General features: G+C 40.4%; 2 protein-coding genes across 4 annotated transcripts; one reads left to right on the forward strand and one right to left on the reverse strand.

Moving 5' to 3' along the window:
• The first annotated feature begins 8,903 nt into the window (after positions 1-8,903).
• Positions 8,904-16,543, forward strand: SOD1 (superoxide dismutase 1). Its single transcript, XM_082459786.1, has 5 exons — positions 8,904-9,069; positions 12,198-12,291; positions 14,001-14,070; positions 14,896-15,013; positions 16,125-16,543. Exons 1-5 carry the CDS (start codon positions 8,998-9,000, stop codon positions 16,230-16,232), a joined length of 462 nt encoding a protein of 153 aa, XP_082315912.1. The 5' UTR covers positions 8,904-8,997; the 3' UTR covers positions 16,233-16,543.
• Positions 16,544-18,790: 2,247 nt separating this feature from the next.
• SCAF4 (SR-related CTD associated factor 4) lies at positions 18,791-74,871 on the reverse strand. Of its 3 annotated transcripts, none has more exons than XM_082459756.1 (20): positions 74,391-74,871; positions 53,978-54,061; positions 53,031-53,075; positions 51,343-51,504; positions 50,043-50,178; positions 49,582-49,721; positions 48,773-48,943; positions 44,206-44,408; positions 43,743-43,851; positions 41,770-41,934; positions 41,155-41,240; positions 40,291-40,481; positions 39,252-39,352; positions 38,687-38,800; positions 37,678-37,834; positions 35,935-36,092; positions 34,405-34,570; positions 34,229-34,315; positions 33,881-34,072; positions 18,791-20,079 (listed from the first exon to the last, which is right to left on the reverse strand). In XM_082459756.1, exons 1-20 carry the CDS (start codon positions 74,418-74,420, stop codon positions 19,154-19,156), a joined length of 3,423 nt encoding a protein of 1,140 aa, XP_082315882.1. In that variant the 5' UTR covers positions 74,421-74,871; the 3' UTR covers positions 18,791-19,153. The 3 variants fall into 3 exon arrangements, with proteins under 3 accessions (XP_082315882.1, XP_082315883.1, XP_082315881.1); XM_082459757.1 differs by having other exon boundaries at positions 33,881-34,006; positions 48,773-48,949; XM_082459755.1 differs by having other exon boundaries at positions 48,773-48,949; positions 74,391-74,870.
• Positions 74,872-144,179: the final 69,308 nt, after the last annotated feature.

Below are 144,179 nucleotides of genomic sequence, written 5' to 3' on the forward strand. Positions count from 1 at the left end.
TTAAAATAGTAAGAAAATTAACAGAGGAAATTAAATGATATTCTAAAAAAAATTTTTAACACAAAGGAAAGCAGTAAAAGAGGAACAGAGAAACAAAGAAGAGACATATAGGAAACAAACAGCAAAACGGCAAAAGCAAATCCAAACATATTATTACTTACATTAAATTTGAATGGTCTACAATCCAATCAAAGAGCAGGGATATTCATATTGGACAAAAAGGGCAAGAGTCAACTATGTGTTGTCTGCAAGAGAACACCTTAGATTCTGAGACATAAATAGGTTGCAAGTAAAAAGAAGGAAAAAGATATGCCATGAAAACAGCAACCATAAGAGAGTTGGAGTAGCTATATGGATATCAGCTAAAATAGATGTTAAGACAAAGAAATATTACTAGAGACAGAGATGTTCCAAAATGATAAAAGAGTCACTATATCAGGAATGTATAACAATTATAAATATATATGCATCTACTACCAGAACCTCAAAAACATGAAAGAAAATGGAGAAAATTAAATGGAAATGTAGACACAAATAATAAATGTGGAGAGGGTGTGGAGAAAAGGGAACCCTCCTACACTGTTGGCGGGAATGTAAATTGATACAGCCACTATGGAGAATTGGCATGGAACTTCCTTAAAAACCTAAAAATAGAGTTACCATATGGTCCAGCAATCCCACTCCTGGGCATATATCCAGAGAAAACTCTAATTCGAAAAAGATACATGCACCCCAATGTACATAGCAGTACTATTTACAACAGCCAAGACATGGAAGCAACCTAAATGCTCATTGACAGATGAATGGTAAAGAAGATGTGGTATGTATATATACATAATGGAATACTACTCAGCCATAAAAAATTGAAATAATGCCATTTGCAGCAACATGGATGGACCTAGAGATTATCATACTAAGTGAAGTCAGACAGAGAAAGACAAATATCATATGAATCACTTATATGTGGAATCTAAAAAATGATACAAATGAACTTATTTATAAAACAGAAACAGATTCACAGTCATAGAAAACAAACTTATGGTTTTACCAAAGGGGAAAGGGCCAGGGTTGGGGGGCGCAGGGATAAGTTAGGACTTTGGGATTAGCACATACCAACTACTATATATAAAATAGGTAAACAATGAGGTCCTACTGTACAGCACGGAGAACTGTATTTAATATCTTGTAATAAACTATAATGGAAAAGAATCTGAATCACTTTGCTGTACACCAGAAACACAACATTGTTAAGTCAACTATACTTCAGTCATTAAAAAAAGGAAATGTAGACAGTACAATAATAGTAGTTGGAGATTTCAATATCCTACTCTCAATTAGTTATAGAAAAACCAGACAGAAAATCAGCAAAGGTACAGAGGACTTAAAAAACACTATCAACCTACACAACCTAATGGTATATGTAGAATATTTCACCAAACAACTGCATAATCACATTCATTTCAAGAGCAGGTGGAACATTCTCCAGAATAGATCAAGCGCTACGCCATAAAATAAATCTCAATATATTTAAAAGGAGTGAAATCATACAGAGTCTATTCTTTTAATTCACCGTGGAATTAAATTAGAAATCAACAACATGGGACTTCCCTGGTGGTCCAGTGGTTAAGACTCTGCCCTTCCAGTGCTTGCACTGCAGGGGGTGTGGGTTAGATCCCTGGTCAGGGAACTAAGATCCCACATGCTGTGTGGCATGGCCAAAAACACCCAAAACAACAACAACAAAAAACACAACAGAAGGAAATTTGGGATATCCTAATATTTGGAAGTTAAGCACTACACTTTAATGCATGAGTGAAAAAAGAAATCATGAGAGCAATTAGAGAATATTTCAAATTATATTAAAATGAAAATGTGACATATCATATTATGGGTATAGCTAATGCAATGCTTAGAGGGAAATTTATAGTTTTAAATACCCACACTAGAAAAGAAGAAAGATTTCAAATCAATAAACAATGCTTCCACCTTAAGAAACTAGACAAAAGAAAAGCAAAATAAACCCAAGGCAAGCAGAAGGAAAGACATAATAAAGATTATATTGGAAATCAGAGAAATAGAAAACAGAAGAACAATAAAGAAAATCAATGAAACCGAAAGTTGGTTCTTTGAGGGGAATTCCCTGGAGGTCCAGTGGTTAGGACTCCGCCTGAGTTTGATCCCTGGTTGGGGAACTAAGATCCCACAAGCCGTAAGGTGTGGCCAAAAAACAAAAACAGAAACAAAAGTTGGTTCTTTGAAAAACGTTAACAGAACTGACGACTGTTTAGTTAGATTGAGCAAGAAAATAAGAGTAACAAAGAAATAGCCAAAATCAGTAATGAAGGCAGGGATACTACTACCAACCCTATAGAAATTTAAAATTTATAAGAAAATATTATGACCAACTCTATATCAACAAATTAAACAATTTAGATGAAGTGGACAAATTCTTTAGAAGACATGCATTACCAAAACTGAATCAAGAAGAAATAGAAAATCTAAAATGAATTCTAATAAGAAACTTAATTAGTTATGAACAATCTTCCCACAAAGAAAAGCCTGAGTATGGATGGCTTCTCAACTCATTCAATGACACCAGTATTATCCTGATATCAAATAAAGACATCACAAGAAAATAACATTACAGATATTAACAAATCAAATTCACAACACATACAAAGGATTATATTCTCCGTTCAAATGGGATTTATTACAGGAATGCATGGTTGATTAAACACCTGAAACTCTATCAATGTAATACACTAGATAAATAGAACAAAGGACAAAAACCACATGATCATCTTAATAGATGCAGAAACATCATTTGACAACAGCTAACATCCTTCATGTAAACAAACTAGGAATAGATGGGAATTTCCTCAACCTGGATAAAGGGCATCTATGAAAAACCTACAGCAAATATCACACTTAATGGTAAGAGACTGAATGCTTCCCCTAACTATTGAGAACAACCCAAATATCTCAACTCTCACCACTTCTGGTCAACATTGCACTGGAGGTTCCAGCCAGTGTTATAAGGCCAAAAATGGGAATAGACTTGCATAGACATTTCATCAAAGAAGATATATAAATAGCTAATAAGCACATGAAGAGATGCTCAACATCATTAGTCGTTAGAGAAATGCAAAATAAAAGTACAATAAAATACCACTACATACTCACTGGAATGGCTATAATAAAAAAGATAAACAATAGCAAGTGTTGGCAAGGATGTGGAGAAAGTGGAACCTTTCTATTGCTGATGGGAATATGAAATAATGTAACCACTGAAATATCGTTTGGCAGGTTTTAAAAAAATTGAAAAGTTAAAGAGCAAGCTAAAGAGAAATGAAACTGTATGTCCACACAGATGTGTATACCAATGTTCTTGGCAGCATTACTCATAATATTCAAAACCTGGAAATAATCTTGCATTAGTCTGCTAGAGCTTCTGTAACAAAGTGGCTTAAATAACAGAAATTGAATTGTCTCAGTTCTGGAGACTAGAAGTCTGAGATCAAGGTGTCAGCAAGGTTGGTTCCCTCTGAGGCTGTGAGAGAGAATCTGTCCCATGCCTCTCCCCCAGCTTCTTGGGGTTTGCTGGCAATGTTTGGCTTTCCTTGGCTTGTAGAAGCATCACCCTGATCTCTGCCTTCATCTTCACATAGTGTTCTCCTTGTCTGCCTATCTGTGTCCAAATTTCCTTTTTATAAGGATACTAATCATATTGCATAAGGGGTCTACCCTACTCCAGTATGATCTCATATTAACTAATTTCATTTCCAAAATCCTGTTTCCAAACAAGGTCACATTTCGAGGTGGTTAGGACTTCAACATATGAATTTTGGAGGGGACACAATTCAACAACACAAATGTCCACCAACCTGTGACCGGAAAAACAATTTATGGTATATTCGGCAATGGAATACTCTTTTAGACATACAGAACAAACTACCAAAATATGTTACAACATAGATTAAGCTCTAAAACATTATGCTAAGAAGCCAGATGCAAAATCATACACTACATACTGTATGATTCCATTTATAAGAAATGTCCAGATAAAGCAAATTTATAGAGACAAAAGCAGATCAGTGGTTGACTAGGGCTTGGAGTGGGAGAATGGCTTAAGCAAAAACCAGATGAGGAAATCTCCTATGCTGATGGAAATGTTCTAAAACTGCATTTTGGTAATGGTTGCCAATTACATAAATTTACTAAAAATATCGCTGAAGTGTATACTTACAATAGGTGAATTTTTTTTTTTAAACAGTGGTTTTTTTGTTTGTTTGTTTTAAATTTATTTATTTATTTTTGGCTGTGTTGGGTTTCTGTGCGAGGGCTTTCTCTAGTTGTGGCAAGCGGGGCCACTCTTCATCGCGGTGCGCGGGCCTCTCACTATCGCGGCCTCTCTTGTTGCGGAGCACAGGCTCCAGACGCGCAGGCTCAGTAGTTGTGACGCACGGGCCCAGGTGCTCTGCGGCATGTGGGATCTTCCCAGACCAGGGCTCGAACCCGTGTCCCCTGCATTGGCAGGCAGATTATCAACCACTACGCCACCAGGGAAGCCCTGGGTGAATTTTTTATAGTACATAAACTATATATTAATAAAGTGCTTTTTTTCTTTTTAAAGAAAAAAATTCTGGGGTTGGGGACCAGCAATCTGAGTTTTAACAAGTCTTCCAGCTGATTCTAAGGTATATTAACGTTTGAGAATCACTGCTCTAAAGAGACTGTTTAAACCAGATGAACTTGAGAAAATGTCATTGATGCCTAAGTCTCACCAGTTTCCTACCCAGAGTGGTAGAGAATCGTGAAGACAATTATATCCCCTAAAGCGAATGAGTAACTACATTTTCCTTACAAATCTGAATAGCATGTGTGTTGAGTTTGATACAGAGCCTACACTTAGGGGTGACCCTGAGGTTCACATCTGTGTCCAAAAGGACACTTCCAGCTCAGCACTTCGAGGTTCCTCAGGCACCCAGACGCACCCTGACCTTACCCATGAACACAATCAAGCTGCTTCCTGCTAAAACTCCTTTTGTGGCTTCTCATCTCTTGTCAGTTAGAAATTGTTTCGACCTCATGTTACAGAAACCTGGTTATGCTTGTTTAATCAAATGCAAGTTTATTTTCTTCATGGGATGGAAAGTGCCAAGGTAAGCAGACCATTTCCAGTGAAAACCATTGTTGGTTTCTTATGTATCTTACAGCAATGTAATATGCATTTACTGTTTAAATATATGCAATCTGAAGATGTGAATATAATTGGGCCCAAGCACACTGTTTTCAAAAATCTCCCAAGTGGTTCTGAGGTGCAGCCAGTGTGGACAAGCACTGTACCTAACCCAGGTGCCTTTGATTTACAGTTGAGTTCTAGAGAGAATTACCCAAGATGATACAGTGGGCCAGAGTGGGCCTGAGCCCAGGCTGCAACTGCTAAACAGAGAGCGTATGACAGGTTATAGCCAAGATTATTAAATATACAGCTAACTCTCAATTATAGTTTGCAAATTTCTAATCCCAGACTGTTCACTCCTGTTTACTAACAATATAAACTAATTTTTATACTTTTCCCTCTCCAACTTCCAAAAATGCCTCAGATAGTTTGTGATTCTGGGATATAATCTTCTCACACTGTTTACTGGTAATAGCTTCCAGTTTTTGGAATTTACTAACATTAAATATATGCAGGTAGGACTAGCTAATACTGCCTTTAACTGTTTTTAATTTGCTTCCTAGTTATTTTGTTTTTATTTTTTGGCTGCACTGCGCAGCATGTAGGATCTTAGTTCCCTTACCAGGCATTGAACCTGCACTCCCTGCATTGGAAGCGTGGAGTCTTAACCACTGGACCACCAGGGAAGTCCCTGCTTCCTAGTTATTAGCGCATTTATTTCTTAGCGTTTAAAAAAGCCTCTCTTGGGACTTCCCTGATGGCGCAGTGGTTAAGAATCCGCCTGCCAATGCAGGGGACACGGGTTCCATCCCTGGTCTGGGAAGATCCCACATGCCGCAAAGCACCTAAGCCCGTGCGCCACAACTACTGAGCCCGCGTGCTGCTACTGAAGCCTGCACGCCTGGAGTCTGTGCTCCGCAACAAGGAAGCCACCGCAGTGAGAAGCCGCGCACAGCAACGAAGAGTAGCCCCCGCTCACTGCAACTAGAGAAAGCCCGCGCGCAGCAACAAGACCCAACGCAGCCAAAAATAAAAATAAAAAATAAATAAATAAATAAATATTTTAAAAAGCTTCTCTCTTTGTACTTTGCTTCTTTTGTATTCTCCCTAGTTCTGACATTTTCCTACAATTCATATAAAAACATATTTTTCATCAGCAAAGGTCTTGGTGATAATCCCTTTGTGATGTGTGATGTGAAGGAAATTAAAAAACTACTTATTTACTGAGCATGAGGAAGGTGTAAAGGGGGAATCACCTTGGGATTACAGAAGAAAAAAATGATTTGGGGAAAGAGATGAGATAAAGGAGAAAGGGGAAGAGTGAGTCCTAAGAAAGGAAGGAGAGGAAGAGGAAAAGGATGGAAACGCCAGACCGAATTTCTGGTCTACCTTCTTGCTTACCTCTTAACCACAGAGGTCCCCAAACACTGATTTTTATCCCCAGGAATGCCAGAATGACACACGGTAAGCTGCTTAGTCATCTGCACAGGCTGTCTTAGGAGCAAACAAATACTGTTCAAGATCACGTATTTATATTCCTTAACCTTGTTCTAGAAGGAGGGGTAAGATTCTGGGTGGAAGCACTTTCTTGGCTCCACACTCCCTCAGGGGAAATGTGGCCTGAGGAGGAACAGGACAGGGCCCTCTAAAGTGTGGGACTCCCTTGCCCAGGTGTGAGGGCGGGAGTAGGAATAAACCCCAGGGGTCCTCTAATCCTGCATGACACAAGCCCTGGCACTGACCCAGGCTTTGTCTCCATATCTCAAAAGAGGAGGGACTCAGGATCCCAGGGCCACTCTGTACATGGGCTGCTTTGTTGGCGAGTGAACTGAAATCTGATTCCAACTTCCTGGAACTTTGAGGCCAAAGAGAAACTTTGGCCTTGGGCAAAGACCCTGTGGCTGGGATTTGCACATTTATGCAACTGCCTGGCACAAGTCAGCTATCTGGGAAATGCTAGTAAGTACAACAAGCAAAATTACAAATATGTATACTTTCAAGAGGATGATAAAAAAATGTGGATTGTGTATCTCTGACAGAGGATGCCTTTGAGTCCAAGGGTGTAATTAAGTAAATAAGTAACGGACAGCCAAGAAGTGGCTGAATCAGCTTCTGCCTTGTTTCACTCTGGCCTTGAACTAGGTGTCAGTGTTTCGTCATCCTTAGAACTAAATCCTCCCTACCGAGCATTAGAGGGAAATGCAGATTGCGTTGGAGTTCACGGGGAGATGGGGAGGATTTCAATCCCACAAAACAAAAACAGAAATCCCCAGCAGCCAGAGCTCTTCTCCCTTAGGTGTGTCCCTTACTGGCCCCTGTCTGGGTCTCCTTGACTCCACGTTTCTTTTTGGGATGCTTTCTCTATCTCCTCTTTTGAGTCAGGTAGGTCCAGCTCTTGCCCTCAACTTGCATACTTCACTGGGCATGAAAAACACCTGCAAGTCAGAGCTTCTCAAAGTGCCAGCATCAGCGCTACCTGGGCATAAGGTAGGAATGTAAATTCCAGGTTTCCACCCCACACTCGCTGAGTCAGAAACGTAGCAACCTGCAGTTTAACGAGTTTTCTGGGTAAGTCCAAAGCATGCTTCCAGGTTAAATTAACCTCACCTCTGAAAACAGTTCACTCATCCTTGTTATTCAGGCAGCCCCGTAGGGAGGGAAGATGAAAACCCTTCTCTTGATGTTCCCCTCCAGCCCCCTGGTTTATCAAACTGTTCTGCCAACAAAAGTATGTGTGTGTGTTGGTGGGGGGAGGGGAATTCTCATTCTAAGCCAAACTGTGGCAGACAAATGCACATCCATCGTAAAAAAATGTTTTGAGAGAACATTAGTAAAAGTTTAATTCGCACTCCCCAAAGGTACCCACCCGTGGTCTCTTGTACATCTTTCTAGATTTCTGAGCGCACAAGTAAATATGTTTATACTTTTAAATAAAAACCCACAGAAGTAGTTTGTACTGTTTGCTCATTTCATGTTTTTGAAGTCTTTTCCTTGAAGGATAAGAAATACTCTGAGGTACGGAGGTATCATAAATTATTCACCCCTTCTACCCTTTTCCTTGACATTTGGGGCAGCAGTCAGACAAAACACAGAGGTATGGAGAAATCAATCAGTTGACATTCTTTGGTATTTTCACGTTTGTGGCCTTGCCAAACAAGAAATATTCGAAAAGAATACACAATTCTGATAACCAAATAACTCTATACGTTCAGGACTACGAAAATTGTAGGGAAGAAAAGGTGGGACCAGGGACTGAGATGCGTCGACTTTACATACCCTCCGAAATCCAAAACACAAGACAATTAAAAAGTAAAAGCTATCAAAAGCACCCAGCTCGACAGTCCCAACTTCTAAAAAAACAAATGCGACAACATTATGACCAAAGTCAGTTATAACTAACTACATTTCCAGACAAAGGGACTTCAGATCTTCAAGGCGTGCCGCGTATACCTCATTTTCCTTATTTTGTGTACTGCAATCCACGGACTACACCCTTTGGAGGAGAAGAGCTGTTTTTCTCCACCGTTCCAGGTTTCTGGGCGTTTTACGGGCGCCGGGCGGAGGGAACCGGCGGCGCGAAAAGCAAGGCGCCACAAGCGGCCCTTTGGCCCCGCCCCCGGTGGTTCCCGGCCACTCGCGTCCCGTGGGGAGCGGGCTGAGAGCGCGGGCGGCGATTGGTTCCGGGCCAGGGTGGGCGGGGCGCGGCGGCCCGTCATATAAAGGTGCCGCGGCTCGGCGCGGCGCTGCGTCCTCGGTTTGCGTTTCACGCTTCTTGTGTGGCCTTTGCAGTGGACCGGAGCGCGTCCCCGCGAGTCATGGTGACGAAGGCCGTGTGCGTGCTGAAGGGCGACGGCCTGGTGCAGGGTACCATCCACTTCGAGCAAAAGGCAAGGCCCGGCGGGGGGAGACCGGCGGCGAGGCCGTGCCCGCACACCTGTGCCCCGGAGCGGCCGGCGGGGCCTCGGGCCGCCCTCGCCACGCCCCCGGCGCGTGGGTCGGCGGCTCGGCGTACCCCGGGTCCTCGGCCGTGCGGCGCCCTCCGAGCCGCCAGCCGCGCGCGACCGCGGAGTGCTGAGTCACCGGGCGAGCCCGGCAGCGGTGGTGCGTGGCGAGGCCTGGGCGGGAGTGCAGGGAGGGAACACTCGGCGGCCCCGTGGGTGCCGACCACCGCGAGTTTCGGAGGGAGGAGAGCCGGTTGCCCCGGCGCCTCCTCGGCGTCCGTAGGCCCGGGCGGAGACCTGAGGTGCTTGAGGACGCTGTGGCCCTTCTTGCGGGCTCAGTTTTTGGGTCCTGAGATACCGCGGATGCTGAGTTGCGCAGTCTGAGGCCTGGCCGGTCCTTGAGACCCGGGGGCGGCGGATGCGGCTGGGCCGTCTGGGTCTCGTAGCATCCGTATCCCTTTGGGACTTCCTTTCCAGCTTGAGCTCTCTAGTTCAGGGGGTCTGCAGACTGCGGCCCGCGGGCCTAATCTGCCCCGAGGCGGTGTTTGTACAGCCCTCGAGCTGAGTAGCTTTTATATATTTATGCTTTTATATGTTTGTGTTGAAAAGGTCGTGAAAACAAGAGTAGGCGATAGTGATCCTTCACAGAAAAGTTTGCTGACCCCTGCTCTAGGTCAGGGTCATCCTTTAAGGGCAAAGAGGACGGCCCTGGTCAGAGCTCCAAAAGCCAGAGATCATCTAACAGCCTCCTTTGTTGGGGGTTTTCCAGAGGAGCGACTTTTAACTCTGGGTGCACAGCAGACTCATTTGGGGAGCTTTTTAAAATACAGATACCAGGGCTCAACTCCGGATCAATTACATCAAAACCTGATGGGGTGCAGTCTGAGTGTTGCTCTTTTTAAAGCTTCTTAACAGTGTACGGAGGATTGAGAATTCCTGTTGGTAGAGAGTAGTGGATGAGGTTTGGAAGTCCAATGTTAGGAGACCTAGAGTATTTCCATTGCATGGAATTGTCACTTCTGTTCATGGAGCATTCGTTTAAACAAATTCCCTGTAAAGTGACTTTGAAATTTCTCTACCGGTGGGCCTGTTACTGAGATGGTAGCGGATAAACCTCTGAACAAATCTTGTAAAATAAAGTGTACAGACGTACTCACTGATAATACTGCAAAACACAGGTGTTGTGAGGAAGGAGCTTGTGATAAGACTGTCCCCCCAAATCTTAGTGAGGTTACCAGTGGGTGGAAAATTGTTTATGTTGGCTTGTTAATCATGAGGGAGTATTTAAGATATGAATGAGATTTAGTCGTTAAAGTGGTTTATGGACATGTGAGAGGGCATGCACAGTAATCTAGGTAAGTGTCCCATCTGTGAGATTTAAACGAGAGAGAGTTTATATTTGAGCTTAATTTCTTCCTTTAGGTGGTTTCCAGATTTTCTGGAAAAGCCAGACATTTGACTGAATTTTGCTGTTTTCATTTGCGAGACTTTGTTTTGTCCATCCTCTTTCCTCTCCGCTAGAGAACCTAAGAAGCCTCTGAGGGATTCTTTCCCTGTGGCCACTGAGAAAACGGCTCCTGGTGTTGCATTCAGAAGTTAAACTGGTTTTTCCACCTTCCCTGAGCAGCTTCTATGGCTCCCTCTTTTAAGTTCCAAACTTCATTTTGGTGGTGCCCTTTGTACCTGATAAAGACCCTTGGATATGCAGGTGTATTAAGTTGACAGTAAACTGTATTTCTTGGCCTATTGAGTGTTTAAAATTTTCGATTAGTTTCCAGTTTTCAAAAATCGGACATTTTCACACCTGTAAGTCCAGATTCTTAGCTTCTCTTGAAAAATCTGGAGATCTGCCCATACTGAGCCTTCATTAGTCCAGGGCAACGCTGTGCTGGACCAGTTTACATTCCTCCTGCTTCCCTGACCTGTTTTACTCTTTTGACAATAGCCTGGTCCCTGCAGGGCTGTACCCAGGCAGCTTACTGTTGAACTTCTTGTGCTCTGTGCATTACCAGTCAAGGGGAGGCTTGGAAGAACCCGCCATATTCGTCTGTCTGTGCTCTTGATGACGTGGCGTGCTCTGGGGAATAACTTTCACATTTGGCGTTTTCCAGAGTTAAAGGTTGCACGTAGAAGAATCATAGTGTATCTGTTCTCAAAAAGAAACACAAGAGGCGGCGGTTGCCAGGCTACTTCCTTTGAGCAGTGGTATCTAGCCAGTGGAAAGTCCGATCTTCAAGGCTAACACCTCTTGTAACTGTTGGCCTTGGCTTTCTAAAAAACAAAGACACCGTCATGTATTGCTCTATGGTGTGGATGCTGTGTCTATTTCATTTTGCTTCCTAAGATCTCTTTGTAGCTGTAGAAATGACTTCTTTGATTTCAATATGTAGCATGCGGTACCATTATCCATCACCATTGCCTGAATTGCAGTGTGTTTTTTTTTCACCTGCTTTAGTGTTTTGTTGTCCTTTCTTTTTGGTCTCAGTAGTGGAAAGGTTATCTAGGTTTCAGTGCCTGAAAGGACTTGAGAAAGCAGTACTTCTGGTTGGACTAGGGTCAGTCCCCCAGGGGCAGTGAGGCAAGATATCTTCTGGCTGTACATCAAAAATATCCGTGCTGGAAACTGATAAACACCCCTCTGGTGGAGAGTGGGGAACAGGGATCCTAGGGTAGCAAGTTGGATATTTTTTTTTCTTTTTAAGGCAAATTTATATGATTGCTAACATAGAAGAGTGCATGAAGAAAGTAGGGTGCTAAAAAGTGTATGATGTGCTAACATTTGGGTTCAAAAGTTTGATTTGTACACATACACTCACTATGCGCAAGTACGACCTATTTGAAGTATTTACATAATAAACAAGAACTTATTCATATTACGTATGAATAGAGTAGTTTAGCAGCTTGCTGGAGGTTCACTCCTAGAAAGTGGCAGACCTGGGATTTGGACACAGATTTTTCGACTCCTGAGTCCATGTTCTTTTCACTTTCCTGTGAGTGGTAAAGATAATTCAACTGTTTTCTTTGTTCAGAAGTATTTGCTGTCTCAAACTTCTTGCACTTTTCTTTGAATAAAGGAAGATGGGATGGTCGTGGTATCGGGATCCATTACAGGATTGACTGAAGGCTATCATGGATTCCATGTCCATCAATTTGGAGATAATACACAAGGTGGGTGTTGTGCTGGTTTAGTGACTGACAGTTATTTCACCTAGTAAGATAAACTGAGTAGAGTTACCCCCAAACATTAAAAACTTGCGACAGTTTTTTTAAAAGTCAAGTTAATATGACTACTAAAGTCAATCTCAGGGATAAAAATGGCTTTTGACTCTTCCCTGTGGAATGGAAGGAGAAGAAGTTGATGTTTTGTATCGTGATTATGGGTTGATTATGTAAGAGTCTCAGGTGTGTTTTAAGAAAACAATAGAAAACAACACAGCTTCTTTCTGACCTTCCCCTTTATTCCCAGGTGTTGGTGAGCTGGGGCTTGAGGGCGGGTGTGGCAAGCAGGGTGCATTTATCTGCATAACCCTGCGAGGTAGCGCTTTGCCTCTAGCCTAAGGGCCTTATCGGGGAGGGGCAAGGTACAAACTGATGAGGGGGTGTAAACTGTTCGCGCTTTGGATTGTGCTTCATTTTCTCAAGTTGGGTTTAGAAGCAAGTCAGCAGAAGCTTATGGGTTAAATTGCCGTATCTGAGTAAACTTAGTGTTTAGACTTTTTATGATGAGAACTTAATTCATTTTGCTGGAACGTGTGTGTGTGTTTATTTTATTGGAGTATAATTGCTTTACAGTGTTGTGTTGGTTTCTGCTGTACAATGAAGTGAATCAGCTATATGTATATATAATATCCCCTCCGTCTTAGAACTTGTTTTTAATGTTCCATAATTTGGTTTCTGTAAATAGTGATTTAATGATCAGATTTGATCCATTTCAATAATTATAAAGTCCCAGGACTTCCCTGGTGGTCCAGTGGGTAAGACTCCATGCTCCCAATGCAGAGGGCCCGGGTTGGATCCCTGGTTGGGGAACTAGATCCCGCATGCATGCTGCAACGAAGAGTCTACATGCCGCAACGAAGACCCGGTGCAGCCAAAATAAATTATTAATCTAAAAGAAATTTCTCAAGTCGTTTTTTTTTGGTTTTACTGCTTCTGCTTTGGGAGGTGATTGCTCTGTGGCTTCGACTTACTGTGCCACTTTCCGTAACCTGCATGTCTTCTCCCTGGGTAGAGGATGGATAAAAGCTGTAAACGGGAAACTTTCTATCAGCTGTTGAATGAAGAACCATGTCATGAAAGAGTCTCCTGCATTGTTGTGGTTGTGTTCTATGTGAATGCTGTTCCCTGGTGCACTGGAGTGCCATTTTTACAGAATACAGTCTGAATGCCCCCGAGTTGTGCTGGGCAGCAGCCCTTGGATTAAGGTGCCGTTTTATATTCTGCATGCACAAAGTAAAGGCCATAAACAGGAGAGCTGCCTGGTAGTATGTTGCTGGGGAGATAAGTTTTTTGTAGTTGAGGTGTGCTGTTGTCATATGAAGTAGGATCATAATCATGGGATTTTAATAGAAGAACCGGACCATTGAAGATCAGGTCTTGGCCTTCTCATTTTACAGGGCAGTGAAGAAACCAAAGCCCAGAGAAGGGTATTAATTTAACTTTACCAGTGTTACACAGTAGTAGTTAGAATTTGTCTTTACTCCCTGCCCATTTTGTTTAACGTGTTGCTTTCTGTTTTTATTAGCCTAGAAGTCACAGTGTGGGTCAGTACTTTCTCCATTTGAGGTTTTTAGCAATGACCAGTTTCTTTTTAGAACTTATTTTGGAATTTTGATTCATAATTTAGCTACTTTTTTTTGTTTTTGTTTTGTAAACAGGCTGTACCAGTGCAGGTCCTCACTTTAATCCTCTGTCCAAAAAACACGGTGGGCCAGAGGATGAAGAGAGGTGAGTGACCTTAACTCTTTTTGAAATAATAGCGACGGCTTTGAGGGGGCAGTATGGGTATACGACTTGCAAACTGCATGCTAAGATAATTGCACCTCTGCTCTTGAGTTTGTTGCCCCCATGTAACCCCTTGCCCCCAAGTGCTGGAATGGCTTACTCCTTGGGCTAAGGAATTGACAAATAGGGACACTTAAAACGATTTGGTTTTGTAGCATTTATTGAATATAGAGCTCATACAAGTGTCAAAGGGAACTAATACAGGAAATGTCATGAATAACAGTACTGTCAACCACTAGCAAAATAAACCATTGTGAAACACTGGAAGGTTTGTAGATAAAAATTTGATATTGAAAATTCAGTGAGACTCCCATTTGTATATGTTTGTTTTCTGAGAGCCTTTCAGGAAAATATTAAATTTAAGGACAAGGATTAATTTATTTTTATATCAGAGGCCCTAGGGGCATAGCTCTCTTAGCCATGCCAGGAATTAACAGGCATAACTCAGTAACTTAGAGTTTACCCTTTGGTCCTTTACCTCTGAGATTAGAGGTGCACCCCATCCCACCACTCTTCCCAGAGCATTGCTGTATAGATTTGAAGCCTGTGTTTGAAGAGCTGTGTGTCTAGAACATCTAGTTACTTGTTTTTAAACTTACATGTTTTCAAGGTTTTGTCAGTCTGGAAAAGTGGGTTCTATTTGGTATAGACTATATCCACCTCTTAGCCCACCCTTATATATCTGACTCAGTCCATTTTTAATTTAGCTCATGAACGAAAGTTAAATAGAAACCAGTCCTAATCCCTCTAACGCTTTTTCAACGTTAGGCATGTTGGAGACCTGGGCAATGTGAAGGCTGACCAAAATGGTGTGGCCAAAGTGTGTATTGAAGATTGTGTAATCTCACTCTCCGGAGACCATTCCATCATTGGCCGCACAATGGTGGTAAGTGTTCATATAATAATAATATGCATAAAATTTCTTCTAACACGTGGTCATGTATGTTTTCATGATTTCATGATTATTAGTCCTGGTTTCTAAGGATCCATATAAATTGTACTTTTAGTTCAGATTAGGAAAAGCAATTATTTTATTGGATGATTACAGTGAAGATGAATTAATGATCTATGATTAATGAACACTGTTTTGCTAAGATGCGGTAATAAAGTAGATTACATTTGATCATATTAATTAGATCTGTGTTACAGAAACAGGAGTGGTCTTTATCTAGTTTTTAAGTGGCCAGACTTCCTTGCCACTACTGGGTTTCCCCCTTGTAGTTAACTAGAGCATCTTAAGTCTGAAATCGGATGGACCTCAATACTAATATTCATTCATGTCTGCAGGTATCATCACTTGCTTAATATGTGGGAAGCAGTTGCCCCAAGTTACGTAGAGCTGCATCTGGTTCATACAGAACACCACCTAGGATAGGCTCCCTTTTGCCTGCCCCAGAGGACAGTTAACATTCAGTAGACACCTCCTTTTAGTTGACCCTTTTATTCTTAGAATTTTCTTCACCTGTAGTTGTGAAGCAGAAAAATCACCTATCAGTGTTTGATGAGCAAAATTTAAAATACTGCTGCTTGAATACGTCAAGATATTTTTAGGATTACCTCTTATTTATGGCATGATTTATGGCATTTTAGGCATGATTTTGATGTTCTTTTTTGTTATTCACTTTTTTTTTCCCCAAAGCAATTTATACAATAAAAGAATGACTACTGTAACTGAGATTACTAGAATTTCTCATGTTGGATTCAGCATGTGGCAGCTGTGTAAGCTAATTGTACGGGTTTTTTGTATTTCATTTAGAGATAGCACTGCTTACCTAGTGTTTAAGGGTAACTATTTCTTTGCATCATCAAGAAAAAGCTTTGAGTAGTAGTTTCTACTTTTTACTACTAAATATTAGCATACTTTCCTCCTAGTAAAATTATTTTAACATGTTATTTTCTAATATTAAATGGTTCTTAAAAGTCTTTTGGGTATTGTTGAGAAGAGATGGTAATTGCTTGATAGCCCTAAGTTAATGTGTTCTTAAAATTTTTTAAAGGTCCATGAAAAACCAGATGACTTGGGCAGAGGTGGAAATGAAGAAAGTACAAAGACAGGAAACGCTGGAAGTCGTTTGGCCTGTGGTGTAATTGGGATCGCCCAATAAACATTCCCTAGAGGTGGTCTTGAGTCCTAGTAACTCATATGTTATCTTGCTAGTTGTAGAAATTTAACTAGATAAACATTAAACAAACACCGTAACCTTAAAAGTGTATTTTGTGTGACTTTTAATTGCTTTAAGTACCTGTAATGAGAACTGATTTATGATCACTTGAAGATTTGTATAAGACTCATACTCAAAGTGTCTGTTTCAGTGGTCTCTGTATTTTGCCAAACTTAGTCACATATGGATATTATTTGTCTGAATTTCTTCAGTTCTCACTCAAGCCTGCAATAAACATTCTCTGTGGCACTGTATTTTGAGCCTATTAAAGTTATCTAAATGGAAATTCTAAATTAGCTCTGATACTCCTACACAGAGCTTGAATGGAACAGATTTAGTAATATGTTGACAGGTATTAACTATTTCATAGAGCTCTTTTTTGAAAGTGTTTGTTTTAAATGAGATCAAAATGTTTAAAATTTTAGCAACTGGTACATTTAGCTAAGACTAAGCTGAACTTTAATCTCAGACAAATAGGCTATCCTTTGTTAGCTTTAGGGAAATTAAAGTGGTACCTTTATTTTAAAAAGTTATGGTTGAAGAGAGCCCCTTTGATAACTTTCAGTGAAATTGTGAATGGCAAGTTAGTTAGAGCCTCAGGTAGCTGAGAAGACTTACCTACCTGTCAAATAGCGCATACTCCATTTTTGTAGAACCGTGAACTTTTAGTTTATAATAAAAGTAGAGGTTGGCACAGTCTGCTTTCAGATAAGCTCCTTAAAGAAATCATTATGCCACTGTAAGGTGGAAGCAAAGAAATGTTTGATTGTGGGTTCTGACTGTTTGTTTAAATACAAGAACTGACACACGCAGTTAGTGAATTCAAGTCTTTCTCTTAATGGAAATATGTACCTGTAAGAGAATGCTTTTAAGTGAAGTGTTAATCTAACTCAGGTTTGACTGTGGGTTATAGTTGTTTATTAATTGAAAATTATGGAATATTACTTCTGATAGAGAAGCCAGATAAGCAACAGTTTTGGTTGGTCATAAATTATATGATGGACTTTATCAAGCGAAGATCACTTAGGAGAGGAAAAGCTAATTTAGAGTAAGAATTTGTAGTGTTTGTTTGTTTTCAACGTTTGAAATTGGTGATAACAGAATGCTCACAATAATGGTTACAACTACCATCAGGTAGGGGATTTAAAAACAAACACTAACAAACAGATTTCATAATGTACAGTTTTGTTACATAAATGGGATAAGACTCAAATACAGGACTTGCTTGTATCCTTTAAAGCCTCAAGTGTAATTACTACCACTTGGTACTTTTGGGGTTTTGTCATGTGCAAATAGGGTGACCTTAATACTTTCAATTGGGAATACAGGGCTGCGAGTCCTTGAAATCTGAACACTAATCAATCAGGTGTATATTTATTTCCAAAAGCAGTTTCAGCTGGGACTTTTAAACTTCTCAATGGGCCAACATAAAACTGAGGATAAATTTTATAACTCAAGTCTGCATATATGAAACTGGATTTTCTCTTACTTTCCAAAGGCAGGGACTCAAGAACATTGCCCTAAATAAATACATTTTCCCCCATCAAAACAAAGGTCTTGCTGCAGAAAACTCAAAACCAAAGTAATAAAGCAGCTTCGCCTGGGGATGAGGGTAAAGAAAAAAAATCTGTTCCGCACACTGAAACTAGGACAGTTTAAAAATAATATGATTTAAGAAGAAAAAAAGCTTCAAGCCCGTAAATACTTGGATTATGATGTTAACGGTCTTTCTTTTCCTTGGCACTAGGTAAGCAGCTTTATGTAACTGCTTTTCTGTACTATTTCAGGTATAGGTTTGATTTGGCTTTGGATGTCTTCATGTAATAGCTCTTGGATAACCTACAACTATTTTTCCTAGTTAACCCTAGTTAAGGAAAAGAAAGAGAGAAAGTACTTTGTAAGTGGCAAAAAGTTCAGTTTAACCTCTGCCCAGCAGGGGACTTTAAAAAATGGTAAAGAAAGGCAACAGGCAAGGCTTGTAGAAACAATAGGTTGCATTTAAGTCCTTAAACAGATAAGACAAAAAGCTTTTAGGTTGCAAATACTAACCTTGATGTTTCTTTCACCCTTTTGAAAAATGTAATGGGATGGTTAAGAAAAACACCCAACCTTCTAAATAAGTAATACCCAGGCAATCAGATAATTTATAGTACAACGGGTAATGCTGGGGTCCAGTTTTTCCCCCCAGCGAAAAAATTTTTTTACAATTATTTAGGGCAACATTTACCACAAAGCCAATGGCAAAAAAAGACCTTGACTGAATTCCAAAACAAGCTTTTCAGTTAACATTAAAACCATTAACCTTTGCCTTATGATTGAAATGCTAAAAATAAAAAATATTACAAATGAAGTGTTTTGAGAATAACTACATAAAGATGTCTATTTCCATCAAATATACAAGTCTAATTTAGACTCCAACACAGTATTAACAGCTCAAACTTTGATGGTGAACAATCCTTTTCCACCTTAATGCAGTGTAGGAAGAATAGCACACATTAAAGTTTGTTACGAAAATAGAGTTTATTAAAAACATCCCTATTGTTTTTGAGGAGCTTTCACCGTTACCTTGTCTTAAATTAAAAAAAAAAAAATAGAGAGCACTTCTAATTACGATTTGTAAACTTTTTAAAGTCAAAACTTTTAAAAAGTTACAGCAAAAAGGGTAATATTTATTCATATTTTCAGTATTTTTTGTTATTTTGTGGCTATTTTTAAATAGAAGGGAAGCAATCAAATTGCTTACAATTCCCCACCAACTACCGCGGGGCTGTGATATAGCAGGAGCAAGTATAATACAGCATCTGTACACTTCAAGCTCTACACTCCAGGAAGTGTCACTGTCACATGTGGACAAATTCCAGTCTCTAACGAGGAGCCTCGGCTGCTGAGCCAGAATCCTTTTCAGGTTCAACGGATGAGGTAGCCTCGGCAGGTAACTCTTCGGAAGGTTTTACAACTGCGGACTCACACTCCCCCTTATCAAGTTCTGAAACAGTGTCTACATTTCCCACTTGACTAATGGGAGGTTCAGCGGTTTTGTTACCGCCTGCCCTGTCTGTCACCTCAGGCTTCTCCTTGCCTCGGTTTTCCTCCTTCTCTCTACGAGACTCTCTATCTCTGGAATCTCTCTCTCTGTCCCGATGCCCACTAGAGCGTCTATTCCTCTCTTCCAAGTCTCTGTGCCTGTCCCGGTCAGGGCTCCTTCTTCCCCACTCTCTCCTTTCACGATTACTATTCTCTCTATCATCATTACGGTTCCCATACCGTTCCCGGTCATTTTCCACCCTATTTCCAAAAGATCTTCTTCCAAACCTTTCTTGGTCTCTACCTGAAGTGAACTGCTGCCTGTTATCGTTTCTAAACGGCTGTGGCTGCGTCGGCGGCTGCGGCTGCGATGGCTGCGTCGGCGGCTGTTGCTGTGGCTGCGGTGCCGGCGGCGGCTGCTGCGGCGGCGGCTGCCTTCCGTCTCTGTCCTCGGGACCCCCTGGGCCTGGCCCTGGGCCCCCGAGCCCTGGCACTCCACCGGGCCGGACAAAGGGGCCATGGGGAGGAAAGGGACCTTTCATTCCATGAGGCGGCGGCATCCCAAAGCCCCCGGGGCCTGGTGGCGGACCTCTATGCATCATATGCGGAGGCATGGGACGAGGCGGCATCAGAGGAAAGCGTGGCAGGTGAGGTGGAGGCATTCCTGGCGGGCGCTGGAGTGGGATCAGGCCGGGTCGGGCACCAAGAAGACCAGTGGATGGGGCTTGGAGCCCAATTACAGGGCCAGGTGCAACTCCTTGAGTACCTGCAAGGCAATAAAAAAGTGTAAATAAAATAACATAGAAGACAGCATATTCTGTTTTCAATTATTTCCTGTGGAGCTTGAAGCAAAATGAAATTCAACCCCAAACCTTCAAATCTCATACTGTTTGCCTGTCTACCTAGCAGAAAAAAGTGAGGGCCCAGTAAGAACTCCAGGCAAGCAGTCCTGGAGATACTATGTATACACGTCTGCCGAATACAGGTACAGGTCAAAATAAGCTGCAAAAAGAAGTTGTTATGTAGCAAATTTTGGAAAGAGCATGTCAGAATCTCCTTGTATAGCCTTGACTAATAGCTGTTTACCACTCAAGATACTTGAGAAACACATGTGCGCTGAGATAAAAGAACTGAACTAATGAGATAAAGAACTGAACTATTTGACCCAACTGAAGGTTATTTCAGGTGTACTCTTAGAAGAAAACTTCTTACTCTAAGTCTTAATTTGACTTTTTACTAGGAAAAAAATGGGATCAATGACCCAGAATATCCAGTGAAGAGGGAGGTTTCTTTGATTCTGTATCATTAAAATGCTTTGTTGCAGTTATTATTGCAGTAAGCATTACTTTAATGTTTATCAAGATCCATACACAAACGTAGAGTTTATTTTTACGAGTCCCTCTTCAAAGCACGGCACAACGTGTAAACTGCTATGCCGAAATGACTGCTGAACGATGCTGAGTGCTCAGCCAGTCACCTTCTATTCACTTTCCCAAAGGTGGCAAAACTGATAAAGTTAGTGCTGCTGCTGAAAGTGACAATGACTTACTTTATTTCCCATTTCCAGGAGGGTCTGCTTATGCTTTAAGAGTCAAGCAAATTCAACCCATCATTTATAGTAACATGGAAAAGGAGGATCTGTGTGGTTCACAACTTAAGTAACAGGTATCATGGTCTCTCTCAATTTATTTCTCTGCAAATATAAACATCACAAGGCAAATACTGTGACCAACAAGAGTTATTCTAATAAAGGAAAATGTTCCAGATATTGTCAGAATGTGCCATGTACTGCAGAAATGCCTTTGAGCAAGTTGTGGGTTATGACCATCAACTGGCAATGGTGAGAAAAATGCTTGCGTGACACTGACAGAAAACCCACCAGAGAGCAAACCCAATACTTCTTCATCTTTTTGTCCCCAGCATCATATTATTTTATGTTTACAGTTTCAATCACTTCCACTCACTTCAGCAAACATTTAACAAGTCCTATTTGCTCCTAGATTTTCTGCATAAACAATTAATACTAATATGATAGACAAGAATTTCTACTTCAGTTTTTGTTCCTCAGGACATATGGTCCAATACTATTCTGTCAGACTTAGGCACTAAATAGAGTAGACGGGAAAATGTATGTGTATCAGTTTATAACTCTTAACATGAAGACTCACCGCTTTGGTACTTAAAGAGAGTACTTTCTTTTAAATGCTTCAAGAGAAATACATTCAGTGAAAAGGATCTCACAGAGGAGCAACCTTGGACACATGCCTCAGAAATGGGGAAAATAATATCTGCCTCTTGTTGAGATTAAATGGGATAAAGTACATAAGCATGAGCTCAGAGCTTGGCACACAGTTAAGTGCTGAAATTATTATTCTACACATCTATTTTGACAGATAAGTATCCTAACACTAAATATTTCACTTTGCAAAAACACAACAGTTTTCTTTTCTGATCATTGAGATCTTACTGGCCTCTCCTGGTCCCCCAATATCCACCACTGTTTAGAGTCAAGCACTTTGGTAACTGGGAAAAAATTATGCTTCCATATGTCAGGCCTAAAGTTGAGAAATGCTAATTACCATAGTGAAAAGCCAGAAATGATGAATTGGATGAACAAGGCAAAGACCCCACAGGCTCTTTACACTCTCCTTAGGAAATCCCAGACAATGAACACATTACAGAGCTTATACTATTATCTCAGACTGATATAAAATTCATGGCAAACTAACATTCTTCATATCATTTAGTGAACATATATTGAGTACATACCATACAGGGGACCAACAAGGCACCTAAGATATGTCCTTGCTCCCACTTTTTAAAGAAATCTTAGAGCCGCAACATTTGTGGACTTTAACTCAAAACAAGCAACATAAAATGTGCGCACCCATGTACAGCCTCCTTCAATAGAGTCATCATATAGAGAAGCACTTCAACAAATCAAACTTTACTTTCCCACCAGCTTTACTCAAGGATGAAAACGGTAAATGTTTACTGTTAACGACTTGCTGTGGCACATTCCAGTGCCTAACTATATGCTCAAGGGGCCAAAAGCAAGTTTTTAAATAACACTAGAAAAATGGGGGAGGGGTTCAAAGCATCTTATTGTAACAAAAGAATTAAGTTCAGATGAACCTTTAAGAGGAAACAGACCTTTGCAGGACAATGGGAAGGTCCTATTCCTGATTTCCCCATAATGATGGCTTCCTCAGCTACCAATCTGACAGCTGCCAAAGGAAGCAAGGCCAACCACAATCTTGTACAGAAGAGAGCAAATGGGCAATGATTCTTTATAAAATATAAACCGATCTCTATCAGCACATCTCTAAGTTTTTTTATAACATGCATTTGAGGGTACATACAGGTTGATTTAACAGGGTTAACTTTTACAGTACCCATATATTTAAAACTCCTACAAAGCACATTTTTTATAAAGAGAAAAACATAGCCTAATTCATCTATTCCATATATGTGGATATTTACATTTGGGATTTACTTAAAATATTATTCACTCAAATTCTTTCCCTCTTTTGTAAATAAGCTCATTTCCTTTTAACCCTTTACGGACCAACAAAGTTTACAGATTCCCCCAACAGAATTCCCACGGCTCCAAATGTTGGCCTTCAGACCACAGAAGTGGTAGAATTAGGTATTTTTTTCTCATCTGTTGTTTTGCAGTGAACAAAAAAGTACTGCTTTTATAATAACAGTTATATTTAATTAAATATATCAGGTGACATAAGCCCTTGGTAGGCATAAGAGCTGAATTTCATTTTTATTTTTATTAGGAAAGCTGTCATGATGCACATACCAATGGAATACACAGTGAGTTACCCAAGTCTAAAGGACATTCAAAGCAATTATTCATTTTATTTGGAAGTATGACGTGAAATACCTGACAAGTCTTCTAGAGTTACAAACTTAAAAAAATTCATTTACTCATACATATGTTGAACATCTAAGCTTTACATTATTAACACATTTAACGTGCTGGGGATATAAAGATTAAAAAAAATAATAATCTTTTCCTTCAAACAGGACATAACCTAGTAGAAACAGACAAATGTCAACTGCTATAGGAGGTGGCACACACTATTATGGTGACAAAGGTGGAACTGACAAAGTCAGTGTGTGTGAATCTGAGCAGGAGTCCCGACGAATGTCTGAATTGGGTCCCAAAGGAAAGGGAGAACATTCAAGGCCAATGTAAGGAAGGACATTACTGGTTAAAGAGAACAGCGGCTTCTGGAAAGGCCTATTATTATTAGCAAAGTGAAGCAGTAAAGTGTGTTGTTCTGAGAATTGCAACAGAATGTCTTTTGATGAAAATCAAGGAGAGAAAAGCTGAGGTTTATTATTGAAGCAGCTAGAAAGAATCTGTATGAATACAGATTGCTACCAATTACAAAAGAAAAAAATGAGGTTTGTGAGGCTGAACAGTTAGGCCAGGGCAATCCAGGTCTTATATGCCATGAAAAGGAACCTGGACTTTGATCTAGAGTGGTGGGAAAACCATGGAGGAATTTTTAGCAGGGATGATCCTCATGTGCATTTCTGAAAGACCCCTCCAGCAAATAGTATACAGGAAAGCAAGGAGGCAGAGGACACTGAAGAGTAGTTAGGCTCTTATTCCAAGAATCTAGGGAAGAGAGGTGAGAGACAACTGAACGAGGTGCGAGAGACGAAGAACAGGTTTCAGCCCTTTAGTAGGCAGGACCGGCAGAATGTGAGAGATGGAGGAACATAGCTCTCTGCTTCGAATGAGTGGGTGGATGAAGGCATCAACTCAATGCAGGAATTTGGAAAGAGAAGCAATTTTTGGAGACAGACAACAAATTTCACATGTTAGTACTGAGAGTTGGAGGGGCCTAGGCTACACCTGGTGGAAATGTGCTGAAGTGATTGATTAAATGTACAGAGCTGAGAAGAGCCATGGATGAAACAAAAAAGGGAAGAGTTCAGACCTGGGGAAACTCACACTATAGATAGAAGACTCCACATTTCCTATACAGCAAGATTTTAAGGCAGACGAAAAAAGTGACAGCCCCAAATGTCTCTATTTAAATTCAAGGAGTGTAAGAAATACACTGCAGTTTAAATAACCAAGGCTATTTCCTATGATGAATCAAAAAAATCCACTTTCACAATTAAAAAGTAAAAATCAAGATTAAAGGGGAGGTGCCAGTGCTTTCTATAGCAAAGACGTTGGTAATTATGGGAAATAAAGAACAGGTATGTTAAAAGATTAAAGGGGTGGTGAAGGAAGGGAAGGCTGATATCATGACTGGAGACCAGTGTGGACCATGACATGTCAGGAGAATGTTAGTTGAACACTTTCATGGAGGATGTAAATTTAAGTTGGATCTTTCAAAAAAAAAAAAAAAAAGCAAGGATTTGCTATGTGAGAAACGAAAGGGAGAGCAGGAGGAAGGGCAGAGAGAACACCTGAAAAGGCAAATCAGTAGAAAAGGCGGTTCTTCTACCTCTTCTCCGCCCATCATCTTGTCTTCCATTCTACCACAGCCAACGCCTCTAGAAGTCCTGGACCTTTCATTACAAGTAACTTTATCACTTCTGAATTCTCATTTTCAAGTACCCCACTCTCTGACCCTCTTTCCCAGAACAACCTTCAATCCCATAGGATCACGTCCCCAGTGCCCTTCACGTCTTTACTTTCCTCCTTACCTGTCTCGGAGTCCATGGTTCTCCCTTACCACGTTGCCTGGAAAAACCTCAACACTGGTTTTAAATGCAACTCTTCTACCTAACCTGCACCTGAATATGGCTGGGCACCACCTCCAACATGCTGACTGGTCTCATTTTATTTATAACTACAACCACAAGTGCTCCCTTAATCCTGGCCAGCAATTCTAATTTCCCTACTCAATTCACATTCTTATGTTTCTAGATATCTATTTCACATGTTCCTGTTTCTCCTTAATCCTATCTATTCTTAGCTGGTTTTATATAGCTTCTGGGAGGTAAAATTCACATAGCCTACAATTCACCCACATAAAGGGTGTAATTCAATGTTTTTTTAATATATTTACAGTTGGGCAACCATCGAAATAAATTTTAGAACATTTTCATCACCTCAAAAGAAACCCTGTATCCATTAACCATCATTTCCTGTTCCCCCCCAACTCCACCCCAACCCCCAGGCAACCATACATTTTATTTTCTGTCTCTATGGACTTGCCTATTCTGGACATTTCATAAATGTGGAATCATACAATATGTGACCCTTTGTGACTGGCTTCTTTCACTTAGCGTATCTTTGCAAGGCCCATCCGTATTGTAGCATGTATAAGTACTTCATTTCTTTTCATTATCAAGTATTGTTAAATGGAAATACCACGTTTTATTTATCCTAGTTGGTATATTTTAAAAAAAGAGGCATTTAGAAAAGCTTTGTTAATCCACCTACCACCAAATCTACCGATTTACCTGCACCTGTATCCGTACTACTCTATGAACATCTGTGCCCCACGTTCAAACTGAATCCATACCCTCACCTACGTAAGAGTATCAACCTAGCAAATATCTCCTCTTTCTTGCAACAAAAATTTCCCCTCTACTGGGTTTTCCAATAATGAACATGCTAGAGTTTTTAGAAATAAACACGGAAGAACTGCCCTCACCTTATATCTCCCTTCAGCTCACCCCCGGTTTTACTGTTCCCCTATATAGCACATCTCCTCAGAGAGATGTCCAAAATCATTGTATCCATTTCTTGTATCTCTCATTCTCTCCTGACCCTATCTATATATACTTACATACGCTTTTGAACCCGTCACTCCAATAAAACCACATTTCTCAAGGTCATCCAGAAGCCTTCATTTTGATAAATCCCGTTAGCAAGTCTCAGCACTCTTCTTTGGCCCAAAAATGGCATCTGATAGTTGATCTCTCCCTCCTTCCTAGGAACTTTCTTTACTGGGCTTCCAGAATACCTTCCTCTACTTTTGTTTCCTAGCCCTCTAGCTGCACCTTCTCAGTATCCTTTGCTGGATGGAACAGTAGAGGACAGTGGTTAGAAAGCACAGGTGTTGGAGTAAGGGTACCTTGAATTCTAGGTGCTGCCACATGGAGCTGTGACCTTGGGCAGGTCACTTCATCTCTTTATGCCTCTGATTCCCCATCTACAAAATGGGGATAACTGTGTTGACTTCAAAGAACTGTAAGGCATAACTGATTGATATATATACAAACTCCTTGGAAGAGTTCCCATCATGTCTTAGTCCTCCATATCATATTTTCAACTGCTAAATGCTGACGTTTTCCTGGGCTCATCCCTCTCACTACATTCCCTCCCTAGGTAATCTCACAGACTCTGGTGGCTGTAAATATTATTTATATTTGCTGATTACACCAGAATTTACATCTTTAGACTTTATTTACCGGTTGTTTAGCTGTCACCTGCACCTGAATGTCAAAGTTAAAACATCCAACATTTAACTTGACATCCTCATCCTAAACCCACTCCTCTTTGAGATTTGCCCATCTGAGGAATGGCAATTACACTCAACTAAATTGCTCAGGGCAAAACCATAGTCGTTCTTGACTCCGTTCTCTCACATATATAATAAGGCCATTCTGAAGGCTGTATCTTCAAAATAAGTTCAGACTCCAAATGCTTGTTACCTCTGCTGTGCCATCCTAGTGCAAGCTGTTAGCACTCTAATCTCATCTACTCCAATGGCATCCCAACCAGTCTCCTCCTTCCACCCTTACCAACTCCTATAGTTTGCTTTCTACAGAACAGCCATCCTTAATCCTTTGAAAAGTGGAAACCAGATTTAAAGTCTTTAAATCTGTACTTGTTGTTGTACACTCTGACTGGCCCCTGACGACCAGCTCTGAACTCATCACCTGCGGCTCTTCCTTGTGATCACACTGCTCAACCTAACAGCCCACTGTAGTCCCTCCAACAAGCCAAGTTTGTTCTCAGTCCAAGCTCCCCTTCTGTTCTCCTCTCTAAACGAGATGTTTTCCCTGTGTCTATATGGCTCTTTCCTCTATTATTTCTCTGTATTACCTCCTTAGAAGCCTTCCTTGGCCATCCTATTTGAGTACATCTCACACAACATTCCTCCAATCCCGTTCTCTGCTTTACTCTCTTCATAGGAATAGCTTCGTGTGAAATTATTACTTACTATCTAAGTCCCCACTAGAATGTAAGCTCCAGGAAGACAGGCCTTGTCTTGTCATTCAGGGATCTCTAGTACCCAGAAGGGTGCCTGGCACACAGTAGGTACTGGAGTAAACACATGTTGAACGTATGAATGAATGAATGGTGGTGGCGTAAGGGATGACTAAACTCATCAACAAGATACCTCTCAGGGGGCAAAAGCATTGGCTACAAAGTCCAGGTCTCTCCCCCAGGGCGGTGAGTCTCTCTCCATTGTAAACCTATGAATATCTGAAATTTTGAGAAAAGCTGCAACGTTCTTTCACAACCTCCTTTTCCGCTCCTAGTCGCAGTTCCACCTTTTCTTGATTCCAAATGAATGAAGGTCACTGTGGCATTGTGCATGGACCTAACTCAAAATTTGTTCATACAAGGAAAAAGATATACCAGCCACTCTTATCTCATCTCTCCCACCAATGCCCTGAGAGCCCCAAGGCATATATATATATATGTATTTGTTTAATCATTAAAAGTGTTTTTTTTTAAAACTACAAACCTTCAGAAAATTTAAATAACAGTACAACCCATACATGTATTTCCTTCACCTAGATTCACCAGTTAACAACATTTAGGCCCTAATTATTTTGAAAAGACTCCCAGGTGTTTCTTATAGGAGGCACTGTTGGGATAAGGGGAGAATGGAAAAATGCGGAGCTAGTTTTCAAAGAATGAGAGAGAGCAATTTTAGATTGCATTATACATTACTATACCAAAAATAAATCGTTCTTAGAATGGTAGCAAGAGATTGCTAAAAGAAATTTGAGTTTTCAATAACATATAGCGCAGGCAGACTAAGATGTGTATCTATTTTTAGCATGGGGTACATTATGTTTTGATAAAATCTAATACATGAAAACCATAATTTCAAATGAAGAATCAGAGACCACTGTCTCTTTAAAATGACGCCTTGGATTTTCTGCAAAATAACGTACAATAAGGTTTGGTCAATTTCCCTACAGCTCATTTATAGTCGTTTTTTTTAGAATTTGTTTGCATATGAATTGCTATTTTATTGTAACTGGCAAAGTATAACAGCTGTGACTTAGAGTTAAGAGCTGTACTATTAGAGTCAAGAAGCTTGGGATATACTGGTAATCCATCACTGAATGAGATCGTCCATAGGAAATTTTATTTTCAATGTTAGCTGGAAAAAATCTTACCTGAAATTCTTCACAGCATTATCTTTGTCTACCAAAAGCAATCTAGAGCCCAGAGTTTCTGCCCCTCCCACCTTCCTCAGGCCCAAAGAGATGTCAGAGATTTAAACTTAAGAGACTCTTTAGGCTGGAGTTCTGCAGCCTAGGAAGTGCAGAGAGAGATGGAGACAATGTGATAAGCAGCTTTCAAGTTTTCGTGCAAGACCTTCTCCATGTTTTGTTTGAAGTGCTTCGCCTTCTGAGAAAATATGGTGTGTATTCATGCATAAATTGATATCCAAGGTAAATATCTGCTGTGGATCGATCACTATTAAAACATTCATTGAACAATGTTATATACAAAGTTGAAGGCACTGTGATGAGTATTTGGGAAACATAGTGGAATAATATAATGCAATATTTAGAGTACCAATTCAAATATTTTAAAGTTTTCAAAGAACACTTTTATAGGATAAACAAACATCTGGTAGAACCCTCTGGGTTATAATTTAATATAACCAATATTATAACAAAGTCTACAATAAGGAAGAATATTAAAATGCAAAAAGTGTTTAAAAAATTAGGTGTTATCATTAAAAAAAACTTTTGAGAATTTTCTTCAGGTTTCCTTTGAATGTTATTCACACTAGTAGTTTGGTGCTCTAATGTTCTAATTTATAGTGTTAAAAATTACTAATTATAAAAGTATCAAAATTCTAGGCAGAAAAATCTAAAAGCTAAGTGAAATCACAAGTCAAATATCAATTTTAAAGTACAGTTGACCCTTGAATAACACAGGTTTGAACTGTATGGACCCACTTATACACAGATTTTTTTTTCCAGTAAATATATACTACACGATCCGTAGTTGGTTGAATCTGCAGATGTGGGACCTCGGATATGGAGGGCCAACTATAAAGTTATGTATGGAGTTTTGACTGCATGGGAGTTGGCGGCCCTCATCACCGCGTTGTTCAAGAGTCAAATGGAATTACAGAACTTGACAGTAAAATTATTCATCTTCAAGGCAGTCTTAAGGATCATAGATAGCTACTGCATAAAAGCAAACACGCCTGTTTAATTCACAAACCAATTCTGTCTACATAATTCTTGAAGTGTCCAAATTTTGGAACATCAAATGCCTATCAAGGCCAGGCAAGGATGTGTGAAAATCAAGCACGAAGTATACATCATACTACTACTGCCTAGCAAGTCAGCCTGTAGGCTACCAATCTGTGACTTTTGCTTTAAATATTTGGTAACAAATATTATCAATAAGACGCAATCTTACACATACCCAGTTCTTACTTATAAATTTTACCATCATCTATAGCAGTGTGACAAAACTGGAGAGAATCTCTGTATAATGGTAATTAAGGAGTAAATGTATCTGGCAAGAGAAGAGACTTTAATTTTCCACAATAGGAATGAATCCGATTTAGCTTAATTTTTCCTTGAAAAGATATTATGGATATGCTGGTACCACAACAGAGATATGTAACACAAACAAACATTTTTTTGTGTATTTTTTTATTGTTTGGAACACCAAAGTAACCCAAATTTCACATTTACAATGAAATTTTAAATAAAAATATGCTGTACATTGTATTAGAGATACATGTTATACAAAAGTTTGGAAAAGTAAACACATACACTTATACAGTAAAGAGAATGTACTGAATTGCTATCACCTTTAATATTCCTTCTCTCCTAAATGGTCAACAACTGTAAACTGTTTCCTTTAGCTTTTATGAAATGACCACTGCTCTAGCTATTTTGAAGTGTGAGGTACTAAGAACAGATTCCTTTAAAATCAAGTGATAATGAGTTATTATTGTGCATCGAATAGTTTTATGTTTTCAGATTATCAGTTACTAAAATAATCAAAATCTCTAAAAGATGGAGGTAGTTCTCTACAAATCTGGTAGCAAGGGCTACTTCAGCCCAATTCCAGAAACAGGTAGTCAGCACTCCCAAACTAACATCCACACTTAAGTCTGATCATTCAGAAAATTCTTAACACCAAGCCATCCTTAAAGCACCCCACCACCTCCTTCATAACCAGGGCCTACAACAGAATTTTGGAAGATCTGTTTGTTGAAATGTTTTTTTGGCCCCTCTACTTTAAAAATATTATTGCCACATTTCAGAAATTAGGATCCAAGAACTCAGTTAAGTCTCAAGGATACATTTAGCTTCCACTGTAAGAAAACAATTTGAGTATCATTAATAGGAAGAATACAGATACCATATTGTGCTATTTAAATGAAATGCCACTATGACTAACACACATTTTCTCAGTAAGCCAACTGATGGAACTTTAATACATGTGAACTTATCTCTTGGTCTAATATATCATGAAATATCTGAGGCAACCATGCCAAGATACATACTTCCCTAAAAAGGCTGCTTCCTCTGCTGACAATTAGAACAGTTTAAAATAAATCACAAGTAAGTAATATAATTTTAGAATTTCCAGTACTGTTCTCTAGGTATGCTAAATATCATCTATGACATTCCTTACCTGTAATAAGCACCCACCATTCACTGAATGCCTACTCTGTGGCAGGCCCCATGTCAGTTGTTTATATATGTTAGCCCAAGTGAATGATCACAACACCCCGGTGTGACATTTCATTCCTTTTCTCACAGTTGAAGAAACAAGTTTAGTATCACCTTCTAGGCTTAAAGTTTTCTGTATAGTATAACATTGCTTTTTATTATCATAAGAGAAAACATTAGAGCACCAAGAGAAAACTTGAAAGCATCTTAGTTCTAGTATTCTGTTACTTGGTTAACATCAACAATATTCAACCTATTTACTGATCCTTTAGTGCTACAATATTGCATGTAATTACTATATTCCTTTATCAAAATGATGGAATTGTGATTAGCCTTTTGGTTAAATCCTCCTTTATTTGCATATACACTAAAAAGTCTCATTTCTATAAAAGGTCAAATTCATGGGATATTCTTTTCAAGATTTCTTATTGAAGGAAAATGGAAGGCTCTCTTTCTCAGGATTCAACTAAACTACTGCAGTTTAGTTAAAAGTGCCTATTTTAACAAAACAGTTTTCATTTTTATGTTATGTCATATTTTAACCTTTCCAGATCTGGAACAGCCTTCAATTTCTATATTTGCTTTAAAAGTTACAAAGATCATCATCAGAGGTGAAGTATAAACAATCCTACACTGAAAACCATCCATCCATCCGCTTACATATTAATGTTCCTCTCTCATGGAGCTTCCATTCTTGGGGGTGGGAGGAGATGGACATCCAAACAGGTATGTTAGATAATGATAAATGCTAAGAAATTTAATTATTTTTCTAGCAGTGACTAGCTTACTAAGTTTATTTTTCATGCTCACCAACTTTTGATTTGTGTTTTATTTTGTTTCACATGTTGGCTGAGAGTTTGAATTATACATTTCAGTAGTGATAAGAAATAAAGGACAGAGTTTCCAAGACCTAAATGTTAAATAAAAGGCAGGTAATTTATTCTTTTTTTTTTTTGGGCTGCGCCGTGTGGCTTGTGGGATCTGTTTCCCGACCAGGGACTGAACCCGGGCCACAGCAGTGAAAGCCCAGAATCCTAACCACTAGGCCACCAGGGAACTCCCTGGGTTATTTATTCTTAAAGGTTGTTCGTAAGTAGCGGTTATTAAAGTCTTGGAGATGAAATCTTTTCATTCATTCAGTGAATTTACTAAGACCAGAAAAAAACCACAAATGCATGAAATTCTGTAAACAGTCTCAGATGGCCTAATACCCATGGATACCAGAGTAGGAAACTTCATTTCAAAGAGAATTCACAATCAGGGGCATGCGTGTGGGGTAGAGGAAAGAGGTTGATCAGAAAATTCTACCCAACTTAGATTCTGTGATTCTTGTGTAACCATCTTATTACAAATATGGGGGGGCGGGGGAGAAGCATAACAAAACTGAGATCCAAAGATATTAAGATTTCCTGGCTACTAGTTCACTGTTCCCACTGTTCCTTCTACTATGACTTCCATTAGGGCATAGACCTCTTAAGCAACTTCCCTATTAAACATATCATTTTCCATCATTATGAGGACTACTGCTACATTACTTGTGACAAATTTTAACCCTAAATCCTCTTTTACCATTACCCAGTCTGTGTACTAAAAGAAATAAAAATCAAGTTTATTATCAGCCTAAACTCAGTCTTGGAGAGGGCAGAAGACAGCATGCCATTTAAAAACAAATTGATTTTTATTATAAATGTAGTACATGCAACAAAGTGAAAATTTCCAACAGTACTGAAAGCTGTAGGTGAAAAGTAAAAGTCCTACATCACAAACCAATGTCCCACAGTCCTACATCCCAGAAGTAACCAATATGCTCTTTCCTTAAAAAAACTAAGATTATGAAAGCGAACATTTGCACACACATACCTCTGAAAAATACAATGGGCTCACAGGACTAGAATATTCTAACACTAAGGATGAATTAACTACCCATTAGGAGAATCAAGTGTTAATTATATTTGGCAATACCACTTCAAATACAACAATTTATTAATTGTTATAGGATGGTCACTATAACAAGTATATGACATATTCACTTATAATTCAAGCAAGCAAGGGTAAGGCCTCTTAAAGATGTAAACAATCTAAACCACACTTCCATGGATCACAGAAGTAGAGTTGTGGGTAAAGAATACAACAGATGAACTCTTGCAGGAGAAAAGTGAGGGGTCAGTGGAAAAAGCATTGCCTCAGGCTGTGCAACTGTCACTCAGGTAACAAAGCCATTTTATTGCAATGTATCAAAGATAATTTCTTTGCTAGCCCACAGAGAATGCTACCAAAGTCCAGGGATTTTAAATGTATAAAAATTAATCCAGACAGGAAAAAACCCCACCTTGTTAAAGAAATGCTCTCTCTTATAAAGCTGCGATGTTTGGGGTTTTGTTAGTCATGGACTATGTACCAACTCCTTTTTATAGAGATTAGTTTAATCACTTTGCTATACCAAATTAAGATGTGCAAATCCAAACTTTTATTCAAGACAGACAAACAAACATGATTTCATTTTTGAGGCTGTCTCTTGAGCATATTCTTGGTAAAGACTAAAGTACACATATTTAAGAGAAAGATCTTCCTCAAAGAAAAATAGCCTCAGAGAACATTTTACCAAAATTAGCATTGTTTATATAAAAAGCCTAACTTGGGCAGGGGAAAGAAAACTAATGATAAAAAACTTAACTTACCAAGAAGTGAAACAGGCTGGGTTACGGGAGGGGTGGGCAGATTCGCGGGTGCAGCAGGTGGCCCAGCAGAACCATACATTTTCACACTGTCACCAGACTCGGCGTCTCCTCTAGCCCCAGACACCACTGTTGGAATGGGATTTCCAATAGGTAAGTCTTTTGCAGTGTCTTCATTTATACCAGCGATAGTAGCTAAGGGATATAATTACATCAACATGTGAAGCTGAATAAATAATTATCTCCCGGTCAACATTCTTTTGCCATACTATAGGTCCTATTACTGGTCCATTCTCCCTCCTACTCTCAATTCCAAGAGGACAAGTGAACACAAAGGAAAAACATGCTTACAGTTTGGGATGTTTATTGGTGGAGTGTGAGGAGGAGGAATGGATACTGGTGGAGTTATAGGAGGTGGGGGTCCAGGAGGAAGAAAACCTAGAATAAGAAAAATAATGTCAACTGAAGTTGTGTCACTTTATTTCAGGCTCTAAAAAAAGAATGTCTTCTCAAATAACTTAGTGTACCTGGTGGTAAATGCATTGGGTTGAATCCTGGGCGCAAAAATGGTGGAGGAGGTGGAGGAGGAGGAACACCAGGACCAAAGCCTGGAGGGGGAATTCCCAAAGGAGGCGTGAAGGTGGGTGGCTGGAGAGCACCAACCACAGGAGGTCCCGGCTGATGTGGTGGGACCTAGAGAGAAAGAACGGAAAATGAAGCCACATACCTAGCCACCCTCCCACCCACATAGTGTGTAGGGACAAAGAAAATACCTTGTTGAAAAAAGAAAAAAGAAATCTCTAAATTGTGCTTATTATGTGAATACACTTATTAGATAACAGGTGGTAATCTGCACCTACCCCTAAACAATAGAAACCACATAGTTTCCCCCTTTTCTATCTGGCCGCACCGCGCGGCATGCGGGATCTTAGTTCCCCGACCAGGGATCAAACCTGTGCCCCCTACAGTGGAAGCACAGAGTCTTAACCACTGGACCACCAAGGAATTCCCAAAAATCACATATTTACTCTCTACTTTATGACAGCAAATTCACACTGTAATTCACCAGCACCTATATTGGTGTTCTGCTAGAATATTAATATATTAAAAAATGTCTCATGGTTAGGTCAATAAGTTTGAGAAATACAACTTTAAAAAAAGCTACCTGGTAATCTGCACAGTGATTAAGATCACAGGTCCTTAGGGTCAAAGTGCCTGGCCCCCCTTTCAAGTCGTTTTGTGACCCTGAGCAAGCTACTTACATTACACTCCCTAGACCTCAGTTTACTCATCTGTAAAATGGAAAAGTGCCAACCTCACATAATTATGGGGATTAAAGAGTCAATACACATTAAGTGCTAGTGCCTGGCACTTTAATAAATACCCAACATATGTTAGCTATTGTTAAAAAAAAAAAAGAATAATCAATCTTAAGAGATTAGTCAGGTTTCTTTAAATGAGTGCTGACATTCGTTGAATCTTATTTAGAACCTGCACTGGAAGGGCATATCCAAAAGGTCAGCTAAAGAGTGCCAATTTGGGAACTCCATTTATAAAATATCACAGCTAAGTATGTATCAAAGCATGTAATTTTCTCCTAACACTAAGAAAAATAAAGAAGCTAGGCAACCCAGTTTTGTGATAGCTCAGATTTATCTGATTCAGTTTTAATGTGAGAAATTGAGGAAAGAAGGTATTGAAAGAAAAGAAAAATCTAGTGGATCATACATAAAAGTATGGGTCAAGTATTTATAATTTTTACCAAAACATTACTTACTTAGCTCTTAACATGTAACAGGAAAATCACATCTCAAGTCAAAAAGGTTATGAGGTAAGACACTGAATAATCTCGACAGATACAAGGCAATATGAAATTTACTCTGGTTTTTAAAAGCATTTATAAATAATAGGTCTGACATACCAACACACAAAAAATTAATATGTACATCTATGCACTCATGTCTTTGACTATGAATCTAGACATACATCTATAGTAAGATTTAGAAAGGTATCTTTCAGAGACTTAAAAGTTTAAACAATGCCCCAAATAGTCTTACCTGTGGAGGTGGTACTGTTATAGGTGCAGGAACAGGAATAGGAGGGACAGGCACAGGTAAAGGCTTAGGTATGGGTGATACTGGTTCTGTGTGTGAGGTTTCTGCCCCTCCATTTTGAGCAACTTCATTTTCATGCTTTTTGGGAATTCCCTTCCAATCTATGAGAGTTAAAGAAATTTAACAAAAGCTTACATTTCAGCTTATAACTTTAAACACAGAAATGATTTTTAAAACGCTGATATTAAAATCAGAAAGCAGGACTTCTCTGGTGGCACAGTGGTTAGGAATCCACCTGCCAATGCAGGGGACACGGGTTTGAGCCCTGGTCTGGGAAGATCCCACGTGCCACGGAGCAACTAAGCCCGTACGCCACAACTACTGAGCGTGTGCTCTAGAGCCCGTGAGCCACAACTACTGAAGCCCGAGTGCCTAGAGCCCGTGCTCTGCAACAAGAGAAGCCACTGCAATGAGAAGCCCGTGCACCACAACGAAGAGCAGCCCCTGCTCGCCAGAACTAGAGAAAAGCCCGCGCTCAGCAACGAAGACCCAACGCAGCCAAAAATAAATTAAAAAAACAAAAAACCCCAAAAAACCAGAGAGCATTCTTATTATTAAAGAAATGCCTATGCTAATCTCATAAACATTAATTATTTAAATTAACAATAGCAAACATGCAAAAAGAATGCTTACTTACGTGCCAGGCACAGTTCTAAGCTATATATATATTTATTTAATTCTCATAACCATCTATAAGTACCATCTATAAGTAGGTCCTACTATTATTATTCCCATTTCTCAAGAGATGAAAACAAAAGACAATTTGCCCAAAGTCACATGCCTAGTAGTGGCAGAGATGGGATTCAACCCAGGCATATTTGGCTCTAAAGTCTCTGTTCTTAACCACAAAAGTGTATTGTTTGGATTAAAGACCCTGGGAGGGAGAAGCAGGATTCTTTTTACCCTGGACCAAAGTCTCCCAGAATGCCTGGCACATAGTAGGTCCTCAATACCTGTCTGCCTGAACAGAAGCCTAGCCCGATCCTTAAGCGAAGGCACTGCGCACCAAGGAGGGAGGAGGTGGTGTATGGGGAAAGTCCAGCACTGTTTCGCTGCCTTCTGGCTTCTCAAATCATCCCTCCTGATTGAAGTTCTTTAATGCTTTAAGTATTTACTGTACTTTGCCATGCCACCCTGTGCTCCTCTCGTCCTGCTATCTATCAGTCTTCAGGTTATGCCCCCACAAGCGGCCATTTTTCCCAATACAATTCCACTATCAACCTGGCATTTTTAATATTCAGCCTACAAATAACTGCACCTCCTTGTCTTACACATTCACTTTTGATGGCTTCTCTGGACATTTAAACATTTTCAAAGAAATTACTATGAAGCAGTGGATTTTACTAACAATGTTCAGTTTGAGACTCATTTGATCTGTTAGGTTTTTACAGTGAAAAATTCTACCTAAGATCCACTTAATACTATAATTAATAATTAAGCCCACAATCAGTAATTATTTGTGTCTGCATCTCTCCCACTAAATGCCAAGTTGCGTAAGGGCAAGGACCACATTTGTCTTATTCACTGTTGTTTCCTCAGTTTATTATAATGGAGAGACTGGCACCCCCACATGGTGGGTATTTGAAAAATCTCAAAAATCAGATCCTAAGGCAAAGAATAAACATTTGTCACAGCACTACCAAGGAAACAGACGAATTCTTTAAAAAAAATTAAATACTGCTTTACCTGGATTAAGTGTATCACTGTCCAACATTCCTCCTTCACAAAAACTCTCCAGTTCTTCAGGCTTGACTTTGTCCCACGGAATATAAGTAACACCAAGTTCTACATCCCAATACTGCTTATAATCTGCCTTTATTCCTTTGTTTAAGGCCCAGGCAATCTATTTCACCATTTGTTAAAATATAAAAAGAAAGGAAGGGAGAAGAATGTCATAAACTGAGAGTTAACTGTTCTCCACGATTCTAATCGCTCAGACTTGGTCAGCAAGGGAGCAATCTGGCCTGGCTATCCCTGGATCTCACTCAAAACTTTATTCGGTGCTAGGAAACTGGTTACCCTACCATCTCACTTTGTTTCTCCTAGGATGGAAATCTGACTGGCAATCACTTCCTTACTCTTCCAACCATCCACCACCCACCAAACCCAGGCAGCATAAAACTTAAGAGAATAGGAAAAAGTTTATCAGGGACAGGCTGAAGTTCCCTGTACAACTCAGCATAAGAAAGTGGGGAGCACTTTTAAAAGTCTTGGGTACCTCGGAATTACTCAACATCAGACAAAATCCTTTTGCGGTGCAATCCAAGGGTAGAACATGGTATTACAACATTAAGGAAACACTGACTCTGGCCCCTCAGAGTAAGAATACCCATGTACCTATATCTTTTCCTCTATCTTCAGTGAGTATTTTTCATAGTTCTAAGATGAGATGGCAAACTTTAAAATTAAAATGTGAAAAATACAAAATTTTCTGTATGACAAAATATTTTACAAAATGACATTACATTTAAAGCGTCAAGTAAATACCTTGATGAACTTACCTACCTTTAAAAAAAAAGACAAAAATTCTACCATGCACCTAACATTTAAAATTTTAACTCTTAGGAGATAACCTCTTAAAAAAAAGATGCATTTGTAATGCCCCAGTGTCCAAAATTACAGTTTTTTAAAAAAAGTCACATAATATTATATATTAAGTTTTAAAAGAAATGAATTATAAACTATAAAACAGTACCTTTATGGATTTCTGGTTCACTTTATAGTTTCCTCGGCTCAGTTTCTGCAGGGCACGGTAAGCATCTTGCCTATGAACCATAACAATATAGGCACAACCTCTGGGAGGAATCATCTGCTCCAAAAGATTTTAATATTATAAAATATAGTAGCAACAAAATAAAAAAGCAACAAGATATAATACTAAGTAATCAGTTCCAACAAGCCCAACTCAAACCCCCTGCACCCTCCAGAGCCAGAGTTCTATAACTGGAGATTAAATGAATTTGTTAAATTGGTGGTTCCAGTTTGGTCTCAACTTCCAATTATCGACAAATCTACAGTTCCCCAAGCTTTGTTATATAAAGACTTTTTTAGAAAACCTTTTTAGAAAAAGGTTTTAGATTAAACTTGGTGATCCAAGAAATAGTAGTTAAATGCTAAACATGAACTCAGAACACCTGAACGCTAGCCACATCTTCTACAAACCTGGGCAAATTTTAACTTAGGTTTCAAGTCCTTAATTTCATAAAATAACATTTAATCACATCTATCTACTGTCATTAAGTAATTTAATAAATACTCACATTAATTGATTCAATTGGACCAAACTCTTCTAAGAGACTGGCAACATCCTGCTGAGTAGTCCTTTTGTCCAGCTGTCCCACCCAGAGTGTAGTACTACAAACTTAAAATAAAATTATAATCATAAAAATATACACATTCGAAAATGAATAGCACTGTACTTTACATGAAAAAAATCATTAAAGAAGATATGCATGAGTTACATTATGATACCACAAGTTTAAGTAGAAAACCCCATATACATTTAAAAAATTCTACAAAATTGTGGTAGTACTTCCAGAAATGGAACCAGGATAGTGAAAGGTACACCTATGAGTTGGTAAAAAAACTGGTCTTTTTGAAGACACATCTGAAGATTTCATCTATGTAAACTAGAGCCAGAGAAGCAGTATTTTGCCCAAGATCGCCCTTGGCAAGTGAACACAAGAGCTAAGACTTGATCCCAACTATCTTAATCACCAACCAATTCAGTGCTTTTGTTCACAGCATGTAGCTGTTCCTTTCCAACTGTCGAGTGTGTATGATTTTTGTTTCATGTTGTGTCCTCGGTAATAAGCCTTGCAGAGTCAGAAGTTTTATACATGCCCTAGTTATACTATAAATTAAGATTTCATTAGTAGCTTCAGAGTTATATCAAGAATATGTCTAGCACATCTTATTAAACATATTCTAAACACATCATGAAATTCAGGAGATAACGTAAGCTAATTCATTCTGTAAATCATAAATCTTTATAAAAGAGGGCACTAGTTATTCTAGGGGGAAAAAAACCCCCACCTTTCCACCATGTGTAGGAGAACTAGTTAATGACTCTATTTCATACATTCGATTCAAGACACACTTCCTCATCCTTAGTTTGGTTCACTCCTCACTGCTGCTTTACAACAGCTGGCTTAATGTACAAAAGCAAATCCAAGGGTATATGCCAAAGCACAAACGAGTAAGACCTGATAAAGTGGTATTTTGCTAACGGTTATAAAACATTTTAAACTCATGACATGAAAAAAAATGCAGGAAATTTGAATATAAATGTTCACTTACCACTAGCAGTTTCTGGTTTGATTTGAGGAAGGCCTTTTTGTCGGCGCTCTCTTTCTTTTTCCCGATCCCTTCTTTCTTGGGATCGAGATCTAGGAGAATGTCGGCGTCTATCTCTGGACCGAGATCGAGAACGTCGATGACGAGACCTTCGAGTTCTAGAACCAGATCGAGATCGTCTCCTTTTTGGTGACCTAATATTTTCAGAACAAGGGAGAATGGATTAACACAAGGGATAAAAAAGAAAACGTAAGCCATGTGTTAATCTGAAAAAGAAAAAATACAACTAGGTAATTTAATGTTTGGGTACGTAAGAATTTGACAGCAGGGAATTCATTTTAAAGATTTTTAAGATGCTCAAAGTTAGAAAGCACATATATATTATAAATGAGATAAATAAGGATGCTAACTTATAAAAGTACCTCTCATCTTTGATACCTCTGGTACTGTATTAAATGACATCTTTATAGTGAAGAAGCTAATGTCATCACCAAGATATACTGACTACTAGTCTCTATCTTCTCAGTAAAGTCTTTTCTGTAGGAATTAAAACATGTAATCTGATTACAGTATTACTTATTCTCTTTCCACTTTTTTGGGTTGATAAATTGGTAAAGGAACTCTGAATACATAAATCTTATGATTCCATGTATATCTGTAAGTAGGCATTAAAGCAACTCAAAGGGAAAAAATGTGGGTTAAGATGACTTAGTTTTTTAAAATTAATACTTCTCCTACCCCCAATCCACACATGCATACAAACATACCAAGTGTTATTAGTCCTGGGCATCTGAAAACAATCCAACTTGATTTTAAATTCTGTCTCCTAAGACATACAGATTTGGATTAACATTTTCTATAAACTACCTGGATGCTGATCTAGATCTTGACTTTCTGTTATCAGACATGTGCCGCTTAACCTCTTGAATACAAGGTTGTTCTACTTCCATTTCCTTTAAAAAGAAAAACAAAACATAAAACCCATCATTAAAAGAGAAAGTGGAAATTATAAATAGAAAAAAACGGGACAAAAGTCTAAAAAATGCTAAATTACAAATCTCTTGCCCTGAAAGTTCTCTTTTGGTTACTTGAGACCAAATTACTAGTTTAATAATGACTGGCCACGAGTGGGAAAAGTTTTTTTAATATGGTTTACAAGATTAGAAGAAATACTGATCTACTTCTGGAAATTATCTTGTAAAAGTTACATACTGTGTTTACCAACCATCACCTAAAGCAGTGAATTGGGCACTGTTTAAACATTCTATACTTTATCTCAATCCTCACAAACTGTATGGAAATTTGTAGTATTATGTCCACTTTCCAAATGAAAAACTTAGGTCACAGAGAGGGAAAATTTGTGCCCAAAGTAATAGTCTTTCTTCATATTCAAAATGGAAGATAACAAGCCAACAGGCAGCAATCCACTTATAAATCAAGGGAACCATAAAGATAATCAACAATCTGAGAATGAAGTTTTACCTGATGTGCCTTTTGTGTAAGTGGTTCACTTTGTGCCTGAAAGGAAGTTTGGAAAGGCTGCTGCACGGGTGGAGTTGGAGGAATCACGGACTGAGCCATGGGAGGAAATGGAGGTGTAGGAAGAAGGCCAAATCCTGGCATCTGTCCATTAGGAGGAAGTGGAACCTTTTGTTTTTTAAAAAAATTGTATGAGCAGACTTTAAGTAATTAAAAAAAAAAACCTTAGTTACTTTATATAAAACTAAAATATCTTCAATAAATTTTGATCAAGGAAAAACTGACACGCAACCAATGACTGACAATTCCTATTGGTACAGTCTTTATCCAAAGAATTGTTATATATCCAAGAATACAGGTTAAAAATCCTACAACTCATTTTAAAATTATGACTACATGATCTGGTTTTATAATTTAAAAACATAACTTCATTTATATGAGGAAGCAATGTGACGGACTGAACTTAAACTCAGAGGTACTCTCTATCGCAAACTCTCTTCAACTTTAAAGGCAATTAAGCTTTGGGGGGAGGAAAAGTGGCTAGAAGCACTGACTTTCAGGTTTATTTTAAACATTTTACTCCATGGGGAGTTTCAACCAACATGCCTAGGGTTTGAGAACCAGTAATACATAATACTTAGGGTTCGATATTTAGGGTTTCAAATATCATAATAATGAGAGTATTATGCCACAGTGTAACAATTTTCTACATGTGACATTCCAACGCTAATAGAATTAAAAGTATAATTGTAATGTCATTATAGTATCACAAAATATCTTTCTAAATTATTAACTTTCAGTAATTGTTAAACATTAGGAAATAAGTTCATAGGTTTTCTTTGTATTTTAAACAGGCTTACAAAATATTTTTCAAACTTCATTCATCAGCAAGTCATTAAAATCACAATATCAATTTCATATGACCAAATACAGGCACATCTCAGATTCGATTCCAGGCCACTGTAATAAAGCGAATATCGCAATAAAGCGAGTCACATGAATTTTTTGGTTTTCCAGAGCATATAAAAGTTATGTTTACACTATACTGTAGTTTATTAAGTGTGCAATAGCATTATGTCTAAAAAAACCAACACATATACTTTAATTAAAAAACACTTTATTGCTAAAAAATGCTAACAATCATCTGACAACACATGGTTGCCACAAACCTTCAATTTGTAAAAAATGCAGGATCTGTGAAGAACAATAAAACAATGTATGCCTGTAAATAGAATGGACTGAACATGATACAGACAAGAAAATGAATATATTCTAAAGAGATTTCTTAGAACACTTTCTAAAGTAAGTCTATAAAGTAGTATTTCCCAAAGGCTGGTTGTACAACAGAATCGCCACACAACTAAAAATAAATAAATAAATATTCTCTAGATTGACTGTAGCACCAGAAGCCCAGGATTTGTATTTTTTCCTCCTTATCCTCATAATTTAGATGCATGGTCAAGTTTAGAAAACTCTGAATTAGAGGATTTACTAAAATAAACCCAACGAACAAACCTTTATTAACTTCCTTCAATTCTCCAGTATACTGTGCTCCTTTTACTGCAGATTTCAAACTATATTCCTGAATGTTGAAGAGCTGAAAGCCCTCTAAAGCACTGAATCACACAACATTAAAAAAGAAAAAAGGAAAAAAAAAAAAAAAAAAAGGTTTCTCACAAGGGAAAGAGCTGTATAACTAAACAGGCCAGTTCCCTGAAATAGAACCACAATCTCTCTCTAAACTATTTAAACAAAAATGCCTATTAAATTATTAGCATGTAATGTTTAGCATCTGTGTTTTAATTAAAGCAAAAAGCAACTCAAATCAGTTACGTGCTCAACAGCTTTTACTACAGCTATAGTACTATTTAGCCATGCACACAGCTAAGTAACAGTGGTCTGGGAAGTGCAACCCATATGCTCTAATGAATAGATCTTCAGTTATTAAAACTCAGCTATAAGAAAAATGCCTCTACCTGATGGTGCACTGGATCCTGCTGTATTGCCATCATTCGAGGTTGAAACTGATCCATGTTTTGGTGCTGGGTATATGCTGGTTGCTGCATGCCATCTCCAGGAAATCCACTAAAAAAGATGAGTAGTCTTTTTACCCATTCGAAAATACATGAATCTTAGCCACATTTATACTACAGAAACTTAAAGAATGATGTTCAGGAGTTATTAATAATCAACATTTTACTGAATCATATATTTGCCTATATTAACTTAAATACAGCATTTTTCCCAAAAGTCATTTTTTATTGTAAATCTGACAGGATCTCCTCTCCATTCAGAAGAAAACCCCAAATACCACAACTTAAAAAAAGAATTTTAAACGACTATATGAAAAATGATTTCGTTATTAAGTGTTACTTGCATTATGCCTTATAATGACTATCAAATCTCTATCTGCTGAGGAATCCAACGAAAGCAACTCACAAGGGTGCCTGTGGAGGAGAAGCAGCGGTCGCAGCAACAGAAGGTACAGCAGCAGCAGGTGCAGAGGGCGCAACAGCAGCAGCAGGTGCTGTGGTGGCGGCGGCGGTGGTGGCGGCGGCGGCGGCAGCAGCAGCAGCATCTTCTTTCTTTGCTTCTTCCACAGCTTCCGGCTCATCATCGTAATCAAATCTATCAAGTAGCTTCTGGAATAGGTATGTATGTCAATATTCCATTTTAAAATTCAGACTGTGATTCACTGAACAAAAAACTTTATAAAAACAGATATTCACCACCATCTATAATCCCACAACGCTGTCATGTACAATTTCACCTTCCCACATGCCTCTTAGGACCCTAGTTCATAGACAATTTTTACACAAATGCCATTTTGAAAAGACACTTTAAAAAATTCTGTTTTTCTTCCCCAATTCTAAGTACAGTGTTTTCTTTTTGACTATTTTCTATATGATTTTATAACTAATTTAGTGATAGAAAGATTTTACTCAAACATTTATTTTCCTAGACTAAAAACTTTTGGAACTTTGCACACGTGAAAATGGGTACACGTTTTCAGTCGGCTTTGTAAAATGTACAAAAAGAAAGACCATCTTATCCAATCATTATAAATGCCTATAGAAAAATGTCCATATGCTGCTTGATCGAGAATATGAAAAAGAAAAAAGAGAATGGCACAGACAGGGCTGCAAAGTCTACCTGTGCACTTGCTTCTTTCTTAAAACTTCACAGCTCACCTTAGATTACCAGAAACTTTCATTAAAAAAAAACAAAAACAAAAAAATCAAAAAAACCAATCAGTGCACTTCACAGGATCACATGTCTAGAAAGAAGAGCCATTTAAAATATGGTTACATTTACTAGAAAAGAAGAAATGAAAGTAACACAACCACTACTGTGTTTTGGTAGATTATACACAATATTTCATCATCAAAAGAAGCATGCAAGGTAGATATAGTTTCTTCTTCTTACAGACAAGGAGACTAAGGCTCAGGTAATTAAGAAACATAACCAATACATGTACAATTAGGCTGTGGACAATGGTCTTTTCTACCTCAAAGCCCTCAGTCTCTGGCATCCAACAAGGCAGTCATTTCTCTCAGGCTGTGCCCTTCCTGCTCATGGATTTCCAACCTCAAATTCCTAAATTTGTGTTGTTCTGTGATAGTTCTGCCTGGAAATTCTGGTTCTACTTTATTGGACAACAGATTTCTAAATTAGGAAAGGAAGTCCCCTTCTTGGACAACACTTCTGTTTCTTTATTCATAATTCTAGGCCACGTTACTAAAAGTTCTTATTATAACCGAGCGATCTAACATGGCCCAGGCACCTTGCTGCTTTACGCACATTAGCTTACTTAACCCTCATGGCAATAAAAAAATATAGGTACTACCATAGCTCTTTTACAGTGGTACACAGTGAATACTGTAACTCAACATCAAGACAGAGTCAATGACAGGAGCCAAAATTAAAACTTGGGTCTAAACTGTCTACAAAAAAACCCACAAAGTCTATGATCTTTGCAGTTTATCGCATATAGACACGTTCCTTAAAGTTTTACGATTTATACCTATTGCTTTGGGAGAAGATTTGAAGCAATTAAAAAATTAAACTGAGATCTCTGCTATCTAAAAAGACATTTCTGTTGCTTTTTAGGAAACTGAAGATCTATGAAGCAGCCAAAATAGAAAAACTGTTCCCAGTCAGCTGTCTGACTAGCTTAAAATAGACCTTTATAGTCAAAGGAAAAGCACAGAATTCCTTTTTCTAAACTTAATGTAACTAACAAACATTGGCCAACCCACTTAAGATAAAACACTAGAGGAATTAGTTGCAATTCAAATTAACAACAAAATAAGCATGTCAGTAGCACTGCTATTACTCAACATTTCTTTTTTGGAAGTCCTAGCCACCAGAACAGTAATAAAAGAAGAAGAAACAGGCCTAGATGTTGAATGGGAAAAGTCAAATTTAGTAGCCTAGAAAATCTAAGAGAACAACTAGAAAACTAAGCTTCTAATACCATGATAATTTACAACAGAAAATAAAAATCAGTAGTTTTCCTGTATGGCATCATTAACTAAACAAAAGTGTTATGAAACACTAAACATGAAAAATGAGTAAACATCTAAGAATAAATGACACAAGAAGTGTATAAGACATATTAAAAATCTAATACATTGAGATTCTGTATAAGAAATTATCAGTACTTCTTAAATTAACCTATAAATTCATAAAAATTTAGGCTAAAGTTCATCTGGTAAAGTATCCTGTGATGATCAATTATATGTGTCAACTTGGCCAGGTTATGGTACCCAGTTGTTTGGTCAAAGATTAATATAGATGTTGTTGTGAAGGTATTTTAAAAATGTGATTAACAGGGAATTCCCTGGCGGTCCAATGGTTGGGACCCTGCACTTTCACTGCCATGGGCCCAGGTTCAATCCCTGGTCGGGGATCCCCGCAAGCCACATGTGCGTGGCCAAAAACAAACAAACAAAACAAAACAAAGAAAACACTGGGAATTCCCTGGCAGTCCAGTGGTTAGGACTCTGTTCTCAGGGCCCGGGTTCAATCCCTGGTTGGGTACTAAGGTCCGATAAGCTGCATGGTGCAGCAAGGGAAAAAAAAGTGATTAACATTTAAATTAGTAGACTATAAATAAAGAAATACACTCCATAATGTGGGTGTGCCTCAACCAATCAAAGGCCTTAAGAGCAAGGACTTAGGTTTAGGTTTCCCAAAGAAGGCATTCTCAAGACAGCAACATGAAAACCTTGCCTTGCAGAATTCAGACTCATGACTGCAGCATTAACTCTTACCTGAATTTCCAGCCTGCCACTCTGACCTACAAATTTCAAATTTGCCAGCCTCAACAACTGTGTGAGCCAATTCCTTAAAGAAAATCCCTCCCTTTCTCCCCTTCGTGTGTCTGTGTGTATAACTGGTTCTGCTTCTCTGGAGAAGCCTAACACATATGCCCAAGAATAGCCAAAGAATGCCTGAAAAAGAGTAAGGGCAGAGAACACATCTAGAAGTGAAACACAAGTTGCAAGTGTTTAAACTGTTATGTTGCAGAAATAAACAAAGATATTAGTGGGACAGAACAGTGTCCAGTGACAGACACAGAAACAAATGGGAATTAAACGTATGACAAAAATTGTGAGAATTGGCTATTTCCAAAACATAAAGATTTAACTATCTTGAACCATATTCTAAAATAGGTTCTCGATAGATTGAGACAAACATGAAAAGCAAAAATATAAAACTACTAGAAGAAAGAGAATTTTTAATACAAGTTCAGAGAGTTTTCCTAATCACAACACAACACAGAAGACTAAAAAACAAAACCACAATACATAACAATTTATGTTCACATATGGATGGGAACATACACAAATCTGTTCAAAGCAGAGTGGAACTGATTTCCCTTTTTACTTTAGAACTTTCTGTATTATTTGCATTTTTTTCCCTAAAAGCATGTATTTCTTTTGTACTCAAAAATTTTATCCAACCTTCTTTTAATAAGTAGTCATTCATAAATCACTAAGATAGAATAACAAGCAGTAATTACCATATGGATTCTTAATTTGGACTACCAGCAATAAAGTTATTGTATCTTAGAATGTTAGAAAGAATCAAAAATTTTAGAGATGATTAAACTAAAAGATACTTCATTCTAGGATTTTCAAACTTTTGTGGTTTTTGCACTGCAACTTGTAAAATGAGATGAAATTGTATATAGTCATAAATCCAGTAAATAGACATGACATAAACAAACAAGAGTGGAGTTGTCTGGGCTAACATTTCAACAGGAAGCTCTAAGCTGTGCATATTCAGCACACCTATATCCTTAGTGGCAGCTCCTTAAACATAACGAAGGCCCAACAGAGAAGTTGGGAAGACACTCAACCAAACCAAACCCTCATGTTATACATACGGTAACTAATGTTTTTAACAGCAGAAAACAGAAAGCAACTTAAATGTCTATCAATAGGGGAATGGTTAAATTGTGATGTGTCCATGTAATGGAATACTCCTAATAAGCACTCAGTAAATGTGTAGATTTACATCTATTTACCTTAACAACAACAAAGAGACAAGAGGATTAAGATCAAAACAAGCAAGTTAAAAACAGTGTGTATGTATATATATGTGTATATATATACTAAAAACACACACATATTTTTATATATGCACACACATATATAATGACCAAAAAAGAAAAGCATATATCCAGGAAATCAATTCTGAAAAGATATACAGCAAAATGTTACAGTAGTTACCTTCACGTATGGGGGTTAATGGTGAATGTTCCCCTGTTTACTTTCCTTTACACTGTTTACTTTTCCTTTATATTGAAAATTGTGCAATGAGTATATATTAGATTTTTAACCAGGAATAATAATCAATGTTTTGATGTCGAGGGGGAAAATCCCTCAAATCACAAAACAACAAAATGAACAAGCCAGAGAAGCTAGAGAAGGGGTAACTTCCACATTCCAAGTTGAGTGATGTAAACAATGGGGTGGGTTATGTGAGAGAAGCATACCTTGTCAAATGCAGTTTTTTGTTCAGGTTGGGGGAAAGCAGCTTTTTGTTCAGGTGGTTGTGTAGGAGCTGTCTTTAACTGAGCTGTGATAGCCTGAACCTGAGCCATCACAGCATTGTCAATGGCGGGAGACTGTGGTTTTGGAGGCTGTTGAAAAGTCTGAAGGATCTGCTGAAGCTTAAAGAATGGGAAGACTGATAAACCACATAATAAAGTATAATCACAGTATCAAAAGTTAATTTACTAAAAAAAAAAACCTTAATGGTGACTCAAAATAGCATAGGCACAGAGTAAACTGGAAAAAGGAACCAACCTTTTAATAACGGTTAAGTTTATTGTGAATGAATGTATCAGGGATATAAGATGTGTCACTTAAGTTTAAAAATGTATGCTGATACCCCAACAGTAGAAAATGATGGTCAGAGAAAAGAGAAAATACACTGAATTGTGAACAAGGTAAATATGTTTTCTAAAAAAGTGTAAAAAAAATCATCTCCACCAATCCAAATAATTTTAAAATCAACTGGAAATGCTAGAACTGTGAGCAACAATACCACCGCTCAGCAGTTCCGCAGTTCTCTCCAAAGGGGTACTGCTATTTCTCAGTGTGCTGTTCCCTTGTTTTTCACCTTTCCCACATTTCCCCTATTATCCCTATGTGGTATCCCTTCCCTTCCTAGTAAAGGCCTTTCTAGTTGAAAAGTAGAAATATTTCCTCCCCACAATGTGCTCATTAACTAGGAATGAAAAATAAGAACTGACAACAGTACCTAACTGCAAACAATTTAATCTTTGGATAGGCAGTTTACCTGTTGACCTTGAGTTGTCTGAAACAGTTGGGCCACAGCAGCAAAAGCATCAGAGCTGGGCAACTGTGGTACAGTTGGTATGGAGTTTGTAGTGGCTTGTGAGGGTTCAGAAGAAACTTTAACAGGAGGTGGAGGTGAACCTAATAAAGAAAAGATCATTAAGCCCTCAGTAAACTTTAACTCATAAATATTCCTTTTAATCTCCATTAAGCTTCTTTACTAAAATAATACTCCATTTAACATACAGTAAAAAATACAGATTATGGTAATACAGCCTATACTGTAACAAGCACTGAATACTTTTATTAGAAATAAGAATTACGGGAAGAAAACTATACCTTCCAAGATGTAAACTCAAGTTTCTTTCTTATAGAAAACTTCCATCACTATAAATAGACTCCAAACACTTCATGCACAAAAAATTATACCATTTTCTAAGCTCACAGATACACCTGCCATACCTTCATTATTAGTAACATTTTCTGTTACCGGGGCGGCATTACTGGTTCCTGCTGCCATGTCCAAAAGCGGTTGAATAATTTCAATTTTGAATACTCCATTTTTTTGCCAAAGGTTCAGCACACGAACTATTTTACTCTGTTATGTGTGAGAAAACATGAATATACGATAAATATTTGCATAAATAATTTATTATACCTCTTACAAAAAGAGGAGGAAAAAAAAAACACCCCAGGCTAATATTTCCATGCTATATCTGTTTCATAAACAGAAAAAAAATCTATCATCAGAATTACAACCTGGTTAAATTACACTAACTGACCTTTCTTCAGTAGTGCAATCTAGAGTAAGAAACAGAGGGGGGAAAGAAAGAGAAAAGAAATATAACCTAGAGAATCAAAAGAAATGCATTATAATACTTAAAAATGTATCTGAAGTTTCCATTATATTTTACTTATGATTACAAAGAAACAAAAAAAACAACCAGTTATCTTAGAGAAGTGAAGAATTTTCCAGGATGACTATAACAGTTAAAATATTTAAGACAATTATTGGCCTGTAATTGTTAGGTAAATTGTTTTGTGGACTAGTAAATATGAAGGAGATCCAGAGAAAACGTGTTATTCATGGTTGTAACGCTTATTTCCTACTCAAGGAATGATCTTCTTTTCTCTTGTATATTTTCCCCACAAGAGCATTCCTTCAAGAATATAAATACAGAACCCATAACACTCAAATTTATATGCCGTTTACTGTAGTCTCCAGTCTTCATTATTCTGAGTTTACCAGTGCATTTCTCCCACCTATTGGAATGTAGTTTTCTGTCTATAATGTTTTTCTATCTTTTTATAGTACATTGTAAAACCAGCTATAAATGTGAGGAATTAAATACTGTAGTCTGATTGCTAATGAATACCATTTACGCTCTAGCAGCTCTATATGCTGGGGAAAGCCATCAATTATTGGTCCCTTCCTTTTGGAATAAGCAACAATCTGAGATAAGCATTGCTCTCCTCTACTTGCAGAATTTCTTTACCATTCAACCACAAGAAATCTTTCCAACAATGTCTTCTTAAAGCAAGATTGTGTTCCTTTTATATTTCAACAATACAACATTCCTGAAGGACTCCCTAAGAAAACAGATATGACTACTATAGAAAAAACTGGGTTTTGTTTCAAGTTTATGATTATCTTTCTAGTAATACAGTAGGCTTTAAATATCTAATATACATTTAAATAGATTTAAGTAGAAACAAAAACAAAACAAGAATACAAACTTAATTTAAAAATTATAAACTATACCTTATCTTCAGATGGACAAAGATACAAATATTGGAATGTGGCAGTTATGTTTTTAGAGAATCTTGGCCCAAAAACATCTTTATCAGTTCCAAACTGATGACGAGACTGTCTCACAATTGAGTCGATTACATATAATCCCGGAACCTTGTATTCTGGTTTACACTACAAAGATTAAAGATGTAAATTCAATACAGGAAAAGCAAATCACAATTTGACACCCATTAATCTCACTTTTATGAAACTATGTATCCAAGAATTACTTCTACTTAGAAACTACTTGAATGTTTAGTTCTCACTGGCTAGCTTGTCAAATTTCCCACAGGTCTGTACAGAACTGCCATTCTCTTGATACTTCAGACCCCCAATATTTTACTTTTCTCTGATCCCTCAGTCTCCCCACGCACAACTTCCCAAAATCAACATTACTTTACCAATCCCTAAGCCACCTCCATACAAATCCACTTATTATGGATAAATCTCTGCTGTAATTCATCCTGCTCAAAAAAATAATTTTTACCTTTTAAAATTATCAAGGAGATCATTTTAACAACATATCAATTTCAACTCTATTAAAGTACAGTACCAGAGAAACAAAAACTAAAAGGAGAGGTCATTTTTCGCCTTTCAAATTGACAAGGTAAAATGAATAGACAGACACCTGCACACATTTCTGGTGGTACAACCTTTATGAAAGATGATTTAGCAATAAAAGTAAAGCCCTTATTTGATCCATCAAGTCTATTTCTAGAAATTTATCCTAAGGAAAACAATTAAGATGCCTCTGAATTTTTTCCACAAGGCTAGCCACTGAAGTGAAATGTCCAGTAATAGGGAATTGGCTCAGTAAATCGTGAAAAACAATCATATGTTAGAACACTTTGTAGATGTTTATAATAAATTCCGTGGGAAAAGCAGGTTATCCATCAGCCTATGTCTCCATTTTCCTTTTATAAATGTACATGTACATACTAAAACATGAGTAAATATTCATCATAACTGGGGTGCTGGCATATAGGTAATTTTAATTTTTTTTCCGTTTTATTTACTGGTACTTTGATTTGCTACTATAAAAACCTCTATTGACTATACTTTTTGGTCTGTTGGAGCTCTACCTCCTATCTCTCAGCCAGTATTAAATGGCCATGGACCAGAGACACTTCCACACACATTTATTAGTGTGTACTACATGGCACAGCTCCAGGTTGGGGGAGAAGACAAGGATGTCTAAGTAAGCCTCTGTTCTCAGTCTTTTACTGAGAAAGACGTGTGCTAATCACACCATATAACTGTAGAACTGAAAAACTGTTTAATTATGATGGGAGCAGGGGCAAGTTGGAAAAACTTTACGAAGTGATTTCATTTGAAGTACTCCAAGATGAGTTAAATGTCAAGAGAGTAGACAGGGCAAAGGGGAGAGGAGGCACATCAGGCTCAAGGAAGAGTCCTGTTCAGTAGAGAAGAAACTGTTGTTGAATCCTACCTCATAGTAAGTGCTCAATCAATAGTACTGCTATAAATTTTTGTTTTGTTAGGAAAAAACAAAAAAAACTCTAGTGATTAAAAAGAACTTCTAGTGACAACTTTTCTGTACAGTGGCTTTAGAAGCAATTATCCAAATTACAATTTACAAAGTAAATTACAAATACTGATCACAACTAAAATGAGGTAATAAATAAATGGATAATTACCTTTTTGATGAACTTCTCTACTATTTGAACTACATGCTTATAAAGCTGAAAAGAATGAAAAGAAAATCATTATGCAGTTTACATACTTATACATTTCCTGTAATTAGAAAATACTTAAAAATCTTGAAATCTGCACAATTTGAATTAATTCCCAAGATAATACTGAAAAACACATGGGAAATAATCCATTGTCAACCCGTAGTCAACAACTGAAAAAATCTTAACAAATCATAAAGAAACTACAAACTAGAACAGGAAACTACAAAAATTCCCCCAAACACAAGGTCCTTTTCTTAGATTTTTAATCAGTAAATCTTCATAAAGTAGTTTATCAAGGAACTTTATGAGAGGGATAAGAACAGTGGAACTGGAACTAAATAATGCAGTTTTTAAAGAGACTCACTTATTTAAGGTGTGACTAGGTAAGACATTTAATTTCATGAAGTCCAAGGTTTTTAAATAAAAATGAAGCTAATACTCCACTGATTTATGATAAGAATTAAATGAAAACAAAACAAAACAAAAAAACAAAAAACCCTCTGCCATTCTACTCTCTACTTTAATGAGTTCAACTTTTTTTTTAGCACCACACACAAAAAAGGCAATTATGTGAGGTGATGGACGTGTCAATTGGCTTAATTGAGGTAATCATTTCACAATATACACGTGTATCAAATCGTGTTCTGTTACATGATATTACTGAATTTGTCCATTATACCTCAGTAAAGCTAAAAAATATAAAGGGGAAATACTAACAACAAAACAGGTTTTGAAATAATACGTTACAATGTAGATGCACCATACTGTATTATTATGTACTTTCAGCAAAACCTGGTTCTTCGATTCAGGCCTGAACTAATTCACAAGATGCATTCTCACATTTAACAATAACATTTTCAAAATTTCAAAAACATTTTCCAAATTAAATATATTTCTTTTACTCTTACCTTAATAGCTTTAATAGCAGCTTTCGTGATGAGAATCATCTTGGCTCGAGAGATGGGAGGTTTCATATCCATAAGTGAAAAGAGCTTAAAAAACAGAAAAAGGGGAAAAAAATGGTTTAATTACAAGTAAAATTAGAGGTTAATCCTTCAGTTCTACAAATATATTTGTAATATATTAACTAAAAGAATAATAAATTTTTGGAACTAAGTTTAATAATTCGTCTAACAAAGAAAAACAAGAGCTTTCCTACATACTGGCATCACCACTTCGAAAATACAATGGGAAAAAATCATATTAAAAGTAGCAAAAAAGGGGGAAAAAGGTAAAATATTTATAAAATCTGCAACAGAAAAAATTACAAAACTTTACTGGAGAACTCAAAAATGATTTGAATGGAAACAAACACACCATGTTCCTGTACTGAAAACAGCAATACTGTGACTCAATATTTAATATTTCATTCCAAACCTCATTGAGATTTTGGAGAACTTCAAATAATTCTAACGTTCATTTGGAGAAACACATGTATTACATCAGGCAAGAAATTTAACATGCCATTATAAAGCTTGAGTTCACAATTTCTTGATTTAGTCAGGAATAAAAATGACACCATATTTAACAAATCTCACTACAGTAAATCCAACAATCAGGTGCTCACAGGAGACTTAACCACACATGCATACTCCTTCCCCCTAAAGTTTAAATCCAACCAAGATATAATGACAGCCCATAGAGGGTTACAAAGATAAAAGACATTAAGCTTATATCTAGTTTCTTAAATTCTTGTTTTTGTTTTGTTTTAATCATAGACACACACATACTCTTCTAAAAATACATCTTGAAATAAATTTCAGGGCTTCCTGAGCATTATCAACCTTATATGAACCATGTTTCCATTTCTTTCTAATTAATGTTGATATTTCAAATATGGAACCCCTAAGACATAGACCATCTTTACTAGACCACTACTAAGAGGCTACCCTAAAGCACAAAAGTCTCCTTTCCCAGAATAAATAGCCCTACCTGGCAACATACCTTAAATTCCCTGGCAACAGAATTTTCACAGCTTTTCAAAACTACAGACACAATGGACTACAGACAACGGTAACAGTAATTTTTAGAAAAAGTATGCAATGAAAGATATAATCAATATAAGAACCAGATACATACTCTGCCTAAGCAGAGAAAGGTAGAATTTTTCCATAAATAATACTAAGATACAGAAAATGGGAAAAACACAAAGATATTAACAGAGAAATTCATTTTTTAAAAAGGGATTAAGTAAATAAGGTCATTCTTTATCATTTTATTTACCAACATAATTAAAATTCTCCTTGAGAATAAAGGCTCACTAATTGAAAAACAATTAGAAAGGAGATGGTAATCTTTGAAACTATAAAAACCAATGAGAAAATACAAAATGATTTAAATTATTTCAACTTCAACACAAACTGAAAAATATCAACACTGCATGAAATATACAGCACACATTTTTTTTTTTTTTTCAGCACACATTTTATAAAAGGGCATGTTCTGCCCATTTCTAAGTTATAAAAGTTATTAAGACAGTTGTTTATTACCGTGGTTCTATTTCCTTCTCCGGACCTTAAAGCAGAGAAAGGGGATACAAAAAAGTTTACACATGGATCTTAAGAATAAGCAACAGTGGGACTTCCCTGGTGGCACAGTGGTTAAGAATCCGCCTGACAGTGCAGGGGACATGGGTTCAATCCCTGGTCTGGGAAGATCCCACATGCCGCAGAGCAGCTAATAAGCCCATGCACCACAACTACTGAGCCTGCGAGCCACAACTACTGAGCCCACGTGCCACAACTACTGAAGCCCATGCGCCTAGAGCCTGTGCTCCACAAGAGAAACCACCGCAGTGAGAAGCCCGAGCACCACAACGAAGAGTAGCCCCCGCTCGCCGCAACAAGAAAAAGCCCACGTGCAGCAACAAAGACCCAACACAGCCAAAAAAAAAAAAAAAGAATAAGCAACAGTGAGAACTACTTCTCTGGCCATTAAAAGCTTAGAGAATCATATTTCAATGAAGCCTAAGCCAGAGCTAATATTCATTTAATGTCCCAAATAGCACTTCTTGATTATTTCCGCAGTAGGGAACTCCCCATATTAAACAAAACAAAACAGACAACTGAGCACAGAAGACAGACCACTGTTATCTTCTAATGAAACGCTCCACAGTCTATACTTAAATCATAATTTACTTAAAAAAATTAAAATACAGGCTACAGGCAATAGAACAGCAAGAGAGCATTCAAGTGCTACCATCTAAGAGACAGAGGAAGGGTGTTTATTCCACTAAAGAAGGCACAACTCAGGAAAAGAGGAGGGAACCAACACTGACTGCCTATGTATAAGGAAGAATTACCTTTGGTGGTATGTTATCTTATTTAATCATATTAACAATTAACGTAGACTGTTACACCTACTTTGAGATGATGCCCAGGGAATGGGTCTGGCCTAGAATTTGTTGATTTTAAAGCTTACAATCCTTAATAGCATAGTCATCTCCTTATACAATGCTGCTTATTGACTAAATACATGCAGAGACCATTAACTATGATGGGGAATACAGACAAAATATCAAGTAGGCATCTGTGCCTGTCTATACGTATACTGTATTGATTCAGGGATAATGATGAGACATACTGAATTTAATTTGGCATGCCTACTGAATATTCAGGTAGAGATTTCAGCAGACTGGAAAATGCATCTTGAACAAAGAAGAGGTCCTGCTAGAAATTGAAAGGTCACAGAATCAAAGCCATGAGGATGAGTAAGACGAGAACAAAGATGATATAATTAACTAGGGTATACCAGGTATTTCAATGTGGTACAGAGAAGGGGGTTGCACAAAGGAACACCAGGAAAATAACAGAAATTAAAGGTATTTGGCAAGGTCAAATGCTATAAATTAGTTTTTGTGTATGGAACGACTAGTATATCATCTGCAACAGGGCAAGTGCTCAATAAACATCACTAGGTGCAGTGTTCTCCCTGTTATTACAGATCTGCATTCAGAATTAATGTAATCTGTCAAAGAAAACAAATGTGTCAAAGCAGCCAGAGAAAACCATGCAATTCTCTTATATAAAATAATAGCAGCAGTAGGACCCAAAAGGTACAAAACCTCCTTAGAAAGCCTTAGTAAGAAGAAAATACTTGTCAGCAACAGATATAGTTTGTCTTTTTGCTGTCACCAGCTAAATAACTATTAGAAAATACTAAATATGAACACTGTTCTGTTGGGTGCCTGATTTACAAAGTATTCTAAAAATTATGAAGAATCACGCACAATGATCCCTTATATCAATAAAGAACAGTTTCAAAAGAAGATAAGGAAGGAGCATATTTGGCCCATGACACCTGTAGAATTCATAGTGTTTGGGGGTTAGTCAAAGTAACATGATACTCTGCTATTTATTAACAGTATAAACTTTGACAAGTTTAGTTAACCTTTTCTAAATTTCAAGGATTTCTGAAATCTGAAAAAAAGGATTAGTAGTACTCATTTCACCTCATAAGACTGTTAGGATTAAATGAGATAATGTATATAAATCTCTTAGCCTAGTACCTGACATATAAATGGCTCAGTAAATAGAGGTATATAACGCCCTGGGAATCTTGACACACACCTCGAGTTTAATTTTTTGTTATGGCTTACCATAATACCTTTTTTGTATTACATCTACTATTCAAGTGCTAACTGAATTTAGAGAAATTTTCTCTATACTGAAAATACAGTAGTATCAAAGAGTTTTAAAGCTGTATAGCACCTTAGTACGTAATCCAGTACTCATACCAAATTCAGAACTGCTTTCACAATACACCTGGCAGGTCCCATATTAGTCCACAGGCTTAATAACTCATAACTAACCTGCCCCAATGGTTACAGCAGTCTTCTTTGTACTGACCCCAAATCTCCCTTCTGATAACCTTCCCTCCCTCTCCTGTTCTAGTTTTGCCTCTGGAGCACAGAACAACAGTGATCTTTCTCATGTGATAAAATAAATATAACCAAGCATGTTTCCCTTTCTCTTATCTTCTTCAACTATTAGCCAAATGATGTGATTTCTAGATCCGACTATCCTGGCTAATTCCTTTTAAGTATGATAAACCAAAATAAACAGGGCCCAGATATATTCCTGTAGAATCTAGTGGATTGTCTTTTGTATTAGTTTCCTATTCCTGCAGTAACACATTAGCTTAAAACAACACTTCCAGAAGTCAGAATCTCCAGACTTCCCTGGTGGCGTGGTGTTTAAGCATCTGGCCTGCCAATGCAGGGGACATGGGTTCGAGCCTTGGTCCAGGAAGATCCCACATGCCGTGGAGCAACTAAGCCTGTGTGCCAAAACTACTGAAGCCTGCACGCCTAGAGCCCGTGCTCCGCCACAAGAGAAACCACCGCAATGAGAAGCCCGTGCACCGCAAGGAAGAGTAGCCCCCGCTCGCCGCAACTAGAGAAAGCCTGCGCGGAGCAACAAAGACCCAACACAGCCAAAAATAAATAAATAAATTTAAAAATAAATAAAACTGTACCTTGTTTAAAAAAAAGAATCTCACTAGTCTGAAACCAAGGTGTTGGCAGGGCTGCCTTCGTTCTGGGCGCTCTAGGTCAAAATCTATTTCTTGCCTTTTCTAGCCAAAGGGTGCCTAAATTCCTTTGGCTCATAGCTGCTTCTTCCATCTTCAAAGCTGGCAGCATAGCATCTTCTCTCTTCCCTAACCTCTGCTTGCACTGTCAGAGCACTTTCTCTGCCTGACTTTCCTGCCTCTCTCAAGGAAGGACCCTTGGGGTTACACTGGGTTCATCCAGATAATGCAGGATAATTATCTCAACTCAAACCCTTAATCACATCTGCAAAGTCTCTTCTGCCAGGTAAGGAAACATATTCACAGGTTCTAGGATTCAGAACATGGACATCCTGGGGTAGGGAAGATCATTTATTATTTTTTAAAAATAGTGCTTAATTCATTATTAACTCACATTTATAATCAACTGAAACCCTCAGACTGTTTTCACTGGAATCTTTATCAAAACTAGATCTTCATGTTGACTTTATGTTGGTTTCTGACAGTCCTTTCAATCTACTTAGGTAGTCTGGAAATGATTTTCTGTTTTCATTGTAGCAGCTATTCCAATCAGTTTGTAAATTTCATGAACCTACTTTATATGGCATTCCTCCAACACCATGGTTTTTTAAAAACTAAAAAGAACAGGACCTACTTGTAGGATGACCTTATCTGATATTCCCTGGGCCCTGCCAGTCAGCTAAAATTCACTTAACAATACTCTCATCCTATCTATGTATTTTTAAAATTTATTCATGATGAAATCATGACAAATATCTTTCTGAAATATTTGGTTTAGAGTCATCACTAGACAAACAAACTTTACAAAAGAAAAATGTTTAATTTGGCCTGTGAGAATCTGTTCTGGCTCCTAGTGACTAGATATCTCTAGATAGAATCTCTAGATGTTCAGTCTTATCAATAGTCAAAAAGGTATAAATTAAGACAATGAGATACAGTTCTTCAATTATCTAACTGGCATGAGTGTAGATTAGCATGAAGCAAAGAACTAAAAAAGTCCATATCTTTTAAACCAACAATTCCACTTTTAGAAATCTACAATAATCAGATGTTCCCAAATTTCCCAAGATGACTTTTAAAATTAGAAAATAATTCATGTTATTAAAAAGATCTGGTAACCATATATAAAGTTTCCAAACACAAGTGCAAGGGAAAAAAAAACTGAAATACTCTAAAATGTTAATGGTATTTGGTAGAATACTTTCTTATTTTCTAGCTTAAATTTACCTAATTCACATTAATTTTATTTTTTTGTTTTTATAAACTTTATTTTTAAAGTTTTTTTTATTTTGTTGTGATTTCTCATTCTTTTTTAAAAAATATTTATTTAATTTATTTATTTTCTTTATTTTTTTTGGCTGCTTCGGGTCTTAGTTGCAGCACTTGGGATCTTCGTTGTGGTGAGCAGGCTGAGTTGCCCCACAGCATGTGGGATACTAGTTCCCCGACCGACCGGGGGTCGAACTCGCGTCCCCTGCATTGGAAGGCGGATTCTTTACCACTGGACCACCAGGGAAGTCCCAAAATTTGCATTAATTTTAAAATGAAAAAATTAAAATTCATGGATTAACAATGAAAAACTTTGTGTCTGAGACACAAAAATGCATTTCTCCAACTTGACTGTAAATAAATATACAGAATCATCATTATCAGGTACAACCTGTCCGTGGAGTAAATCGTGTCTTTGAAGTTAACAGTTATGTTTAAATCAATGCCTTGTAAACCTTTAATACAACTTTTCAAAATTGCTAAAACAAAATTTTAAAAATAATAAAAATTGCCATTTTAAATCTTTATAACTGAAGCCTTTGTGCATATAAAACCCAAATCTGAAAAATTTCTTAAATATATTTTTGACATCTGTGCATTAAAGAAAGCATCCCTTTTAATTACTGATATATGATTTACTCCCATGTAAACTGTATTTACTTTCCAGAGAGTCAAATCCTTTGAAACGCAAATAATTAACCAATTTTCCACTTGCTTAGAGGAATGTCTGGAGACAAGACAGGTCTGGCATTAATACAAAATATACCTAACAACAGAGCAAATTTACATGGCTCTTTAAAACAGAGATGAGAAAAAGAAACTGTACTGTTCTCCTGCTCCTACAGAGCGGGGTCTTTAGACTTAAACACTACAAAATAGTTCTATTTATTTCTCCATAAAATTCACTTTTCAGACTTCTAAAGCTTCCAAACCAGATATTTTCACAAACAACAAAGCTGCAAATAATATTCTCAAGTTTAAAGAGTTTAAAAATTTTTTCATACTTCGGTCTACATTTCTTTACCTTACTACACTTTCCCACAAACACATAAACTTTTCTCCTGGTTCCAGAATTTAGAGAAATGCTTTACAAAATACACAAAGTTCAAATATATACTGTTAATATTAAATATGAAACCACTTTCAAGTTAACTACTTACATTTCTACGTGCTTTACAAAAATAGAATATAGTAATATAGCAAACAGGAGTTTAAACTTCATCACTTTTTAATTATATCACCAGCCCCTAATTCTACTACCATTTGCTGCTGGCAGGACTAATTTTCTAAGTAGTTAATTTCTGAAAACTCACTTGCTACCTTGCTTCAAAGTATGCCCTAATTTATTCTTCATCTAAGACTAACTCCCTTACAATTTCCAAGGGTCTACCCTTCACTCAAACTTTTTACTTTAGAACCAAGGCTGCCTCCCCCGAATCAGGGCTTTTAACTCCTTCAGCTCCACTTACTACAACACGTCATTTTTTTTTTTTAATTTATTTATTGATTTATGGCTGTGTTGGGTCTTCGTTTCTGTGTGAGGGCTTTCTCTAGTTGCGGCGAGCGGGGGCCACTCTTCATCGCGGTGCGCGGGCCTCTCACTGTCGCGGCCTCTCTTGTTGCGGAGCACAGGCTCCAGACTCGCAGGCTCAGCAGTTGTGGCTCACGGGCCCAGGTGCTCCGCGGCATGTGGGATCCTCCCAGACCAGGGCTCGAACCCGTGTTCCCTGCACTGGCAGGCAGATTCTCAACCACTGCGCCACCAGGGAAGCCCCAACACGTCATTTTTTATTCCTTACCTCCATTTTGATTCACTGAACTGCAATCAATCCTCAACTCCTTCCTTTTCACTTGTTCGAGAAATAGGTCAGGATGTGATTTTAGGAAATGCCAAATATTTTATCCATGCCATTACTCTACTTTACTAGCACAGATGCCAGGTTTCAAAATCACTTTTACTATGCCTCACTAAACTTTGTGTCCAACCAAAGTTGGCCATAAAACATTTTTTTAATAGTAATCTTTTATTTATTTATATTTTTATTTTTGGCTGTGTTGGGTCTTCGTTTCTGTGCGAGGGCTTTCTCTAGTTGTGGCAAGCAGGGGCCACTCTTCATCGCGGTGCGCGGGCCTCTTCGCTATCGCGGCCTCTTTTGTTGCGGAGCACAGGCTCCAGACGAGCAGGCTCAGTAGTTGTGGCTCACGGGCCTAGTTGCTCCGCGGCATGTGGGATCTTCCCAGACCAGGGTTCGAACCCGTGTCCCCTGAATTAGCAGGCAGATTCTCAACCACTGCGCCATCAGGGAAGCCCCCATAAAACATTTTTATGAATTAAATAGTTCCTTCCAGACGTCAATCAAAGAAATAAAAATTTGTTCCAGAATATAAAATCATCTGATTAGAAGAAAAAAAATTATCTCATATATTATATATTTTATCTATACCTATTTTTCTCCCCACAAAGTTGTAATGACTAGATCTATACAAAAGCATGGGATTAAAACTGAAAATGTTAACATTTATAAAATCCCTAATTTAAAATTTTAATTGTGAGTATAAATTAGTAAATGAAACATAAACACCTAAAAGCATATCTTAAGTTTTAAACATTGATTGTATCTATTGCATTACTGTGGATGACTTAAAAACTCCCAAACTTCATCATTCTTAAACTTTGGCGAATCCTTCCACAAATATACATTACAGTGCCTTGCTACCTTGCTTCAAATATACAAAAGTTGTTTAGGGAGCCCTCTCCCTTCATAAACAATACAGTAGACAAAAATCAGCTGCTCAAAAAACTTCAGAGTAGCCATGTGGGGCTGTGGACTGGGCTCAGGCAGCCTCTTACAGCACTCTGTCAAATCACACCACCCCTCCAGTTTCCTTACCTCTAAAATGGAAGGAAGGTAAAGGCATATATAAAACACCTAACCGGTATGCTGGCATCTGGTTGGTATTTAATGAGCAAATGCAGGATTCATTTCCTGTCCTTCCCTTGAACTGGCTCCACTGGATTACTTCTTAAAATAGCATGTAAAAACTAAAGATATCCTTTGAACAAACTTAGGATTCAGGATCAACAAAATAACTTCCAGAGCCACTCAGTAGCTAAGAGATATTGTTTTCAACCTGATAGAAAATCAGATCAAGCAACAAAACAATGAAAATGGTGTTAAAACCTGACTTTTTGGTGTTTTTCTTTAAACAGCTTTGAGATATAATTAATATACCATAAAACTTACCCCTTTAAAGTGTACAGTTCAGTAGTTTTTGCTATATTCAGAGCTATACAACCATCAACGCTATTTAATTTCAGAATATTTCATTACACCCCAAAGAAATTCCATACCCATTAGCAGTCACTCCCCATTCCTCCCCCATACCAACACCAATAATCTACTTTCTATCTCTATGGATTTGCCCATTTTGGATTATTTCATATATTTAAAAAACCCCTAACTTTATAAAATATGCTCTTATATTTACTCAGAAATGGTTAAGGTCTTTATAAAGATTTGAACGTATCTCTGAATCCCAAATGTGGCTGTCCTTCTAAAGTGATATATCATCCAGCAACTCTTAATTACAGTAAACTAGATAATATATGACCATTAAAGTTTAAAAGAGTATTTTGTTTCCTAAAAGCTTAAAAGCAATATTACCATAAATTTCCTTATTATCGGTTTCCTTTAAGCAGGGTATTATAATTCTACACCAGCTAAAACTAAGCTCTGACAAAAGGAGGAATAAAGTGGCATACTCATGGTAAAGTGCATAAAGATATTTAGGGGATATTACAGAAAAAGATTTACAGACTATAGGGTTAGTCAACTATTGCTCTCCAGAGTAATAACACACCTAGAGAGGGGCAGTGGGAAAAGTCCACCCAGGGGAAGGCAAAAAGTGGGTGAATTGTCTATATCTAAATAAAATAATAAAACTGTCTGAGAATTGTTTTATTTATCACCAAATACTAGCAATTCTAAATAATATCAGGGATAAAATATTCCTTCCCCTAAAACATTTTGTTGACTGAGATTCTTGTTTTAAACTATTGCTGTGGTAACTGATAAGTTTTTAATACATAAGCATCAAATCTGTACATTTTTATTATGTATCCTTTAATAAGCAATCTATTCTACGTGGAATTTCATTAGGAAACCTTCCAGTTATATGATCAGTGCATAGAACATGCAGATTCGCTACACCTGTTCATTTGGAGAATGACTACAAAGAGGTTCAGGACAGCCTGCACTCTCCTCAGGGTCAGTTTACATCTCCAATTCTGCAGTTCCTATGTATATGTATTCGTTATGTTTAAATGGTACGTTTAAAGTATGATAGCTGTTTGCAATTCTTCTTTCCTGATATATCTTTTTTTCTGGTGTAAATACTTAAAAACAGCCAGAATTAGTCTTGAACAAAGAAACACAAAGCTTGATGATCCATGAACAAAAATTACGGAGAATGCCATTACACATAATTTCAAAGATGTTCACCAATCTTAATAGAGACTTACATTGAAACTCTGGGTGAAAATATTTTAGTGAAATTTTTTTGACTGAGAGGACATTTGTAAGTCACTAGAATCGATGCCAAAAAAAGACATGGACAGTATTGTGATTTCTAGAATTTACTGTGAAGTGAGCTTTTTCTAAATTTCTGCTAAAGGAAACCTTATGTTTAAGACGTCCCAACTACTGTATATGTGCTGCTTCACATACAACCTTTAGTAATTAGAATTAATGAGAAGTGTTTTTTCAGTCACTTACAGGTGAAGATAAAATTGCTAAATCTGACTATAACTGTCTACTGAACTCAAATATTGTGAAAATCAACTGACAATCATTGACAAATATGCAGAAGTTAAGGCTTAAAAAGAAACTGGAATATTATTATTCATTACTGTGACAGAGCAGGATGTAGATAAAATTTTCTACTTTTATCAAAAAAGTATTAATGAAATTTAAAAATATTAATCAATCACTTCTCTCTGTTGTAATATTTATTTGTAACTGGCATGAAGTTCAAATTTCTTTCCTGGCCAATTTCATGATTATTTCTGAGAATTGTTTTGTTGTAGAAGAGGAATGTGTTAAAAGAAAAAAAAAAGAAGAAAGAAAAAGAAAGTTCTGCTCTGGATGTCAAATATGCTAGGTACACTACCGCTCTACGATCTCTTCCAAGTGACCCACATGGATTTACACCAAAAATCACAAATTATCCGAACACCAATTATAACTTTCAAGGGGTACTCGGATGACCCTCCACTTTTCACTGAGCCCTGCTATCTCCCAACCGCCCCCCAATCCAAAGCTTGGCTTCTAATTCTTTTTTTTTTTAAAACATCTTTATTGAAGTATAATTGCTTTACAATGGTGTGTTAGTTTCTGCTTTATAACAAAGTGAATCAGCTATACATATACATATATCCCCATATCTCCTCCCTCTTGCGTCTCCCTCCCACCCTCCCTATCCCACCCCTCTAGGTGGTCACAAAGCACTGAGCTGATCTCCCTGTGCTATGCGGCTGCTTCCCACTAGCTATCTATTTTACATTGGTAGTGTGTATATGTCCTTGCCACTCTCTCACTTCGTCCCAGCTTACCCTTCCCCCTCCCCGTGTCCTCAAGCCCATTCTTTACGTCTGTATCTTTATTCCTGTCCTGCCCCTAGGTTCTTCATAACCTTTTTTTTTTTTAGACTCCATATATATGCGTTAGCATACGGTATTTATTTTTCTCTTTCTGACTTACTTCACTCTATATGACAGACTCTAGGTCCATCCACCTCACTACAAATAACTCAGTTTCATTTCTTTTTATGGCTGAGTAATATTCCATTGTATATATGTGCCACATCTTCTTTATCCATTCATCTGTCGATGGACACTTAGGTTGCTTCCATGTCCTGGATATTGTAAACAGAGCTGCAATGAACATTGTGGTACATGACTCTTTTTGAATTATGGTTTTCTCAGGGTATATGCCCAGTAGTGGGGTTGCTGGGTCGTATAGTTCTATTTTTAGTTTTTTAAGGAAACTCCATACTGTTCTCCATAGTGGCTTGGCTTCTAATTCTTTTTTTTTTTTTTTTTTTAAAGATTTATTTATTGATTGATTGATTGATTGTTATGTTGGGTCTTCGTTTCTGTGCTAGGGCTTTCTCTAGTTGCGGCAAGTGGGGGCCACTCTTCATCGCGGTGCGCGGGCCTCTCACTATCGTGGCCTCTCTTGATGCGGAGCACAGGCTCCAGACGCGCAGGCTCAGTAGTTGTGGCTCACGGGCCTAGTTGCTCCGCGGCATGTGGGATCCTCCCAGACCAGGGCTCGAACCCGTGTCCCCTGCATTGGCAGGCAGATTCTCAACCACTGCGCCACCAGGGAAGCCCTTGGCTTCTAATTCTTAACTCCAGAGTTTCACTGGATTTCTTGTTGAATTCACTACTAACCTGTACAATGCTTCGTCAGTATTATCAAAGTTTCTATGTATTTATCCATGAATTCACAAGCACCAATAAAGAGCTCTAACTATAATACAATAAAAAGTAATCGACAAACCATGCAAATATTGAAAAGGATCAAGGTGATTGCAGAATAATAAATTACAATACTGTTTGAGCAATCTTCTAGTTCTCAAAAAAAATCATGACAGTACATTTTAATTACACTTACTATTAACACAGAAATGTAGACATGTCTCTTCAAGATTAAGCTCTCAACAGATCTTGGTAAGGCCTAATACAAATTTAACTATTACCAACTCTACCAAAATTTCAACTGTTAATAGCTAAGCTGCTTATCCTATATACTACCTGATAACATAGCGTAGCTTGTTTTAGGCTTATTAAATTTGCATGCTGTTGCTCTGAAGTATGCTAAAAAAAAAAAAAAAAGATTCCGCATATTATCTCAACAAATGTTATCAATAACACTAAAAGTTCATCATTTATGTAACAACTTTTTTCCTATCATGTTATCAAGGTGTATCTGAAATGAGTTTTAAATGCAGACAGACAGCTACAGAAAAGTTACCTGTCATACAACTCAATATCAAAAAAACCAAAACCAAACCCAAACCAAAAATGGGCAGAAGACTTAAACAGACATTTTTCCAAAGACACACAGATGGCTAACAGGCACACGAAAAGATGCTCAACATTGCTAATTACTAGAGAAATGCAAATCAAAATGACAATGAGGTATCACCTCACATGAGTCGGAATGGCCATCATCAAAGTCTACAAATAATAAATGCTGGAGAGGGTATGGGGAAAAGGGAATCCTCCTACACTGTTGGTGGGAATGTAAATTGGTGCAGCCACTATGGAAAACAGTTCGGAAGTTCCCTAAAAAACTAAATTAGAACTACCACATAATTCAGCAATTCTATTCCGGGGTGTATATCCAGAAAAAACAAAAATTCTAATTCGAAAAGATACATGCACCCCAGCGTTCGACACCAGCACTATCCACAACAGCCAAGACGCGGAAGCAACTTAAGTGCCCATCAACAGGTGCATGGATAAAGAAAATGTGGTATATATACACAACTGAATATTACTCAGCCATAAAAACTGACATATTACCATCTGCAGCAACGTGGTTGAACCTAGAGAGTGTTTAGTGAAATAAGTCAGAGAAAGACAAGTACCATATGATATCACTTATATATGGAATCTAAAAAATAATAAAATGGGGGGCTTCCCTGGTGGCACAGTGGTTGAGAATCTGCCTGCTAATGCAGGGGACACGGGTTCAAGCCCTGGTCTGGGAAGATCCCACATGCCGCGGAGCAACTAGGCCCGTGAGCCACAACTGCTGAGCCTGCGCGTCTGGAGCCTGTGCTCCGCAACAAGAGAGGCCCGCGCACCGCAATGAAGAGTGGCCCCCGCTTGCCACACAACTAGAGAAAGCCCTCGCACAGAAACGAAGACCCAACACAGCCAAAAATAAATAAATTAATTAAAAAAAAATACAATGAATCTATGTACAAAACAGAAACAGACTCCCAGACACAGAAAACAAGCTTATGGTTACCAAAGGGGGGGGGCATATGGGATTAACAGATACAAATTACTATATATAAAATAGATAAGCAACAAGGATTTACTGTATAGCACAGAGATACCCAATATCTTGTAATAATATAATAACATATAATGGAATATAATCTGCAAAAAAACCGGAATTATGCTGCACACCTGAAACTAACACAATATTGTTAATCGACTATGCCTCAAAAAAAAAGTTTCCTGTAATGATTAAGCGAATTATATTCACTTGGGCTCCATGTCAGAGGAGAGCAACCTACGATTTGTACCTGGGAAACAAAAAAACACTCCCACAAAAACATACACAAACAGGGACTTCCCTGGTGGCACAGTGGTTAAGATTCCACCTGCTAATGCAGGGGACATGGGTTCGAGCCCTGGTGCAGGAAGATCCCACATGCCACAGAGCACCTAAGCCCGTGCGCCACAACTGCTGAAGCCCGCGCGCCACAACTGCTGAAGCCTGCGCGCCTAGAGCCCGTGTTCCACAACAAGAGAAGCCCGTGCACAGCAACAAACACCCAACGCAGCCAAAAACAAAACAAAACAAAAAACACAAAACAAACAAAACATACACATACAAAAACCAACTACCATTTTGTCAACTTTTTATTAGGTACTTTTATCTCCTGAATTCTGTTTCACAAGATTTACAAGCCAACTTTTCCATTACTCCAATTTTTCTCTGAATCAGTTCCTTATCGTATGTCCACACATTTTTCTGAAACAAAATACTAAACAAAATGAGAGACTAGGGAGAGGAATATTTTCAACAAGAACATCAGTGATAAATCCTGCTACAGAAAGCTCTGAAGAGCCAGCTTTATTCCACTCACCATAAAGCCAGACCTCTACTGTTGTCAGAGATAAGCAATTCTCTGAGTCAAGAAAGAGCAGAGGAACAAAACTATAACTTTTAATATCCCAACTCCTGTGATTAACAGCATGACATTGTCAATCAAATGAGTCAAGAGAAACCTCCAATTTTACTTCTGTTGCCCTGGTCCTCTACATCTCTTCCACACAGTAAGAACCGTGTTTCAAATCTTTGTCCACTTCTTTAGATAGACCTCTCAAAGAAGAAAGGAATGATCAAAAAGCAACCAGACTGACATTACAGGTTAAAAAAAAATGCTTAACATACAATACTCATCATATGACCTAAATTCTAGAAGACAATCATGCCTAGTAATCAATAGGTAAAATATACAATAGTTCATACAGAACAATTTCCAGTGGGAATAGGAAGAGTGGCAAGCTCCCCAATGAGATGTGGAACTCAATTCTTCCTTTAGAGTAACATGATTCAAGACTGACAGCCCAAGTGAATAAGAGCAGCAATGTCAATTCATGTATTAAAATTACTCATAAAGTTTAATTTGTCTGATTTTAAAGATAAACACAAATATAAAAACACTCATATTTTCTTCCTGCACTTCAAAGTAGCATTATATGCATACCACCTCGATACGGTAGTTCTCACAAAGTAATTCCAGGATCCTGGGGGTTGGGGGCGGCGGTGTGGGGAAGAGGGTGTCTGAGTTCCTTTCAGTGGTCTGTGAGGTAAAAACTGTTTTCATATCAATACTAAGACATTTCTTGCCCTTTTCATTCATTTTCTCACAAGTATACAGCAGTTTTCCAGAGGCTACCTGATGGAAGAGACTGGATGAAAAAGTAGATACAAGAATTCAAGTTTTATTAAATGTAAGTTTAAATGAGATTTGCAAAAATATAAAACCATGTCACTCTTCTCACTAATTTTTTTGTTTTGGAAATGTTATTTTTCATTAGAAATGTTATTTATGTTAACATGTAATAGGTACATTATTTTTAATAAATGTGTTTCTTGGCTTAAATTTCTGATATGGTAAATATCAAGATATAACCCACCGATACAAAAGCTCTCTGTGGTCCTCAACTTTTAAGAGTTTAAAGGAGCCAAACTCCAAAGTTTGAGAACAGCTGTCCTAGAGAAACTCTTCCACAAAGAGACATGTTTCAGAAAGTTCACTGCAGTGTTTGTCAGTAACAAATGAGAAACAAATGTTCATCAACTGGGGAACCAGATAAATAAAATACGGTCTATTCAAATAACAGCACACTACACAGCAGTTAGAAAGAACTAAATCTTAATATACAGTATTAATAATGTTTAAGCAAAAAAACACTGCAGAATATGTTCAATATACTACTCATGTATATCAAAATACAGAATATTATATTGTTTAAGGACCACAGAGATTGATATTATACTAAATTCATTTATTGATTGCTTCTGACGCGGGGGGGGGATAGAGGGGATGGGAGGAAAGAAGGACTTTATAATACTTTATTTTAAAATTAAAAACACATAAAATAATAACAACTCTCGATGCTTGTTATATTCTCTGCACTTTTTTTGTACTTTAAACATCTTAAAATCACAGATGCTGCCAAAAAAGAAAAAAAGTGAGGGAGAGGGAAGAGCTATTTTTTTGGATTTAGAGAAGACTGATTAAAGGCTAAAAATGCAATCTACGGATTTAAAAAATCCTATCTATAACCTTTATCCATTCAACAAACTTATGAACTACCAAACCCTTCGTATTAAGGAGTGTATATAAACATAGTAGAACACAATTAAGTATCACTGATTTTTTTTACTCATCTTTCCATCTTTTACAACACGTAACACGGTGTCTTGCCATAAAAGTCCTGTCAAAATGTCTTTAATAACCTTGTCTTTTTTATCTTCCTTCCTCTCTTATCACAGATATACTGACCTCTTTTACCTGTGCCTCAGATCTGTCCCCTTCCTCTCATCCACAATTTTGCTCTAAGTTAACTAATCCCTCTAGCTGCTTTAAACTACGCTTTTTTTTGCACATCCCCTCCCTCAACATGCTTTAACTTCTATGCCCATCTAATAGAGACCAGGGCTTGAACACCACTTACTTAGGTTAAGACTTTATATATACACTATATAAACACACCAAAGGGCTAGCACCAGTGCCTACTACACTGTTAATTATTCTTCCTTCCCTTCATCCTTGAAGCAACTTTTCCCTGGGAATACCTCACAACCAAAATTCTAAAACAACAACAACAAAAACAAACAAAAAACCCCAACTACTTTACATTTGCTACCTCTTATTTCCTTATCTCTCCCATCACCATTCAACTTTAAACTACAGATTCCGTTACCCTCAAAAAATTTTGTGGCCTTTTTCTTACTTAAGTCTTAACCTGTGACCACTCCCCTGGTATTATATAAAATATTATCTTCAGGCAGCAATTAAGAGGGGACCATCTGTATTCAAATCTCAGCTCTACCATTAACTAGTAGTATGCCCTTGAGAATTATTCAACTTCTTTGAAAATCAGTTTCCTCACCTATAAATGGATGTCTACGCAAGGTTGTAGGAGTATTAACTTAGATATGTATATATAAAGTGACGGACATGCTATATAGATCCTTATTAAATATTAATTCCTTTGTCTCTCCCTCTCAATTTTCTCTAGGGCACATCTGAGAGTGACTCCCTGATGTCTCCTTCTAACTCTTGCTTCCAAGTTTGAGTCTTACATGAGCAACTGCCTGCCCAAAATTTCTACATGACTGTTCCACTCAAACTGTTCAAAATCGAGCATATTTTCCCCTCCACTACATATACTTTTGATGACTGCCTGTTGCGTTAACAGCATCCCCCTATCCCAGCACTCAGAATGTGTGGGCAAAAGGTGCTTCTAAACCGACCAGATGTCAAGTCCATGGATTCTTCTGGTCCACATCCTTCCCCTCCTCTCTACTCCCTCTACAGACATGCCAAGTTCAGATTCTACTTGCTTCTCCTACCTCAGTCTCCAACCCACCAAATTTCTCCAAACCTCTGCCTTCTACAATATATACTACAAATCAAGCAGTATTTTGATTATCACTCCACTACTTAAAACCTTCAATTTATCCACGGCCTGGAAAAAAAAAAAATGGAATTCAAACACATTAGAGATGTGAAACTTGTCAGACCCAAAATTATTGATACCTTAATGATTCTTACTTTCCAGTAGTCTCAGGAGTCACACTACTGTTCCTTATTTCTCACCACTGTAGCCTCTGAATTACTTTTCCTACACCTTCGGAAATCCTGAGACTGACACTTTGTTCTCCGCCCAAGTCTAAACCCCCACGGCCATCCCACAGTACTCTACAAGGGCCCCAAAGGAAGCCATTCTATCCCATATTAAAGCTACTTGCCTAAGTTTTGTGTCCTCTATTAGTTTAGGCTCCTATGGGACAGAGATCCTCAGTAGTAGTGCCATCGTATTAAGGACACAGCTTTACAGCTAAGCAGGTTCTCAAAAGTTTGTAAAATGAAGATTTGGGAGATTTGAAGTTACAGATTTGAACGAATCAATAACATTTTATGAATGGGGGGAATTAACTGAGAAGCACTACAATCAGGCAGGCACAAGGAGATGGATTTTAAAGTCAGACTATTTTCCCCAGAAAAAAGTGTTTTGGGAAGAAAGTCTGGCAGAAGAGAGTTGGAATTGGTAACATACACCTAACATAATGCAATTTGCAGTGATAAAGACTAGGAATGGAAATAGAAATTATTTAAAGAGGAAAATGATCAATGATAAGAAAATTCTCACTTTGTACATTTTAAAAGGTTAAAACACCATTTTCCTTTTTCAAGGAGTCAGTATCATTCCTAATTTTGGTTTTTCAAAGTAAAAACTACTGATGACATTTTTCCAAAATTAACATAAGACACTGCTTAATAATGTGCTTAATGTGAACTTCCATAATGTCTCAATCAGAATTAAATGTCTCAATCAGAATTAAATTCTTCTGATCTTAAGAATACACTAAAACCCCTCCTCTTTGTTCGTTAAAACCATTCAGAAAGTTTTTATCTTGAAAAAGAAATGTACTTATCTTCTAAAAAATAAATTCTCATTCATTCAACAAGTATTTGCCAACCATGTGCTATGCTGGGGGGGAGGAAGCAAAGAACAGAAACTCCCTGCCCTCATGAAGCCAACATTCCAGTGCATTTTGCCTTAAGGAAACAAAGTCAACTTCCAACCCTGAAATCTTTGGGGCACTATCACAAATTCTCTAGCCATCAAAAATCAGAAAATACTATTTCGTCATTTTGAAAATAATCAATACTGAACTTTACAAGACACTGCCCAACTTCTGCAGTTAAGACATGTTATGTATCCATCAGTTGAAGACAAATCATTTCTAGGATAATTGATAAAGCAATAAACGATGCTAACTGCAGTGTTAGTGGAGGCTATGATATTATAGCACTGCAAAGTGAAAGTTACTGCACCCTAATTCTGTCACAAGTGAAACTACAAAAATCTCACTGTGAGATGCAGCAAGTTTTTAACGCTATCCCAAGACTTCTAGCACTACACTACTACATCTGACTTCTTCAGTGCTGGATTTATCTTCAGTATTTGGAAAAGGAAGATAATCCAACTCAACACATGACAATTGTTTCCATTCTGTAACTACATTTTAAATCATCAATGGTCAAGACCTCTCCCCTCAAATCGATCCTGAAAAATAGAAATGTGTGGGCTCTACGCTTCAAAAACAGCACCTGGAATGTTTGGACATACAACCAGAGAGCTTTAGGGCGGCAGGCAGCTTTGTTCCCGGTTTTGGGAGGTTTTCACATGTAAATGTTCCCAAAGAAGGGAGCCGAGGATTAACTACCGCGAGAAGGGTGCGAGGGTGGGGGACTGGAGGCCAAAGCCGGCATTCTAGCGGTCTAAGGCGGAGCGAATACTCTTCTCTCCCATTCAACTTTTTAGGTGTCACGTTGGGGCCACAGAGCCCATAAGAGAGTTGGGTTCACGACTCGGTAGGATAAGGAGCCCCGTTTATTAAGCCCATTTCCCAAGTGTAGGAATCCCGGGGGAGGGGGATGAACACCCTCTCCAACTCCTCCCCGACCCGGGATCAGAGTCCAGCCGCTGTCGCGCCGCGGCCCAAGCAACAGGAGAGCCGAGGCCGCCGCTCCGTCAGCCCTGCGACCAGCAGATGCTCCGGCTCCCCCCGCCCCCTACGCCCGCCCGCGCTTCTTTCTTAGCTCCTTGCGGGCTCCCGGTACCGCGAAACCAATAACGAGGCTGGGAGCAGAGAGCGAGAGCGCCCGGACCTGAAAGGGAACGAAGTTAGAGGCACCGGCGCCGACGCGGGCTGGAGGAGGCCGGAAGGGGGCGAGAGGGGCAGCCCGAGGTCGCCGCCCGGGAGTGGGAGGTGGGGGAGGGGTGTGGGGTCGGCTCCCGCGGCCGCCGCGACCTCCCCGGGCCACAGGCCGCTCCGCGCAGGCCCCGCCGCCCCGGAACCGGGGCAGGAAGCGTCCCCACCCCGACCTAAGCTTTAAACCTCCGGCGGCAGGAGAAACGACGCCCCGACTCCCCGGCAGGCCCGGCACCCTCCTGTTCCAAGCACCCCTCACCTCTTGGTTGAAGGCGTTGACGGCGTCCATGTTCGCGCTGCGGCGGCGGCTGCTCCGGGCCCGCCGGTCACATAGACCTCGCGCCGCGGCGGAGCGGGGCCGGGGAACCGGCCGGGCCTGAGCGGCCGGAGGAGACGATGAGCTGCGGAGCTGCAGGCCGGGCAGGAAGAGGCTGCGGCCGAGGCGGCGGGGCGGGCGGCCGAGGCAGAGGCAGAGGCGGCGGGGTGGCGGGCCCCGTCTCAGTCCCGTTCGGAGAATGAGGAAAAAGAGGCGGCGGCGGCCCTGGGCTCCAACATGTCCGTTTGGTGGTGGCGGCTGCGCTCTGCGTCTCGCTGACACGGCCCCCCGCGCCCTCACGCACTGGCCCACACTGGCCCGACCGGCAAGCGGGCGGGCCTCTCTCTCCCCCTCGCCAGCGGGATGGCGGCAGCTGCCCGAGTCCACGCCGCGCAGGGCACCCTGGGACGGCTCGGGCCTCCCAGCTCTTCCTGTGCCCGGCTCCAGCCCAGCCCCGCCCCGCCCCGCCCCGCCCCGCCCACGCTGGCCCCGCCCCGCCCCGCGCGTGCGCGCGCGCCGCCCGCCCAGCCGCTAGCGCGTGACGCTGGGCCACCGAGCGCTTTCCCGCCCGCTGCGGCCGCGGGCCGAGAAGTCTGCCTAGCCCAGAGATTGGGACCCTGAGAGGGGCGCCGGAGAGCGCGGGATCCCAGGGCCAGGAGTCTGGCACGGAGAGGGCCAGTGCACACGCGCGCCCCTGCCCGACACGGCGCTCCCCGGTGCGTTTTTGTGTGCCATTCTGCCCAGGCAGGCCCTGCACCCGTCAGGGCTGGCGGGCTCGGAGCCACTTGCCCTCCGCTGCCTGGAACAAAGGGCTCAGGATTTGACCTCAGCCCCCTGGGCGTGTATTTGCAGGCTCCCGTGCAGGCTCTGCCGATGCAGTCCTGTGTCTGCCCTAATCGTGAGGGTTAAATCTGCCTGAGCTGAAGCCCCGAGAAGGACATGCAGGCACTGGATATCCACGCAGGCCTAAAGGAGCCCCTGTGCAGCCTTGTGCCGCGAGAGGAGTGGATTCGCTAAACACTAATATCGATTCCCCAAACCACGTTGTTTCCTTTTAGGTGGAAAGACTGTTCTGATTAACTTCCCTTGCAACCTACTGCCTGCGGGGCACTGTGCTGGGTTCTGGGAATATGGAAATTAAAAGATAATTTTCTTTCCCGCAGGCAGCTCGATTTAGTGGGAGAGGACAGGCAAATGAGCGGGTAATAACTAAAGCATGGTAAGTGTTAGGGCAGAGACTCTGTGGAACAAAGGACAAAGATATTCATCTGACTGGAAGTCCAGGAAAGCTTTTTAGAGGAAGTGGCACCCGATCTATGTCTGGAAGAAGCAGCAAGAGAGGTTGGAGAAGGCACTGTGGCCTGACTGAGCTTGACGAGTACTGTGGCATTACCCAAGGAGGCCTAGCTGGAGCTCAGGGAGTAAGGAGGAGGACTGAGACCAGGTCCTGAAGAGCCTCTGTGTCCTTCCAAGGAGTTTGGATTTTGTCCCCAAGGCAGTGGCAAGCCATTGAAAGCTTTTAAGAGGAGAGTGGTGTCATGCAATATGCTCTTTCACGACTAATGTGTAGAGTAGCAAGAGTGGGGTCAGGGAAAGAATAGCCCTAGCCCTCAGCCCAGGAGATGCTGAGAGCTTAAGGCAATGGAGTAGAGGAGAGACAAGGTCAGATACTTAAGAAGGGGAATGGATGGGTTGGGACAGAACAACTATGAGGTTAAGGAAGAGGGAAGTATCAAGGAGGATGCTCTAGGTATTGGCTTGATGAAGGACATGGGTGGTGGGTTTATAAGTTAGGGAATATATGGGTAGGAAGGAATGGGTTTGAGTGAAGGCACAGTAATGGTTTAACACTTGTAGATCGTTTACCATGTGCCAGGGTCTATCTGACATGCTATTCTGTGTTATTTCGTTTAATCTTAACGGGCTTCTGTATGACGTGGCTATCGGTAATGCCCCTGTTTTATAGTTGAGGAAGTGAGACCCAATTCAGTTAACTAACATGCCCAAGGCCAGATGATCTCCTTCTGGGGCCTGTGGAGTTTGAGCTGCCCCTGGCGCAAATAAGTGAAGGTGTCTAAGAGGCAGTTGGGTAAACACATGTGGAGTCAGGAGAGATGGCTGAGAGGAGATGGAGATCTGGGAGTCAGTAGTGCAAAGCATGCTGGGAGGAGCTGAAACTGACAAGGGACACGAGACTGGAAACTCAACTATGTGAGGGGTAAGAAGCTAGAGTGAGAAGAGGTGGAGAAAGAGCATGAGAGAATTGGTCAGCCTGGTCCGGTGCTGAAGGTAGAAGTCAGCAAGGTAAAGGTTAGAAAGTACCTGCTAGCAACTGGGACCTCAGGAGGAACGTTGGCAGGAGTGGAGAGGGCCGAAGCCAAACTGATGTGCCCTCAAGAAGGGAATGCAGGGACTTCCTTGGTGGCACAGTGGATAAGACTCCGCACTCCCAATGCAGGGAGCCCAGATTCGATCCCTGGTCTGGGAACTAGATCCCACATGCATGCCACAACTAAGAGTTCTCATGCCACAACTAAGGAGCCCTGGAGCCGCAACTGAGGAGCCCCCTTGCCACAATTAAGACCCAGTGCAGGGACTTCCCTGGTGGTGCAGTGGTTAAGAACCCGCCTGCCAATGCAGGGGACACGGGTTTGATCCCTAGTCGGGGAAGATCCCACATGCCACGGAGCAACTAAGCCTGTGCGGCACAACTACTGAGCCTGCGAGCCACAACAACTGAGCCCTCGTGCCACAACTACTGAAGTCTGCATGCCTAGAGCCTGTGCTCTGCAACAAGAGAAGCCACCGCAATGAGAAGCACACCCACCGCAACAAAGAGTAGCCCCCTCTCTCTGCAACTAGAGAAAGCCTGCATGCGGCAACAAAGAACCAACGCAGCCAAAAAAAAAAAAAAAAAGACCCAGTGCAACCAAATAAGTAAATAAATATTAAAAAAAAAAAAAGAAGGGAAGGCAGCAGGAGATATTTTACAGCCTTGACTGTGAAGGCAAGTTTGTGAGGGCCCCAGGGAAAAGCTGCAGGATGAAGGAAGAGTGTACTTGTTTCTTTTAGGATGTGAGATGTGTACTCTTAATTATTTGTTGAAGGAACAAAAAGTATTCTTTGGGGGCCCATTTTGCTTCTCTCGGAGTAGTCATACATAGGACCACCAACATTGCATTAGAAAATATAGTTCTTGGGGACTTCCCTGGCGGTCCAGTGGTTAAGACTCCGCGCTTCCACTGTAGGGGGCACGGGTTTGATCCCGAGTGCTATGTGGTGTGGCCAATAAAAAAGAAAATATAGTTTTTAGTAGATCTACCCCTTGGCTTTTCTGGATCTCCATTGTCTACCAAATCCTGTCCAAGACCCCCATACCATGTTGCCAGCCTACTGCCAGGGCACAACCCAAGTTTTGTCATTTCCTGGACACGTCTGGGAATTGACACAGCTTGCCTTTTTGCTCTCATGTAAAATCTCTCCCTTCTCCTCCATGTAGGCAGGCCCATTTAGCATCAGGTTGATATTCAGACATTACCTCCTTTCAATCATTAATCACTTTTCAGGCACCTACTTTGTGTCAGGCACTGTGCTGAAAAGCTTCCCCACTCTCCTCCTAGTGAGACTCAACGTCTCCCACCATATGCTTCCATGACCCGGCTATAGCACATCTTACCTTGTCTTGTTATTATCCGAAAAAGTCTGCTGTGCCCTTGCCCTTCCCCTCCCTCTTTCTGTGAACAGTGGCAGATCTTAAAAATGGGCCCACAAAGCCTAATGGAATTCCTTCTCCCCCAGCTCATATCTGCAATCTTGTTTCCTCCTGTGAGTCAGGGAAATGGATTAGCCTAAGGAAGTTTGAAGTCTTGAGCTGGGGGGAAGGTGGTGAGTTCAGCTTCAGACATTTTGCATTTGGGACTCAATGCATGATAGCTACTGAGCTCTGTAATGGCTGCTGAACTGAGGGAATGATGGCCAGAAGGAGAACATTTCCTGTGCACCATTCTACTGAGATTTGAACGTACAAGGAGCAAGATTTGACATCTAATATTTTAGATGTTGTGTTTGAGGTAGATAACTTAGATTTAGGGGGTTCTTTTCTATTTAGAGTTGTTTGGTTTATATGTTATAGTGTTTGGGAGGTCTTTTAAACAAGTTGTTTGGGGAATATGTGTTATCGACAAGGCTTTGGGTGCCTTGGCAGCATTTTCTACCATTTTTCTTTTCAGAAGATAGAGGCAGCACCTCTACCTGCTTTGGGACGTCTGGCAACCACTTGCAGAACTACTGCTGGGCTTCCATCTCTGTCTCTCCAGGCACACAAGTCAAATCGTACAATAGGAAATTAGGGGCTAATAACAAAAACTCATGAGATCTGTCCTTTGTGAGCACACCTTGAAGTGGTAGGAATGCAGCCTATTAAAAAGATGGCTGGAGGATCATAAATGCATGTGACAAGAATCAGCAAGACATTTTATCCACTTGCAAACTTGCCTTCTCTCAAAGAACATAGATTTAAACAGATTCTTGTATTCATAATGTGGGTGTGGAAATAGTTCTGAAAAGCCATTCCAAACAAACTTGTTTTCAAAAAGAGTAGATGAAATCAATATTCAGAGGAAAGAAAAGATGGCATTCAGAAAGTAGTATTCTGGTTAATTCTGTGCCCTTCACATGTCAACTCATTCTCTTGAAAGGCATGCTGGCTACAGTCTGCAGGTGTGGAGAATACAGAAAGAAAGCATCTCACTCCTGAAGAGCCCAGAAGAACATTCATAGATAAGAATTCAAGAGAAAACAGATTCTTTCTAATGCGTTACCCCATATACTTTCTGGAGCAAGTATAAACAAATGATACTGTACAAGATTCTTCCTTTCTTCTTGGTCTGTTTTCCTTCTCTGGCCAGCTTCCTCCCCTTCCTGATATTTCACCTGACACCTCTGCGACCCCTGTCCCTCCCCACTTAGAGATCTGAAATCTCTCCTGGTTTACAACCGCATTTCCAACTACCCACTAGAAAATTCCACATGGACGTCCGTCCCCCTCTGTCCCCAAGGGACCCACCTGATTCCTTTTTGTGTCAATCTCTATCTCCATGCCCTTTATGTTGTTAGTGCCAAAATAGTGGAACAAACTATGAGGAAAACAGGAAGTGGAAGAAGGAAGAGCTCAATGTCAGTTGGGGTGATGGGATTTTAGGGAATTTTCACTTTCTTCTTAATTTTTCAGCACTTTCTAGACTCCGTACAGAAGGCATGTATTACCTTTGTAATCATAAAGAGTAAGCTCCTTACAAAAAGAAATCATACAGATAAGTGTGTAGCAACCCTAAAGTGTTTTGGATAGACAATCTTAGTTATGATAGTAAACAAACATATGAGCATATGAGTAATGTATTAGTTAGTGTTCTCCAGAGAAACAGACCATTAGAATAAATATATATGTATATATTCTCATATATATACCATTAATATATATATATTTTTCTCCATATATATTTTATATAGAGTTGATCCTTGAAAAATACAAGTTTGAACTATGTGGGTCCCCTTATATGCAGATTTTTTTCAGTAAATATATAGTTAGCCCTACATATCCTCAGGTTCTGCATTCACAAATTCAACAAAATGTGGATAGCAAACTTAATACATGATCCACAGTTGGTAGAATCCGTGGATGCAGAACCGGTGAATACAGAGGGCAGACTATGGGACTTGAGCATCCCTCGGTATTGGTATCCACAACAGGTCCTGGAACTAATCCCCCTCAGACACCAAGGGATGACTGTATATGGAGATACATATATACATAAAATCTGCCATCTGCAAGCTAGAGTATCAAGAAAGCTGGTGGGGAACTTCCCTGGTGGCGCAGTGGTTAAGAATCCGCCTGCCAATGCAGGGGACACGGGTTCAAACCCTGGTCCGGGAAGATCCCCCATGCCGTGGAGCAACTAAGCCCGTGTGCCACAGCTACTGAGCCTGCGTGCCACAACTTCTGAAGCCCGCGTGCCTAGAGCCCGTGCTCCGCAACAAGAGAAGCCACCACAATGAGAAGCCCGTGCACCGCAATGAAGAGTAGCCCCTGCTCGCCGCAACTAGAGAAAGCCCGCGTGCAACAACGAAGACCCAATACAGCCAAAAATAAATAAATTTGTAAAAAAAAAAACAAAAACACAAAACTTAAGGCCCTTAAAAACACAAAATACTATTTTTTTTAAAAAAAAGGAAAGGAAACTGGTGGGCAGTCCTAGGCCACGGCCTGAAAACCAGTGCAAGGGCAGGAGAAGATGCGATGTCCCAGCTCTTGCAGTGAGGCCGGAAAAAAAAGCTAATTCCTCCATTTTCCACCTCTTCTATTCAGACCGTCAGTGGATTGGCTGATGCCCACCTGCATTGGAGAGGGCATTCTATTTTTGTGGTTCCATCAGTTCAGACGCTAATCTCATCCAAAACACCCTCACAGACACACCCAGAAATAACTTATCTCGGTATTTGGTGGCCCAGGCCAGATGACACAGAAAATTAACCATCAAAAGTAACTGCTAAAGGAAAACAGTTTCTCTTAGCCATATTCTGTCTTACTTAAGAATAGGGATCTAAGATTCTTTTTCCAAAATTGAAATATTAAAATTGTCTTGACTGAAGTGAAATGTCACCTCTCAGGACTAAACTACCCGAATCTAACATTTGCCCTTTTATTCATTCATTCACAAAATAAAGGCAAACACCTACTATGGACACTGCACTGGGTATTTAGGATATTGCAGTAAGCAAAAACAGATACATTCCAGGACTACTCTGGTGGTGCAGTGGTTAAGAATCCGCCTGCCAATGCAGGGGACACGGGTTCAATCCCTGGTCTGGGAGGATCCCACATGCCTCGGAGCAACTAAGCCTGTGCGCCACAACTACTGAGCCTGCTCTGTAGAGCCTGCGTGCCACAACTACTGAGCCTGCAAGCTACAACTACTGAGCCCGTGTGCCACAACTACTGAAGCCTGCGCGCCTAGAGCCCGTGTTCTGCAACAAGAGAAGCCACCACAATGAGAAGCCTGTGCACCGCAACGAAGCGTAGCCCCCGCTCGCCGTAACTAGAGAAAGCCTGTGCACAAACAGATAGCTTCCTTCCTCATGGACTACTTCCCCAGAGTCTAATACCTGGCCCTGATGTTGAGCATTTTTTCATATGCATATTGGCCATTTATACATGATCATGTCTTGCAGGAAGACAGTTTTATGTTTTTCTAGCCACTCTGTATGTCTTTTATTTATTTTTCTTGTTTGCACTTAGTCCTCCAGTACAATTTTATTTTATTTTATTTTTCATCTTTATTGGAGTATAATTGCTTTACAATGTTGTGTTAGTTTCTGCTGTACAAAAAAGTGAAACAGCTATATGTACACATATATCCCCATATCCCCTCCCTCTTGAACCTTCCTCCCACCCTCCCTATCCCACCCCTCTAGGCAATTTTAAATGAAAGAAGGGAAAGGTGGACATCTTTATCCTGTGTCTTATCTCAGAGGTAAACATTCTTTCACCATTACATTGTTAGCTGTAGGTTTTTCACAGATGCCCTGTAACAGGTTGAGGAAGTTCCTTTCTATTAGTTTCTTGAGAGTTTTTAAAAAATCTTTTAAATCATGAGTGGGTGTTATATTTTGTCAGATGCTGTTTCCATGTCTACTGAGAGGCTCGTATGGTTTTTCTATTTTATTCTGTTTTAATGGTGAATTACATTGATTGGTTTTTGAATGTTAAACCAACCTGGCATTCCTGAACACGTACCACTGGTCACAGGGTATTACCCTTTTTTATACATTGCTGGATTCAGTCTGCAAATATTCTGTCAAGAATATTAACTTCTATGTTTATGAGTGATATTGGTTTGTAGTTTCTTTTTCTTGTAATGGTTTTGCTGTCCGAATAGTCTGTCCTCATCAAATGCATTGAGAAGTAGTTCCTTCCTTCTCTATTTTCTGAAAGAGTTTGTATAGAATTGCTATTATTTCTTCCTTCAGATTTTGTTAGAATTCACCAGTGAAACCATCTGGGCCTAAAGTCTTCTTTATGGGAAGGTTTTATATTAATGATTCAATTTTAAAAATTGATATAGGGCTCCTTGGGTGCTCTATTTTTTTGAGCCAGTTTTGATAATTTGTATTTTTTGAGAAATTTGTCTATTTAAAGGTTGGTGATCTATTGGCATAAAGTTTTTCGTAATATTCTCTTATTATCCTTTTTATGTCTGTGGTGATATTGCCTCTTTCAGTCCTGATGTTGGTCATTTGAATGTTCTTTTTAGAATTTTCTTGTTCAGTGTAGTTTGAGGTTTACTTATCTTGTTGATCTTTTTGAAGAAAGAGCTTCTTTGGTTTTACTGATTAGCTCTATTGTTTGTGTGCTTTCTGGTTCATTGATTTTCACTCTTATCTTTATTATTTTCTTTATTCTGCTAGCTTTGTATTTAATTTGCTCTTCTAGATTCTTAAAGTGGGAGCTTAGATCACTGATTTGAGACATTTTTTTTTTTGTAGTATAAGCATTTAAAACTTTCAGTTTCCCTCTAGGGAATTCCCTGGTGGTCCAGTGGTTAAGACACTGTGCTTCCACTGAAGGGGGCATGGGTTTGATCCCTGGTCCCGGAACTAAGATCCTCCATGCCGCACAGCGTGGTCGGGAAAGAAAAAGGAAATTTCCCTCTCAAAATTTTGATGTGTTGAAAAAAAAATTTTTTTGATGTGTTGTGTTTCCATTTCTGTTTAAAGTATTTGTAATTTCCCTTGTGATTTCTTCTTTTATCCATGAGTTATTTAGAAATGTATTATTTACATATAATACATTTGGGAATATAATACAAAATATTTGGGAATTTTTCAAATATCTTTCTAGTATTGGTTTATAATTTAATTTCATTGTGGTCAGAGGTCATACTTTGTGTAATTTCAGTCCTTTTAAATTTATTGAGACTGAAATCTATTTTGTCTGATATTGATATAGCCACTCTAGCTTTCTTTAAAAAAAATTTTTTTTTAATACCATGCAATTTCTTTTTTTTTAATTAATTTATTTTATTTTATTTATTTTTGGCTGTGTTGGATCTTCATTGCTGTGTGCGGGGTTTCTCTAGTTGTGGCGAGCAGGGGCTGCTCTTCATTGCAGTGCGCGGGCTTCTCATTGCAGTGGCTTCTCTTGTTACAGAGCACGGGCTCTAGGTGTGCGGGCTTCAGTAGTTGTGGTGCACGGGCTCAGTAGTTGTGGTGCGCGGGCTCTAGAGCGCAGGCTCAGTAGTTGTAGCGCACAGGCTTAGTTGCTCCGTGGCATGTGGGATCTTCCCGGACCAGGGCTCTAACCCATGTCCCCTGCATTGGCAGGCGGATTCGTAACCACTGTGCCACCAGGGAATCCCTAGCTTTCTTATGATCAGTATTTTCATGATATATATTTTTCACGGTTTTACTTTTAACCTATCTGTGTTCTCTCCAACCCTTGTGCTCAGTTGTCCTATATTTTACTCCTACATATGTCCACAACACATTAGTATTGTTTTTGCTTTAGACAGTCATTTTTCTTTTCTTTTCTTTTTTTTTCTTTTTCTTTTTTTCTGGCCGTGCTGCGTGGTCTGCGGGATCTTAGTTCCCTGACCAAGGATCAAACCCGGGCCACGGCTGTTAAAGTGCTGAGTCCTAACCACTGGACCACAAGGGAATTCCCAGTCTTTTTTCTTTTAAGGACATTTAAAAAACAAGATAATCCTTTTTATATTTTCCCACATATTTAACATTTCCAGTGCTCTTCATTCATTTATATAGATCCAAGTTTCCATCTGGTATTGATTTCTTTCTTCCTGAAAAAGTTCCTTTAATATTTCTTTTAGTGCATGTCTACTATCACTGAAAATCTCTCTGCTTTTGTTTACCTGAAAAAGCCTATATTTCATTTTTATTTTTGATATTTTCAGTGGGTATGGAATACTACATTTACAGGATTTCCCCCCAGCATTGTATGTGTGTTATCTCATTGTTTTCTTCTTTGCATAGTTTCTCATGAGAAGTCTTTGATAATTCTTATATTTGTTCCCCTGTCAGTAATTTGTCTTTTGTCCATTTTCTGAAAATTGTTGTTTCCTATAAGTTTTCCAGTTTTCAAATATTTTTTTACAGCAGAAGCGTAGATCGGAACCTTGTTACTACCTCGTCACTAGAAGCTGAAGTCTCCAGAAGCTTTTGATTATTATGTAGTAAAATGTATTAATTTTTTCTTTTATATTTAAATCCTTTTTGTATTCTGGCTAAGAAATCTTTGCCTGTCCCGAGGTCATGAAGATATCTGCCTTGTTTTCTTCTAGAAGCTTTATAGTTTTAAAGCTCGCATTAGGCCTATGGTTCACCTCAAATTAATTTTTGTGTATGTGTGAGATAGGATTCAAGTTTCATTTTTTAAGAAGTTGTTCCATCCCCATTTATTGAAAAGCCTTCTCCCCCGCCCCCCAATGAATTGCATTGGCATTTTTGTGAAAAAATGGCTGCATATGTGTGGGTGTATTTATGACCTAACTTATTATTCTATTCCTTCGGTCACTAATAACACACTGTATTGATTACTATAGTTTACGGTTAAAGTTTTGAAATCAGTAAGTCCTCCAATTTTGTTGTTCTTCAAGATTATCCTGGATATGCTAGTTCTTTTGCATTTCCTTATATATTTTAGCTAAAGCTTGTCAATTTTGGAGAAAAAACAAATTCTATTGGTATTTTGATTGAGATATCTGATTCTCAGGTAATACTGATGGCCATGAATCTCAAGTGACCCCATTGTGAAATCCAGCAGGCATAGTACATTTCCTTATATAAAAAAAAGGAACTTTTTTACATAGTTCTCCTTACCTCTTATTTACCAGAACTGAGCTATATGCTCATCCCTAAACAAATGAAAAGAAGAATGAGATTCCCTATTTAAAACCCATCCAGATTCATTTTTTAGAGCTAGAATATGGGTGACTTTCTTCATACCAAGAGATCTTTGCTTACTATCCGTACAAATAAATTCTGTTAACAAGGAACAAGTGGGAGGAAGGGCCCTAAAGTATGGCTGTTGAGTGAACAGCAAAGATTGCCATCTAAACAAAAGACGCTCCATGTGTGAGTGTGTGTTGTGTGACTGTACATGCATGCAGAAAATATGGAAGGATATAAACCCAGTTGTTGGCACATGCTACCTCACAGTTGGGAAAGGAGCCCTAATGTGGATATGTGGATGAAGGCAGGAGAGGATGAAAGCAAAAAAAAAAAAAAAAAAGTGTCCGAAAAATACATAGATCACATGTATGCATTTATATAAAATTCTGTACATTTGTGAGTACATAAATCAATCAGAAGATTAAAAATGCGATTCTAACCCCATCCAAAACAAAGGTCATTTCTGGGGGCAAAATATTAGCAGCATGGCTGAGCACTTGCGTTCAAGCAAAAGATAAATAAATGAGGGATGAGTGAATGAATAATATCTGTAAGCAGCCACAATAAATGTTCCATCTAAACAGACAAATAAAAACAAGTCTGTAAGTAGCCAAAATAGATGTCTTATTGTCCACATATTAAGATCATATATGCCACCAACTGGACAATCGCTCAGCCCTCACTCCTACTACAATTATCCAACAATTCTAACACCTTGAGTCTTTGATTTTTAAGTCCAAGCACATTAAAGGTAGCAAAATAGGGAAGGAGGCTGCTAGGGATAGGCAAACTGACAGCAATGTGAAGTGGCTGCTGACAGGCTGACAGTGAGGAAGGAGACAGAAAAATCTGTAGAAAGAACTCATCAAGGCAAAGCTGTCAGGGCCATTCTTTTTAAAGGAAACTGGTTCTAGTCACCTCCATAACCCCCAGTGACATCCGTTTTACAGCAAGTCACAACAAGGCTGCTGTAATGTCACACCCCAGTTAACAAGGAAACTGAGGGTGTGTGCCACATTCTTTAAGAAAGCAAGACAGCATATGATAGAATGGAGGACGACAGCTATGCCTTTTTTGAGAAGGGAACTCAGTTCACTCTGTGACTTTCAAGGCACAGCCTTCAGTTCTCTACTGGATGCACCAGCTGGAGTCTGCAGCCATCTCCAGGCTAACGCATTTAAAACATTTCCTGCCTCATTTTCAATTAAGGTGCCACATAAGTGGACAATTTGTTATCAGTTACAAAAGTGATGGTGAGGCAAGTCCATGTGTGAACATTTTCAAGGGAAATGTCTGAGAAAGTGTTTCTTAAACTCTTAAACATCCCTCCCCACTTTGAGATGATAAAAGTGGTCAGGTTACAAAGAGAGAGGAATTGGTGTAAGGAGATTGGTAATGAGAAAGTGGCTGTCTTTCTCCAGCTTCCAACCCACATAATTGGGAAGTGAGATGAGGGGTGGAGGAATACGACACTCCCATTCAGCAAACTTTTGGTTTGGTCATCACCTTTTCATAAATGAAGTTTTGGGACTTCCCTGGTGGCGCAGTGGTTAAGAATCCGCCCGCCAATGCAGGGCACACGGGTTCGAGTCCTGGTCCGGGAAGATCCCACATGCTGAGGAGCAAATAAGCCCGTTCGCCACAACTACTGAACCTGCGCCGTGAGCTCTGAGAAGCCCATGCACGGCAACGACGAGTAGCCCCCATTCTCCACAACTAGAGAAAGCCTGCGTGCAGCAATGAAGACCCAACGCAGCCAATAAATAGATAAATAATTTAAAAAATAAAAACACTTGGAGTTTTTTTAAACAAGAATATGTTACAATAAATAAATAAATAAAGTTTTACTGAGACACAACCATGCTGACTGGGTTACGTATTGTCTATATTGTCCATATATTGTGTTTCAAGCTACAACACAGAACTGAGTAGTTATGACACAGATCTGGAGCCCACAAAACCTAAAATATACTACCCAGCTCTCTTCAAGCAAAGTTTGCTGACTTCTAATCTCATGCTTCATGAGGAAGACTTCAGGGGTCACTGGGAGAGTTTTGAAATGGGTTCTATGGAGGGTGGGAGACAGGTATAAACCACGTCTAAGGCAACTAACGTAGCCCATGGGCTGGGGGTCTGACTCCTAAGGAATCTAGAGGATAAGATCTTTCCTGGTGGCAGAACCAGGGTTGTGACGCCTGGATCCAAGGTGGGTAGGGGAAGTGACTCTGAGTGTTTCCTGAGGACCACTCAGGATTGAGTGGGAGATGGAAAGCAGTGACGTGGTTCATTTTGGGTCTTATTGGATAGGCTACCTGGAGACCTTGACAGAAAGATGCTAGAGTTGACCAGGTATTGCATGCCCAGAGATTAAATAAGGAATTGCAAGAGACCACACAGAATAGGTACATCCTTCGTGGTCAAAGGAAGAGGGGAAGAAAAGGATCCAGATAAAACCTCTAAAGAACCCACCAAAACACCCATGAGAGAGATCCGGCACTAACCATCTGTCAGCCCTGAGACTCAGCATGAAGCCACCAGCCAAACGAGAGCTGGTCTAGACCCCTTCTCTCCTCCTTCCCCACTCCTGCTTCACCCTGGTGGCACCAAACGAACAACTGGCAAGTTGGGGAGGACGTGAGCAGGGGGAGAGGAGGAGCAGAAGCTTCCAGCCAAAAAGTCAAGGAAGGGTGAGGATTTAATCCTGTCAAGTTGAGTTTTCTGACCTTCTAACTAGTAAATTGAAACTGTGACTTAATGTGACTCATTTATTACCTAGAAATGAGTAGAAAAGCTCTAGGGCCTCCTAGAGTTTCATCTAGGCTCATGAGAAGACTAATTTCACTGAGGAGAGGTTGAAGGGGTGAGGGGAAACACAGAACTAAGGTTTTGTTTGTGGCACAATTCATGCTTGTTCAACGTATGGGATATGATAACTAATATTTATGGAGCATTCACATGTGCCAGACGCCATGCCAGGCACTTCTCATGCGTGAGCACATTTAATCCTCCCATCAAGTCTCTACTGTTAAGCCAGCTTTATGGGTAGGGAACCAAGACAAAGGAAAGATAAGCCGTGGTCCACAGTCTCACAATTAGTAAGTGGTAGAGATGAGATTCAACCTCAGGCAGCCTAAAGCCAGCCCGAGCTCCCAATCACTATGTCATGCTGCCTGGTAGCATAGCAACCCAAGAGCTGGTTCTCTAAAGGTTAGTTATTTGCTGAGAGGTTTGTTTGTTATTTGCTAGAACCATAGGCTCATCTGTTTGGTTCTCCTATCAGAGCCTGCCACAGACTCTATTGTATCCCAAATGGCCAGAAACATGTCAGGCCTCATTGGTTTAGCTGGATCACAAGTGCTAAATGGCAGAGTTGCTGATACTACAGCCTGGACCAGCTCTGGACCTTCTTCCTCTCCAAACTGAGGGTTGAGTCACCCATGGAGTCAGATGGCACGCCCAATGTATTATACAATCTAAAGTCCACACACATGGCACCCGATTCCCAGTGATAGGGCTTGCAAGGTACAACAGCGTACTCTTGGGGAGAGAGCCCTACATGTCCTCCATTATTGGACCCCTTCCCCCATCTCTTCCTCAAATCCACTACCCCAAATCTGGTGTAGTTTTATGAGACTTAGCTTCCACGCTTTGATGTGACTTGTCTAACCCAGTCACCCTGGGTGTCTGCTACTTCAGCTCCCTAGATTCTGTCAACTTGATGTCCTTTGGACAATTGAGGTTCCTGCAGACCAAACTGTGGCACAGTACCAGAGAAGTAACATAATACTGAAGTAAGATAGTAAAGGTGTACTATCGTCCTTGCCAGGTAAAACAACAAACAAACAAACAAACACCTGCTTCTGGTGTTCTTTGTGTGTTGGGATAGAGAAAACACGCTTTTGGCAAATTCATAGATGCATACCAAGTGCCAGGGTCTCTGTATTTTTGCTTTTGTCAAATGAAGCCTGCTGGAACAGCAGATGTAACTGATTAAGATTATAATAATCTATTGTTACTCTCCAAGACCAATCTGGTTTTCTTCACTGGCCAAACTAGAAAGTTAAATGGGAATGTGGTAGCAATCATCACCTCTGGATCTTCCAGGTCTTTTAATCTCTGAAATTCTCCTAGGGATGTGATATTACTTATGATGTGCTATTTTATGTAGGGAGAGCTCCATCACTTTGCACTTGGCCATTCTTATCATAATGACCCTTATTTCATGGACTAGAGAGCCAAAGTGGAGAATTACTCTGTTGTATGTATCGGTTCCTATACCTTTGTAAGCTGAGGAAATAAATACAGATTTGGGGGCTCTTTGAGCCTAATGAAGACAAACTTAAGTCAAAACTCAATTTATTACCTTACTCTCCATAAATCTTCTCTCTGACTGGTAGAAAACAGTGGTATTCTGCTTCCATAGGAATTAGCATTAGTAGCAGACCCAGTTTCTAACAATGCTCTGAAGATCTAGGTATTTTCCCTTCTCTAGTACACATTTATTCTGATTAATGATGGTAACTGTTTTGGAGGAAGATCAGAATGAGGATTTTCAATACATATTTGTGATCATATTGTAGCGTTCTTCATCAAGAGTTCCTGACCTTTCCTCCATTCAAGAGGCTCTGGGTCTGTAAACTAATTCAGGTCTAGCATTTGAGAATCTCTATTGAAGTGTCTCAGACCATGCCTCTGTTTATGGGCTCCTTATGATTTTGGTCCTAGAAATTCCATGGTCAATTAACCATGGTGAAAGATCCCTTCCAGGCAGACCATTCAGATTCTATTCTGACCCTGCTTCCTTGGGTCACTTGCTACTGATTCATCTCTGGGGATGGCTGAGGGAAGGAGAGGTGTCCAGTTGACCAAGTCTAGGTCATTTGCCCACACCCTAGCTACAAAAGCTCGTGGGGACTGACAAATTTGTTTTTCAATTTCAATCATAGGTAATTAGAGTTTGCTTTCCACCAGAATTTATAATCTGGGGAAATAAATCCAGATTCTTATCCCAAACATAAGAAGGAGGTTCAGAGGCTACTCAGCCAAAAACAATGACAAATGCCTCCCCTGATCCACTTCATCCCTTTGCTGTCTAACAACTATGAAGTTTAGAAGATTAATCCCAACTCCAAAGGTAGTGCATGCTTTATCCAAGACAAGTGTAATAATGTAATCCCACTTGCTAGTGATTTGTTCAGAAATGCGGATATTAGCCACTTAGCACAGGGTGTTCCTCTGACCTCAAAGGTTGGTTCAAGAATAGGCATCTGACACATTTAGTCCAATGAGATGCAAGATGACGTGTTCTGGGGGATTCTGGGGAAAAGTTTCTCATGTTCCAGAGACTGACAGAAAGGAAGACAATAGCATCTTCTGTATGTGATGCCTGCAACCATCTTGATACCAGCCTGAGAATGAAGCTGCCATAGGATGGTGAGGAGAACCAACAGAATCCTAGAAAAACTGAACTGGATCTGCTGGATTAGACCAACCCTGAAGCCTGCTCTACTTCTGGACTTAGAATTATGAAAGCCAACACATTTCCTTATTGTTGAAGCCAGTTTATGCTGGGTATTCTGTTATTCGTGATTGAGAATAACCTAATTGATTCAATATAAAATCTTCTGCATTTGAAACTCCTAATGGCATCCTCCAGAACTGGTATTCCTTTATAATAATCACTACTGTCCTGCAAGATGGGAGTGGCTAGAATCTGGACTAAGATGGCAATATAACATGTGTGAATATTGACATGAAAGGAAATAAATATTGATTAAAGAATGATTGAGGGACTTCCCTGGTGGCACAGAGGTTAAGAATCTGCCTGCCAATGCAGGGGACACAGGTTCGATCCCTGGTCCAGGAAGATCCCACATGCCGGGGAGCAGCTAGGCCTGTGGGCCACAACTACTGAGCCTGCGTGCCACAACTACTGAAGCCCTCACGCCTAGAGCCCGTGCTCCACGACAAAGAGGAGCCACCACAATGAGAAACCCGCGTACCACCCGCTCGCCACAACTAGAGAAAGTCTGCTCTATGCAACGAAGACCCAATGCAGCCAAAATAAATAAATAAATCAATTTATTACAAAAAAGAAAGATTGAAATGTATAGTTTTATAATGAAAGAAATACACTTTAATTACCAAAAATTTTATGTTGACAGCTCAATTCCAAGTAATACAAATAAATGGGCACTATTAAGCATTTAGAAAATACTTATACAAGTAAAATAATAAACCTACTTATGCCTCACTGTACCATGTCCCTCATATTGAGCTACTTTACTATTATGAAGCCTTGGACAGAGTCCAGGGAATTGGTTTTTAATACGATCTTAGGCAGGTGAACTTGATTCTCTGAATCTTAGATTTCTAGTATGCAAAACAATTGTTGTTAGCATCAAATTAATTCATATACGTGAAAAATCATTTTAGAGCCCAGGGCAGTGACGAGGCAGGTTTTATTTAAAAAATTTTTTATTAGAAGTTGTCAGCTAAATTCTAATTTATTTTTCATATATAGAAGCATTTATATTTCTTTCTTTAAATTTATTTTTTTATTTTATTTTATTTTTGGCTGCGTTGGGTCTTCCTTGCTGCGTGCGGGCTTTCTCTAGTTGCGGCGAGCAGGGGCTGCTACTCTTCGCTGCGGTGCGTGGGCTTCTCATTGCAGTGTTTTCTCTCGTTGCAGAGCACTGGCTCTAGGCACGCGGGCTTCAGTAGTTGTGGCTCGTGGGCTCTAGAGCGCAGGCTCAGTAGTTGTGGCACACGGGCTTAGTTGCTCCACGGCACGTGGGATCTTCCCGGACCAGGGTTTGAACCCGTGTCCCCTGCACTGGCAGGCGGATTCTTAACCACTGCACCACCAGGGAAGTCTAAGAGGCAGGTTTTACGTTTGAATTCTGCAAGGCTGAGATGGTCACACGGATCATTCATGAATTTTGGTTCTAGTATAAATGCTACATTTCCTATTTCGGTTGTTGATTTTCATATCCGAAAAAGTAACAGATCTATTGGTGTTTATCTCCCAGTGCTTCATAACTGAGTATTGCTATTAACTAACATATTGTGGAAGCGAACAGAAGTAATGAACCCCTTTCCAATGCATAATCACGTTTGAGAGATGGAGGGACTCTGTGCAGTCAAAAGGGAGGGCAGCATTATGATCACAGCTTTCTGAGGTACTTAGAGAGGAGTGCATACCAGCTAGTTACATGGTCTAGCTAGTTAGTTGTGGAAGGAGAATTTTAATTTAGTCTTCCGATAATATTTCTATGAGAGTCTCTCCTAATTTGACTTTCTTGTCGTCCCATCATTACTAGCTTTTTGATGATGGGCAAGTGACAGCCTCTTCATGTCTTAGTTTCCTTATCTGTAAGATGGGGATAATAATGGTTTACGATAGGGTTGTTTTGGGAACTAAATGAGCTAATATTTATAAAGCATTTGGACTAGAGCCTGGAACTTAGTAAGCACTGTGTAAGCATTTGTTAAGTAATAAATAAACATGCTTTTTTTCTTCCCTGTTACTTGCCATCATCACCACCATTAATTGTCACCTTCAAGTATCTCTCCTCAAATACTAGTGTCATTTTGATCTGGTTTGTCTTTGCCTACTATGCATGAAAGAATGTTTTATGTAAAAGCCCGTTATTTGTTACTTTTTGAACAGTGTTTTAGATTGGGGTAGGCATACTATGGACCAAATCTGGCCCACTGCTTGTTTTTAGAAATAAAGTTTTATTGGAACACAGCTATGCCCATTCATTTGCATATCGCCTATGGCTGCTTTCATCAGTGGCAGTCATGTAGTTATAGCAGAGAAGCTATGACCCGAAAAGCTTAAAACATTTATTATCTGACCCTTTACACAAAACGTTTGCTGACTCCTCTATTTAGATACATCTTTTTTAGAGAAATACTTGGGTTTTAAGGTCTTTAAGAGAGAGGAAATCTCACACTTTTTAGATCAAAAAAGGTAAATATTTCCTTCTTGTTTCTATTGGATTATGAATATAAAACTGTTCACCCACCTTACCTATATCACAAATAAGGGACAGTTATTATTACATCAAGTGCAGATTGTCATTGCCTACCCAATGCCTGCCAAGAAGTTGTGGATTTGGCTCTTCTGTATTTAAGGAGGCTCATTTTCCTCCTCAAAACGTGTCTTATGATCCTTTAGATCAAAGGAGTGATTCACCTCCCCCTGAGATCAGATCAAAGCGGTATGGGGGCCTAGGTCTTGTGCTGTCCCCACCCCCTACCTCACATACACTTCCTGAAACAGAGCAGTTCCCAAGTTTGATCCTGTGTTATAACAGCTAGCTTTCCACTCTTTCGAGATTGCCTGTCACCCTCTTAATCTCAGGTATTCGTCTTCTACATCTGTGCTTATAAGAGATTCAAGGAGAAGAATTGGGATGGATCAGATCAAATTCATTATGACTTCTCCCTTGGGAAAATAGTTTAGGGCCCACGACATATGTTTCCTGCATAAACAGATCCAGTTTATGTGCCTGGAGTGGGGTTATACTGTTGTGCATTTTTAAGGTCCTGATGTTTTACGTTTTAAAATGATCTATTAGTGGCTGCGTGAGAGTTATCTCACATCTGGTTCTTTCAGTGGAATTGCTTTTCACGGATCATTTTTGGCAATTTGTCTTTAAAGCTTCTTAAAATTATCCCAGTATTCTCCTGTAATACCTGCCACTCTAAGAATCTGTCTGCCCTAGACATAACTCCTATCATTCTATAATGCAAGGACATCGTTTCATAAATCTTTAATGTATGTTACTATTCAGGTTGACAGATTCTGTACTTATTATCTACGACATTTTCATTGACTTCTCTCACAAAGTGACATTATTGCCATCCCAGCCTGGGTAAGATGTAATACCTGATCTTCCTTCCATCTATTTATCAAAATCATTCATAACTCCCTCTTTTTTTTCCCCTCCCCCTACGCAAGGTATAAATGCAAAGATTTTTCTTTTTATCCTATTTCCTTGGATATTTTTCTCTAATTATTACTTTGGTAAAGAAATATTATCACCTAAAGGACAGTAGCTGTCCCAGTCCTTGTCTGCATTCTGATTTATTGAGATAGTTTATGGGCTTTTTATACAAAATTCCTAAGGAAGTGTCCAAATATATTGCTAATGACAAAGGACCCTTGTTTCATTACGTCCTTATAAACATTATTTATAATATCCTTATTAGAAAAATTATAAATTGTTTCTAAGTTGCTTCTACCTAAAATTGACTACTTATGAATATTTAAAACTTTAAAGCCTATTTATTAAAAATATTATAATATATATTTAATATCTTTGAAAGCATTGATCTTCAATTTTCAGGACAAATTGATAAACTTGAAATACTAATTTATTTCTTAATCCAAAGGCAGTGGAGACACAGATCTGAATAGACATAGATCTGAACAGTGTCCCTGCCCTCATGGAGATTGCAATTTCAGGTGAGAGTCCGACAAGTTAAAAAAAAATATAACGTGGGAAGTGCTAAGGGAACTACCATTGTGGGTGTATTGTATGGGTTTTACTGGAGCCCATGTGATGGTGTCATTAGGGAGGACTTCCTGGAAGAGGTGAACTAGGTCTTAAAGGAAGCACAGGATATCCCTGGGTTGGGAAAGTTCTTCCAGGATGAAGGAACAGGTTGTACAAAGTAAAGTAATACTGTTTGGATATTATCCAGAAGGTCCATGTGAACATAGAGTTGAGATTATCTAACTATGCTTATAAACATACGTGCTAAGGGAAAAACTAGACTAAAGCATAGGGTTAACAGGCTCTCTCTGGGAAATTCAACAAGGTCTAGAGACAGGCTGGGGGTATGGGAAAGGCGTCAAGGACCTTTGACATAAGAAATGACTATAGCTGCAGACAAAAGAAGTTTTGAGTTGGGAACTACATTCAGTATCTTGTAATAACCTATAACGGAAAAGAATCTGAAAAAGAATATATGTGTGTGTGTGTGTGTGTGTGTGTGTATATATATATATATATATATATATATATACATATAACTGAATCACTTTGCTGTACACCGGAAACTAACACAACATTGTAAATCAATTATACTTTAATTTAAAAAAAGTTTTTTTTTAATTAAAAAAAAACGTTTTTTGTTTTTGTTTTTTAAGGCAACAGCATTCTTCCCTAGTTGGCTATGCCTCAGTAGGGATTGCCTTTCCCTGGGGAAAGGTGCAGAAGTTTTGAGCGATGAATTATAATTATGTGGGTAATTCTGTTTTTTTCTTTTGTTCCCCCCATATCGCCACCCTCTTTTTCTTTGTTTGTTTGTTTCTTTTTGTTTTGTAATTCTTTAAAATAACACTTTATAGTCCCTATCTAGGGTCCTAACAGGGCAATCATATTTTTTTTCTGATTTTGTTTTATTGTTCTTATTGAGTAAGATTCAGTGCACAGGTCTATAGTGTGAAGGGAGCAAGCTGAGGGGAACACTGTTTCCTTTCTCTGGGCTAAGTCTAATTTTAGGAGGCAGCAAAACTGATACTTAATAAAAACAGATGTTTCTAAGCAGATTGTGTGTATGTTAGAACATTTTCCCTCCTCCTGGCCTCAGCAATATCAGAAAACTGGAGTGAGCAAATTGATGCTTTGATGATTTTTTTTTTATATCTAAAACACACACATGGCAGGTTGGTTTCTGGTCTCACCCCTGGAACCAGGGTACTGCCTTAAAGACACTATACTGTGGTGATTTTGAGCAAAGACCCTGGAGCCAGGCTGCCTGGGTTCAAATCCTGGTACTACCCTTGCTAAATCCATAAGCTGGGGTGCGTTGCTCAGCTTGGTTATCTGTGAAATGGGAGTAATATTAATAGTGCCAACCTCATGAGAGCTCTGACGATTAAATGATTGACATAGACAGGTGCCTGGGAGAGTGCCTGGTGCACCCTTGAGCGTTGGCCAGCATCATCTGTCAAACAGCGTCTAGGGTTATATGCCGTGGCACCAAGAACGTTTGTCCTCAGCACCCTCTCTCTTCTTTCCATCTTAGTCACCATGCAGTGTCCCCCCTTCTTCACCCCAGTTTGCTCCTGGGGCCCCAACTTGTTCAGAGAGACAGTGGCCCAGCCAGTGTCAGTCATTGGTAGCAACGAGGTGTATTGTGTTTTAACTGAGGCTCCCTGGCATCGAGGAAGAACATGATTAAGAATAAGAAAACCTGGGGTCTATTCCTCCATCACTGCTTACCGGCCCTGTGTCTTTAGGGAAATCGAAAAATGCCATGGCCCTCAGGGTCCTCATCCTCAAAGCTGGGATGACCATCCTTGTCCTCATCTCTCCTGGACACTGTGAGGGTTGCAGGAGATAGTGCATATGGAACTCTTTATAAACCGTAAAATGTAAACAGTTATAGACGATTGGTTCCACTGACCCAAAGAAAAGACTTGTCAATGAATAGTATTCGCTTTGCCTGGTCTTGATGTATTTAGTACCTGCAGAACAATGTTGAATAGGAATCTTGTCTTATCTCTGACTTTTATGGGAAGGATTTATGATATTTGACCCATAAAATGGAACTTGCTTAGGTTACTAATACACTTTATCAGGTTTAAGACATTTCTTCTCCTGGTTTGCTATCTCAAATGGGTGGTGAATTTTACCAAATGCCTCTAAAACATATATATGGTTTTTCTACTTTCATCTCTTTGATAGATTCCTTTTTTTTAAATAAATTTATTTATTTATTATTTTTGGCTGCATTGCATCTTTGTTGCTGCACGCAGCCTTTCTCTAGTTGCAGCGAGCGGGGGCTACTCTTTGTTGTGGTGCGCGGGCTTCTCATTGCAGTGGCTTCTCTTGTTGCAGAGCACGGACTCTAGGTGCACGGGCTTCAGTAGTTGTGGCACGTGGGATCAGTAGTCGTGGCACATGGGCTTAGTTGCTCCGTTGCATGTGGGATCTTCCCGGACCAGGGATCAAACCCGTGTCCCCTGCATTGGCAGGCAGATTCTTAACCACTGCACCACCAGGGAAGTCCCTCTTTGATAGATTCTTAATACTGAAACATCTTTACATTCCTAGAATGACCCTTTTTTATGATTCCTTTAATACACTGCTGGATGTGGAATTTTGTATTTTTGTCTTAAGTGAGGTGTATATATATGTGTGTGTGTGTGTGTGTGTGTGTGTGTGTATGTGTATTTCTACCATATGTATACACCATATATATATACCATCTACACATATATGTGGAAGTGAGGGTGTATCCAAGTATGGAATCTATAAAATGATTAGATAAGCTTCCTGTCTTTTCCAGGCTCTGAAAACAGTTTATATAGAATTATCTCTTCTCTAAAGATCTGGTAGAATCTACCTGAAAAGCCCTCTGAATTGATGCCTATTTTAGTAGATCTTTGAATAGCGCTTCACTTTCTTCTATGGTTGAGATTCTATTCAAGTTTCCTGCCTTTCCTTGGATGAATCTTTATAACGAATATTTCCCTAGGAAGTTGCTCACTTCATCTACAGATTTTCTAAAAGCTTGCCACAAAGGTAACATTCTTACAATTTTTGACTTAATATTTTGCCTTTTTTCTTTCTTTTGACAGGTATGCCACAGGTTTGTCTTTCCATTAATTCCTTCAAAGAACCAGTTAATCGATTCTATTGTCTTTTAAAATTTTTATTAATTTCTACTTTGATCTTCCCTGGTTCCTTTCTTCAACTTTCTTCAGATTTATTTTCTATCTCTCTTCTCCCCATCTCCCCCCGGCTTCTTGAGTTGAAAACTTGGTTGATTCATTTACTTTCAGCCTTTCTGGTTTTCTATCAGTACTATATGTGTTTAAGGCTTTATATTTTTCCTCTGAATGCTGCCTTATCAACTTTGATACATATGTAGTGCTCCTGTGATTCTTTTTTTTAAAATTTTATTTATTTATTTTTTATACAGCAGGTTCTTATTAGTTACCTAGTTTATACATATTAGTGTATACATGTCAATCCCAATCTCCCAATTCATCCCACCACCATCACCCAACCCCGCTTTCCCCCCTTGGTGTCCATACATTTGTTCTCTACATCTGTGTCTCTATTTCTGCCTTGCAAACCACTTCATCTGTACCATTTTTCTAGATTCCACATATATGAGTTAATGTACAATATTTGTTTTTTCTCTTTCTGACTTACTTCACTCTGTAAGTGCTCTTGTGATTCTAAATAGCTTGTAGTTTCTAGTTTTATCCCCTTTAAAACCTAGGACTTAGCTGAATGTTGTAAAATATCCAAGAGGATAGATATTTTGTTGGTTATCTTTCTGTTATTATTTTCTAATTTATTCCATTATAGCTCATGAATATGTACTGTCAGAGTTTTCCTTTTGGGATTTTGTGTTATGATTTCTTTTGTGACCTAATACACTTGGAGAATGCCTCACGAAATTTTGAAAAGATTGTGTAATCTCTGTTGGGTAAAAAGTTATTTCTCTCCAGATATCTGTTAAATGATAATTGTTAATTGTATTAGGTGGGACTTCTCAAGCCTTACTCACTTTTTTAATAATCAGCCAATTTCTGAGAGGTGTGTTTAAAGTCACCCATTACAGGACTTCCCTGGTGGCGCAGTGGTTAAGAATCCGCCTGCCAATGCAGGGGACACGGGTTCGAGCCCTGGTCCGGGAAGATCCCACATGCCGTGGAGCAACTAAGCCCATGCGCCACAACTACTGAGCCCGCATGCCTAGAGCCCGTGCTCTGCAATAAGAGAAGCCACTGCAGTGAGAAGCCCGTGCACCACAACGAAGAGTAGCCCCCACTTGCCGGAACTAGCGAAAGCCCGCGAGCAGCAACAAAGACCCAATGCAGCCAAAAGATAAATAAAGAAATAAATTTATTTAAAAAAAAAAGAAAGGCTTAAAAAACAATAAAATAAAGTCACCCATTACAAGAATTTGTCAGTGTCTCCTCACATTTCTATCAGGGTTTGCTTTATATATTTTGAGGCTAAGATTTTTAGGTTCATAAAGGTTTGTGACATATTTGGTAGGTGATAATTTTCTACCTGGCATGCCTTTAATATGTACCCTGGCATGCCTTTTTCTATCTCTTTCCACATCTTTATATTTGACTTTCCTGTGTTATTTTCATTAGGTGTTATAATTACTGATATGTTTGCCCTTCTTTCTGGTAGCGACATAGGTGACCAGTTGACCACCAAAAATTCATGCTCTCCCCTCCCCAGCGTGGAAGGTGACTGCCCAGTCAAGAGCTACATCCAGGTACAGTCACGTGATTAGTTCTCAGCAATGGAATGTGAGTGGCAGTGATGGGAATCACTGAGGACTTAATTATTTTCTCTGCTTAGATCTGATGCTCGTTAATTGGAGATGATTTTGTGGACAAGTGGAGGAGGCAGATGGGGAGGAAGGAGCTCTGTTTGTGTATTAATTCTGAACCCTCAAAAAACCAGGGGACCAGAGGTATCTAAGTCCTTGATATAGTCTAAATGGTTGTGTCTCCCTAAAATTTAAATGTTGAAATCCTAATCCTCAAGGTGATGGCGTTAGGAGGTAGGGCCTTTGGGAGGTGATTAGGTCGTGGAATTAGTGTCCTTATAAAAGAGACCCTAGAGAGATCCCTCTCCTCCTCTGCTGTGTGAGGGCATAGCCAGAATACAGCCATCTATGAACCAAGGAGCGGGTTCTCACCAGACACGGAATCTGCCAACACCTTGATCTTGGACCTTCCAACCTCTAGAAGTATGAAAAGTAAATTTCTGTTGTTTTTAAGCCTCAGTCTATGGTATTTTGTTATAGCCGATTGAATGGACTAAGACAGTCACATTGGTGATTATCTGCTTGATGTTTGTCTTCTCTGTAAATTCCCTGAGCCTCAGGGCTTCCCTACCTGGTTCACCATAGTCTCCCTAGAGCTCAGCTTATGATAGAAACTTCATTAATATTTATTGGGTGAATGAATGAAGTGCTGACCATCTTCTCCTTCACATTTACTTCCTGGTAACTCAACTGATTCTTTTGATAAGTGAATCTCTGCTTACACCAGGCCAACATCTTTCTCAATATGAAACCAAGCCAACGAATGAGGGAGTGAGACCATAAAAAAAGAAGCCTCCCCTGTGTCTTTAAGTCATGTGTTATGCAAAGAGTGGCTAGAAAGGCTGTAAATTGAGATTAATGAAAAGAAGCTGTAAATAGCAATAATAACAAAGACCTGCGTTCTGTCAGGCACTGATCTGGGTGCTTTTTATACATTCCTTCACTTACCTACCACTCACCTACCACGTAGGTGTTATTCTTTCTATTTTACAGATGAGTCAACTGAGGCCTACGTGTGGTAAGTGAGTAGCAAAGCTGGGATTCAAATCCACATCGTGCTACCTTCAAGCTTGAGTTTCCTTCTTCTATAGCTCATGAAAAAAATTCAGCAGCCTGAGCTTCAAGGCTCAGCTGCTTGATTTTAGGAAGTCATTTAATTTCTCTGAGCCTCAGTCTCCTCAGCTGTAGAATGGGGATAATGATGATACCGATTTTCAGTTCCTCTTGGGATTACTGTGAAGACTAAATGAGGGGATGTTTATGATGACCGTGTTTTGCGAACTACTAAACTGCAAATGTTGGTTATTTTATGGTCTACTGGAGAAGCTTACATCAGACTTTGAAATTTCCAAGTTTGGGTGTAAGCTTTTCCACAGGCAACCTCTCAATTATTCAGAGCAGAAATAATGCTCCCAGTCCCCTGAGAGACCATTCTTCTATTTTCTTCTATTTTAAGTATTCAACTTTCTCTGCAGCACCTTTTGTAGGTAGGCAAGCCTTAACCAAGTTTCTGTTCCTCAAATCAGTTTCTTAATTTGCACTGGGGAGAAGTGTTGCATAAGCTTATTTTATTGTTGTCCAGCCTTTCATAAATCTTTTCCTAGGGTTATCAAAAGAGGCCTTGGTTGGTTGTCACGAGGCTGGGATGGAGCTGAGCCCTGACACTCAGCAGCCTTGTGACCCTCGGTGAGCTACTTCAAGCTCCCCATCTGTAAGGCAATGGGTGGGGCTCTTTCCCTAAGGGCCCCTTGCTGTACAGCTTAAGAATGATTGCAAACGGTCTTAAGCAAAACTGAACGTCTGCTATAAAAGTCTGCACCTCAGCAACATGGTCCACAGCGGAATCTATATTTAGTTGTGTTGGAATCATTTTCCCTTCTCTTTCAGCTTTAGAACTTCCTACCTCCAACTATTTGTTTATTACAGCTGTGCCCCCTTTTTGCTCTACTGATGCGGATGAGATGCAAATATGCCTTGTGCAACTTTTGCTGGGGCTCCTGGGCTGGAAATTGACAGATAAGTGATAGAACTGTTATAGAAGTACATCTTGGGGCCAGCAGGCTTTGGGGGCAAGTGTGAATCAACACACAAGAAAAATGAGGCAAATAGCTGGAAAAGGAGGAAAGAAGATTTGAATCTAGGAAGAGGGCTGAGAAATGGGTTAGTTTCAGAGATCTCTGGCTCTGGGACTCAAAAGAGAGCCCTGCTGACTTGAGTATGGCCAAGTTAGGGCTACATTAAAAAAAAAATCAGATCATAACACTCCCCTGCATAAAAGTCTTCAATGGGTTACCATCTAACTTAAAAATAAAAGAATCTGTCCTTATATTGGCTGACAAAATCTCCATGGTCTAAGCTTTGCTGTTTCTTCTTCTCATTTTCTGCCACTCTTTTCCTTGCTCCCTTGGGCCAGCAACACTGGTTTCTCAGAGTTCCTTAGCAGGGTCCTGCCTCAGGGCCTTTGCACTTGCTATTGGAACACCCTCTTCCTTTATCCAAGTGGCCATGTCACGTTCTCAGAGGCCTTCCCTGACCACCCAAACTGAAGGAGCCAGCCTCACTCTAGGCTTTCTTTGTCTCCCTGCTCAAATTTATTTTTCTTTGTGGCACTTACCGTCACTTGACCTTATATTGGGTTGGCCAAAAAGTTCTTTTGGTTTTTAAGTAAAAATAGAAGACACATTTTTCATTTTCATCAAGAACTTTATTGAACAATGTATTCACCCTTCCATCTTCCCAAAACTTTTAATCTTTTTGAGCAAAGAACTGTTCCAGGTGCCTTTTACAGTCTTCCAGGGAATTGAAATTTTTTCCATTAAGAGAATTTTGTAAAGACCGAAATAAATGGAAATCCAAAGGTGCAATGTCTGGTGAATACGGTGGATGAATCAGAACTTCCCCAACAAGCTGAAACAGTTTTTGCTTGGTCATCAAAGAAACATGTGGTCTTGTGTTATCCTGAAGGAAGATTATGGGTTTTCTGTTGACTAATTCCAGATCCCTTCCAATACCACCATATACACAACATCACCTTCTTTGGATGAAGACCGGCCTTTGGTGTGGTTGATGGTGGTTCATTTCTCTTGCCCCATGATCTCTTCCATGCCACATTATTACACAGTATCCAGCTTTCATCGCCTGTCACAATTTGTTTTAAAAATGTTTTTGTTACATTTAAGTAGAGAATAGCATGAGGAAATACAGTCAAGAAGGTTTTCTACGCTTAACTTATGTGGAACCTAAACATCAAAGCGATTAACATAATCAAGCTGGAGCAAATGATTTTCAGCGCTTGATCTGGATATTTGTAGTATGTCGGCTATCTCCCACATGGTATAACGTTGATTATTCTCAATTCATGTCTCGATTCAATCGCTATCAATTTCAACTGGTCTACCCGATTGTGGAGTGTCGTCCAGCGAGAAATCTCCAGCATGAAACATCGCAAACCACTTTTGACACATTCAATCAGTCACAGCACCTTCTCCATACACTGTGCAAATCTGTTTTTGCGTTTCAGTTGTATTTTTACCTTTCTTGAAATAATAAAGCATCATATGCTGAAAATGTTGCTTTTTTTCCTTCATCTTCATATTAAAATGGCCTATCACCAATTTTGGTAAGTTTTTTTTAAATGCATGCTGATATGACAGCTGTCACAATACAATTTAACAAAATTGTTTCAAAAGAAGTTAAAGACAGCTAAGCGCTACTAGAGCCACCTTACGGAAAAAAGTGAACGAACCTTTTGGCCCGCTCAGTGTTATAAATGGGGCTATTTGATGTCTGTCCTCCTTCACTGGTATGTGAGCACCTCAAGGACTAGGAGAATTGTGGGTTTCTCCATGGTGCCCCCGGCACAGAGTTCAGTGCCAGACACATTTGTAGAGTAAATGAATGAATGAGCAAATGAATGAAGGAAGAGATGGATGGGGGAAGGGATGCTAGGCTTACCAGAACAGTAAGCTTTGGGTCCTGCTTCTGGTTCCTCGGATTCCCCTCGGTCATCTTAATCTTTGGCCTCTTATTTCCATGTATGTCTAAGTTCTACTCTCTCCTCTGGTTTTTTTTGCTTACCCACAGTGCCAGTGAGAAATTTCCTTGCCCCATCCTGGTTCCATGGCCCCTCACTGGTCAGGTGGTGGCCTTGAGGAGGAAATGGAGCACTGCAGGCAGGACACGGGGGCAGATTTTCTCCAGCAGACAGGATGCTGTAGGTAAGGCTGGCTGTGCCCAGTCACCAGTGGGTGCTCAAGGGCCTCAATATATCAGAGGCTAAGCATTACCTGATAGGCTCTTCAGCAGTCCAACTGCCCCAGGTCTAGGTCAAGGCCATGAGAACAGTGGGACAGGCAGCCAGGGCCAGTGGAAAGGACATGGTGCCAGAGCCCAGAGGCCTCAGGTCAGACCCTGGGCCTCACTTAATTACTACAAAGCTTATAAAGGTATGACCCTCATGGATCAGCTACAATATGTTGTTGCCTTCAAAATAAGACAGTCTCAATAACCAAAAATCATTTCAAAATATCTCAGATTTATTTCATCTATCTCTTGAACTCGAGGAAACCCATAATCACTGTAGCTCTGAAAATCCCCCTTTCCTCTCTCCCATTCACTGCAAATGTACAACACAGAGGCAGTTCTCAAGACACCCCACCTAAAATACTCCCCCGGTCCCTGCTCCCTCCCCTGCTTGCCTCTGTGTTTGTTTTCTCCCCTCCCCAATTCTCTGTCTCAAAAGACTTGCCTTGGAGGGAAGAGGAAGGAGAGAAATGGAACTCTTCCTTAGTGAGTACAGGTATGGGGTCGAGTCAAAGCCCTAGTTTCCTCACCTGCCAAATAGGAATAATAGCAAAATCCACTTCCCAGGAGTGTGGAAGGATCACCCCAGCTAATGCACAGCGAGCAGGGGTCTCCATCAGAGCAGAGAAAACAATTGGTTTTCTGTGTATTTTCCTTCCTCTCTGCTGAAGTTGCCCCCAGGACACATAGAAGCAGAAAGGGATACCTCTGACCCAGATGAAAGAATGGCCTGGAGACTTAAGAAGATCTTGAGGGGGAATTCTCTGGTCCAGTGGTTAGGACTCCATGATTTCACTGTTGAGTGCCAGGGTTCAGTCCCTGGTCAGGGAACTAAGATCTTGCAAACCGAGATCTTGAGGGATGTGAGGGCAAAGGTGTGGAGGGAGCAGAGTCTCTAGACCGGAGCAGGGGAGGTGGGGAGCATGAAGGATCCACCTCTTTAGATTCCCACGTTCCCCCAAACGCTGGACAAACACTTGAGGCTGGGGATCTTTCAGTGAGAAGAGGCGGGCAGAGCAGGAAGGGTGCACTCTCCCCTGACCAAGGACGAGTCGAACTGAAGGAATTTCCCTCTGAGCTGGGTGACTAGACACAGCCACGCATGTGCCGCAAAGGCTGTAATTTGCCCTTGGTCTTGTAATCAATGCTTGTTGCCAGCAAGGGGCGTGGCACTGGCCTACAAGACACTTCTGTGACCTTCCTGGGAAGTCACCCCTGGGCTAACATCACAGGTGTCCCTGCTCCAAGGCTGTCGTCTGTGGCCTTGAGGAGGGAGATGGGAGAAGCAGGTCTTTCAGCTTGTGCAGAAATGGAGTGGAAGCTGCGTTGAGCATCCCACCTGGGTGCCATGCAGGTGGCCTGCGGGGTAGAGAGAACAGGTTCTTCTCTCTTCAAAGTGCAGCAGGGAGGGAGGGACGGGGCTCCTTGTGGTTTGTTTGCCAAGAGCCCTGTCTGCCAAATGAAAGCAGTTGGCTCCTTCTTCCTGCCTCTCCTTCTCCTACCCCTCTTCTCTCACCGTCAGGATGAACCATAACATATTTGCTTGGTCTTTTATATATACATATACATACAACAAATAAAAATGTGTAAAGTGAATGGAAGTCCCATTGATCCTTCCCCAGTCCCTGCATCCTCTCCTTCTTCTCAGATAATCTGTGCTATAAATTTGCCAAGTATCCTTCTGGCCCATTACAAATATATATCGTATACCTTTAAATGTATTTTCCATGAAAAAATATAACATTATTTTATATGTTTATAAAACACATGATACTACATTGGACGTTCATTTAGAAACTTACTTTCACTTGATACTAAATTTTTGCTAGCCAAACACACACACACACACACACACACACACACACACACACGAGTGAGAGAGAGAGAGAGAGAGACAGAGAGAGTGGGAGAGAGATATATATAATGTCTTTCTATTGCTGTCTAGAATTCTATCCTATGGACATATCACATTTTATTTATCTATTCCTTTACTGATGTTCCGACGTTTAGGTTGTTCCTGGGGGTTTTTCGACATACAAACGCTGCTCCAGTGAGCCTCCTGGTCCAGCCCTCCTCGTGCATGTGATAAGACGGTCCTGCAATCACATTTCTTGGTCCTCATTTTTGCTCTGCAGTGGTTCACAAGTTAGAGGCTCACTGCTGCTCCAAAAGCACCCCAATTAGACTGTGTCAGAACACCTATGTGTCTCAGTGGTCTGTATTTGGACCCCTAATGATTTATAAGAATTGCTTTGCAACACATTTTATTTCCTGATGAGAAGAGGGCATTGTTACAATTCTTTCAGTCACCTACTGCTGGGGGTCAGCCCTTCTTTCAACGCAGCTGACCCTGCCACAAGGCAGGAGGCAGCCAGAGGGATATGTTTTGGTCTCGTCAGTCTTGGGTTAAGCAAGATTCAATGGCTGATGAAGATGAGACCATGGCTTTCCTGTGGGGGGCTGAGCAGGCCTGGCCGGGGAGGTGTGACCTATCAGGAAACCCGCCTACCTCTCCAGGGACTGTCCCATTTAGTTGTGCAGGAGGCCAAGGAAACCAATGGTTTTGTAAAAGTCCTGTCGGTACAAACCTAACTTGTTTAAAATTTAGTGAGATTCCAGCTGTAGCCTGGAAGCACTATTTGGGCCAATCATGTTCCATACCACTTCTACCCTAATGTGCACATCTGTTTTTACCACTAAACCCTGACATCTGGATTTATAGGTGCCAAGAGCCCTTTGCTATTAATTAGTTGTTATGCCACATAGCAATTCTCCAGGGTAGGTAATGATGCCCGATTTAGAGATGAGGAGAATGAGATTTGACGATGCAAAGTACCTTGCCTGGGGCCAGATGCTTTTAACAGAGCCAGAGAAATATATTCGAATTTCTAGTTTTTAACTAGTTGTTTTTCTGCAAGCCTTGCAGACTGTTAGGTCCATTCTGAGAGTCATGAATTTATTGGCGGATACTGACTCATACACACACAGAAAACTATAAGTGTTCTGCCCTCAAAGAAGCCTACTCCTTGCTAGGTCCACACATCTCTGCAGGGATGCGTCTATTGACATCCTCTGCTCGCATATCCATTTTACCAGGGGCTTCTCCCCCTGCCCACCCTTGTCACTGCCAAACAAATCTTCCTAAACACAGCTTTTGTGTGGTCAGTCTTATGCCCCAAATTCTCCAGGGTAAGTAATGTGAAGGAAAGGAACTTGTACATCCAACTGGCGGACAGTGAGTCCATGCGATCTTTTCAGAAAGCAATTTGGGATCATCTAGAAAAGCTGGAGGTATACTGCCATCCAGAAGCTCTTGCACATGTACAACAGGAAATAGGCATAAGAATGCCCTTGGCAGAATTGTTGTTAGAACAAACAAACAAAAAAAGGAATCAACCCAGATGTTCACTAAGCAGAGAATGGATGGAAAAGTGTTGGCTATGTTCATTCAATGGACCACGTCACGAAAGAACAGCAAAGATAAATGAACTTGAGCTAATGCATCACTGTGGGTGGATCTCCGCAACATAAAGTTGAACGAAAAAAGAAAGTCACAGAAAAATAAGTACAGTATGGTTGCATTGAGATAATGTTTAGGAATCAACAGACTAAACAATATATATAGGGGAACATGCAAATGTAGTTAAACTCCTAAGATAAAAGAGGGAATGATAATTGTCCAGATCAGACTGGGGGTTCCCTTTGATGGGGAGGGAAGGAGAGAGACTGGGGAGGGGTTTGTGAGGGTTTCTGCTGCATTGGTGGTGTTTAATTTTTTAAGCTCAGTCCATAAGGATTTGTTTTATTCTTTAAATCTTGCATCTACTCTACACACACACACACCCTACATACATATACACATATTCTTTATTTTATATGAAATATTTAGTAATAGAAAAATATATAAATAAACTGTCTCTATGAGTCTATGAGACTATCGTTTCCGTAACACCTACATTTCTCTGTCCAACTCAAAGGCCCTCACAGTCTGGCCCCTCCAGTCTTGTCACATTAGCCTACAATAATATCACCCTATGCCAGGAACAGTCTTAAGTGCTTTCTATTGTTTTACTACAGTTGATCTTAACAACAACTCTACAAGACAGATACCATGATTGATCAGTTTCTGTGTGAGGAAGCTGAGTCCCAGAGAGATGAAGTAACGTGCTCAAGTTCATGTGGCTAATAGACAGCAGCGGTAGTACCTGAACATTTATGGTCTGACGTAAGAGTTTCAATGTCGCTGATTCCCACCTTCTCCCCCCACCCAGCTTTCCCCTCCTTGTTGCTTATGCCTATCTTCTCACTATTTCACGCACGTTCCCACCTTTCCCACCCATGCCTTCATGTGTCCAGTGCTCTGATCAGAATGGTCTTTCCCAAGAATATGTCATGGAACACCAGGACCATGAAATCCTAGGTTTAAAAAACAAAAGGGAGTGGCATGGTCAAATAAATGGAGAAAACTTTGAAGAGGAAAGCCCACTCTCAGAGAATTACAATGGTTATCACTTATTAGACAGTCTAAGAAGTCCTGGAATAAAGAAACCTGATTAACTTCGCTCAGCCCAGCAATTCCCAAACTTTTTAAACCCCAGAACTTTTTTTCCCCCAGTAACAATATTTGCTATTCCATTGGACCAGTGCTCCAAGGAACTCACTTTGGGAAATATAGATGTGCACTGATCTAAGCATCCCTCCTCTTTTCCAGTTTTTATTTATTCCCTTCTCTGAAACCCTACAATCCTTCTGGCTTGTATTAGGAACCTTAGCTCTGATTTATATACTGATAGATTATCAATCCAGTTTGCTTTAAGATTTCTCTTGTGGGCTAGCCTTTTATTCCTCAGTGGAGTGTTAAATTCCTTGTGGGCAGGAACTTCATTTTGGGTTACTTTTCTGCTTCTCTAGGCCACCAGCTGTGACTACGGTGCTAGGTACTTGGTAACTTCTCAAATTATGTAGAAAGCAGTCAGCGATTAGAGTGATCTTGGAAGAATATCAAATGTTTACAGCCACAAAAAAAAAAAAATCACTTAAAATTCGGTACTTCCCTAGTGGTCCAGTGGTTACGACTCCAAGCTTCCACTGCAGGGGGCACGGGTTCAATCCCTGTTCAGGGAGCTAGGATCTCGCAAGCCTCGCTGCTCGGCAAAAAACAAACAAACAAAAAAGAGGTGGATTTAAAAAATGATTTGAAATATCAATTTAAAAATTAAAAAAAATATTTACAGCAGGAATTGGGCATTAAATCTTTGTGTTCAGAGGCCTCTGGATACATCCAAATCTTCTGAGAGATGCTACAGAGAACACAGCAAATGCCTGTTTATCAAACTGGGATCTGGGGGGGAGGGGATCGTGGCAGTGTTCCTTAATGATGGGTTTACTGGATTACACATGGTTCAAGTCTGTATTGTGTGGGCCTTTCCTGAATATTTCAGGATGCTTAGCATCTCTGGTTCTCAAACGTCAGTAACCACCCTAAGTCATTTTACAAATTGAAAATGTTCTCATGCATTTCCAAATGTCCCCCTATGGGGTGGTAATGCTCCAGCTGATACTTAAATAGTCCCACTCTGCGGTTAAGATGGGTCCTAGGACTAGGGACAGCTATGAGCCTGGGGAAATAAGCCAGTCAGCCCTAAGAGTAAGAAGATGGAGTGTGTAGAGGGAGGCCTGAGAAGTATACAATATTTGTTGCTGTTGGTAAAAGTTTATGCAGTGGTTCCTCCGTTCTTCCAACCATCTTTCCTTTTTTTTCCTTCTCACCTCTCAATTTCATTCTGTTTTCTTTTTCCCGTTACCACTACCCTAGCTGAGGGCCTTGTGATTTCTTTGATGGGTGGTTTTAAGGGCTGCCTAAATGGCTATTCTTTATCCTGCCCTTTCCTGCCTCTGAATGCCCTACACACATCTTCCGAAGCCTCTGTTAAAGCTCAGACTTGATCATGTATGTCACTGTCTAGTTGATGAGCATTCTGGGGTGCCCACTGACAGCTCAGTGAAGGCCAAACCTGGCTGGTGCTGAAGACCCTCAATCAACCTAGCTGGGGTACTCGTCCAACTTTATGTCCCAGCCCAAGAGTCTAAGATTCTCTCGGTTTCAGGGTATTCCTTCTGTCTGGCATACCCTTCACCACTTGTTTCTGCAACCTGCAACATCATCAAGGACCAATTCATATCCTTCCCTTTACACATCCACATCCTTTAGGTGCCATTCTACCCATGTATTGATAAAGCATACTGGTAAATATGACAAGGTTTCTCAAAAATTTTTTGAAATATTCAATGACTGATTTCATGTGGCAGTCCTACGCAGCAGATATTCCAAAGGTTTCGGAGTTTTTCATTCCTCTTTTAGCCATGAAATTGCTACTTTTATACGAGAACCATACCTGGATTTGGGTAATTGGCAGTGGAAAAAAATTAGTCTCAAACATAAAGCTCTTTGTTTCCCTCACTCAACATTGCTTTCTTGAAAAATAAAGTATCGGGTTTTATAACATGGAGCTATTATTAGCTATGACAAATTAAATTGTTCTAAAAATTGTTAATGTTCATCACGTAGGATTTCTTTTTTTCTTTATTTTTTTTACAGCAGGTTCTTATTAGTCATCAATTTTATACACATCAGTGTATACATCATGTAGGATTTCTATCCCAAGAACATTTTACAAAAATTAAAGAGAACTCATTCAATAGTTGCAGACAGTTCAGCTGAAAAATTGTAGTTAATGGATACGCCCAGTCTGAACAGCAGAGGGCTCTCGTGTCCATCACACAAAAAAAACTGCTTTTTTTTTTTTTTTTTTTTAAAGAGAATAAGCACAGGTGTGCATACCCTCTGACGTCATCTGTGTGTCTCAACAGGTATAAGTTTCGACAGGTATAATTCCTGTCCTTATGGCCACCATTGCCCAGGCCTTCTAATTCCTAGTGTGATTAACAGGAGCAAAATGTGACAGAGACAGCCTGTGGAGAAGTGTTTAGGCAACTCTAACAGGAGACACAGACGCAAAGTATTAATATTAACCAGTAAAATTGTAGAAGTAGTAACTCCGTCACGAGGTGGCTGTGAGGTTACTGGGCTCAGGCACACAGAAGGTGCTCCATGAGCTGAAAGAGGCTGCGCACATGCATTCTTTGTTACCTACATGCATCGGCTACGCATTCTTTGTTACCTACATGCATCGGCTACTCGGCTGCTTCTCCGGGCCTGACCTCTCGCGAGAATTTCAGGCCCGCATCTCCAATGTCCTGCTTGGAATTCCTCCCCGATGTCAAAGAGGCATTTCAAAATTAATGAGGCCAAAATAAATTCGGGATCTGCTTCCTTCTCCACTTCCAAAAGAAGAATAACCAGTTACTCCAACCACGGTCTTCCCCATTTCCATAAGTGGCACCCGTATCCTCTGAGCTGCTCAGGCCCAAAATCAAATCCTTGAGTCTGTTCTTTTTCCTCTTCCACTAATCCCCCCAAAGGTCCTGCCCACTCTCCTGAGACACATCCCGACTCTGCCCTCCTCTTTTCACCCTCTGCCTTCCAGCCTAGCAGAGCCGCCGTGATTGCTGGCCTGGACGTCTGCCAAGAACCTTCCTCTTGGTTCCCCTGCTGCCTCACTTGTCCTTTTTAACCAATTCGTCAAACACAGCCAGTGTTCTTTAAAAACAATCACATCGTGCCACTCCCTTAAGCCACCACCACCCACCTAGGCTTCCCCATAGCACTTAAAACAAAAGCCAAGATCCTTTCCCTAGCTTAGAAAATCCCACCCGGTCACGGCCTTCCTACTTTTGCAGACTCTTCTCCCTACATATTCCTTCTCATACTCCACGCCACACCTTCTTTCCGTGGATGCTGCACATGCGGGCTCCCCATCTTCTCATGGTGGCTCCTTTGATGCGTCCGATTTTCAGCTTAAATGTCATCTGCTCAGGGAAGTCCTTCTCATCTCCCAATCTAAAGTTCTCACAACTTTTCACCCTTTTCACCAGGCACTCTTTTCCACCCTACCTGAATGCTCTATGAAATACTTACCACCAACTGATGTTACCTGCACATCACATCATGTCCCTAACAAAGCATCTACTTTTAAATCCCATCCACTGATACAAATCCATTAATCATATCAGACCAACAGTCATGTCCTGTTTTGTAATGGACATGTCATCCACAACCCCTCAGTATTGTCACTCCACTCAGAGATGCAATGATTTCGGAATCCAGGGGTAAAAATCCACGTAAAATATGACTACAAATGTGTTATCCATGGAAACTGAAAGAGACTGGCAGTGACATCACCGATGTCGAATCAGACTTCTTACTTTAGAGATGTCCCTGGTATATTTCATGTATTCATCCCTTTAGTTATTATTAGCAAACATTCACTGAGCATCTACATTATCCCAAATCCTGAGGAGATCATGATACGAAGTAAAATCAACCCACCGGGGCTATTTTATTATCTTCTCCACCCTCCCAACCCCATCCCCTTTCCCTTTTGTTAAAACATAGTAGGTGAATACATAAACCTTTCTAAGCCTATTCCTAAATACATGTTTTGGTTATTGGGGACGCTGCTACAATTATTAGGCAGTTGAAATGATCATGGTAATGATTTCCAGTGACAACTTTAACCAATACGTGGTCTTGGGAAGCCCTGTACCAGTTTTTTAAGGATGGAATCCATGATAGTACTAGAAAAATAAACCAAGGTCATACATGCCAAGAGCAGTCTCTTGGAAAACTCACAAGGAAAATAAGCCTCATGCTTGGAACCCTCCCGTTTTCTGACACCCTATTTCTTTTCTTTTTTTCTTTTTTTTAACATCTTTATTGGAGTATAATTGCTTTACAATGGTGTGTTAGTTTCTGCTTTATAACAAAATGAATCAGCTATACATATACATATATCCCCATATCTCCTTCCTCTTGCGTCTCCCTCCCTATCCCACCCCTCTAGGTGGTCACAAAGCACTGAGCTGATCTCCCTGTGCTATGCGGCTGCTTCCCACTAGCTATCTATTTTACATTTGGTAGTATATATAAGTCCATGACAATCTCTTACTTTGTCCCAGTTTACCCTTCCCCCTCCCCGTGTCCTCAAGTTCATTCTCTACGTCTGTGTCTTTATTCCTGTCCTGCCCCTAGGTTCTTCAGAACCTTTTTTTTTTTTTTTAGATTCCATATATATGTGTTAGCATACGGTATTTATTTTTCTCTTTCTGACTTGTCTCTAGGTCCATCCACCTCACTACAAATAACTCAATTTCGCTTCTTTTTATGGCTGAGTAATATTCCATTGTATATATGTGCCACATCTTCTTTATCCATTCATCTGTCGATGGACACTTAGGTTGCTTCCATGTCCTGGCTATTGCAAATAGAGCTGCAATGAGCATTGTGGTACATGACTCTTTTTGAATTACGGTTTTCTCAGGGTATATGCCCAGTAGTGAGATTGCTTGACACCCTGTTTCTGACTCAAATGCATGTGCCTTCTGACTGCCAGAGTCAAGCCCCTCCAACTACAGCAGCCCCCTCCCCTCAAATCTATTCTTCAGGCGCTTCTCCTCCAATGCCACCCCTCCCTTCCCACCTTCAATGGAAACTCCCAAGTATTTGGAGTAATATTTGATTAAGGTACTTCACACACATGTGTGAATGACTGATGGCCTTCACTAACTAGCTTATACTTTTCCTTTTTTTTTAAAAAATTTTATTTATTTATTTATGGCTGTGTTGGGTCTTCGTTTCTGTGCGAGGGCTTTCTCTAGTTGTGGCAGGTGGGGGCCACTCTTCATCGCGGTGCGTGGGCCTCTCACTATCGTGGCCTCTCTTGTTGTGGAGCACAGGCTCCAGACGCGCAGGCTCAGCAATTGTGGCTCACGGGCCTAGTTGCTCCATGGCATGTGGGATCTTCCCAGACCAGGGCTCGAACCCGTGTCCCCTGCATTGGCAGGCAGATTCTCAACCACTGCGCCACCAGGGAAGCCCTATACTTTTCCTTTGAGAGAGAATCTTAACGAAAACTTTAATTAGGAACAAAGTATTAGGAAATTTTACTTAATTAATATTTTAGAGCAGGGTGTTACGGGCCTCTCGGTTTCTTGCTTAGGTTTCCTCACGTGTGAGTAGGGATCATAAAAGTACCTGCCCCATAAAGCTGTTGTGATGATTACATTAATGAATGTATATAAAGCATTTGCAATAGAGCCAGGCATGGAGAAATGTTACATATGGATTAGATATTACTGCCATCATCACCACCAGCATCATCACCAGCAGCAGCCACAGAATATTTCCTCCATCATTAGAAGGTCTTAGGGCAGAATTTGGCTCATTTCTCCTTACCCTCCCCCTTTTCCCTCAGTAAGTTCAATCTCAGATGAGTTTGCTTCATAGTAACGTCACCAGAGGGCAGACTATGGAAGGAAAATGTGATCCAAGTTAATACATGTAAGAATTTTACTCGGTTTTTGAATTTTGGAGCTGCCTGAGTGTAAATACCTCCAGACTGTTGCCCAAACCAGGCTTTATAGATCTACTAAGCCTTTCTATTTTTTTTTTCCCTATTTCTCTGTCACAGTGAGTTTCTCTTGTTGAGTGAAATACATATGGTTTTGAATATTTGAACCCAATGTTTCTTCTTTGCTCTAAATTCTGAAATGTTTTGCAAAATGTGGGAAGATGGAGCTTGATATGTCAATTGCATTTTTTTCCTGCCAAAAAGCTGTTTTGATTTTAGGCTTCATTCACAGGCAGAAGATGTCCAGAGTAAGAGGGTTTACATTTCTGAGTCCGCACACATGTGACACATGGCCACCCTTGCCTCATTCTTTTGCCCTCGGAAGGCACTGTTGATAGATTTAGGTGCTCTTCCTTGCTGAGTTCAAAGGCAGGTTAGATGCCTTCTCACCATAGCACTTCGGTCAACTTCCAGCAATCAATGGCACTTGAGAGAAAACCAATTTGGCATCCTTGAGATGTTCTCCTTCACACTTCCATCACTCCCCATTTAAAGTATAGTGTTTGGTCCTCTATTTTTTTTTGGCCTCGCTGCGAGGCTTGTGGGATCTTAGTTCCCCAACCAGGGATTGAACCCAACCTGGCAGTGAAAGCGCCAAGTCCTAACCACTGGACAGCCAGGGAATTCCCTGGGCCTCTATTTTAAAAAGCATATTTGATGCTTAATTGGGCAGTTCCACTCTCAGAGAATTTTGGATATCTGAAGGACTTTTTTTGCTGTTGTTTATTTTTTTTTCTATGTTATCCGTATCTCCAGTTTGTGTGTGTGTGTGTGTGTGTGTGTGTGTGGTGCAATATACATTACACAGAATTTACTATCTTAAACATTTCTAAGTGTACAGTTCAGTAGCATTAAGTACACTGACTGTATCGTGCAACCATCACCACTATCCATTTCCAGAACTTTTTCATCTTCTCAAACTGAAGTTCTGTACCCATTAAACATTAATCCCTCAGTTTACTTCCACAGTCCCTTATAATCACCATTCTACTTTTTATGAATTTGCCTACTTTAGATACCTCATGTAAGTGGAATCATACAGTGTTTGTCATTTTGTGAATGGCTTATTTCCCGTACCATAATTTCTTCAAGGTTCACCCATGCTGTAGCATGGAGCAGAATTTCATTCCTTTTTAAAAGCTGAATAGATACATATCCATTGCAGGTATATACCACATTTTGTTTATCTGTTCATCCGTTGGTGGACACTTGGATTGTTTCCACTTTTTGATGTTGTGAATGACGCTGCTATGAAAGTGGCTGTGCAAGTATCTGTTTGAGACTCTACTTTCAATTATTTTGGATATATGTTCAGAAGCATAATTGCTGGATCATACGGTAATTCTATGTTTAATTTTTTTTAAGGAACTGCCATGGTGCTTTCCATAGCAGCTGCACTGTTCTACCGTCTCACCAGCAATGCACAAGTGTTCCAATTTCTCCACATCTTTGTGGGACCTTTTTGTAGTCACAATGACTAAGGACATACCTGGCACTTAGTAGGTAGGTGCCTGTATTGCTAATACCCCTGCAATGAGTGAGGTTTTCCCTCACAATGAAGAATTGTCCCCCAGACTGCATAATTTTTTAATATCTTGTTGGTCATTCATGTAGGTGAAAAGTTTGTTGATAGTGATCTAATCCTAGACCTGAATTCCACTTTATATGCAACACAAGTTATTTTTTACACACTTTTTAATATGCAATGAATCCCATTTGGGTAACCATGTAAATTGAAGCAACACTGCATTCTCTTTTGTGAGAGCCTTACCAAGAGTTGCTCACCGTTTCTGAAAATCCCATCACCGATGGCAACACTCTCATGGGAGTTGAGTTGCCAATGCAACACACCCATTTTTGTCTGCAGTATTAACTGTCCTGTTCCTGGAGTTTTACATGAAAGGCAAACATCTGACTACTCACTGATGTCTTCTATTGTAGTCAAGCATGAACATTTACATAGTTGTGGGTTGGCCATGCTATCTGTGGATTTCATTTCAGGACTGTAAAATAGATGAGTTGAATATTTAATATAAAGACAGTCCACTGCTATAGACAAAGTGTTGCTTTTCTTATCTCTGTTGAAGGGGGGTTGCAATGAACTAAATGTGCCACCCCAAAATTCATATGTTGAAACTTAACCCTCTTATGATGGCATTAGGAGGTGGGTCCTTTGAGAGGTGATTAGGTCATGAAGGTGGAGCCCCCATGATGGGATTAGTGCTCTTATGAAAGGGACCCCACAGAGCTCTCTCACCCTTTAGGCCGTGTGAGGTTACAGTGGGAAGATGGCCACCTAGGAAGCAGGTTCTCACCAGACACTGCATCAGTTGGCACTTTGATCTTGAACTTCCCACCCTCTAGAACTGTGAGAAATCAATTTCTGTCATTTATAAGCCACTCAGTCTATGGTATTTTGTTATAGCAGCCTGAATGGGCTAAGACAGAGGCATTACATGCTGGCCATCTAGTAAGCTGAGCTTGGGTGAGGTGTGTATGTGTGAATGTGTGTGTTTAGTTTTTTGTTTCGTTTTTCTAATAGTGGTAAATGGTTTAGGCTAACCCACTTCCATTCTTTCCAAGTCCATACATTGTCAAAAGTGCAGATTTTTGAGAACAGCGTCACCTGGGAGAGGTGTCACTCTGATTCAGATGTGAGGTAAGATTCTCTGATGTACATGAGATTGAAGGCACCAATGGGCCCTCATTTCTGCCAATCTCTGACTAACCGTGAATTCTGGGTCTTCAAATAACTTTTTTCTTTTTATTGGGGTATAATTGCTTTACAATGTTGTGTTAGTTTCTGCTGTACAACGAAGTGAATCAGCTATATGTATACATATATCCCCTCCCTCTTGGACCTCCCTCCCACCTGCCATCCCATCCATCTAGGTCACCACAGAGCACCGAGCTGAGCTCCCTGCACTATACAGCAGGTTCCCACTAGCTATCTGTTTTACACATGGCGGTGCACATAAAATAACTTTTAATTTTATGGCATCTTAAAATAGATTTAGAAATGACATGATATGAGTAACTCTACCTCATCTGGCAAAATTGATTAATTCAACAGATGTTGACTGGCCTCTATTTTGTGCTGGGCCTTGTTTGAGGTATGGAGGACAAAGCGGAGAACAAAATGAGTCCCTTAAAAAAGGTGGTGGCGGGCTTCCCTGGTGGCGCAGTGGTTGAGAATCTGCCTGCCAATGCAGGGGACACGGGTTCGAGCCCTGGTCTGGGAGGATCCCACATGCCGCGGAGCAACTGGGCCCGTGAGCCACAATTACTGAGCCTGTGCGTCTAGAGTCTGTGCTCCACAACAAGAGAGGCTGCGATAGTGAGAGGCCCGCGCACCACGATGAAGAGTGGCCCCCACTTGCCGCAACTAGAGAAAGCCCTCGCACAGAAACGAAGACCCAACACAGCCATAAATTAAAATAAATAAATAAATTTTTAAAATTAATTAATTAATTAATTTAAAAAAAGGTGGTGGCCTAGTGGTTAGGATTCTGGGCTTTCACTCCTGTGGCCTGGGTTCAATGCCTGGTCAGGGAACTGAGACCCCACAAGCCACGCAGCAAAAAAAAAAAAAAAAAAGTATCAAAAGTCTGGAAACTGCATTCCTTTTTGATACACAGCGATCTCCTAACTATTTATCCGAAGGAAGCTACCAGGCAAATGCAAAGTGTGCATTGTTTATCAGATGAAAGTAAAAACCAGGAAAAAGGTTAACTGTTAAACAAGAGGACTGATTGACTTATCATACATTTATATAACGGAGAACTAGAGAGCCATTAAATTTAAATTTGCATTTATTAAAAGGGAAGAACAAAACGCACATATATTTAGTAAAAAGTTGATTATAGACTGTATGTGTATTATCCACTTCAAAAATTTTATATATTTATATGCATATATTTTTGTTTTTTAAAAGTTTTGGAACGATTTGCACCAGTGGTGAGGGAAGGGGAAATTTAAATTTCATCAAATTTCTGTTTTCTTTTCTCTTTACAAAAATTTTTTACAACAATCAGGTATTAAGTATGTAATTTCAAAATGAATATACTTTCCACAAACATCTGAAATAAACAAAATTCGCCTATATAATTGCTATATTTGATTACTAGGGCTGTCATAAAAATGTACCACAGACTGGTAGCTTAAACAATAGAAATTAGTTTTCTCACAGTCCTACAGGCTAGAAGTCTGAGATCAAGGCATCAGCAAGATTTCTTCTGAATCTCTTCTCCTTGGCTTGTAGATGGCCGTCTTCTCCCTGAGTCTTTACACGGTCCTGCTTCTGTATGTGTCTGTGTCCTAATCTCCTTTTCCTACAAAGACACCAGTCATATTGAATTCGGGCCACTCTAATGACCTGATTTGAACGTAATTACCTCTTTAAAGACCTTATCTCAAAGTATAGTCACATTCTGAGGTACTGGGGTCAGGCCTTCAACGTATGAATTTGGGGGAACAAAATTTAGCTCATAACAGTTGCCTTCTAAATAAAATAAGGAAGTCTAGTTTTCACATGAAACACTTTCGGCTATAAAAACATAATTACAGCATGAAGCTATAATGATGCTAATAATTATTTTATAGCAGGCTAAAAGTTATGTTACACATTTAGACATAGGTTTCCAAAATGTCACTGGTGATGTGAAGAAGATCCAAGTTCATGCCCACAAAGCAGCTTCCCTTCCTACGTGGATTCATGAGTTGTAGTATTTGAATTGAGTCATGCTTTCTTCCTTTGAGGCCAGCAGTCAATCAACCCACATTTACTGGACACCCACAGGGTGTGGCACATTTTACTAGGTGTGGGGCTGAATTAAAAATAAATAGAAGCTCAACTCATGCCCTGAAGGAGCTTTTAATTTCTGGGGGACACAGAACATTCCCACTGAACATAAACACACTCATAATGAAACATTTCGTGTGGGGTTTAGAGACCAGCGGCCTAATTTATTTCGTGGAGACTGACATATTTTGTAATTCAGGGACCACAAAACAACGGGATAAGCCAGGACTAGCCTGTAGCCTCTTGACCCCACGCCCAGTACTTTTCCCATCAGATCAGCCGTCCACTGACCCCAACGAGCGCCGCGAACTGCAGTGCTAAGTTGTGCACTAAATGCCTCGGAAATTTTAAGCAAATGAAAAAAAATCAGATCCTGGTACCAGGAAGAGCATTTCCAATGCATCTTGGAGGAGGGAGGAATCAGGGAGGAAAGGAGCAAGGAGAGCAGTTTTATGGTTGGTTATTCTCTTCGTCTAAGAGTTGGCTGTGTTGAGTAGCACAGAAAGTAAGGAGCTTCTTTCAGGCCAAGGGAGGGAGGTTGGCAAGGCGGGGGAGGGGGGTGAAGGGGGTGAGGGGGGTGTGAGAGGAAGGAGAGATGCTCCCCTGGGGGAGTGTGGGTAGGGCTGGGTAAAGTCACTGAGAGTGAGCCTGGCAGAAGCTGAGTTTGTCAGAACGCCCATCACGTTCCATAGCTTGTTTCACTGCCAATTATTTCTTGGTATGGTTAGAAGAGATTTAAAGTTTTCTCCTGGGGACACTGAAAAGTCCATAGGTATTATTCCATAAAGTCCAGGGCAATTGCATGGATTCATTTTTAAGGACAAGTGTGTGAGTATGTGTGTGAATGAGTGTGTGTATGCGAGGGAGCGTGTGTGAGGAGTGAGTGCGTGTGCATGGGTATGTGAGTGAATAGTGCATGTGAGTGTGTCAGTGTACGTGAGTGTGTGAGAGAGTGTACATGAGTGTGCATATGAAAGAGAGTGTGGGTTGGTGGGAATATGTGTGTGAGCGTGACCACATGAGTGTGTGCGAATGTGTGTGAGAGTGTGTGTTTGTATGTGAGAGTGAGTGTATGTGTCTGCACGTTGGCCCTAGAGGTCACTGTTTTTGTTTCCTGTTGCTGCTGCAACAAGATGATGCATATTTAGTGGCTTGAAACAACACAGATTTATTATCTTATATTTCTGAAGGTCAGGGGTCCAAAATGGGTCTCATTGGGTTAAAATCAAGGTGTCAGCGGGGCTGCAGTCCTTCTGGAGACTCTAGGGGAGAATTTGTTCCTTGCCTTTTCCAGGCTCCAGAGGCTGCCCATGTTTCTTGGTTTGTGGCCCTTCTTCCATCTCCAAAGCCAGCAATGGCAGAAAGAGTCCTTCTCACATCGAGTATTCTGACCTATTCTTCTGCCCCTGCTTCCACTTTTAAGGATCCTGGTGATTACATTGGGCCCACCTGGATAATTCAGTGTAAGTTACCTAAGGTCAGCTGATTAGCAATCTTTTTTTAAAAAAATTAATTAATTAATTAATTTATGGCTGTGTTGGGTCTTTGTTTCTGTGCGAGGGCTTTCTTTAGTTGCGGCAAGTGGGGGCCACTCTTCATCACGGTGCGCAGGCCTCTCACTATCGCGGCCTCTCTTGTTGCGGAGCACAGGCTCCAGACGCGCTGGCTCAGCAATTGTGGCTCACGGGCCTAGTTGCTCCACGGCATGTGGGATCTTCCCAGACCAGGGCTCGAACCCGTGTCCCCTGCATTGGCAGGCAGATTCTCAACCACTGCGCCACCAGGGAAGCCCAGCCCTGATTAGCAATCTTAATTCTATCTGCAACTCAATTCCTTCTTGCCATGTAACCTAACATATTCACGGGTTCCAGGGATTAAGAGGGGGCATTACTTAGCCTACCACAGTCACTATCATAATCACTAGAAGAGCTTTCACAAAGCAGAAATGCCTCTTTCCCCTTTCTTCAAATGTTGACTTGCCTTGGAGGGGCAGCAGGCAGTGGCCTGGAGAAGCCGGTGTACTTAGCAGAAGTGATTCAGCTCCACCTCTATTGAGATCCACTGGATGAAATGTTATCCTGAAGTAGTGTCTGTCTTTTCCCAGATAGCTCTTCAGGACTTTTGTGATGACCTCTCTAAACCCTTCATTTTTATTCATGAGAAAACGAAAAGCCAGGCTGTCTCCAAGGTTTCCCAGCTGTTGGGGCAGAGCTGGATCTCTAAGAAGATCCTCAGAACTCCATCCACTTCCCTTCCTACTGTTATGCTCATCAGTGTTCCAAGATTATTGCCCTGCCTTTTTTAACCAAAAGGGATGGTGTTTAATTCTCTTGACTAACAAAGTATATCTGTCTGTGTGTATGTGTCTTAAAAGCAATTACAATAATTGGACAAGATGCTTACATGGGTTTGCTGCATTTGCTGCCTGAGGCACCTAATGAGATGAGGAGGTGAAAGTCTACATAAACGTGCCTGGCGTTCAATCTGGAGTACCATGGCATGAAGAAGATGCAGGCAAATTGGCAGAGGTTCCAGAAGAGATCAGCTAAAATGATGAAAAGAGAGAAGATTGAAGTAGCTAAGCAGGGAATGCTTCACTAAGCAGTCAGCCGGCTGGAAGAAAGCCGGCTCCAAGACGTCTATGAATATTTTCAAGCTATGATAAAGAGGGGACATAATTACTTTAGCATTTTGGTAGATCTAAGAATATGCACTGTGTGTAGACACAAAGGAAAAGAAAAAACTACTTGTGCCAACATGCAGTTGATCTCCGCTTGTAGGCATTCTTTTTTTTCCCACTTCGGCTGATTGTTAGGTTGACCAATTGTCCCGGTTTTTCTGGGACTGAGGATTTTTCTGGGATGCAAGACTGTCAGTGGTAAAACTGGTACTGTCCAAGGCAAACCAAAAGTTTGCCTCACAACTGACTGCACTGCTTGTCTCATTGCATGTGAGGGTCATGATCTAGGCCTAACCTGTCCACTTGGAGACACTGGGATACCAGAGGTAACCAGAAATCCTGTTTGTGTGAGGATTCCAAATCTCCTTGGAGAAATGGGAAAGACATCCCTGGGACTCATGGTAGAGCCTCAGAATACCTGTTTGAGATATTTGGTTCAAATCAGGGAGGCAAAGCTTGCCCACCTTGTCGGCGATCAGTAGGTACCTGGGTATTTCAAGAAGGTGGAGAAAATGGTTTGAGATTGCCTGGGTTGTCCTGTGGTTCCTGGTCAGGTGTAGTGACCAATACGTTTGATGTAGTATTTGATGGTGTCCCTCAAATCAACTCTAGTCTAATCAGAAAGATTGAGGCTACTTTTTGGGGCCCTGGAAATTTATAACCACCGAGGAAGGGGAATGTCAGTGTTGAGGGCCCTGCAGAAGCAGTGGGACAAGTGTTGGGGCTCTGGCTCTGGTATCAGGAGGATGGCTAATCACTGTTCAGTAGCCAAAACTGCAGCCATCAAGCCAGGCTGTCAGATAAAGGAAAAACAAATACAAAAACATCAAATGAGAAAGAATGTGAGGTTCCCCAAAAGGGAAGACATTTAGTGGAAACTTAGAAACACAGTAATAAGACCTTGTGAGCCTTCCTTCAAACCAAATACAATCTCTGTTTTTACCCAAGTTGTTAGAGTCTAAAAGTCCTGTTTTACTCACAGACATAGAGAACGAACTTATGGTTACCAGGCGGGAAGGGTTGGGGGGAAGCATAGATCGGGAGTTTGGGATTGTACATGTACACACTGCTATATTTAAAATAGGTAACCAACAAGGACCTACTCTATAGCACAGGGAAGTCTGCTCAATATTCTGTAACAACCTAAATGGGAAAAGAATTTGAAAAAGAATAGATACATGTATATGTATAACTGAATCACTTTACTGTACACCTGAAACTAATACAACATTGTTAATCAACTACACTTCAATATAAAATAAAAATTTTTAAAGAAAGGAAAAAAAAAAAAAAAAAAAAAAAGCCTGCTTTTCCAGAACAGAGAGACTGGGCCCTGCTGCCCTGGAGTTGGATGAACCCCTGGAAACATTAGGCAAAGGTACATAGCAGAGGCAAGAATCAGGATCCAGACAGGTTGCTGAAATGGGAAAACAGAAAGAAGGGAGAAGAATTTAGTTCAAAGTAGCCTCATCATGAATAGCAGAACTGAGGTGTGGGTCAGGTTATGAAGGGGTATTTAATTACCCTTCTTGCATATTCGGAATCAGTCAGTATTCTTAGTTGTATGCAAGACAAAATGACTGGCTGACATAAGTAGAAAAGGAATTTCCTACAAGAATAATAGGTATTTCATGGAAGCTTCTGGAGGGCTGAAGAACTAGGCTTGGAACTAGAAAGCAAAGGGAAAAAATTGTCTACAACTACACCACAGAGAGGACAGTGGTGCCACAGCCTGCCCCGGATGCCTTGGCTTCCATTGCTGACCCAAGAACTCCATGCCTCTAATCACCATCCCTCTGCCATTTTTGCTGCTACCGTGCCGCCGCCTCAATCCTCCTGCCACTGTAACACACACATACACAGAACTCTCTGCCATTCTGGCTTCATATCAGCACGTATTCCTCATCTGCTGTCCATGTGGATGTGTCTGATGCAAGGAATCTGGGTCCAAGGAGGCTGGGGAAGAAAACATCTGCCATTTCCAGCATCTATCAGGGGTGGTTGCCTTGTATTCCTTGGAGACTCTGTGTGGGGAATGAGAAGCTGGGCAGTCAATTGTCCTTTAGCGTGTACCCCTTCGGCAGCCCAATAACATATACTCTTAACCCTATACTTATACTTCCCACCGAACAACCATCATTCATGCCACTGAAAATATGCTCTCACCTCCTAAATATAGGTGACTCAAATTCTCATTGCTTCTGAGTCCAGCTTGGAGTTCAGGGTCTCTGGGCCATGACCATTTCTCATCTGTTCCATAATGATTTCATTTTGACATTTTGTAATCTCTGGGAAAATTTGTAAGGGTAATAACCATCACCTGATATAAAATAGTGGGAGAAAGGAGAAGAAAGTTAGTTAAAATACCAACATATATATTTTAGTGAGGAAGAAAATTAAGGTGCTCATTTCTGTATTTGGTCAAGAGGATTAAGTTGATAAATATATCTTCCCTCCACTACCACCATGTTTCTTTTGAACTCAGACAGCATCTCACCTGGTCAGGGTTCTGTACCTGATGAGATGATACAAACTTTCATTCTAACAGTTCTGAAATCTTGGTGGTCTTGCTTGAAGTGGGTTTCTATAGCCCTTGATTGGTTTTTACCATTGGGCACAGTAATATTAAGAGATAGCCCAGTGATCCATGGGTTCCATCCATCTCCAATTGCCTTCAGTTTGTAGCAGCAGCCCTGTTTCCCTGTTGATAGTCAAGAGCAATCAGATGCAACCAGCAACACATCTTTTTTTTTTGGTCTGTTTGCAAAGCTATTTCTGGGTAAAAATGTACAATGTAGGATCAGTGAATTATAAATGCAGCTGCCCTTTAAGCTTTTTTTCCCTGTAATGTGTGTTCCTTAGACAGACGCAATTTGATGGTGGATGGTGATGCTGACCAAAGAATGGCAGGTGCAGAAAACAAGTCCAAATCCAGAATGTGTTTATATCCATGAGGACAAATGCTGATGCCTCATGATAGAAGGGATTGAATTCAGTCCATCTGCCACCAGGTAGCAGGCTGGTCCATCCAGGGAAGACAATATTAGGGGATAAAGGATGGTTCATGCCATTTGCAAGTTGGACCTCAGTGCTGGAGGGAGGGAGGTTAGTCTCAGTGAAATCTATGTCTTCGAGTCCATCAGTATGTTCCACTCCCACCTCCATGGACTCTTTGCTCATGAGTCCATTGAACCACCACTGGGGTGGCTGGGGAGGAGACTGACCAATAGCTACAGGAGTGGGCATCTTGTCCATTGGTTTATTGAGTATCTTTCCCACTGTGGAGTGAGAGTCTTTTAGTGAGTTTGCACTTCAGGCACTCTCCTAGAAGCCCATCCACATACCTTCTCAAACCCTGTTACTAGTTCTCCAATATTGTTCCTTCCAAGTTCATGACCGACCATTCAAACATTAGCTGCAGCCCACAGCCCAAGAATCCTAAGCCATCTTAGAAGAACACATATTTCACGAAGCCAAGGATATCATCTGTTTTATTTGCCATGGCTTCACATTAATAAATGAATGCCTAAATGAATGGTTGCTTTTTAAATCTTTAATATTGTAATCATTTTCCATTATCAATAAAAAGCAATCCGTTTTAATGGCTAGGTAAGGTTTCATCCAATGAATGTAATATTACGTTTCTAATGAGCTGGGGTCTCAGAGAGAGCCTGTTGGATAATGAGAAAACCCACGTCACTCCTTGAATCTTCTGCAGTCTTCCCAATCTGTCTGAAAGTACGGTATTCTCTATTTACCTCTTTCCAAAAGTTTTGATTGTCCCAGAAACCAATGTGAACTGAAATCTGAAGAAGCAAAGGTTAATTACATGCAATGGATCAGGGCACTGAAAACTCATTCTTCTGTGGTAGGAGCAGGAATTCAATCAACAATTTTTTTTGTTTGTTAGCTTACTTGTTTTTGACACTCAATAGGCCCTAAGAAGCACAGCACAGATACAAATACATTAACAACATGTTGGGTTCAAAATCTTCACCTGTGTTATCTCGTGAGTTTTCAAAATAACCCCATGAAGTGTTATCAGCAAGGTAGAGAGAAGGTGAAGAACTTGTCCCAGGTTTCACACCGCTGATGTAACACTAGGATCATACAAGGCAGTCGGAATCTCTGATGTCATTCTAGATGTGGTCTCAAATGACTTTTAAAAAAAATTTTTATTGGATTATAGTTGATTTACAATGTTGTGTTAGTTTCAGCTTCAGATAATTTTAACCAGACTCATTCTTGGCAAAGGAGGACATGAATAAAGAACATTAGGAAGTAGGTGGATATTTTGCTCTTAAAATGGTGGCAGGATGTGTACCCCCTGCTGGGAATCACAGCAACCTCTAGCTATTTAGAAGGGGTTGAAAGACTTTAAATGAGTTCTTTGGGAGAAGAACTCCTTGGCAAACTGGAAATTGGAGAAGTTCTGCCTGACTCCTTTCTCTCTCTCCGGCCTCAGTTGACCTTGGCTCCTTATCTTATCAGGAGAGAGGAAAGTCTCATGACAAACCTTCACCTGACTCCCCAGCTTAATGGACACTCTCCATTGCCTCCAAAACACATGATAACAGGTACCCATGGTAAGTTGAATTGCAGAGCTAATTGACCACTCTCTCACCCACTTGCGGATTTAGCTGCTGTGTTTACCAAGTCAGGTGTTAGCTCCTAAGTATCTGTATGCTGGTTGTACTTATTACTATAACTAATAAATTAAATATTATGTGAACTTTTAAAAAAAAAAACAAATTGAACACCAACAACATACTAGGCTTTGTTCTTCAGGCTTGGAATAAATCGATGAACAAAGAAACAAGGATTTCTTTTTTCATGTAACTTATCTTCTATGCAAAAAAATAATCTACCTCATAGAGTTGTGTCTATGTGACCTATGTTAAATGCTTCTGTGAGACTCAACACATGTGAGTTGCTCAAAATTTTTGCTTAATTTGGTGTGGTTAAGACAACTGTAATAAGATTTGAAAAAATATTGCAAAGATCTAGAAGGATTCCACACACACAGCACTTCACAAATGTCTTTAAGTTCTTGTTCTATTTTAAAGTAGTAAAAACTAGAAACACATGGATGTGATTTATACAAGAAAAACAACGAAGACATACAATCAGCAAACCTATACCCAAGAAAGGCTCTGGTCATTCCTCAAGAGGTAGGTGAAACAATGGACATTTACGTGTTTTAAGTTACAAGGAAATGTTTAAGATAAGTATGGTAAGTATGTATCTTTTTATTTTTTTAAATGGATTTTCACTGTAAGTGGTCCTTTTGATTGGCAACCAACAACTAGTCCCCAGCTGGGTCTGATGAAAGGGTTTCTACTCTATTTTTCAAGGACCAGTTGAATCAGAATCATGAGGGGAGCTGCAGTCCAGAGTCAGAAGTTCTGAGGACGGGCTGGAGGAACCTGCATTTAAACAACCCCAGTTGGGACCAACTGAGAAGAGTTGGCCTCTCAGGGCTCTTCTACTAATCAGGGCAAAATCCGTAGTTCCTTATTGGTCTGGACCTTCAATCTTGAGGATCGGAGCTCAAGACATCACTTGGTGGGAAGGCTCCATCCTGCCTTTACAGGTGAAACCATTGGGAGGGGTCTTATTTTGTATTGTGTCACAGCAGAGACCTGGTATTTAAAGAAATGAAGTCAACATGCAAGTCTTGGTGCCCAAATTAGGTATACCAAGGAGATTAAGAAAGGACACTTGACTTGAGCAGTTGGGACAAACTCAGCATGTGAATCAGTAGGTTATATTACTAGACAGCATACGGTGTAATTAATAGCAAAATCACATGCTACCGATCCTGTAGGGTGGTGAGAGTCTCAGGGTGACCAGCCAGGACTAAGGGGGTTTCCTGGGACATGGGACTTGGAATGTTAAAACTGAGACAGTCCTGGACAAAACAGGACAGTTGGTCACTGCAGAGAAGGACTGATTTTAGAGCAAGCCTAGCTGGGGAAGGCTTTGTGGAGGAGGGAAACAACTGAGTGGCCATCAGAGTCTAGAAGAACGTATAGCAGCCAAGAGCTAGGAGAGAAGAGGGAGAATTCTAATTCGAATGCATGAGCGGCTTCACAGATCCCCCAGGTCTATCAGTTTAGATCCAGGTATTTTAAACCCAGTGTGTTTTTAGTGATTGCTTGGCATATTGCTACAAGAAGTGTGACAGAGCTAAGTGGTTCTGCAAGCTCGAGTGGTAACAATTCACATGTGCACCCACCTCTGAGAACAGGCTGATTAGCTCACCTTTGCAGAAGCCTCGGAGAGCATGCAGCACAGCCTGAAACCCAGGTATCATTAGCCAGTGAGCGCCGCCTTTAAAAATTTACGTTTCTGCCCTTCCATCCTTATTTGTTCTCGATTCCTTTGAAATAGCTGAATTCCTGCAGATTTCAGCATGAGCCTCTCAGTGGAATAGAAGAGGCCACAGGTGCCTGACTTGTGTGTGAAAGGGATTATATACAAAGAGCCCAGGGCCCAGGCTGCGTTACTGGTGGGCTACAGGGCCAATTTCTTCTTCTTTTATTGTTACATTAAAAAAAATTTATTGGAGTATAGTTGATTTAAAATGTTGTGTTAGTTTCAGGTGTACAGCAAAGTGCATCAGTTATACATATACATATATCCACTCTTTTTTTAGATTCTTCTCCCATATAGCCTATTACAGAGTATTGAGTAGAGTTCCCTGTGTTATACAGTAGGTTTTTATTATTATCTATTTTATATATAGTAGTGTGTATTACGTCGATCCCAATCTCCCAATTTATCCCTCCCCCCTTTTCCCCTGATAAACATGTTTGTTTTCTACATCTGTGACTCTACTTCTGTTTTGTAAATAAGTTCATTTGTCCCCTTTTTTTAGATTCCACATAAGTGATATCATATGATATTTGTCTTTCTGTGCCTGACTTACCGCGGGGCCAGTTTCTAATTGTGCCGTCGGATTCCTGTTGGAGAGCTCTTGCGTCGCTCCCCCCCGCCTCTCCTCTGGTTGGCCTATTCACAGATATCCTTTACATCGCTCATATAGGGTTTATATACCACACATGTAATATCACAGACCACATGACATTCTAGCAATAGGTGACATATGTCTTGTAAGGAGAGATGGAGCTGATGTGACAGTACAGTTTAAACACTGAAGAACAGCCCACGCTCTCCCCTGAGCTCAGGCCGATCGCTAATGCCTCTGGGATGGGGCAGAAATGGGAAAGGCTTCAGCACAGATGTGCCCCCCGACCCCTCTCCAGAGCTGCTGCTAAAGGGGCGGGGGGAGGCGAGGCCCCACTTCCTGAGCTTGCTTCCTATTCCCGGGCAGCTTAAAGCTGAGCCAAGCAAAACAGCGCTGCCCAGAAGCATGTAAGTATGTAGATGTGTTTGTGTTGTGTGTGTGTATGTGTGAGTGTGTATGTTGTCTGAATGTGTTTAAGTGTGTATGTTGCATGTGTGTATATATGCACGGGGTGTATGTATATGCATATATTTGTGAGTTTGTATGCTGTGTATATGTGTGTATATATACATGTGTATGAATGTATGTACATGATTGTGTAGGTACGTATGTGTTTGGGGAATGGGTGCATATGTGTGTATGTTGTGTGTGTGTATGTACGTTGTGTGGGTATGTTGTGTGTGTGTGTATGTGTATGTTGTGTGGGTATGTTGTGTGTGTGTGTTTGTGTGGGTATGTTTTGTGCGTGTGTGTGTGTGTGTGTATGCTGTGTGTGTGGTGTGTGTGTGTATGTTGTGCATGTGTGTGCATGCCAGTATGCACATAGCCTTCTTGAAAGATCCCTGAGAGCTGATGGTTATACTCTGGACCTCGGGTGGTGAACAAGCTGGCCAGCCCCCAAATGTGGGTGCAGAGACATCCCCCTGCTCCTTGTTTTGGTGAGAGGGTGGGTGACAGCGCTGGGGGAGGGGAGGAAAGGAGGGGGTGATCAGGAGGAGAGCCCAGGCTGGGGCGGGGCCTGTCTCCAGGCCTGGGTTTGCCTCTTGTCATTGCCTCTCTCCTGGTCACAGTGCGAGGCAGAGGGGATCATAGCCGGGTTTCACCACTAACAATAACCCGTCTTAGACATCCTGCCAATCTGTGGAACTTCTGGAAGCAGTTCACTCAGCCATTGTTGCTAAGCAGTAGAAGATGAATTGTGCTTTGAGGTCCCACACTTGGCTAGGATTTTGTGAATAAAAAAGCACAGGTGTTGGCAAGTCAGCCCTGGCTGGGTCACGCTCACATGAATGATCCTGCCCAGTTCCAGAGCTTGTTTGGATAATTCCATTCTTGGCTAGCCCACCAGACAGGGTGAACAGAGTGAAGAGTCAGCAAACCTGATTTTCTTTAGACTTTACGGAGCCCAGAAGTCAAGGCTACTCTTGCAGGATTGCTGTTAACGAGTCTTGAAAAATCAATATGGCGGTAGGATGTACACTAGCCATTTACTACTTGACAGTGGAGGAAGGGATGGAGTCTTACTAAACAGAGCAAAGGTTTAAAAACCTAGAGAGATGGGCTGGTAGGTTAGAGAAGCCAGGAACATGGGCATCACTCACTGTCATGAGCCCCCGAGTCTGAATACCAAGACTCCGTGGGATTACAGATTCTTGGGGTTTCTTTCCTGGCATCTTGAACAAGTGCAACGAGTTCCTTTGCCTGTGTGTGTGTGTTTTCCCCCAGCGGTGGCACCCACATAGGTTATTGCACAACTGGCCAGTCATCCAACGTGGCCTTAAGAAAAGGAAGCGATGTGTAAATAGGGGTTGGGAGCTATTTAAAGGTGACATCCTCCTCCCCCCTCATATTAGGTCTTTAAACAGCCACGTCAAACACCTGAATGGCCCATGACCATGTCTGCACGATCACATCTTTGAAGCCACTTCTTCAGATGAGAAAGTGCCTGCCACCTCCAGATGGGGCTTCAGACAAGTTGCTCCCTGGCCACTGGTTTTCCTGTGCCATAGATGTGGTGGGTTCTCTTGATCTTCAAGGAGACACCTTAGTGCTGATAACCATCTGACTATCTTCTTTTCTTCTCTCTGCCCTTCATTTCTTTCTTTCACCATTTTTTAAAACTTCTTTTGTTTTTAAAAGATTTTTAATTTTTTATATAATTTTTAAAGGTTCTGTTCCATTTGCAGTTATATCTTTCACCAGCATTGAGAGAAAATCTGAGTGCCTTTTAAAAAAAATTATGTTTTACTCTTATTACAGTTACCCAAATCCTTTCCATATTTTTCCAACACATTTTAATGGTAGGAACTTCACATTTTGGTCTTCCTTATAAGCATTACTTACTTATAGATCAGAGCTGCCCAATAGAATTTTCTGCAATGATGGAAATATTCTATAACTGCCCTCTCCAATACAGTAGCCACTACAGGTGGCTCTTGAGCACTCAAAGGTGATTAGAGGGACTGAAAAATGGCATTGTCACTTTTAGTTCATTTCAACTAATGTCAGTTTAAATAGCGGCATTTGGCTAGTGGCTTCAGTATTGAACCCTGCCGTGGTAGACCATGGGTGTATCTCCTCCCCCTCTACACCCTCCAAATCTCAGTTCAGTGGAGTTTTTCCCCTTAGGTGATCCAGGCACACTTCATCACCCCCCTCCAGGCTCCTTGACACCAGAGGAAGTAAGCAAACACTCAGCTTACTTGCCCTGCAATTTCTCTGCAAGCTCTCAGACTCCTTCACACGGCAAGTTGGAAGGTAGGTTGGGAAAGGCTTATTGAAATGTCAGTAATACGGGCGAGAAAATTTCGGTTCTTCGCCAAGAATTTTCTTTGTTGACACAACAGGTTTATCTGCATATGTGTAGAAGGAGACAATGGCCAGCTCTGAAATGAAGTTCCGGAATCCCAGGTGGGTTATATTTCTACGCCAGTTTCATGTACGTTTAAACTAATGTAAGTTATTAGAGAGACTTATGCATGCTTGAAGGTGCAATATTACAAACGTTTTAGGCGAAAGCCTGTGGGAATTACAATTACATAACGAGAGAAGAATTTGAAGAGTCCTGGGTTTGCACGGAGGAAAGCAGCTCAGGCTGGGTTTAAGCTTCTGACTGAGGCACCATCTCTCCTGGACAGAATAATCTAAAACTGTAATCAGGTGATATTGGCAAAGACCTGTGAGGGAGGTGACTGGGAAGCGTCCATTTACACAAACAGGCTCCTGGCAAAAGAAAGGCACAAGGACTTTTCAGGGTGGAAAAAACAAAATGCATACTTTTTGGTAAAAGTCAAATGCAATTATTAAGCCCCGAAAAGAGAAAGTGGCTAGAAAGGCGATACAGCTCAGACAATGCTATACACATGCAAAAGCTCTAAGGACCCAAGAGAGCTCATCAGTGTCAGGAAAACAAGATAGATGGGGATTGCCTGAGACTGGGTGTCAGACAGTGACCACATAAGGAAACAATTCCCAGGTCTGGGGAGGAGTCCTTGGTTAAAATAGTGGGAGGTACAGCCCCTGCATTATTCTGCCACCCAGCTGTTTTAGTCAGCTTGGGCTGCCATACCAGAATACTATAGACTAGATGGCTTACATGACAGAAATGAACTTTTCTCACAGTTCTGGAGGCGGGGTGCTGGCCAATTCGGTTGCTGGTGAGAGCTGTTTTCCTGGCTGGTAGGTGTCTGATTTCTTGCTGTGTCCTCTCATGGCAGGGTGGGGTGAGGGAAGGAGAGAGAGAAGGGAGGGAGCGGGGTGGGGGTGTGGGGAGACAGGGGAGGGAAAGAGGGAGGAGGGAGACAGAGAGAGAGAGAGAGAAGCACTCTGTTGTCTCTTCTTCTAAGGGCACTAATCTCATCGTGAGGGTCTCACCCTCATGACCTCATCTAACCCTAATCACCTCCCAAAAGCCCCATCTCCAAATACCATTACATTGGAAGTTAGGGCTTCAACCTATGAATTTGGAGGGGAAGACAAACATTAAGTACATAACATCAGCCAGTCAACAAATATTTATTAAGCACCTACTATGTGCTTTAGTTGTGCTGATGAGTAAAACACTGTCTCTGCCTCAAGGAACTCAGTGCAAACAATAGACAAACTGCTAGGAGTGCACAGAGGATGGGGGACAAATTCTACCTGGGAGAAGATATCATGGGAAAGTGACGTTTGAGCCAGTCTTGAAGGATGAGGGAGGCACAGAGGGGGTGATCCCAGACAGAGGTGATAGAAGTGCCAAGTCAGGGAGGTGGTCAAGGCACAGTGTGTGCTGAGGTCTGTGTTGATGTGTTGGGTTATGCTATTGGGGATGCTGACGTGGACCAGGAGAGGTGAGCAGGAGATGACATCAGTGGGCTTGGAGGAAGGGCTAGGTGTGCCATACTAAGGACTTTGAACCTGATCCCAAAGGAAACAGGGAGCCTGAGAGCTGTAGAAGGGTTTTATTTAATTTATTTATTTATTTGACCACACTGCACAGCTTGTGGGATCTTAGTTCCCTGACCAGGGATCGAACCCCGGCTCCTGGCAGTGAGAGTGCAGAGTCCTAAACACTGGACCGCCAGGGAATTCCCTATAGAAGGGTTTTAAACAGGAGAACGTACAGGTCTACGTGTAGGAAGCTAATGGGCATTGTATTAGTTTGTTGCCATAACAAAATATCACAGACTGTGTGGCTGAAACAACAGACATTTATTTTCTCATGGTCCTGGAGGCTCGAAGTCTGAGATCAAGGCATTGGCAGGGTTGGTTTCTTCTGAGGCCTCTCCCCTTGGCTGGTAGATGGCCACCTTCTTCTCCCTCTGTCTTCAAACGACCTTCTCTCCATATGTGCATGTCTGTGTCCAGATTCCCTCCTCTTATAAGAAAACCAGTCATCCTGGATTAGGGTCCCCCTAAAGACTTTATTTTAACTTATATACTCTTTAAAGACCTTATCTCCAAATATGGTTACATTCTGAGGTACTGGGGGTTAGGGCTTCTACACGTGAATTTCTGGGGGGACACAACTAAGTCCATAGCAGGCATACGGGTAAGAAAGATTGGTAGGTAGTGAAATGAACCACTTATAAAGCTCTTTTGTACAAGTCCACTTGGTGGATGATGGTGAAGGCCTGACTGGGGGCCGTGGCGGGGATGGAGAGGAGGTGGTGGATTGGGAAGGTATTCGTGAGGTAGGTTCAATAGCAATGACGGGGGAAGGGAGAGGTAGGTCATAATCCTGGGCCATTTCTCCAGTGGACCTTTTGAGAAGAGGCTGATGGCTGAAACCAAGGCAGGGAATTTACTAGAAGGGACAAGTTTGGAGCCCTTAACTCAGAATTCCTACCTAGTGTCAAACAAATGAGTGTAACCCCGTAAGTTTAGGATGTAACAGAGACGCTGATTGCAAAGTGATGAGATCCAGTTCTCAGTATAGCACCCCGGATTTGTTGCTTCGCTAGGAGTTGGACACTTTTTGGTGTCTTATCCCAGAACTCTTCATCCTGCTAATAAATTCTGCTTCTCCATATGTCCAAGACCTTGAGCACGTACCTTGACCAGGTCTAAACAAATGGAGCAATATGTTTCCTAACATCCCAAAGAAGTGGTGGTGACAGGTCTGAATTTTGGGAACAGAGTTACCTAGAAAAATCACTGGAGGGACCTAGATGCTGTGAGAGTGCTCCTTTGTTTCCTTTTAAAACCTCATTGTTTCTTTCTTTCTTTTTTTTTTTTTTGGCCACACCGTGCGGCATGCGGGATCTTAGTTCCCCGACCAGGGATCGAACCCAGGCCCTTGGCAGTGAGAACTTGGAGTCCTAACCACTGGACCACCAGGGAATTCCCTCATTATTTCTATTTTGTGCATTCTCAGCATTGTAAGGTCAATCTGTATGACATTACTTACATTATAGACTTGTCTTTGACTCAATGCCGGAGGCAACCGGACGGGGCAGATCTCTGATTTCACTGAAAAATAGCTTCCAAGCCTGAGTAACTTCTAAAACGAAACTTCTAAAGCCTCCCCCTCGAGTTCTCACCCCAGAATTGGACTCTTCTGTTTTTCTTCTTCCATGCTCCTTCATGCTGCTGGCTCACTGCCACGGCGATTTTCCTCTAAAATACTTCCAGCACCTTGAGCATGGCACCGCCAAGCACCAGGTAAGAGGGGAGAAGGCAGTGGAGACGAGAATGGCAGAGTGCCTGCTTCCAGGAGCGTACAGTCTCACGAGGGGATAAGACAAGTACAGGATGTTAAAATGGGACTCTTGTCTCAGTTTTGACCGAGGCCCCAAGTCAGTAGGCGGAAGAGCAGTCACATTCCAAGGTGAGGTGTGTGGTTTCCCAGGCAGGACTGCAAAGGAGGTCGTTGGAAACCAGCTTCAAGGCCTCCAGCTGATACCTATAGCTGCAGCCTATACAAAACATCCAAGAGGCTGAGAGAGGGGCTGGAGAGTAGTGGAGGGTTGCTTTGAAGAGAAATAGGCAGTGTGCAATACGCTTTACCCGTCCATGGAGCGGGGGTGGGGTGCTACCTTCTTTCCTCGGTCTGTGAGGGTAGCTTCAAGTGATGCCTTTTGGAGATGTCGTTCAGTGCCCCAGGAACTCAGGTAACTCAGGGACCGGAGTCGGATTCGGGCCTGTGGATGCCCACAGGCAGGGGGCTGGCTGAGGCCACGGAGAAGAAGGCTGTGTGTCGGCACGTCCGATGACCACAGGCCAAGGATGCAAGCTCAGTGCAGAGCAGGGGTGAGCCACGTGAGAGAGAGCCCTGTGAGGTTGTCATGGAGAATTCTAAGGGCAGGAGGAAGCGAGAGGTATTGCTAGGTGACCAGGGACCAAGGGAGGGCTCTTAGGTGACCAGCTAGATGGGATGCTTCTGCCTGAGTCAAGGGCATGACAGGTGGAAAATATCCCCAGTTTCCAGGGGCGGGGGGAGCAGGAGGGGTGCTTAGAGAAAGAGTTGGCTTCACACACGAGCTTTGGCTGATGGATGTTTACCTTTGCCCCTCTTGATTCTGACCATGGAGAGGTCAGAAAGTGCAGACACGGTAAGGGAAGGAGAGAAGAAACCAACCACATGCTTCCAGGCGCCAGCCGGAAGGAGACCTCAACTCACCTAGGGAGGAGTTTTAACTTGAAAATGGAGATTTGACTATTATATGGGTTGGACGTTGGGAACGCCAGCGGGAACGTGAGCAGGAAGCCACGGGGCCTACCTGAGATTTCATCTGGGAGCAGGGGACGAGCCAGCCCCTGTGGCACTGCTCTGTGAACAGGTCAGACAAGCCCTTTCAGGGGAAAGAAAACATCACTCCTGATTGTACCTGGTGAGTCCCTCTCATTGGAGTACTAGTTACACGCACGCATGACGATGATCTAAGACAGAATGACACACATGTCCCTCGCTCTCTCAGCACATACCCGCTGGACACCGGTTACGTGCCAGACTCAGAGCTGGCTCTAGGGACCAACAGAGAACAGAACCAAGCAAGGCCCTCAGCCTCCCCAAAGCTGACAGGCTAGTGGGGAGACACTGGACCCCCCCCAGACAAACTGACATGCAGCATATTTTGAGAATTTAACGAGGGAAGCGTCACACAGGGTGGCATGGGAAGGAGGAATGGCTTTGGGAATTCCCTGGCAGTCCAGTGGTTAGGATTCTGGGCTTTCACTGCTGAGGGCGCGGTTTCAATCCCTGGTGGGGGAACTAAGATTCCGCCCAAAAAAAAAAAAAAAAAAAAAAAGAATGGAAAAGAGGAATGGCTTCACAGAAAAGAGATGACTGGGGTTTGGTCCTGCAGAAACTGACAGCCCTGGCTGGGCGGCAATGGGCGGGCAGGCTCTCCAGACAGAACGAAGAAGTGTTCCACACATGAGGGGAGAAGAGCAGTCTGGGTCCATGAGGGCACAGAGTGTGCAAAAGGCCAAAGGAGCGTGATTCCATTCACACGAAACAGAATGGAATAGGCAGATCTATAGAGAGAGAAAGTTGATTACTGGTTGCCCAGGGTCGGGGGGCAGGGCTTCTTTTTGGGATGATAAAGTTTTCTAAAATTAGACTGAGATGATGGTTAGCTTAAATATACTAAATGTCCTAACACCATTGAATTGTACACTTTAAATGGGTGAATTGCATGGTATATGAGTCATATCTCAAAAAACCATTAAAAAGTCACAGCACGGTAAATATAGAATGATGCAACCTATAGAAAATTCAGAACCTGGTGACACTAAACAGTATGCCATTTAGAAATAGGTGGTAGGGAATTCCCTGGGGGTCCAGTGGTTAGGACTCCCCACTTTCACTGCCGAGGTCCCGGGTTCAATCCCTGGTTGGGGAACTAAGATCCCGCAAGCTGCGTGGTGAGGCCCCAAAAATAAATTAATTAATTAAAAAAAAGAATCTAAGTCACAACTACATTATTTAAAAAAAAAAGGAATAGGTGGGAAAACTGTAAAGAAATCAAGGGAATGCTTCTGCAGATGTCAGGGGAGTGTCAGCTCTTGGAGTCAGGAGAATAGCTGAGGGGGGCGGGGAGTGGGCAGCAGAGAGATGAGTGGCCATCTAACAAACTCCGCATACCCGTCGAGTCTTACCGTGAGCGGTGGTTTCACAGGTGTGGTCCTTACAAGAACAATTTGTACATCTCTTATGAACACTCTCGAATGTATGACCTGTTTCAAAACAAAGAAAGAATAAAGGGGAGAGGGAGGCCAAAGAAAGCCGGACCGACACGCACTTGAGGACCCAGTGTTCAGGGTCCAGAACACCAGGTGAGACGTCTGCACCTAACGGAAACACCGGGGAGCCAGTGAAGGTGTCTGAGCAGGCGAGGGGATGACAGCGGTGGTTTAGGAAGGAGTCCAGGCTCTGTAGGCAGGATGGATGAGAGCAGGGAGGGACTTGAGATGCGGAGCCTTGGAGGAGTGAGAGCAAGGTCTGAGCTGGCGCAGTGGGGCAGTGGAGGGGCGGTGCCGTGGGAAGGGTGTGAGGACCACCACCACGTGGAGACCAGAGGATGAAAGATACCTGGGAGGATGGGCGGCGGCGCAGCGCTTGGGCAGAGATAGTGGGGGAGAAGGGGCTGGAAGAAAGAGAAGATGAACAGTTTAACTTTGCACGTGCACCTAGGAGTATAAGAAAATACTTTATTACAAAACGAGGCATCTCAGGAGACTGCAACTATAACTCTTGGCACGTTGTAGGTTCCTGGGTAATTATGGGGCCTTTCTGAGTTCTGAGGGCTTGGTTCCTCGGGGAACATGCCCCTCTTTGTGGTTCCATCCTGCGCGGTATCGTGGTCTGAGCTGCAGCCCTGGTTCCCACAACTTCCCCAGATGCAGAACTTCTCGGGGATGGGGGGCAGGGGTGAGGGAGGAGTGGGGGGAGGTAGAGGGGTGAGGGGGGCATGTAGCCTGAGCCTGGGAGGAACAGATTTGAGAGGATGCTTTCTTGCTCTCCAGCTCCAAAAATTCTCCCTGAGCTCTCAGACGTTCCAACTTCCTGTCGCCCTGGGAACCTTACCTGGCGTGGCGCGTGAGAGGAGCAGTGGTGAGGGTCCCCAGGAGGAAGAGACTCCTGGGCCAGGGCGTGAAAGATGAATGGGTGGGGGAAGCAGGTGCAGAGCCACAAGCATGACAGCTGAGTCCCAAAGGTAGGCAAAGGCCAGATTGTTTAAACAGGTTGGACTTGATCCTTTTCCATAAGGCTGACTGAAACGATTGAAGGCTTTGAAGCAGGGCAGTGATAGCACTGGTTTCTACCTGTGTCTAATGAGCATTTACTACATGCCAGGAGTCGTGCAGATTTTTCATATACGTTGTCTCATTTAATCTTTTCAGTGGTTCTGTGGAGGTATGTGTGATCCATCCATCCATCCATCCAACCATTTTTTTAAAACCGAAGACAGCTTCGGGCCAGTCACTCTATTCACGTTCTATGGACCGATGTGGAAACTGAAGTGTCCTCACTCCTGGAAGGTCAAAACAATTTCTAAAGGCTGAAACTAGAAAGAAGTTTGGCTGGGATTCAAACCCAGGAAATCAGACTCTTCCACTGGGCCAGAGACATTGGTCAGTTGAGCCCTCCTCTCAGGGTGGGGCTGAGGTCCTGGGTGGCTCCTAAAGGCAGCAGGGTCAGCTGGGGTCTTGAAGTATGAACTGATCCTGAGTAAGAGGAAGGGGTCGGTGAAGCCACTACAGGTGAGGTGAACAGGATGAAAGGCACATGTGTAGATGAACTTGGCAGACCTGGTTACCTGCCATTTCTCTGATTTTTTTTTTTTTTTTTTTTGAGAGGGTGAGGAGGCAGCAATGGGCCCAGCTCTTAGGGATGAATTGTGATTGGTTTTAAGCCAATCATGGCTAAGCTAATCCTGTTTGTTATTTACTCACTTTTGCTGTAGCCAGTGAGGGGTCATGTGACCAAGTTGCTTAGTGAGATAAAGGGGAAGTCTGTTGAAGGCTTGTGAAAAGTATTTTGATTCCCTTGATGGAAGGCAGAAACATCAGCCCTCTCTTTCTGACTGCCTCACTGCATCCTGACTTTGAAGGCAGCCATGAATCCAGGAGCTGTGGCAGCCATCTTGTGACCATGAAGCAACAGACACAAAGACAAAAAGCCAACAAATGGAGGGTGGCAGAGTAGAAAGTGCTGGGTTCTTAATGAGCTAAACTAATGCAAGGCCTTCCCTCTGGACTTCTTAATATGTGAAAAAAGTAACCCCCTAGGAGTTTACATTTTTTCGTTACGTCTAGCTGACCATGTGCTAATTGCTATAATAAGCACAGTGAGGAGAAAAAAGGAGGGAGAGGCGAACTTATTTGGAGTGTAGGGTGTTGTGTTGGGCACCAGTGGGAACGTTGCTTTGTTTTCTAATTTTTTTATGTGTTGTAAATCTTGAAAGCAGAGTCATATTTTCTTTTCTGTTTCTTCCCTTCCTGCAGGTACTTTCCTACCCCCTGCCCACTTTCCTTTAGCCCACATTAAGCCCAGGTGCTTCATAACTATTGTTTTGGAATAAAGAAATTTCTCCTTTGTTGATTCTCATTTTACCTTTGTCAAGCTATCAAAAATATTCCAGGGCAGAGGGCAGAGACCTAAACTCTTTCATTGTGCTCCCGAGGCCTTTTACAGATGCTTTGCTTATCATTTTGTTTAGTGCCCAGAGGGAGTCCGGTAATTTAGAAACTTAAAAAAAAAAACCTCAAGCAGGAGAAGTCATAAAAGAATTTGGAGGGGGGAGGAGGGCAGTTGTTAAAATAAAATGAGAAAGACAATGGAAGAAAGCTAAAGAAAAGATGAAAGAGAGAAGCTTTTGTAGCACTGGCTTTTCAAGGCCCTCACCAGTTATTCTCAGTAAAGACTCCATGACCCCTCCCCCACTCAACACACACTTTCTGCCTAAATCCCAGCAGTGGACTGATGTCTCTTCTATCAATGAAGACGTATTTCTGAGATATCTAATTATTATAGCTTTCTATGGCAGACACCGTTAGTTACCTGCATACAGCTGTTACCCCAACTTCCCTTCTTCCACATGAACAGAATCCCATTTTTAATTACTCTCCAAAGTGTGGCAATGCTATTCAGATTAGGACGGCCTTGCAGTGGCCCCAGGCACAGAATAGGGAATCTTGTTTTCCCTTCCCAGGGTTTGGTTTATGAATGGGTTTGTGACACAATGAGATGAGAGGGGAAATCTGGTAAGGATCTTAGAGGAAATTTTCCTTTGCTTTTAAAAGACGTGGGCATGCTCCTTTTTCAGCTTCTTGTGTGGGTTGTAAAGAGGTGATGCCTGGAAATATGGTAGCCTTTTGGGGACCATTAGAGGAGCCTACCTAAAGGATAAACCAGCATACCGAGGATGGTAAAAAGGAAAACAGTTAGTTTGGGTCCTTGATTTTGTTTAGTCTCCATATTAACCAAGTCTGCAAATATTCCCCTTCTGAACTTAACTTACTATTATTAGACTGATAAAAAGAAAAAAAAAAAAGAGACATCTGCTTTTAAGACTGGGGTAGAAATATCCAAGATGAACCTGGAGCATCTTGTGGTGCCAGAAAATAAGGAAGTGCTACCAAAAACCCCACTCCAACTGCCACCCCCGTCAATGACGGAGATGTGTCAAAGGGACACAGCTGAAAAGAGCTCCCAATGGCCAAAGCTGGGACAATTTGAGCACAAAATAATTAAAGTATATTGGATTATAACCCAAAGTATAAAATAAATATCCATTAGTACATACTAATATAAATAAGTGATTGAATAAATAAATGAGGGGAAAAAAATCTCCTGTGCAGAGAAGTTCCAAATAATTTATGTAGATACTATGTTCTCAAGGAGCTGGAACATAAAAACCCACTCCTGACGTGTGCAACATACAAAGGGACTTTCTTCTAAATAGTATGATATGGGAAGGGAGGAGACGAGGGTAACTTTTCAGTGGAGAGTCCTGACACACACGACCTCAGCCAGTGGTCAAGGTCAACATCAACAGTGGTAAGTCATACTGATAGTGTGTACCCTTGATATAAGATAATGAGCACGGCACTTTATCTCTCTGGTCTTTTTTCCCCAGACCCATAACCCCTGTCCAATCATGAGACAAAAATCGGACAAACCCAAAGTGAGGCACATTCTAAAAAATTCCTAATTAGTACTCCACAGAACTATCAAAATCATCAAAAGCAAGGAAAATCTGAGAGACTGTCACGGGAAGAGGAGACTAAGGAGTAATGATGACAAAGTATAATGTGGTATCCTGGATGGAATCTGGAACAGAAAAAGAATGAGGTGAAAAAAAAATTTATTACACTGAATAAAGTATGAACTTTAGCTAATAATAATGTATCAACATTGGTCCATTAACTGACAAGTTTACGATACTAATGGAAGATGTTAACATAGGGGAAAGTAGGTAGGACATATAGGAATTCTCTGTATTATCTTCACAAATTTTCTGTAAATCTAAAACTATTTTATTTATTTATTTATTTATTTATTTATTTATTTATTTATTTATTTATTTATTTACTGGCTGTGCCACGCGGCTTCTGGGATCTTAGTTCCCCAACCAGGGATCGAACTCAGGCCCTCGGCAGTGAAAACACGGAGTCCTAACCACTGGACTGCCAGGGAAATCCCTAAAACTATTTTAAAATTAAAAGTTTATTTTAAAAAAGAGAAACCAGTATTAAGAATGAAAGAGGTCCAAATCACTACAGATTCTACAGATAGTTACAGGAAAATATTATGATCAATTTTATGCCTATATATAACCTAGATGAAAAGGACACGATAAATGGCGTAAACTACTAAAGCTCATCCAGGAAGAAATAGTTAGCCCTATGTCTATTAAGTAAATTTAATAACTAGTTTAAAACTTTCCCAAGAGAACCCTCATACACTGTTGATGGGAATTAAATTGGTGTAGCCACTGTGGAAAACAGTATAAAGGTTTCTCAAAAAACTAAAAATAGAACTACCACATGACCCAGCAATTCCACTCCTGGGTATATATCCAGAAAAACCCTGAAAACACTAATTCAAAAAGATACATGCACTCTAACGTTCATAGCAGCATTATTTACAGCTGCCAAGATATGGAAGCAACCTAAGTGTTCATCAACAGATGAATGAATAAAGAAGATGTGGTATATATATACTATGGAATATTACTCAGCCATAACAAGGTTGGAGGGTATTATGCTAAGTGAAATGTCAGACAGAGAAAGACAAGTACTGTATGATATCACTTATATATGGAATCTGAAAAATAAAACAAACTGTGACTATAACAGAAAAACCCAAACTCACAGATATAGAGAACAAACTAGTAGTTGCCAGTGGGGAGAAGGGTGGGGGGGAGGGGCAAGATAGGGGTAGGGGATTAAGAGGTACAAACTACTATGTATAAAATAAATGTTACAAGAATATATTATAGAGCCCAGGGAATATAGTCAATATTTTATAATAACTTTAAATGGAGTATAACTTTTATAAAAATTTTGAATCACTATATTGTACACCTGAAACTAATATTGTAAATCAACTATACCTCAATAAAAAAAAGAAAGAAAAAAAAGAAAAAAATTTTAGCAAATTGAATTCAACAATATGTAAAAGGGATAATATATCATGACTAAACGGAGTTTGCAAGGAATGCAAGGTTGATTTAATATTTGAACCTCCATCAATGTAATTTATATTAACTAAATAATCATAAAACAAAATAAAGTAAATAATAATTCACATTAACAGAATTAAAAAAAAAAAACACCCAAAACATGATCCATAAAAGAAAAAAAAATTGTTAAGTTGGACTTCATCAGAATTAAAAATATTTTAGTCTTTTCAGCAACTGGTGTTGGGAAAACTGGATATCCACATGCAAACAAAACAAATTGGACCCTTATACATCATATAAAAAAAAAAAATCACCTCGTTCCTGCTTCAGCAGCACATATACTAAAAAAATCAGCTCAAAATGCATTAAAGACTTAACCATACAACCAAAAACTATAAAACTGCTAGAACAAAATGTAGGGTAGAAGTACCATAACATAGATCTTGACAATGATTTTATGAATATGACACAGGCAATAAAACCAAAAATAAACAAGTAGGACTACATCAAACTAAAAAGTTTCTGCACAGCAAAGGAGCAATCAATAGAGTGAAAAGGCAGCACATGGAATTGCAGAAAATATTTGCAAACCATATATCTGTTATGTGGTTAATCTCCAAAATGTATAAAGAACCTTTATAACTCAATAGTGAAAAAACTAATAATCCAATTAAACAATAGGCTAAAGGCTTGAATAGGCATTTCTCCAAAGAAAACATACAAATGTGTACCAGGTGTATGAAAAAAGATGCTCAATGTCACTAATCAACAGGGAAGCACAAATCAAAACCACAGGAGATATATCACCTCACACTTGTCTGGATAGCTATTATCAAAAAAACAAAAGATAACAAGTGTTGGCAAGGATGTGGAGAAACTGGAACCTTTGCACACTGTAGGCAGGAATGCAAAACAGGACAACTGTTATGGAAAACAGTATGGAGCTTCCTCAAAAAATTAAAAATAGAACTACTATATGATCCAGTAATCCCACTTCTGGGTGTTTATCTAAAACAATTGAAATAAAGATCGCAAAGAGATTAGCA

The sequence above is a fragment of the Balaenoptera physalus genome (genome assembly GCF_965194825.1).
Source record: "Balaenoptera physalus genome assembly, chromosome: 4".
Lineage (NCBI taxonomy): Eukaryota > Metazoa > Chordata > Mammalia > Artiodactyla > Balaenopteridae > Balaenoptera > Balaenoptera physalus.

Excerpts from the sequence above, each read along its gene's own strand:
- SOD1 (XM_082459786.1), top strand. The coding sequence starts at position 8,998 with ATGGTGACGAAGGCCGTGTGCGTGCTGAAGGGCGACGGCCTGGTGCAG. Across the intron at positions 12,292-14,000 it reads ATTTGGAGATAATACACAAG|GCTGTACCAGTGCAGGTCCT; the intron begins GTGGGTGTTGTG and ends TTTTGTAAACAG. Across the intron at positions 14,071-14,895 it reads GGGCCAGAGGATGAAGAGAG|GCATGTTGGAGACCTGGGCA; the intron begins GTGAGTGACCTT and ends TTTCAACGTTAG.
- SCAF4 (XM_082459755.1), bottom strand. The coding sequence starts at position 74,420 with ATGGACGCCGTCAACGCCTTCAACCAAGAG. Across the intron at positions 50,179-51,342 it reads TTTGTCCATCTGAAGATAAG|AGTAAAATAGTTCGTGTGCT; the intron begins GTATAGTTTATA and ends CACACATAACAG. Across the intron at positions 39,353-40,290 it reads CAAACCAGAAACTGCTAGTG|TTTGTAGTACTACACTCTGG; the intron begins GTAAGTGAACAT and ends TTTTATTTTAAG.